The sequence below is a fragment of the Pholcus phalangioides genome, unplaced genomic scaffold, assembly GCF_987345545.1.
Source record: "Pholcus phalangioides strain wild (caught in Gottingen) unplaced genomic scaffold, Ppha-v1.0 ptg000022l_1, whole genome shotgun sequence".
NCBI classification, from domain to species: Eukaryota; Metazoa; Arthropoda; class Arachnida; order Araneae; family Pholcidae; genus Pholcus; species Pholcus phalangioides.
In genome coordinates this window covers 2,638,843-2,783,021 of record NW_028301615.1, presented here as the reverse complement: position 1 = coordinate 2,783,021, position 144,179 = coordinate 2,638,843, and the positions used below count along the sequence as shown (strand labels likewise).

Here is a 144,179-nt window from a genome sequence, read left to right as displayed (position 1 = left end):
CTGATTTTGGCAGGAACCACACTTCACATAAGTCTATAAATTTAATCATTTGATGCTTGGTCAACATGTTATCTACAAAATAAATATTGTTGCGATATCTCTTGTATTTCTTGGTGTTGCAATTTGGGTGGCCAGCAGTGTAAAATGTTACATGGCCTGTACAGTTATCATATATAGTAATTAATTTTTTTCCCTCCGTTTAATCACGTCTCTGATCAATCACGTTCGTGTAATAGATAACCATTAAATACAGAAAATTACACCATAGCAGGTCGGTGAACAGAATTTCCACTTTATAACGGGAAACCGGAATTGAGACTTTTGCTCAATTTGCCAGGTAATTTTTACAGTATTTTACAATTTATTTTTTACCACCCCCCCCCCCTTTTCTAACCGGACACTTTTTTCGTGATTGATTTTTGTAATTTATGGGAATTCGAGCGATTATGGAATTGCAGATCTCGCTATTCGATATTAAGTTACTGCGGAAGTAAGGAAATTGTATATCGTTGCCGTTTGTGAGAAATGACACGTGTGAAGAATTCTATTTTTTTACGCCACTAAAAGCCTGTGCGTGTTTCACACAGGTTAAGCATACGTGTTTTCGTGTTCTGTATAAATTTCACATGTTTCTGTGTGGCCAATAGAACCCCAACTATTGTTTCAATATTGAGTGAGATATGCTCACACCAAGTCTTGTTCAGTTTCATTTGCCTCCTGAAAAGTGCAGTTTTTTACATACGACATTTTGTATGAATGGCAACGATAAAGAGATATCAGAAGAAATGGCCAAGATACGAGAATACTCTTTGTAACGAAAACACTGAATTCAGCAGAAAGTGATTCTTGAGTAAGAACATTTACGATGAAGTGAATTAAAATCGCGAGTCAGTACAACTACCACCTTATAATTTATTGTAATATATCTCGTTGGAAAAACTTATGAGAGGCTATTATTTAGTATCTGATAACTAAGTGGAAAAAATATGAAAATGATTAAAATCGCAATGAAAAATTATTTTATGTTTCGCCTTAACAATAAAAATAATATGTTCAATAAAATGAGAAAACTTGTTGAAAATTTGACGAAAGCCCTTGGCCGTTTTCTATTTTCTGAATAAAATTTCGAGTGACTGAAATAGGTCAAGAATTTTGGTGTTCAGTAAAAGCATGACAACGCGAATGTATATTGAAAAATTACGAGAAATGATCACTTACGCACAAGAGTCCCCTTTTCAGCTGTAGAGCAGTCAATAGCGTTTGTGTCATCGTCTATTAGAGGCAGGAACTTAATCTCCAGATCTCGACTTCCACCAGGCACGTCGACTATCTTGGTCGATATCTCACACGATGACGGTCTACGATGGTGCTGGTGATCCAACGAATACCATTTTTCCTGCTGAGAGCCGCCACCGATCGGCGAATCCGGAGGAGTAATAACGGTAGGCGGTGGAGGAACACAATATGGACAACGGCACAATGGCGAAGACGGGTACGGATAAGAGGAAGTCGTTACAGTCTTCTTGATGGAGCAATTGCGGCCAGAATCAGTTGTCTTGTCCGAAGGAGCCTTGTTGTTGATGGCTTCGGTAAATCCATAGCATAAAGGTTGATATGGTTTAAGAGTGACTATAGCTTTGCCACCGACCACGTCCAAAGCTGCGCTCTCACAGAAACCCAAAGTTGATCGGCGGTCTTTTTTACGTCTCTTGCGGGGTTTGATAATTCTCGGCAATCCGTTCTCAGAGGTGATCGAATCTTCGGAGGTTGTGCTAACGCTGTCACTAGGAAGGGGGGACGTTTGACGCGATAGGTCACTATAAATGTTGCTCTCGTCATCCGGCGAATAACAAGAATTCGGTACCACAATGGACATCGGGGAACTACAGCAACTGCCACTACTGCTACTTCCAGGACTGCAGCTCCAATAGATACCTCCTCCTCTCTGATGTCTTCTGTTAAGGCAGGTGTCACCCCTGCAATCCGGACATCTGCTATTGCAGCCGTCCGACTTCTCTGCATCGCCACCCGAAGCTGGTGATATGATGAGAGGAGCTCCTTGAGCATGAATCGCTAAACGAGAAATCGACAAGATTTCTTCCAAGTTTGCGGGATTTCCAAGACACTCAGATCCGGAACTATCTTTGCGTTCCCTTTCACTGCTCCTCCCGAGACCAGTGTTGGATAAACGGACCCTGGAAGCGCCTCGATTCTTTTGTCTAGAACTGGCAATACTGATAAGGGGTAAACCAGTCCAGGCATAATTCTTATTGAAATTCGGGTAACAGCATCCAATTCCGCCAACGTCCACAGCACGTCGGCAAGAGCCGCAAGGAGGCGACAGAGCGTTAGCGTTCCCTCCGTATGCACCAGAAACACCTTCGCTTTGATGTTGGCAATTGGTCTTTCTTTTCGATCTGGGCTGCTGGGTGATCAGGCAAGGGCCGATGTATTTCTGAACGTCTACCGGCACCTCGGGATGTGGTCCCATGTTAAAAAAATGAAAGAATAGAGGGAGGAAAAACAAAACCAGAAAAATGAAAAAAATAAAACTATTGAAAATCTCACGTCATCCTTGCAGATTCAACGGAACACATACACCCAGAAGAGATGACACCTGAATCCAATACACCCAGAAGAATAAGCGTTTCCGCCCCGTCACGGCATCCTGCTGCTATCAACAGACTGAGGATTTCGTTTATTTACATAACAGCCGGCACGAACACACACAAACACTGAGAGTAATGGAGAGAGAGACAAAGAAAGAAAACGCAGCGTGGAAGCTGCTATCCGAAACAGACTAAACAGTGACTGACTCAGAAACAAGAAAGCGGCCAACAAGCCTTGATCCTGGCACGTTAAGAGACTGCGCGCGCAACTAGCGGAGGAGGCGGCGGAAAGGTTGGTGGACGACACTGACAAGTTTTATATAATGATCCAGCTGAAAGCTGAACGCACACGCTCATCTTATTCATAGAAATCGCTGCATCGTACGGGTGCAACATTTTAGGGGGAAAAACTATTTTCGTTCATGGATGGTTAACCGATTCTTCGATTTCAGGAAAAACTGAAGAGAAATGTCCACAGAAAAGTACAAGGAAAAACTGAAATTGATTACTTTATGCTATGAGTGCGCAAACCTTCCTGCTTGCGGACCAAATTTTCACCCAGGATTGCTCCCGCAGCCTAAGAGCTCAATTATTTTTTCAAAGGCCAAATATGAATGAAAAAGCACCGATGACATAATTATAATATTTATTTGACTGGCGAAGGGGCATTTGCACATAATTATCATTAATTCATACATATATAACGGTAAATGCGATAAATCCGGTGATTACGAATAATCTCATATTGGTAAATATGATAAATCGTTAATGAATTACTTAAATTTACCGGACATTTTGTTCAAATTTCCGTCTAGTATGATAAATTTTATCGGTAATGTCTAATTTGTTTGCATATGTTGATACATGTGAAGAAAGTCAACAATATATAAGACAGATAATTTTTTTTTACATATACTAACTTCTTTACACTTATCTAAATTTAGTTTTTATGGTAAATTACGAGTGGTGCACACCCATCAAACTGATAAATGGTTGAATCTTAGTGATATTATCGCATGATTTTCTTTTATTTATCAAACTTACCGAGACGATTGGCGATCACGATTAATCACCGATTTATCACACTTACTGCAACATACTGTATACACATAATATCCACCTTCACGTCCTACATCATATTTTAAAGTAATGGAATATTTTTATAATGTGACTGTCCATCTCAGGGCCGTCAATTCAACTTTTTCCGGGGGGGGGGGAGGGGCAAAGAGCATGTACTAAAGGTACGCATATATATATATATTTGTATATATATAATTTGCAGTGTATTTTCAAAAGCCAGGCCCCCCCCTAAATGACGGGCCTGCTGTCCATGAAAAATAAAATTCTCAAAACGGGCTGGAATTCGTGCACCATTTTCCTTTTCCCATTCAAGATTAATCGAGTCGCCAATTATTTCCAACGAGAAAAATGTCGAGTGAAGTTCCAAGTGTTTAGAACTGAACAAACCACTCTTTGAAAATACTGAGATGTGGAGAGGAAATAACTGATCAGAACAGGAGTAGCGCGTTTCAACTTCACCACCTAATCACGATCAACACAAATTAAAGGAAAACAGACGTCAATATCTGGTTACAAGTCTACGTACGCCACTCTATAAAGGCCACTATACACTACTTTGACGTGACATGGGACCACGTTACGTCAGAGTAGTGTGTAGCGGCCTTACGGCGTGTGCGACATGTGCAACTGCACAAAGTAAAATTTCAAAAAGACCATGAATAGAAAAATATACAAAGACGAATGACCGTGAAATCGAAACTGTTCAACATTATTTTCAAATTACATTTGCGAAAGGGGAGAGAGCATCATTTATCGTTCGACTTCGCGCTCAACTTCAACTATTTTTTGAAAAATTCGTATTTCATTAAAAGAAAGAAAAGGTTCCAAGTGAACGTAAAGTGGTTGTATTCAAGAGAGAATCAGCAAAAAATTACGAAGAGAAACAAAACCACAGAAAGTATCGTTCTCACAGTCGAAGGCAAACATGAACAGTAGTCGCTTGGCAGAATATGCAAAACAAAATCTGAGATTCGTGTAATACACAACAATCGATTTCTGGGAAGAAAAAAAAGTGTGTGGGAAAATTGTTTTCCCACACAATTCTCAGTGGACTCTACTTTGTTCCTAAACGTTGCAGCAGTTGGAAAAAAAATCCAAATCGCTCAACGAATCAAAAATATATATCACAGCAGAATCTGTTTTCCTTCGAATACGTTTGCGCAAAGAATAACTCCGAAGGAAAAAATGTAATAGCTAAAATTTTAGCATGAGAAATTTTTCTTCCAGAACGAGTATTACTGCATTGAATTTTTTGTTAACGAATGATACAAAATGAATAAACAAAAAAGTTACGGTGATGCCTTATGTAGATTGACGAGATATTTTTTTTCCAGTAAGGGGCCGTTCAAGTATTACGTAAGCAAATTTTTAGCCATTTTTGACCCCCTCCCCCCCTTGTCAGCAAAAGTCAGCAAAACGCTGACCCCCCCCCCCCCCTCCCCTTCTTGTCAGCAAAATTTCGTCATCAGCTTTGCTCCTCTAAATCCTAAATCATATTTTCATAAAGGGTGTTTGATGACGTAAGCATTATCCAAACCCCCCCCTCCCCCTTTGTCATCAGAAGTTAGCAAATCGGAAACCCCCTCCCCATTGATGATGACGTAATACTTGAACGGCCCCTAATCAAATATGACTTATCAAAAGAACTCGCATTTGATAGGATTTTCTCTCCTCTCCCGGTTTTTGTTTTACACATTTATCAACGGGGGCTAAAAAGAATACTATTGATTTTATGCTAATAACTAAATCATTATGCTTATTGAATTAAAATAAAATAAGAAAATATTTCACATCCTTAAATGGTGCCATCCAGCTTCGGTAATGAACTGGACGGTTGTCTGCCAGGAGCAAAACCGTTTGTATAATTTAACACTTAAAAGGCGGATTGAGGGATTACACCTAGAAAGACGGAGGTCTGTTTAAACCCCTGTGCTTTTTTTTACCGGAAATTTTTGAACATTTTAATACTTTAGAGCATGGTATAATAGAGTTATGACAAAAGAATTAGTGGGTGAAACCATTGATATCTATTAATATATTATTTTTTTAAAAAGTATTCTTTGCAAACGATCTCAGGATACTCTTGATAAATTAAACCCTCCCTACCCCTTTGAGAAAATCCTGCGTACGCCTATGGAATATTTAATTACAAACACTATGCATAAATAAGTTCTTCCTCTACAAAAATTCACCCTTTCACATATCCCAAGGGCAAAACAAAACAGAGGTCTTGAAAAAATCTTTTTGGTAAAAGTATCAGTAGCAAAGATAATCTGTGGCCCTACCATCCCCCCCATGCTTATAAAAGGATATCTGAAAGAAACTGACGTCTATAGCTCGCGATTACTATAGGTGTCTATTCTGAGAGCGCATGCGCATTAGAGACAAATAGAAGTTCGAGAATTGATATATTTAATCAGCAGTGGCTAGCAGCAACTGTTGAGCAGTTGGTACGACGACGGTTCAAAGGCAAGAGAAAAGTTGATGGTTGGAATCCCTCCCGAAACTTCCCCCCCCCCCTCTTACTTTACTTCAGATGATTCTTTGGATTTTCCTCCAAATACACGACGGGAAAACGATGCTTGTTCAAGAAGTGGAAGGAAGTGACTGATATTCGGATTACGGTATTTTATGCTCGTGATAGTGTTGCGTTTGTGAAAAATTATAAAAAAAGTAATTATTAAAAATTATTTATTCATGAAAATTCATTTTTGAGAAAAACAATTACAATACCTCAAATACTTTCATTTTACTATGCGAAAAGTAATAAAACGTGTGTGGTGGCTGGCTGATACGCCATCTCCCGCAACAAGCGCATCGTGACAACACACACATCCGGGAATGTCGGGACGTTTAAGGGGTCGCATACCCATTAACATGGGGGAAAATTAAATTAGAAATATCATCCAAAATACTATTTAACCATTGATTTATTAGAAATGTTTTCCTCCCACTTTTGATTAAATATGCTATTTCATGTCAGTATAAAATTTTACGTATCTATAATACTTAATTTTTTGAAAAAATTTCAAAAAATACATAAAAAATAGCTTGCGCGCATGATAAAATGACATGACATCAATGTAACCACACAATATTGAAATTAAAACGAAGAAAACGGTTCATTTCATGAAATGAACTATAAGATTGGAAATTTCATGGATTCAATCTTATTACAATTTACTTTAAATTTCAAAAATTAAAGAAAATGTATTTTTTTATTAATCAAATATTTATGTATGGATCTGAAAGCTCCATAATTTAGTTCTTTTTATGAAATGAACCGTTTTTTTTCATTTTAATTTCAATATCGTATGGCTACATTGATGCCATGTCATGTCATTGTATCATGCACGCAAGCTGTTTATGATGTATTTGAAAATTTAAAAAAAATGAAGTATTATAAATAGTATATAAAATTTATACTGGCATAGGATAACGTGTAATCAAAAAGTGTAAAAACATTGCTAATATATTAATGGTTAAATAGTTCATTTAACTACTTTACTATTTTAATAGTACATATTATAATGATATTTGAACTTTTCCCCATGTTAAAGGGTACGTGACCCCTTAACAACAGCTATGAGTCAAATGAAAATTAAAAAAAAAATAAATCAATATAATCATTCAAAAAATTGAAGATATTAGGTAGAACAGGGGGAAAAACAGGGGGAGATTCAAACCATGAACCTTTCGATTGCCTTCGATTCTGCGTCGTTGTCGTACCAACTGTTCAACAGTTGCTGATAGCCATTCCTAATTAAATATATCAATTCTCGAATATCTATTTGTCTCTAATGCGCTCTCAGAATGGACACATACAGTAATCGCGAGCGCTAGACGTCAGTTTCTTTCGGATATTGGGCCCTGATGTGTCTCTGATTTGGTCATGGAACGAGAGGGTTTCCTGTTCCTCAAGGGCGGGGTGCAAGTTTGATTCAACTTTATTGTCTTTTCTTTTCTGTTAGAATGTTGAGGTCTCTGAAGATTTCTTCCTTTTTCTATAATTTGGAGAGGGGGGGGGGGGAAGGAGCAAATAGTTTTTGCCGGATAGAACCTTTAATTTCTCTGAATTTCATCAGACAGTTTTTGATAAGAGGGAATTCTGCAATCACAGACTCACCTGTTCAGCCCAAACTTTCAGTTTCCTCTCATATTCAATTCTGGTTGCTATTGATCGTTTAGTTGTGCGTATGTAGACTTCGCCGTACGTGCAAGGTACCCTATGAAGTCTCACTGTCATCAAAGGGTGAGGGCGATCATTAGTTTATCGAAGGTTTCATAGATTTTTCTTGTTGCCTCAAATATTCCCCTAACGTCAGTTAGGATTCCGACTGGTCGAATCTAGGTTTTTCCACGTGCCTCAGTTTTTTTTAGGATAAAAAAGTAAAAAAGTTATAAATATATGATTCGCCCAGTATGGGGAGGAAAATAATAGGGCAGGAAACGAAAAACATATCTGCAAACACAGATGATTTTAAGGATTGAAAACTTTTAGATGAAATTTGCGATGACAATTACGGGTATATACAAAATAAAATAAACTTCATTCGACGACAATCAAATCATCGATATTGTTATAATCAGATTTTCGTATTTTTCGAGATTCATTATATATTCGTAGGAATAACTGGCCGTACATACATAAATGACCTATCAAGACCAAGAATTACGTTTGTAGAGTGGTTTGACTGCGAAACCATTCGAGGGAGTTGCTTGTCTTCTTCAAAATGTATCACTGCTTAAAAAAAAAAAAAAGTGTTAAAAGCATGTGGAAAAGAAAAATTTGGAACTTCTCACTTGTTGCTTTCATTTTCTCAAAGTGGACGGAGAGAGGTGAAGACGGGAGAGTAATGAAGTTTGATAAACATTATTACCCCACCAGAAACTCTCAATTAAGCATTCTTTTTCCCCCAAAAAAAGGGAGGAACAATCATTTCCAAGTTCATAGCATGGGTGAAAGCTAAGCGTTTTCTGAGCGATCTAGTTTTCCTTCCTCCATTTTTGCATAACAACTGAATTCACATGCATTTTGCACTTTGCGCTGACCCTTTTCTACTCGCAAATTACGAAGCTACGAACTGAAAGTAGAAGCGACCCGTCTCAGATCTGATGCTGGTTGAGAGTTAAAAAAAGTCACATTTAGCGGCTAGATAAAATGAATGGGTGGAAAAAGCAACAGGTATGAAGAGCTCGCATATCATTATATACAAACTACTAGCAAAGACAACCGATAACAGCTGCTTCGACCATCGCCTCCAGACATTTCTAAGAAATTATACATACACACATCACACATAGTTCGTGTATGGAACACGTGTTCAACTAGCTTTCAGAAAAAAAAGGAGAGAAAAATTCCTTCACCAAGATGACTGATTGCACGGCAATCGCTCGCTCACAGCAGAGAATTGTTCCTCTGCCAAGGCCATTCTGGAAATTGAACCTTTTTTTTTCCCGCCACACTTTATGCGATTAACCTTGACCGTGACTTTGGAAAAGACTTGGAAATCGACGTATCTTGTCCTCGCTGCCACTCTACATATAGTTTTCTCAATAATAATTAGTGAATCATTTGGAAATGCGGTTGCGCAGCAGATATTAAAGAAACGAAAATCCACTCGTGGATGTGCAACTTAATGCTTTTCGTTGAAAACGTACTTGAAATGCAGTGAAACCCAAAGCTGGGTTAAGGTAATTCTTTAACCCAGCTTTGGTGTTTTGTGAAACCTCTACGATATGAGAAGAAAAAGTTGTCTATTCGGAATCGGTAATAAATTGTAGGTACCGGTCTTCGTGCGCAGAAAATGGCATGGTATGACAAAAATTATAAAAAGGAAAAACTATTGATAACGCGGGCACTAATGAAATTCAAATTTATTCTGCATCGATGCAGTTTGATGAAAAAGAGACGGGTTTTTTCCTTTATATTCGTCACATTAGCAAACCTAAATATGCCTCACGTTCGAACAATCTGCAAAACGCATATGAAAAAAACATAAGATAAAATTGGAAATGTAGATAGATTCATCATCTACGTCGTCACGATGCGTTCAGTACCAAAGATACGAATGCTTATTTGCGAACCAATTCATAAAAAAATTCAAGTTTCCATTGTGAAATGCTACGCATAACAGTAACCTAAAACTCATTTGGAATTTTCTACCGTTTCCTATCACAATTAGCATTTTTATGACTTCAAGAGTATGAAAATATTGAATAAATGATATTGAAACAATGGAAAAATCTAGTTATGAAATGGGGAAAAACAATAATTTTTTTTTGGCTACGATCGAGAATAACGAGGAAATGATCACAACGCCTGTACAATGTTTGTGAAAGACGAAGTAGTAAAGAATGTTCAATGGATACAAAACAGGAAAAGGCAATAAAGAAAGGAAAAAAAAAAAAAATACTAGGTTTAACAGGACAGGGTTGTGTATAAGAACAATAGACGAAGAAACTTAGAAAAAGAAAAGGGTTGGAGTGTGATGGGAGAAGAATCGAGAAAGCCACGGAAATCGTTATTACGAGGGACCGTAAAGGAAATCCAAGTCCCAATTCTCAAAAACAAAAGTACACATGGTCGCTGGGTTATCTCAACACGGGTGACACATCATTTTCTCCCTGGATACTTTTCACCTAGATTTTGCGTAAGAGATCGTGACCAAAGGTCGCGTAACGTTGCACACAAGGGCAAATATGAATACAGATATTCACAAACAGAATTTATGCTTTCAATTGTGCGTTTTATTTAATGGTCACCCAGCGAGAAGGAGAGGCAAGCACCAATTTTGCTGAGGTGGGAACGTTACAGCCAGCAAACAGTTGCGAGAAATCGGTACAAGGTCGATCTGTCCGACCGATTTTATATAATGTATTTAAAGAAAGAAAAAGATACCACTGTAAAGTATTGAAAAAAAAGAAAAAAAAACCCCCTTTTTCTATTAGTTTTTTGGGGGAAACAAAAACCTCCAACACTAATAAGCGATAGATTCGAATCCAGAAAGATAGAACGTATAATCCAAAAATTTACAACCACTAAAACAATATTCTCCAACATAAAATAATCGGAGTTACAACGAAAATACATAATTCCAATGATCACGTTTTTTCCTCGGAATAAAAAAAAATCTTAGCGTTTCCCTCTTTTTATGCAAATCTATAGAGGCCCACTCAGGGCCATAACTAGAAGAGGGGCAACTGCCCCGGGCGGCAAAATTTAGGGGGCAGCAGTTTTAGGTAGAAACAAAGAACACCATTACAAAATTATCGAATTTTAAAGTTGTGGGGGGCGGCAAAAATCCTAGTTACGACCCTGGGGCCACTGAACCGTATTCCTTTTTGGGTGTCACTGCATTACTGTGTTTCTTGAGTCCAACAGGTTGATTAAAATTATTAAATGTTGCTATCAAAATAACAGCAAAACCCAGCACGTTTTCTCTAGCAGCAAGAACAGAAAACGCTCTAGTAACTTACGAAATCTTGATACAGAACGTGCCAATAATTACGCCAAAGCTCGAATTCTTTAACCTCTCACGGTGAAGTGAAAGTCACAAAAAGAGTCAAGGGTGTCCACTTTTAAATAGAAGGTGATGTTTTCGATCTGGCGCGAGCATACTGTCGCTACTGCAAAATTTTAACCTTGAATGCGGTTGAAGTTCTTCGCTGATGGGCGAGGGGGAAAAAATATATGAAGAAATCAACAGTTCGGGTGAATGAAATCAAGGACAAACTCACGTAGGAGACATGATTCGACGGAGCAATAACAGCGTCAAATATGCTCGAGTAGCGACAATTTCGAAATGCGTATTAGAATCTACACAAAGAATCTAAAGCAACGCATAGAGTCTAGAATTCGTAAACAAAAACTAACATCACGTGAACAAATGTGCTAACACTCAACATTATTAAAATCGATAAGTATCCGTCTAAAGTTTTTCTTAAAAAGCGAATCGAACGGGAAAATGTATAATATCAAACAACATTCCCCAAAGTGTACGTCCCAGCTGACAAGATTTCTATCTCAATATATCAACCACACATGCCCTAATTCTAAGAGCTTTTATTTCACGGAAAACGCTATGTACTGGTCGACAGCTTTCTACGCTCATAGTGTTTGAATGAACATAACTAATGCTAATGAAAAAATTCGATTCGTTAAATTGTAATCTGATGGAAAAAAAAGGAGAATTTTCCTTCTTCGTTGTTGCACGCGCACAAATTTTCATCCTTCAGTGCAGACGTGACAAATCTTTTAGAACGATGGCAAACAAAAACATAAACGAACGTACATCAAATGAAATGGTAATTTGGAAGTATGTATGCTCAGTGACATGTTCATGAGCCGCAAGGAAAGACCAAGAGGTAACGCCGTATTGCGACAAAAGATTTTTCTTAGTGAAATAAACCAATTCATTCGATAGTTAAAAAAACATTCGTTGATCCATCACGTTAACATTTCCATTTACTTCTTTTTCCGGCTCCGTTCTATTATATTCATGACTTGAGGGGGGCCTTGTTCTATGTTTCAAGGAAAACAGCAATGAACTGAGGAAATGATGCATCATTTCTCTATAAAAGCTAAGCGAAAGCCACATCATAACTGTTTTGCTAGAAAGTAGTAAGTCAACAGTAAATTGGAACAAGCACGATTTATCAAGAAAAATTATGAGATCTCGGAAAAAATTAAAAACATACACACACTATCTCTTAATCCCTTCCAGACCCCGAGTATTCAGTTTTCGAAATTTTCCAAATGATTTTTGCATTTTTGATACTAAAAAAAAAATGTCAGCAAATCATTTTTAATTTTTTCCTTTTTTTTGTGCGTGTGTGAAGAAATAATTCACTTCGTTTAAATTTTTTCAGCCACGATAATGATTCAGCCAGAATTCCAAAATTTTATTGCTAAATTTTATATAATAAATCACACTTTTTTGCGCATGCACAATTTCCTTTTACTAAATTATCACTTACTAAAAATACTCATATCTCATTAAATGATGTCACATTTTTATTTTCTATACAGTATGTATAGCGTCATATTTTCTGCAAATTTCGTAAAAACTGGTTGAAAACTCGGCATGTTATAAGGGGCCATTCAAGTATTACGTCAGCATCGATGGGGGGGGGGTGTTTCCGATTTGCTGACTTTTGGAACTGTCTGGAACTGTCCCAGGCCATTTAAGTGATCTGAAAATGTGCCACGGGACACTTAAGCGACATGTAAATGTGCCGCTTAGTTCATTTTTACAAAATCAGGTTTGAGGAGGGCAGGCCACATCAGATGGTCCGTGGACCAAAGGCGTTTATGTGATTTATCATTATATGGCTTAGAGGGTGGGTCGCAATGAATTGATCAAAGATAAATTTTGAGTTCATAGCCTACAAATAGCATTGAAATTAACAGAAATTTATTATAATATAACACATATATAAAGGTATTTTCTTCCGAAATTTTATTTAAAAAAAATATTTTTTTTGCATTAAAAAAATAAATTTTTGATTTTTCAGAGGGGCAGAGCTGATGACGAAATTTTGCTGACAAGGGGGAGAGGGGGGTCAAAAATAGCAAAAAAATTCCCTAAATACTTGAACGGCTCCTAAGTAAAAATCGGAATTTTTATGGAAAACATTTATATTTTCGTGAATATAGGCCTATGTGCTAATTCCACGAAAAAACGAACTGAAGTGCTGCACAAAATCAGTAAAATACTTTTTTGAAGTAATAAACCATTTGCAGCTTTTTCTGACTCAGGGTTGATTTGAAAAACAAGGTCAAGTTGAAAAACCTTTTTTTCTTACTTAATTTTTTGTCGGTACCCCACACACAAATGCACTCGTGACTAAATTTTCACTGGAAATGGTGAGTACCAACATAGAGTGAAACATACTGCAAATGGCCACGGCACACCGCAGGAGTTCCTAGGTTCCTTTGGTAATTTGACCAAGGGTGTTCTTGTGGATGAGTGCTAATTAAAAACTAATACCCCTAGAGGAGTGAATTACAAATGCCGAACGGTGCTCTAGGGTGCATCTAAATATTCGAAATTTTAGTCTCATTTGACAGGGTGCCGTGGGTATAAAAGATTGGAAATGCCTAAGGCTGTAATAACCTGTATTGAAAACAGTAATAACGCTTTGGTTCCTGACAACTATGGCATGGTACTTTGAGGTGCCACTCAAGTGTCACAAGATCAGACAGGCATGCCATGAAAGTAAAAAGTTAGGGAGTCCTTGCCCCGGAGTCCTTTTTGAGTCCCCCTTTAAAGTGGCCCAACGGTATGGATTTCTTCTCTAAAATGGCCTGCGAAAATAAACTTTCGCTACAGCAGTTATTGTGACACAGATACAGTATTAATATGCTCGTCGTTATTCTAAATGTATTTCAGAACACATAAAAATAAACGTCCAACGCGCATACATGCTAATGGAATGCGGCAATATATGCGGAAGGGAAATAATGTTATTCGTCGTAGTGGCATTAATTGCTGAGGTCAGAGTATTTTCATTACAAAAAAAAAAAATCATACCGATTTCGGAAATATACGATATAGGATAACAATAAACTCTCCTCTGTCAAAGAGAAAGTATGTAGTATATTTTATTTTTAAAAAAAGCGGGGGTGGGGGGAGTGACTATTTAATACATGAATCTATAGCCTAACAAAATCAAAAGCAACCTTCTCTCAATCGGAGTTCCGTTTCCGGCTTTTGCAATTTTCGCAAGCACGCAAATGGGAGGGTGAAAAAAAAACAGGTGGCTAATGTCACCTGTTTGTTTTGCACACAATTACAGCAAATTGAAAAAAAAAATGAAATGAATAAAAAAAAAAATCGCAAGCAAGCTAAGTGCCCCACAGTTAACGTTATTGCTGCTTGAAATTCTACAGGAAGCAGGAACAGAAAAAGACGAGGGAGGGGGGGGGGGGTTGCTAGACGAACAAGTAAAATCCTTTCATGTTTTTTTTATCAAACACCAAGAGAAAATATAATATTGTCCACCTTTCCTTCAGGAGGATTATCATACGTAGAAATCACAGAAAATGTCATTTGCTCGGCGCACCTCCGAAAGAAATGAATTTTTTTTTCAAACAGTGTTCATACAAATGAACTTGGAAAAAACACTAGCACCAATACCGAGGTGCATATTGTAAAAAAGAAGTTGGTGTACAAGATACATGGTGCAAGCAATAAAAGACGCGAGAGCAATGAATTTCATGGCTCAAGTTATTAGTTTCTGGTAAGGGGGAAAAGAAAAACGAATGTGGAAGCAGTTAATCTCCATAATAATAAGATATAAGAATTTAATGTTGATGTTTCCCTTTTCATTGGACTTGCCTCGCTACATGCGTTCCTTGAAAACTCACCTACCTGCCACGAATCGAACCCACCTGCCGTGTTTGTATCGAATTATTTGCGTCTACGAAAAATATGCCTAAACAGCGAGGTCAACTGGGCTTTACAGAATAAAATTATACATCCCTGTTGGGACAACGCGAGGAAATTGGCTCTTGGAATAATCGTGGCGACACTATCAGCACGCAAAATGAAGTTTGATATTCAATGGCCATCAGATTATCTTACGTCTATTTTCGAGTGAACATTCAGTGAACATATTGGAAGTGTCAAAGCAATGTCGACTGTTCGTAGTTATATGCAACGCACGAAGAATTTTTTACATCAGATTTGTTGGGGAAAAAAACCTTGGATGGAAAAACCTTTGGATACACTTAATCATTTACTTCATAAAATATTCGAGCACAAGGGGGGGGGGGAAGGCGAGAGCTGTGTGTGTGTGTGTGTGTGAACCAGTGTTTCTTAACCTTTTTTCAAATATGGACCTCCCTTTGGGACATATTTTCTTCTCATGGTTCCCTATTTACCTACCCCTCCTACCCTCATGCACGAGGCCATTTGTACTTATTTTTTTTCCTAGGTAAATTTATAGTCCACGCAATTTGTGGATGAACACCGGCATTCAAAAATCAAAATTGAACAACATATCCAAAATCGGACTACAGGAACATTCCTAAAACCGGATTTTAAAATCCTGTTCACGTGTGCAAGATTAGGGATACCAAAACAGCCAGGGGCGTAGCCAGAAATTTCGTTCGGGGGGGGGGGGGGACCAAAGTGACAGAACAATGGATTTGGCCATCTTTTTCCCCTTTTTTCGGTCATTTTCTCACATTTCGGGGGGGGGGGACCAGACCCCCAAGTCCCCCCCCCTGGCTACGCCCTTGAAAACAGCTCCCCCGCCCCCTTTCGTAGGGACAAAGAAAAAGATTTACACTCTATTGATGGATTTTTGCGGTTTTTTTGCTCCTTTCCCATAATCCTTTGCGATTTTTTTCATAGTGAACAAAAACAACGTCGGCCCCTGGGGTTAGAGTTCCCTCTTGGTGGAAGTTCGATGCAGGGCCGTCTCAACATGATGGGTCCCTCGGGTAAAGAGATATTCTGGAGCAGGAAGTAAAAGCTTACATATTTGTGCTTGTGCATATTTGTTTTTTGAAAAATATGGTATCAGAAATCTATCTCTCGGTACCAGATCTCATCACGTAGACTAGTGTTTCCCAAAGTGGGGCGACAGAATGGTCCGGAGGGCGATTGAAGCTACAGGTATAACATAAGATCCTATCGGTTCGCTTGAGTTGGGGGACGAGGAGAGAAAATTCCTGAAGAGGGCGATGGAACAAAAAATTTGGGAAACTATGGTGTAGACCCAGAGTTTTTAACAATATCACAGCCCCCCCCCCCCCCAACAAAGCGATTCTTTTGGTGCTCAACCTGTCAACCAATTTACATATTCACCCTCGAAAATTTTAACTAGATTTCACTATCATGACCCTCCCACCTCTTCTTGCCTCGGGGCCCACGTGTTAAGACGGTACTAAGGCCCCTTTCACACAGAGCGGACGCGGGTCCGCATACCCTTTCACACGAGCACTAAAGATGATGTGAATTTCAAACTTTTTAGTTTGAAATTCGTGCATAAAAACTATTTTTTTTGCAATTTTTTCAATTACTTTTCTCCTTCAACCTTGATTGAGTGCCCATAGGCATCCTAGAGCCATTCTTCGGTGGTTTAATCTAGAGCCCCATAGAATATGGGTATAAAGATGCCGTCATTCCGATCTTCACAAGTAGTCGATGGGAGAAAATATCTTAAAATATTTTCAAAATATTTTGAATAAAAAAATCTGTTTTTTCGGAAGAATATGAAAGAAAAATTCCAAAAACATCGAATGTTCGAAAAATCCAATCCAAAAACATCCAAAACATCGATGTTCCAAAAAAAAGAAAAATCAGGATATATCAAAGACTTTGTAAGTAGAAAAAAAGGGGAGGGGGTGGAGACTTTTTCAAAATGTCTGTGCTTAGAAATATTCACATCACAATTCTGTCTTAGGCCTGGATTACACTATAAAAGTTTTGTAAAAGCTCTTTGATAAAACGTGAAAAATTCAACCAATAAGATCACCGTCCGAATTTGCTTGAATGCAACCGATGCGCCTATTGGTTGAATTTTTCAACATTTATAAAATATCTTTTATAAACCTTTATAATGTAATCCCGGCTTTGAGCCCGGATTACACTACAAAAATTTTATAATTCTTTTAAAAATGCAATCAATAAGCTGATCGGTTGCGTTTGCTCGAATGCAACCGATAAATTTATTAGTTGCTTTTTTCAAGTTTTATAAAATAACTTTCATAAACCTTTTAAAGTGAAATCCCATCCTTAGATTAGTCACTTCTGAAACATAAAATTTCATTTTTTTTTTTGTCAGTTTATAGACTAAATATTGAGTAAAATATAAATATACTTGTAGGTATCGAGGGAACCACCAAAACTATTCAAGCGCTAGGGTCTTCAAACGTCTTAATCCGGCCCTGAGTGAACACCGTACGTGGATAACGTTGTTTAATAAAAGTATTTTTTTTAAAGCTTAAAAAAATTAAAACATTAAAAATTTTAAAAAATAAAAATATTTAAAATACTTATATTTTTTAAATTTTAAAAATTTAAAAAGAAAAAAATTAAAATTTTTTAATTAAATTTAAAAGTTATTAAAGTATGTAGTCAATTAAATATTCGTAATGAAAAGAACGGTTTTTAATTTTGGTCCCGTCAGTGGCCGTTGTTGACAGTTTTTGTTGTATAAAATTGTGAAATATGGACAAAAGGTAGTTAAAGTTGCTATATCTCCATCTCAGAAGGAAACAAAGGGATAGACGTATGTGGGTACATCATATTTGATGAACAGGGACCCTCATATGGTGTTTTTAAGGGTATTTATGGCTAAATAAAGAAATTCCGTTAAAAAGTAACCAAAGATGCGGATGAATTCACTCCACATCGTGTGAATAGCTCCGAGTAACCCAATTGTCAAAACTTATGTGTGAGGATGCGGAGCTCGCACTTAGGTTTTGACACATGCGGACGACGTCCAGACCCGCATGAACATTTCCTAGGTGCGGGGAAATTTCGGTTTGTCTGAAAGGCTCAGTATATTCCAATTGTTATAACTTCTTCTGGACCCGCGTCCGCATCCGCTCCGTGTGAAAGGGGCCTAAGCATGCACCCTGTGGATATGAGGTTCCGTAGAACATGACTGAACTGGTAGATACGTTAAGATGGCCCTGGTTTCATTGGCAGTTCTGCCGAATTATAAAAAAGTTACATTCCCCCCCCCCCTCGCTATATTTTCACTTAAGAAAGCATCATTTCTACACAGTTCTCTGCGGCCCACTGAAGCAACTGTCATGGCTCCAATTTTTTTCTTGACTTTCACCTATGGCCTCCTCAAAACATCTCAGGACTACAACGGGGCCATATGGCCCTAGATTGAGAACCACTTCTGTAGACTACCAAGTAAACGGTACCCACGTTTGTATATATGATAAATGTGGGTGTTGAATCAAGAGAAAAATTGAAATGATCATGAATGTCCATTTGCTTCGCTTCAGTAGCATTCGGCCGTGGCGTGAGCGGCTCAAGTCTGTCTTGCAGCATCTATATTCTATACGTAACCTGAAATCACTGACCATGTAAATAAACAAGGAGCTCGGGTATGTGAGCTGAGTCTATCTCTTTCGTTTAAAGTTGCAAAATCCCGAGAGCTTCGTAACAAAACGATAAAATAACCTAAGAAAAAGGAAGATGATGAAAGAAATGCTACCGTTCTTTCTCAACATGCACGCATAAGAAAACGCGAAGACCCAAAAACCGCAGCTGACCATAATCATTAGGGAATGGGTGTCACCCTGTGCGAAAACTCGCATCACTTCTGGGGGATGCACGCGAATATAATGCGCTTGAATAACAACTATTTGTGCCAACGACAATGATGATGTCGCAACGAATCATATGAAACAAGGAGAACTTTTCTTTATCCAATTCGAACAGCGATGTTTTTCTTCAAACTGAAAAAAAAAATATATATTCACTGCATTTTGTCAGGTAAGGAGCTTGAGGAAAAGAAAGATTTAAAACTTTCCAAATTACGACTGACACGAAGCGAAGGCAGCAACAAGAGGAAGATGGTTTAATGTGGGAAGACCCCATGTCGTAAAGAAAAACACAACCAAAGTACTGTAATGACATCAATGAGATGAACGTGCCCTGAATTATGATAATTTCGAATAAACTTCTCAACACATGCAAATTATCTTATACATGCGCAGTGAAAACCTGTGCCAAGAAGCCACATATAAACTATGAAAAGGGAAAAATAAAAAATTGAAATTTAAGAGCTTTAACTGTGCGAGCATCGGATTTTTTTCTTCATGGCACACGCGTTGAGTGGTCTCTTACGCAGTAAATACGTAGTTTTTTTTCTTTACCTTATTATGAATGATGACACGTAAACTAATGTCTTTTAACTGCTATTCAACAACATAATTAATCCTTTAAAAAGCATGTTAAGTTTGTTGTACACGGTTTATTCACCTTATTCATGAAGAAATTTATTACCATCGGCACCGGAACCTAAGGGATGAGGCCGTTTGTGCCACACCCCCCCCCCAATAATTTCTGAAAAAACAATGCAATGCATTCTAACCCTCCAGAGTAAGCGTTTAAGTCCCGTATATACGGGACGACCAGTAACTTTCAGACCCCCCCCCCCCACCCAATGTTTTCTTGGTGTCGTCACCCTGTTTATTACTATTTTTAATGGAAATCGCTTTACGGATTGTTTTTTACAGGGTTCCTAGCAAAATCAGCTTGATCATTTCCCTGACTTTCCATGCCAAACTCTGGGTGGGTGGGGGTGGAATATTATTCAAAATCTAACTTCCGAAATTTTGAATTTTTGTTTGTTTTTTTAGTTTTGTTCCCCTTCACAAAACTTTTCCCTGACTTTCATCAAATATTTGAATACTTCCCCCAACCTTTCGCTGACCATGTTTTATTTCCCTGACGCTGGGACCTTGCTTTTATCATAATGCTTATATAACCATTTTAAGCTCAACAGCAAATACCCTATAATTTACGATTTCATAAATTTTTATTGCAAGAATTTTCAAATAAAAATACTCTGGAAAAAATTTCTCGCAATCGACTGAAATAGGGCTTGCGATCCACTAGCCGATCACGATCGAAGGGTTGCGAACCGCAGTTATAGAATATAACAACAACGCGGTTCTTTTGTACTAATCCAGAATAAGAATTGCATCTGATTTTGAAATCGTTTAAGCACTAAGCTTTTATTTATGTGCTTAACCTATCCTCTTTTAGAAAACATAAAATATTTGATAAAAGGAAAAACCAAACTCGTACAAGTTAGTTAAGGTCAAGGAAGAGGGAAAATAAAAAATCCCCATAACAAGACGCGCGCAATCACAAGCGACATAGATTATCTCTCGTTTGTATTTACGTAAAATAAACGGAATAAAATTTTAATAGGAGGAAAACATTTTTCAAGAAAAATATAGAATACATAATTATAGTAATAAGACAGCCACTTCTGATCATAAAAAGCGCAGAACTGTTCGGCCTTGAAGTATATGCGGGAGAGAGAAATGGATTATGCATACTCGTTTATAAGACGCTGAGAATCTTGATCAATAGATTAAGAATTTCCCCTTCACAATATTTATGGAAAATCTGCTGTAGCTCGAATCAATAACCAACTAACGGCCAGAAAGATGGAAAGTTAAAGTGAGTGGGTGATTTCCTTTCAGCGGGAAAGAGCGCAAACCATCCCAACACGGTCTCTCTGGGCGGTCAGTGGTCATGTTTGTCCGCGAGTGGATGATAAATTCAATTCAACAAAATCTAAAACAACAATTATGGTATAAATTCAAGAAAATAGTGTATAAAAATAAATTATATAGGCCGTACTCAAAAGCTTAGAATTATTCTAAACCAAGCACAATCCCGGTCTAATGCCATTTTGGGCACCCCGCCCCCCCTCCCCTGTTGGTCTTTACCGTGACGAAAAAGTTCACAAATACGAATTTGTCTGCGACAAGACTGATTTCAGCAATTCAAAGGCGCGGCGAGCAAAAACTTCAACCCATGGTGGCCTTACATAATAGGAAAAACTTGGAAATACCTCAGAAGAAATGCTTACGAGGAGCATGTGAGGTAAGTCGTCCCCTTATGCCAGAGGAGACGTGCAAATTTTCTTTTTTTGGGTTTATCAGCTAGTTGGATCACTTGCTTGCAACCCAAGTTTTGCCAGAAACGTGAACGTGCATTCCTTTGTTGAAACACATTTTACATAGCATTTTAGGAAAACAACTTTCCTAGTGTAACCATGGGTAAACATTCAAACGTCGTTTTCCAAGTTCTTGAAAAAACTGCGACCGTGTGAGTCTCGTATGGCAAGACCCAAGGAGTCGATTCTTACATGTGGCACAGTGGTAGTCAGCTGAAGACGGTTTTTGATTTCGAGCTCCCACCGAAGTTAACATTAAAATTCACGTATGAATACATAGAAGCAACAACCTGCCGATTAGTCGCTTCCGAATTCCTTAGATGGATAGAATTTTCAAGAATGTTCATTCAAAAATAGGGGTAATATGAATAAGTGTCCTGAGTCGTGAAATATTAACCTGTCGCTCTTTACGCAAATCGAACATTTGATTTGTGTATTATCGAAATAAATATTTTTTTCTTCTTTATGAACTGTCATTTCTCTTTCACCAGAACTCATTTCCTTTATATATTTTCTCACAACAAGGTAAAAAGAAAATGTTGATATGACCACTAACCACAAAAAAAGCACAAATTTTTGACGGGAATTAAAAGACCTAAAATGTGTTATGGTACTTTTTAAATTTTTTTTGCAAACAAATTTGATTTTTTGACGCCTGAAAAATAAAATTTTTTGGTCACATGGCTCACTAAGTTTCCGGAAATCATAATTACTATTTCAATGAAGTTAACTAATTTACGTGAATTAAAAAGTTAATTTCAAGATTACATTGGTTACGAAGAAAAACATGCAAAAAATTAATGTCCCATATTTAGATGTTTCTCAAAAGTGTATATAATATGTAACCAGTATCGAATATATAAAAAATTTGCAATCCAGCAAAGAATTGGGAGAGCAGTGAAAAATGGGTTAATTCAGCCATATGGCCACATTAGTCATGGGTTGAGTGCAGCCACATAAGTAGGAAGACAAAAATGTCACCCTATGTGCCAACACCATCAGATAATGAATAACAAAATAAATCAAATGAATAACAATAAGAAAAAAAATTTCTCGACGCAAGTTCAACTTTCAAAGTGTCCGGTCCTTTTCAGACTGATTTAATTAAGATATTAAGAAAGTGAAAAGACTTGGTTTACACAAATGCATTCAAAGAATATGTCGGTTGAATTTTCAACCCTATTTTATGCATGACGCAACAAATATGTTGGATACAGTTTTCGTCTAAATCACCCCACCAAGAATTGTTTTCTCCCACAAATACAAACCATACTGAATACTAGTACGCTTCAAAAATCGACGCCAGACTGCATTTGAATTTTTAACGTCAGATCAATCCAGTGCCGTCTTAACGCATGGGTCCACCCGGGCACGGCCCGGGGGTCTCACAAAAATGAGATCGGGTTGAAATTCTCCAAGATATACCAGGTAGAGCCACCGAAAAACCACTCGGCCCGGGGGCCCGATACTCTTAAAACGGCCCTGGATCAATCACTATTTGTGGAGTGGTAACAAAATCAAGTGATAAATCGAAATTTTTCTGAAGATATAAAAGTACGATAACTGAAGAGGTTTTATTGTCCTTTCTGCAACGCTATCCGTATGGAGCACTTTACGTAAGGAGAAAGTATGGCGTCACCAAAAAAAAAAAAAAAATTCATCTACATCCGCAGGAAAAAAACACGTTTGAAAACGAGCATTCTGAAGGGAGAGGCAAGTCTATTGCCCAAGCCAAAACAGCAACACCGTCGAAATATGACATTATTCAGGCCACAAGCTCTATGGGTTGTAACTACGTCGTCGAGCTCTGAAGCGTCAGACTTCCGTACTTCGTGAAGCAATGATAATGTTAAAAAAAAAACGTGGCAGACACTCTTTAAAAAAATATGCGAGAAATCGCTCAACGAGAAACAAAAGAAATATTTTAGGTTGAAATCTGAATAACAATTCTCTCACATAATAATCTAATTTTCAATCACAATGATCACAGCAACGTGTTCCATAATTTTGAGATCAAGCGATCAGTATAACAAACAAATAAGAATACACACACACAACCATTTCTTCCTTTTATCTACGATGAAAATACTCAGATGATTTTAAAAATTAGCAAATCCGAGAACAAAAGATCTTTTACAGGCCGAATTAAGAGTCAAATTAATTTGACTCTTGTCTACAACAGCGAGTATCTCCCGCTATAAGGAGTTTTTTCAATATTTTTTTCTTCTTTATTTCTGCTAGTGATGAAGGAACTTCATATAGTTCTGAAACGCGTATAGTCGTGTTCGTTTTGAATTTTGGATAAACCCAAACGTCGATTATTTAATCGTATAGACCATAAAGCACGTTTATGTAAAAGTTTAAAGGTGGGGGGGGGGCGAAATCAGGTCGTTCAAGTTCATTTCTTCTGTTTACCAAGTGTAAAACGGGAAACACGTAGAAAAAACGATTGACGATTGAAAGTATCATTGCCACCCGGGTACGAAACCGACCATCGCCGCAGTGGTGGTTGGCTGAAGTTGGTTTTCTGTGGTTCCCAACTTCGAAGCTCAAATGCCAGCCGATCACCCTGCTAAAATGTCTTGCCACAGAGAGCAACAGACCTACATAGATACAATTAGTCAATCATTACACTTCACTCACAGTTAGAAAAGTTTCAAAATTAAAAAAAAAACAAAAACAAAAAAACACTACACATAACAAACATTACACAGAAACTAACTTCACGTCAGGTTCACTACATATACATTCCGACATGCACCAATTCGTTAGAAGTTTCGGAGAGGAATGTGGACGAGGTGCCTGTGTAGTTTAGAAGTAATGTCATTAACATTATGACCATTTTTTTGAAATAGTGCCTTGAGAGATGGTAGTAAATAATATAAGTTACCGTATTCTTAATTTTCAGAGATGGCATACTGCTATTTAGAAAATAAATCTTAACGTTTTTTGAAATTGAAAATAAACGTCCTCCCCTTCCAATTGATAAATGTACTAAAAAAAATGAAAAATTCAAGAAAACTTTTACTTCTTTCAACTCATTTACTTTGTTGCATGTTCGGTTTACCTAGCATACAAACACTCCACCTATATCTCAAAAATAATTTGAATCTATACACAGACACATCTCAATACTTTAATCTGCAACCAATTACAATAATTGATACTGTAATTTTTGTCAAAGCTATTCAGTCTCTTCCCAAAACAAGTGAAATAAATGCAAACAAACACCTTTTTATGAATATGTGAAGGAAATTTTCAGTACATGCAATTATATAAATAGCTCGGGAGAAAGTCTGGTATCTTTCGATTAAGCTCGTGATTTAAAAATCATTATAGAATGATGTTAACGGGATAGAAAGCTGAAATTAGAGAAAACAAGTGTGAAATTAAAAAAACTGAGGCTTTCCTTGTTTGGAAAAAGGAAAAGCTGGAATGGTGATCAGCCCAGTAGTTCGCCCAAAGATGTTGGGTGGAGCGTATACTTAACCTTATCATTCGAATAACGCTCTTGTATTTCCCTCATTCTCTATCAGCTTAAACTTTTCCTCTTTTTCTTCCTTCAGTTTCTTTTGTCAAAAGAATTTGAGGAGTTGCTGTTTTCTGCAGAGGTCATGGACTGGGGGAAAAAAAGCGAGCAAAAAGTACGGAAGCTAAAAAATGATTTCGCCCATCACCACTATCATCATGCGCTGTGTTGTTCTTCCCTTTCCATAGTATTATTCTTTACAACCAAAAGGAGCAAAGCCACAACAAACAACAGTACTTGTATTCAACCTCTAGAAGAAAGCGCCTCTTTAGATGCGGCGCAGACATCAGAAAAAGCAGCTCTTGGAAGAAAATATTAAAAAAAAATTACCTTCACATCAAATAGGAAGATATTTTTACCGAATGAAAAGAGAAAAAAAAAAAATACCCCTTAAAAGAACCATAGAGCATTAAGAAAATAAGAAATGCAAGGTCTTTGCAACATGGTCTTTTTTTCCTTATTATTCTTAATGAATCATCTGCACTTGGAAACGAAATACATCTCATACACGCGAAATGTGGTGGGGGGGGGGGGGGAAATAAAGGTTTTGTTTACGTTCATGTTTCTGAAAGAAAATCAAAATTGCGATACTGTACTTGATTCCGATATGTTACCTGAAATTTTCTATCATCACAACTGCTTCGAATTTCTACGATTTGATTATAGGCCCCATCTACTTAATTAAACGCTCGATCCTGTTCTGAGACAAGATCAAAACACACTTGTTCGGGATGTTTCCTATTTGTGATTTTTCTCTCCTCCCCCTTCCCCCCCGCGTCAAAGGTATAGCCGACTGATCTAATGTATTTGCGCACATATCAATTGACATCATCATGCACCCCCAGATTTTCTCCGCCTATGCCCCTTGCTATATAGTATCCCAGTAAAGAAACTCCCCGATGATTGAAATAACAGAAACATTCGCCAAATCACCATATCAAAGTGATTATATTAGAAGATCATTATAAAACAATGTACAAAAATCATTCTTATTCGAGTCAATTCTATGAACCGAGAAAAGTCGGATGAAAATAAGCTATAATCTTATTGATAACGGTTAAATCTGCATAGCTAAGAGAAACAATCAGTGACCATCGAGGAGCGTTCGAGCGAAACCATTAGCTACGCTTTCGCACATACTAACGGGGTTCATTCAACGGTGATTCGTAAGAAATTACAAAAGTCGCAAGAAGCGAGCGACGACTATCTCGGGAGATTTATTTCTATCTGACGTTCGTCTTTTACATGGATCAATGGACTGGTACACACAAACACCGAACAAGAGCATTCGGAAGAATGAGAGCCATTTAACCCGCAAACATACTGAACTTGTTCTGGTTCACGAATGCTAGGCTTTATCTCCCTCGCACGATTTATGATAAAATCACTAGGTTTCTCACAAAACTAACAATAACAACAGCGCAAGTGCAAAACAATACCCAGTATCTTCGAAGAGACAGAGAACGACATTGTTGGAAAATCTTTATTATAGATTGCACCTGCCCACCCCCGAATATTCAGGGCCTAGCAAAAAATTAGATAACTAGCACAATAACGAACAGTCAAACATTTTTTTTTTTTGAACAACTCTGCTTACGAAATTTATCTAAGGCTTAGAGTTTAAGTTAATACAGAAATTTCAGATTATGTTGCAAAAAATTAAATATTTTGTTTTATGTAAATACCGTGTGCGTGACTAAAATTTTTCGGGAGCGAGAACATATCGTTTCATTAACGATTTATCCAAACATCGAGCAAAGACAAAGCCTGCGGATATAGTACATAATAGAACTTAATCAACCAGATGAGCAATTTAATTTCGATTTGATAGATTCTAGTCGGATCGAAAAAAAACGGGATTTTTTCTCACAACATTTTCAATCACAAATACTACAATAAAAAAACATCGGGTTTTTATTTCAGAAAACTATTTTTTAAACCTGATTTCGTGAGCAAAGGAATAAAAAGCCCCTTTCAGAATATTTAATATGATATTCATATCACATCAGTCCCGTGTGAAACACGTGATGCAATCGATGTACATATACTTAATATTTATATACCGTTTTTACGTATAAAGAATCTATATACTTCTCCACATCGTTATATGAATGAGCAGAGACATAAATTGAAGATGACGAAATAAACGTGCGTGTAAGTGAAACCTATGTTTTTGTATATTTGTGATGACAGTACAGTTTTCTGTTGCAACTTCCTATAACTCAACTGTGTTCATGACTCGCGCTGCTTTTTTATATTAACACAAACGTTTAGTAGTAGGAAAATGGAAGAGACTTGGAACGCATGTTAGATGCCGCCTACAGATGCTGAGAAAAATGAATTTGGAAAGCAGTAGCTTTGAGGCAATGGAAGAAACGAAATCGCAAACGTTTTCAAAAATTTGAATAAATATGAAGAGTCTCGAAGTTCGTGCCAATATGATTTTGCAATTATTCAACAAAGTAAGGGAAAAATATCCATAAACTCACAGCAGTGTTTTATTTTGATGCGATATAAAAGATACAGCGTATCCCATTCTTAACATATCCATTAAGAAACGTTTGAGAACGTTTTCTCTTTTAGTACGAGTCTTTCGAGTCGTCGAATTTTCGAGGTCACCTTACTAATACCCAATCGAGATTTCCCGTTTAAAGCGTTTTCCTGCTTCAAACTTTTATTACTTTTTTTTCTGACACACGTTATGAGCGGGATCCACTGTATACAGAAAAACTTCGGATTATGACTAACTCGGTTTACGAATGTTTCGTAAGACGAGCAAAAATTTTAGAGAACTTTCTCAACAGATTTTGACAGACATTTCACACAATATAAGAGTATTACATATACCAGACTCCTAGATGAACACCAGTCTACATGAGACTGCGTATTTTACCTTGTCTACCGAGCGACACGTGATCACAACCAAAAAGTCACCGTTTGCTTTCTCTGGAACGGCCGTCTAAACGAGTTAAAGGGACAGGCTCAAGCATTTTTCGGGGCTTTCAATTTTATTATTTTAATGAAAGCCCAAATTCAAAAAATATATATATTGTATGCATGTGTGTACTGATGGAACGCTTTTTAAAGGCCCTTGTTTGATTTAAACCTTATTCATTAAGACGTCACTGACTACTTCATTTGATCCTTTTTATCGCACCACGGTTATTTTCTGTACACGAGGGCTAATTAGACCGGGACCTAAAATTTATTGCCGATTCCGAACGGCAGTCTTTTTTTAAATACTCATCAAAAGGTTGGTGCTTAATCCCTCGATGTGGGACTCCCAGCGGTAGCAATCTTTTTCTGTGGTCACGTCGTCGTTTCTGTTGTACTCCTGTGTCAGGAAAGTTTCTGACAAGGACGAATAGGGTGTCGAACACGCGGTACCTCTAAACATCCTTTGGTACTTTAGGTAAGTATCTTATCGACCTGGGCTACTGCCCCCTCCCCCCACTGACTACGGGAGTGGCATTCATAGAAAAAGCCCACGAAAGACTCTCACCCTTCTTATTGGGTGTTAGTGTAAGCGGGAATTCTAAAATGAAACCTCTTGCTTTTCTGTTTTCTGCAGTGGTCTGCGGTGGGAAATAACATTGGTATTTTGCATTATCTACCCTTTAAAGCTGCCGATAAGTTATTTTTTGTGTACTATACAAAAGCATTGTGCGGGGAAACTTTTACAGGATGAAACAACTAACTGAATTTTATTCATCAACAAATCACAATTTTTTCGTTGCGAATAAATACTAATGAATGAATTTTATGGTAGTATTAACAACGCCAATTCAGAAGAGATGCCGACAACAGCATAAATATGTGACGACTGATAATGTTACCTCTCAGTATAACGCGATAACCCTTTCTACAACGATATTTTTTCTTAATCCTCAGAGTATCGTTTTATCGAAGTCTCACTGTATTTGATAGAATTAAAATCCGGCAGTCGAAATCGGATGAGATAGGTACAGATTTGGCTGAAAGTAGTGGGTAGTACAACGATAACAACTTCCCACTATTGAAAAGTTGTAACAACACACGTAAAGGGACAGGGGACACCGGCGAGGGAAATTTTTTGCTTATAACCGCAGCAGATAAACAAGCTGCCTTTTGGGCTGTTAACAGATTTCGAAATTACATCATTATATTCAGTTTGCGCGAATCACTGGGACTTCCAAAAGTTCATCAGCATGCAGCTCAGCGCGTTTCAGCCAAACTATAGCGAACGCTGCGTGAACGGTTACATCGTCCGCGGAAAATAATGAGAGATGACCCGACTGTCCCTCAAGTAATGCGGAATCGTTTAAATTGAAACGGGCATCATACATACTGCTTGACACTGCAACACTGTTGAATGCGTGTTCATCTTTTCTCGTTTTCTTGTTGTTACACTGCTAAATAGAGCGCGATAGAAAAAAAAGGGTTGGTGACCGCTCGGCGGCTGACCAAAGCAACGATCCGTTACGACCAGAGCGTTTAAATTAAGAACAACGCTGGTGTAACTAACCAACTTTTTTGCTGTTTGACACACGAACCATTTGAATGAAGGGGGAAGAGGGGTCACATTATATTTCGGTCCAACACTGAGAAGTCACTGCTTTTTTTATCATTAATTTTTTTAGTCATGCAAATACACTGCTCAAAACAATTAGGGGAGCACATGGTTTTAACAAAATTACGCAAAGATGTATACCGATAAGTAACATAAAATGAATCATCCATAATTTAAAGCCTAGCAGGAAACGGAAGAAGAAAACTTTATATGCAAATCAAAGTTCATGACGTCAAAAACCAGAAAAAGGAGATAAGGGCAGAAATCGGGATGTTGCAGAAACATGCGTTTTACTGCCGTAACTGTGAAATTCGATTGCGCAGTATTTTTTTTTTTGAGACAAGGGGACTTGAGGATGTCTCAACAACGTGATTTACCGGAATCCATGGTATGGTGTGTTATAGGCAGACTGGAATCCGGGCAAAAACAACGTAGTGTCGCGGACGCTGTTGGAGTCGCCAGAAGTGTTGTTGCAAGGCTGTGGAATCGATTCCAAGAAACAGGAAATGTTAGACGTCGACCAGGGCAAGGTCGGCCACGCGCCACTACAGCAACTGATGACCGGTATATACGGTTAACAGCCCGTCGAAACAGAACAGAGAATGCTACGCAGCTGCAAAGACGGTTGCTCTTGGCAACAGGACGAAGGGTGTCCAGCCAAACAGTACGTAATCGGCTTCATGAGGGAGGGCTCTATGCACGTAGGCCAATGGTCTGCATTCCGTTGACCCCACGCCACCGTGCGGCCCGAAGAAGATGGGCTGCTGAACATCGAGATTGGGAGCAACATGATTGGAGCCAAGTGCTGTTTACAGACGAGTCCCGATTCAGTCTGGAGTGTGACACCCGACGTGTTCTGGTATGGAGGGACAGGGGCACTCGAAATAACCCCGCATTCGTTCGTGAAAGGTCACAATACAGACGAGCTGGTTGGATGGTACGGGGTGGAATCAGCATAGGCGGACGTACGGACCTGCATATCATTCGGAATGGCATTTTGACGGCCCGAAGGTATGCAGACGAGATACTGCGACCTCGTGTCATCCCTTACGCTGGAGCCATTGGAGATTCCTTTGTTTTCCAGGATGATAATGCCCGACCGCATAGAGCTCGTCTGGTGGAGAACATGCTTGAAGCTGAAACAATACAGCGTATGGAATGGCCAGCGTGCTCTCCTGACCTGAATCCTGGACGACGCATTGCTGCGCGATCAAGGCCGCCTGTTACTGTCCGAGACTTGCAGATTGCACTTCTTGAGGAGTGGAACAGTATTCCCCAAAGTCTGATCGATAACCTCATCGCATCCATGGCAAACAGGTGTGCAGCAGTCTTAGCTGTTCGAGGAGACCACACGCCCTATTAAAACTCATGCATCATGTCTAAACAGTACTTTTTTTTATCGTTTACATGTAACCAAATTGTTGCCCTAAATCATTTTTTCATGTTTTTTCCATATTTTCAAAGAATTAAAGCTTAATTCCAAATTTTTTTACGTCTTTTTTCTGTATTGCGCATTGATACGCGTGTACTACCCATTGTATGCCAATACGTGGCTGTCTCGCACGGTTTTCTTCACGTTTTTGCTTGCTCCCCTAATTGTTTTGAGCAGTGTACAAGGAAATTATCACTTGAATATTTTTCTGCCTGTATTACATACACATAATTTACCATTGGAAAATAATTAATAATATTCCATTCTGTTATAGCACTTGATGAAAAGAATACCAAATAATAAAATGAAAGAATAGAAAAGATGTTAAAATGCAAAAAGAAATTCAAACGGTAAATAAATTAAATATTCACGTTTGAGCAGACATATTTTGAAAATTCTTTCATCCTCATCATGGAAAGATGTTAGTATTCACAAAAAAAAAAAAAAAGTGATGCATTTAAAAATTTCAATAATTTTTTGTGCTGTAAAAAGAAAACTACGTTTCAGAATCTTTAGAATAATACATTAAAGTTTTTAACACACAAAAGAAAAAAACTGGTGAAAATTTTCTTCAATGTGTAATATCCAGATGTTAAATTTTTTTTATTGATTTTTTTTTCTCTAAAACCAATCACAAAACCCATAAAGCAGTTTTGAACACTAATAATTGTAAGAAAAACTGTTTCAATATACAGGATTGTGCATGAAAAACTGGCCTGCAACACTGCCACAAAAGTTTGCTGAGTTGGTTGTGGACTTGAATATTAGGATGGTGACATGTTTGGTAGACACTACTACCAATGAACTAACTATATATGAACCTCGTAAACAATCTTTTTTTTTTTTCGAGCACAACTCACGTCTATCACCATGGGCAATTTACTACCAAGTGAGTTGTGCCGGAAGTGTAAGTATGTGTACCTAACAGTTTTAGTGCGTATCCAATGTTGTGTATGATTTTTTAGTGTTGCCATCTCTATCTCAGGAGTGAAGTGTAATGACTGAATATTTGTACTGTTTGTAGGACTGTTGCTCTCTGTGGTGATGAAACTTTTTAACGGGGAGATCAGCTCGCATTTGTGCCTTGAAGTTGGGAACCACAGAAAACCAACTTCAGTCGTAAACAACCTTCTTTTTTTTTTCTTCTTCAAACCGAACACAACTCAGGTCTATTGCCATGGGCAATTTACTACCTAGCGAGTTGCGCTGGAAGTGTAAGTGTACCTAACAGTCTGAGTGCATATCTAGTGTTGTATATGATTTTTCAGTGCTGCCATCTATGTTTCAGAGGTAATGTGAGTGAAGTGAAGTGACTGAATATTTGTACTGCTTGTAGGCCTGTTGCTCTCTGTGGCGAGACTTTTTAACGGGGAGATCGGCTCGCATTTGCACCTCGAAGTTGGGAACCACAGAAAACCAACTTCAGCTGACCACCACTGTGGTGACGGTGGGGTTCGAACCCGGATCGCCGCCATGCGAGTCCGTCACTATGACCACTTGACCACCACAGCGGCAGTCATAAACAATCATCGGGGAATTTCCAACAAAATGGTGAATGCCAGGAAGATGTCAAGGATGGAACCAGTAAGATGATCACAAAAATGTTACATGTGGCTCTAACATTTTTGTGATGTCTGAGTTACATATATTTATTTCATGTTCAAGAAATGCTGCCATTGTTTAGTAGACACAGCTCAACACCTGCTCAGACAGTTGCACAGATCATTAGTATTTCATCAAGTGCTGTCAGATAATGTTGGTGGAGCAATGAATGAGAAGAGGTTGCACCAATGAAGCAGGATAGTTTTCCATGCACAACTCTGTAAAAGAGCTGGGTAAAAGTAACGAAACATTGATAGATGTTAGTTGCTTACAATAAAATAATCAATTTAAAAAGAACATAAATGAATTTAAGTAACATTATGAAATATAATTTACAGATGAATTTCAGAATAACTACAAAAATATTATATAAATAAATGATAAAATAATGAATTTTATTACAAAGTAGCTTTATGTGGTTAATAATAATTTAGGAAAGTGAGAAGCCTTAACGAGTGCTGATTTTCAATATGAAAACTTATAAATAACACAATTAACTCCCAAAGTAGAATATGCAGAAATCTGCGAAGTACATCGCAGAACAATCAGTGCTACTGCAGAACAATCTGGAGATATTTAAAAAAAAGTGTAGAGAAGAACCACTATTATATATGGGAATTTTTACTGCAGAACATTTCCAGTCAGCAGGGGCTCATTGCAGAAAATGCAAAACATTGCTTTGGGGCAATCAACTATTTTGGAAATTTGATACAAATAAGATTATGCATCGATTAGTAAATGAAATTCCAACATAAAGAAGGAATTGTGCTGGATAAACCAAAATTATGAGAAACATGTTCATACATTTGAAAGCAGCCGTCTATGTAAGTTGCAGAACAAGTGTGGCACTAGTTAGTAGCAACACGTTGAACATGCAAATCATGTTTGCTTCAACACAGGGAGCTTCATGAGCATTGTTTTCTTTCGGGTTGAGTTTTTTACATCAGGTGAAAGTAAAAAATGCTCTCAAGGAAGAGAAGTCGGTATCAACACCCGACTGGCTACCTACCATCACCCAATGAGACCATAAAATAGGATTTAAAGAAAGCAAATTTTTCTTACAGTGAAATTGCTGAAAGGGTAGGTTGAGAACTCTACAGTCTATGATTTTTGGCAGCAGTGGTTCCAGGAAGGTACTGCTACAAAGGGACAAGGGCCGGGTGCACATCAGGGCTACTAATGCTGGGGAAGATCACAGTATTTCCAGGATGTCCCCCACCTATCAAGCTGCATCTGTGGCAGACGTTCGAGCTTCTGATAACACTGATGTGCCACAACAAACTATCAAATCAGTTACCTGGATACTAAATCCTTGCCAGACAACATCCTGAGGCATGTTTGCCACTGACTTCAAATCACTGCAGTACATGACTGCAAGGTGTCAAGGTAGAGCCCATTGGTAGGCAGATTGGATGAAAACTGATTCTGCCTTGGTTGCAGTGTTGGACGTACAGTGGAACTTTTGTTAACGAGTTCTTCTGTAAACGTGCTAGCTATCCGAATCGCTTGTATATCGAATCAAACTTCCCCCATAGGAAATAATGGAAACTCGGATAATTCGTTCCACAATATCATTCATTCACATAAGAATGACTAATAAAAACAGCATCCAATCAATACTACTACGTAATAACAATATAATAAAAATATGACAATAATATAATAAATATGACACAGAATACAATAATCTTATAAATAAAGGCCTGTAGCCAGAAATTTCATTTGGAGGGGGAACCACTTTCATTTTGGTGGGGGGGGGGGGGGCAAAGTGATAGAACAATAGTTTTGGCCATCTTTCCACTTCAGCCATTTTCTCACATTTCAAAGGGACCAGACCCTCAAGTCCTCCCCCAACAGCCTTGATACAATAACACCATAAATAAACATACAATACCATAAATGTTTACAAATTAACTTACTCTAAACAACAAGAGAGGAGAACTACCATTTAGGGCAATTTACAAACTTACTGCTGTCAGCAAAATTAAATTCTTTTTGTGTGACTCTGAAAAAGATCCTTTCAATGACATTTGCTTTTGCCTGATTTTTAGGATTTTGAAGAAATGGAAAATCGCATTGTTGTTGGACTCACCCACAGATTCATTGCTCAAACACTGTTACAGGTTTATTTGTGTGTATGTTGTGTGTGTGTGGTTCTTTTTTTTAAACAAAACTTGACACAGAGTCCCACAGTCTATGTATCTCTCCAATCTCATTTAAAGTGGGAGACTTTTTCTCACTTCCTCAGATGAGATAAGCTCTTGCTGTTGCATGCAATGGAGATCTATCAGTTTTTCTATAGTCATCTGCTGGCCATATTCTTCAAATAATTCTTGAATGTCATCCTCATTCACCGCCAAAGTCTCATGATCAAAGACACAATCTCTTCAACATATGGTGGCTCCTATTCATGAGCTAGTCCCCTCAAAGTCACGTTCAATAATGTAATCAGCCCAAAGTTTTTTCCAAACAGAATTAGAAAAGAACTTTAAGAGCACATAGGTGTGGTTACAATGCTACATGTAGTTTTGCATGGTAAACAGTCATGCTCACACCTATGTTCGTATTTTGTGTGAGGCATGCTTACCGAAGACTGTATGGGAGAATATTACCCATAATTTCACAGTACGTGTGTGGAAAAAAACGAAAAACTATCGGCCAGTTGTGATAACTCGAAACTAAACAAACAAAGCACAAAATTGTCATAATTTGAATCATCCCGCATTAACTGAAACAAAATTTGTTCAAAAGTTTTGCTCATTATATGAATCACTCATTAAACAAAGCTCCACTATACATTGATTAGGAGAAAGCCAGTTGAACGCTTCCAACAAAGCTGAATGCATTATAGACATACCGGTCCTACTTCGGGAGTGATGTGGAGAACAGGGCAGCAACTAGGGAAGGGTGATGGGGGGGGGGGGGAGGGTTAGTGCTCCAGGCACTAGATCAGGAAGGGCATTAAGTTTACTGTTTTTCCCATTTAAAATTACAGGAAGAGGGGTGCCAAAATGAACACTGACCAAGGGCGACAGAGTAAATTTTCATTTCTAGTAACAGCTCTGCTAGGGGAACATTTCTGATGACAGCAGGACCACTCACATCGTTATCCCAAGAATCTTGATAGCTCATGTTTATATTGGGATAGTGAGTGAACGGGGGGTATGATTACATTCATGAGCATCATCGAAAGAGGTATATTTCAGCAGAATAATGCTCTTTCTCACCCAGTAGCTGTAACCTAATGTGCTCTACAGAGTATCAACGTGTTATAGTCAGCAAGATCACCAGATTTCTCTCCAATCAAAAAAAGTGTGGGGCATTATTGAACATCAGCTCTAGCACCACCCACAACCAGCAATGGCTATTATTTATTTCACTGACCAAGTACAACAGGCATGAAACTCCACGTCTCAAAATGACATGCGACAGCTCTACGGCAAAATGCTGGCACTTCAACTTGCTTGTATTCAATGTCTTAGCAACCACAGTGGTTGTTAATGTATGGAAAATGAACATTTCAAATTACTCTGTGTGCACACAGTATTAAGCATTGTAATTTATACAATGTTAATATCAAGTCATTGAATCATGTAGATAGATGCATTAGGAGTGGTGCATTAGCTAAGGTGATGACCTGAGTTACATTCATCTAAATCAATTCTTTCTTTGGTGATGGATTTAATTTGCCATCAGTGTAAGTATAAATTTCATAGTAAATTTATTATTTCAGAAATCCAAAATGACTACCAACACCATCCAGTGATAATAACACTATGACTAGGAACCAACATTTAAAATATGATAACAGAAAGTAAAATGCAAACTAAACTTACCAGGTAGGTTATTTAAAAGATAATTCAGAATATCTTCAACACCACAAGGACGTTTGCACAATTCCATTATGTGATTAGATAAAGGATTTCCCTCCAGTTCTATGGGGGGGAAAACCAGCATTTAAAAAAACCAATACAAAAAAAGGGGGAAAGCACACAGTAATAATTTTAAACATTTATATAAGCTACACAGGTTTAATACGAGTTCTTTGATCTTTTGATGAAATTTCAATTTTCACCATCAAAATACAAAAAAACCTTGTCAAAATAGTGTTTTGTATCCAAAATTTGCTCTTTTACAATCACTTATAATAGTGAGATTCTCATTGTAAGCCATACTTGTTATATTAGACTTTTACTGTAGGCCTATATAAAAATGGAAGGCAGATGGCAGCACCAGCAAAAATATGAAACAAGTACAACTCTGACAACATAAATACATAAGGGCCACACATACACTCACCACACACACATTTTGGCATGTGTAGAATCATTAGAAATTCTGCAGAGGAATGTGTCTGAGGTAAATATACGGTTAAGTAGTAGTACTTGTATACCAGTACAGTAGATTCTCGCTAATCTGGCACATACCATTAATAATTGAATATATCCATGCGTAAAACAAATCTTTTAAAAAATTTGACTGATTTTTTCATTTTGTAAATAATCACTGCATATTTCTAATCTTTTTAAAATATCACAGTGCGCGAGTTTCATTTAAGATCATTCTGCATTGTAGTACAGAAATAATTGTATACCACCATGAACAATATATATTTCTTGGCTATGGCACTGACTGTTCTTTAGGCACTGACAATGATTATGCAGTCTTAGATGTATGTTTGTGTTATAATCTATGTGTCTTGTCTTCACATAGATAAATTGTTTGAGTGTTAGGTTTTAATTTATGTTTAACTAACCAGCTATTAATATTTGTTCCATCATCTATTTTTCAATTAAATTTGCTGTATCAGTATCTTTTATATAACGCTGTATCATCTGCAAAAGTTATCATTTTTCCATTTAACAGCAAGTTCCATAAATCATTTATATATATTGAAAATAATATAGGACCTAGAACAGAAAATTGAGGTACACTATTTTTTACTTCTTGAAAAGTACTAACTTCTTTTTAAATTATAACTCCTCGTTCCCTGTTGCAATAGCATGATCATACTATTGATACATACTATTGATCACAGTATGTATCATACTATTGCAAACATACTTGAATGGTTAAAAATTTAAACCATTCAAGTATGTTTTCTCAGACTCCTACTGTAAATGGTTTTTGTTAAAATGTTCAAATCCACAAAATCAAATGCTCTTTTCAAATCTAGGGACACAGTTATGGAATATTTATTATTGTTGAATATACATTATTTGAATAAATCAAGTAGCGTCATTTCTGTATTTTTATTTTTTGAAATTAATTGGTTAGCTGAGAGATTTCTTTTGTCTATTTAGGCAATCAAGATGGTTTTTTATACATTTTTCAATTATTCTTGAGAAAACTGGAAGTATTGATATTGGTCTCTAATTTGTCAAATCATTACTAGTACTTCAGATCATGGTAAAAGATTCCATTCAATATACAGAATGATCTATTTAATTTTTTTATTTAAAGTGGTATTTCACAATTATTTTAATCATTTTAGGGTTTCCAACAGCAGCATAAATTTAATAATGCGTTACAATAATGTCGCTCTCAATATGTATATATAACGATAATTCCTCTACAAAATATTTTTTCTTGGTCTGGTATCATTATGTGAGCCGATATTGCCATATGGCGATGTGGCCTTGGTATCTTTCGGTTTGACGGTATCATTATGTATATCGAGGTTTCACTGTATTTTGTGCAGAACTTGGAATACCAGATCATCCGATCAATTTCTTAATCTGTATTACCCAGTATCTGGTCTTTCTTTACAGCAAGTACTGTACATGTTCTTTTTTAACATTTCTTTTACTCCATCACTGTTCCTCTACTGAATCTCTGCGTGCTAAAAAGTGCGCCAATAACTAGAATGCCAGAAATTATCCACAAAGCTGAAACTTCCACATCCTTTACCTATTCAGTAAAGCTCATAGGTTATTTGTCTGTTTTGCCCTGTTACCCAAGGAGCAAATTTTTAAACTGTCTTGCCAGCTAGCAGCAACTGTATAGCACTAGGCCATGCCATCCTATTTACAAACGTTTCCAACTAGATAGTGTGTCAAACTGAAAATCTGATTGATTTGAAAAGGTATTTATGCTGATGTATAAAGATTATAAGGTTATACAAAGAGAACTACCAGCTCTGAATGAATTGGGAAGGAAAAAAATACACAAAAACTTGTTTTTTTAAACTCTTATCTATAAGGAAGTGGATGTGGACAGGCTGACCGCATACAGAGGTGGCCACGGAATAGGGGTGATTTTTGTATCATGTCTATGGAGCCTATTGTCTGTTCCAAGAAAAACTGGCTGCAAAGGGAAGTTGGCCGGGGAATAGAGGTGACCACCTATGGAAATTTCACTGTATATATTTTTTGCCAATGCCACCAAATTATCATTGTTCTCATTTATAGAGGTTGATAAGCATCCCATATATGAAACTGCGCAACATTTTGAACAAGTTTCCTGGTCCAAATAATAAGTGTCCTGGTTCATACTTATTTGGACCAGTTCCCCAGTGTCCAAAACTATGATTAAATGTGATAAACATCCTCCCTTTTTCCCCTTTGAAAGTAGATTTTTTACCAACTTCTATTTTTTGAAAAGGCATCATCATTGTAGAAGTTTGAAACTTGTCAATATGATGCAGGCTACTGTAAGTGCAATGGATCGATATTAAAAGCTTAGTATTCAGTAACCAAAAATTCTTAAAAAGTGATAATACAATGGTGCTCAAGACTTTCCTTACCTTTAAATGTTTTGTAAAACCATTATGAATATTTATGTAATAAACTTTTCCCAGCAATTGAGTGGCAAGAATGTTGCAGCTTGATCGTCACAACCTTATACAAAAAAACAGTCTTGTACCAAGTCATCGCTAGTCATTTCAATCTAGCCACTATGCAGTCATATGGATCCCCTCATCCAGGTTTTTCTAATCACGAGCCTGTACTCATCATCAAAAGAACAGCACTGTCACGGCAAGTGTAACACACAAATGATCAATGACACAAATATCAGGATGATTTTAATCTTTGAATGCAATTTGTACAAGGTATTTAATCGGGACATTGATTAAGCGCTAGCATCTCTCCACAGAGAGAAGCAAAACTTCAACACAATATACAATACTTACACAACACAAAATTCAAACACTTGTAATTTCCTCTTGAAAATGTGGAAAACAGATGGTAGCACCAGTATTACAAAAAACAAACATATATCTGACATCATAAATGTTAGGATATGCATGTATACACACAACACGTTCCTGAATGCACCAATTAGTTAGAAATTTTCTAGATGGAATTTTTACATGGTGCATGTATGGTTGGCAGTAATGATAAAAAAAAGAAAGACACAACCTGCCACATTGTTGCTTCCAATTTCTGAAGACTTTCAGGAAGGCCGTTCCTGAACACATGCAAAGCTATACTAAAAAACAAATGTCATGTTAGGTACAGATCACAGCGCCTCCACATCATAAGCGAATACAGGCTCTTCTCTAATGGGGTGGGGGAAGTATCAATTTGTTAGAGATTCTCCGAAGGAAGGTGCATGTGTAGTTTAGTAGTAGTGGTAAAAAACATGTGGTGTGGTGGGCAGCACAATGGCGGTTGCCACAACAAGTTCAAATGTGAGCATGAGAAACACGCATACGTAACTCGGACATAAATAGGTTGGACCACATAAACACTCAGAACATTCACTCTGGCAGGCATTAATTCATTAGAAATCCCCCATAGGAATATTTACAAGGTACACATACAGTTTGGTGGTAGTGGGCAAATAAGTGGATTGAATGCTGGGATGTAAACCTGAAAAGGTATCTTCATGCTCACAGAAAGTCATCAACAGAACACCACTGTTTGTTGGTTACAGGGTTATGAGTACACAGCCCTTATTGAAGAATGAGGGGGGGGCCTTAAATCTTGAATGGCAATTACTAATTACTATCGCTTTTGACCAACTTGCACAGGATTTCAGTGGATTGTCTGCCTCCCCCCCCCCCGATGCAGCAAACCACCCTTGTGCCACCAGCAAGGTTCAAACTCAGATCCTCACGATGATTTCCAGCGACCACTTATGGGCTGTGAGAAATACACAACTAAACTGCACATACACTTCATAAACATTCCTCTGAGAAATTTTTACAGAATTGGTGCATGTTGGAATTTGTTTCTGAGGATGCTTGTTTTCAGAAGTGCTGCCATCTGTCTTTCAAATTACAATGCAACAATGTGGCAGGTCATTTCATAAGTGTGTACTGTGCATGGATTTTGCATGTTGTAGGTTTGATATATGATATATACACTTCTCAACACTGAATTAACTAGAATGTACAGGGTGAACCTGACCTAATATGCCAAACAAAAGGGGTGATAGGTGAGCCCATATACAGTATAAAACACCGTAGCAATCCCATCCTATCTATAACTATTTTCGAGTTATGGTGGATAATGGATTATGGAAAGGAAATACATGAAGTCTGGAAAAAACAACCAAATTTGTTTCTGACAGACCTACATGCAAAATAAGCACACATTTGAAAAGAGCAGAAAAAAATCAATAAGGTGACACCATTTTTATCAGAACATCTGGATTTAATAGCAAGCTACAAATCTCTGAAAGATTAAATGCAAATCAAATTTTTGCCAAAATCTGTAACCACCAATTTCGCATACAATTGGTCAAATTTAACAAAGTTATCTATTGCAACAGCTTTTAACAGAGCCTAAAATAAACCATATTGATGTTCTAGTTCAGGAGTAATTTAGCCCCACGTTTGCAATACACTGAAATCAACACTCGAAGTAAACATTTGACAAACATTTGGAATCGGCAGCCACAGATTTTGATGACAATTTGATTTTGCAGGAAAAAAAATCCTATACTATGACACTACTTCAATCTGGATTTAATGGTGAGCTACAAAGTGCTGAGAGATTGGAGAAGTGCAAAATCAAATTGTTGTCAAAATCTACTATCACTAAACCACACATGCACCTCATCCATATTCCTCTGAATAATTTCTAATGAATTGGTTCATTAGGAATGTGTGTATATGTGTAGTGAACCTAACGCAGAGTTTGCTTTGGTGTAATGCTTATGTAGTGCTGCCATCTACTATCAATTCTTCTAATTATGAGTGAAATGTAATTATTGTATAATTGTACTGTTTTTTAAGCATGTTGCTCTCTGTGGCAAGACTTTTTAACGAGGAGATTGGATCGTATTCGTGCCTGTAAGTTGGGAACCACAGAAAACCAACCTCAGCCACTGTGATGATGGTGGGGTTCAGCCAAAATCTACTAGATGTCTATTTTGACAAACACTATTTCAGTGATGTATTGCAAACAAAAGGCTAAATTACCCCTGAACTAGAACATGATGTGGTTTACTGTAGGCTCTGTTGAAAGCTGTTGCAGGGGTGGAAAATGGAAATTTGATTTTTGTAGCAGGAAAATTTTATGTATCCCTCAAAGGATACACGAATGTTTTACTAAATACAGTCAGTCAGGGGAAAATCAATGCAATTTAAAAAATAATTAAGGTAAGGAAAGCATAAATCAAAGGAGTCAACTTTTTTTCGTAAAAAAAATAGCTGCAGGGCTCTCAAGGATAAGAAATTGCAGCAAAATGTAGCAGCTTGTATCAGATTTCCCACCCCAGCTGTTGCAATAGACAAGTTTTTAATAAATTTGACCTATTATAATCAGAAGGGCGTTTGCGAAATTAGCAGTTACAGATTTTAACAAAAATTTGATTTTGCACAATGCCAATCGTTCAGCGCTTGTAGCTCGAAATTAAATCCAAATATTTCGATAAAAATGATATCACCTTATATGCTTGTGCATGTACATCTCTTAGAAAACTAATTTGGGTTTTTTCAGACTTGATGTCTGTTAATCCATTACCCACCATAACTAAAAAATAGTTAGAGATAGAATAGGGTTGCTATGGTGTATTATGCTGCACGCGGACTCTTCTATTGCACCCCTTTTGTTTGGCAGATAAGGTCATGTTCATCCTGTACACTCCCTATTATTTACTGGAAATTAGTATTTGGAAATAATTTGCAGATTTTTTGTACATCAATAATTCATAAAAACAGAAAAAAAAAGTCTTACCAATTTTGCTAAGTTTGAACAATTTCCCGAGTTCACATGGTAATGTTGTTAGATAATTGTGGCTTAAAATCAGTTCTCGTAATGAAATGATGTCACCCAGTTCAGGAGGCAAACTTCTTAATTGGTTATTGGCAACATTAAGATGAGCAAGTTGCTGAAGCATACAAATTTCTCCAGGTAACTTGATTAAACTATTGTCATTCAAATAAAGTGAAGTGAGATGAATCATTTTCCATAAACTAGGACTAAGATTCCTAACGTCACCTGGAAAGAAAATGAAATAAATGAAGGAAGCAAAGGTGGACTACATGAAATACTATAAAATACAAAATAAAAATAAAGCTGTCTAAATTTTAACTTCAAATTTTAATCTTTTCATGTATGATTGTCAGATATCACATATTCACCTGTTATCTCCAATTCCGTAAAATTAGGGCATGTTTTTGAAGCTGCCTCTTCCGGTAACATGATGGTGTACGCCCTTCTGGGATTTGGATGTACATACTGGTTTTTTTCTCTTTTCCGCTGGATTCTCTTTGACATTGGGAAAGCTGCAATAAACACACATACATGTCATATGTATATAAAGAAAAATAACTATATTATATCGGGGTGACTCCCCCCCCCCCCAAGCAAAATGTTATAATTCATGAAATTTTCGGAACTTCTATACGATCATATTGTAACAACAAATTCAAGAAAACTTTGACTAAAAACTGGGTAAAACGGGAACATTTCTCAAAAAAGTTGGGATTGGAAAAAATACCAGGAAAACAGTCCAGAAAATGCAGGACAAAATGCGGGACATATGGTCACCCACTACCGAAACTAATTTGTAACATTTCACCTCCCAACAGCGACCCCTAGTTCTGCCGAATCACATCTGATCTTGAGTCACAAAAATAACGGCATGAACAAGACCGTTTTAAGAGCATCATGGGCCCTTCTCAGGCAAAGTGATTTTCCTGAGGCCTTTTACATCGTTAAAAATGCCAGACTACGAATTTATATGATTATTGTAAAAAATTTCAACCAGATCTCATTTCCATGAGGCCCCCTCTGCAATTGAGGAGGCCCTCCTCAGGTCGGCCCCATGCATTAAGATGGCACTGAGTAGGCTATGGACCCAAATTGTGTCTTGCATAGTTAGTTCTTGCAACAAAAATCTGAAACTGACAGAAACTGAAATCACAATTCCAAAAGAATTTCACAATATTGTATAAAAAGGATTTCCATTATTCTATAACAAATTCAGCGCAAGACAATTTAGTGATTTACTATTTAGCTGGATTGATATTCGTACCGGTCTGAGATGTAGTTGAAAAGTTTGAGGATTTGCTGGTTATTAAGTATTGCAGAGGCAATGAAGTAGAGTTACATATCGTGTAAATTATTTTGAAGGCACCTGGATTGATAAGTCAACTCAAAGAAATCGTAGGAGACCCAAAATTTCCTATAGTATTATGGAATCAGTTCAACACTACTGTTGATGGCTTAGCAAAAACTAATGATAATATTGAGGGTTGGCATAATTCATGCAGTATCACAATTAAAGTCCATCATCCCAGTATTTCAAAATGCATAACGGCTCTGCAGAAAGAGGGACAAACAGAAATAAAATTATAGCAGTGCATCTCCGATCAAGGCCATTCTAAGTGTTGTAAGAGCTGTGGAGAATGAAAAAAAGAAGTTTTAAGATAGTAACAAGATTATGAGAATTGAACATCAAATGAATTTCTATAAGCAATAGCAGCTTATTTTCTCTATGGTTCATTTTATGACGTAATCACACCTTATTTTCAAAATAATTTTAACGCATTTCAAAAATATGCTAGCCCTAAGTCTATAAAATGTGGGGAGGGAATTGTCATTTACGAAACACTATCACTGCACTGAATTGTGCCACTAAATTGTCTCGTGCTGAACTGTCACAAGACCGTTATTTACATTGTGCTTGTGACAGTTCAGCACGAGACAATTTAGATTCATTAGATTTGAGACTAAAAATAAGCATGTTTATGAGCTGCTTAGAATACGCCGTTTTATCCACTAAAATGGTAGCCGCTTATCATATTTTTCTCATTTTAATATTTATGGTAATGAGATAGGACTCAAAAAAATTATCTATACCTGACTGGATCATTCTCCAATATCAACCAGACAAGGCCTGGGCTCTGTCCCTTCAGGGATTTACCCAGTAAGGTCGGGAAATGCTGGGGAGGTCATCTTCCTATCTGGTATCCACTATCAGAGGTTTGACTGTACACCAATTTGATCTTTAAACAGTTCCCCATTGTGAACAGATGAGCTTAATAGGCTGCTGAATGGCTAATTAATCATTTTTGGTAATGGGCGAAAAGTAAATTTTTCTATACATATATGTATGTCTATACAACACAAAAAAATCTAAAAAAATACATATTCTGTAAATCTCCCAGTGTATTATGCACTGTTTTAGCGGATTAATCCACAGCTCTTTGTTTAATTTAGCTCACAGTGATTTTTTTTTCATGTTGAACTGACAAATAAAAAGTCAAATTTGTGCATTTTTTTAAGTAAACTTAGATTCTTTATACTCTATAAGCATCTTATCTCTTGGCTGAAGCATGACAGACTCAACACAGGACCAACAAAACAGGAGATTATGCTACTTTATCTGTACGGCCTAGGAAATATATTGCCTACAAATATGAATATCTTTCCTACATTCATCCCCAGCACATCAGCCGGAATGTGTCAAGTGACCAAACACATTGAGTTGCCCTGCCTGCAATCAAACGGAATAGCATCACATGATCTCTAGCTTTATTAACCTTGAATTGAGTTGGTCGTGGCTGAGGCCAGAGGCGGCTGTAGAAATAATCTATGTATGCCGGCACTTATTTTTAGTGTCCCAGAGAAAACAATTCTCCCATGCTGGACCTGTTTTTTGGCGTCTTGACCACATTCTTTTGGTCAACAAAGTGCTTCACTTGCCCTTTTAACTTAGATTTGGCATCTTTCTTAGAGTGACATTCCCCTCTCTATGCGGTTGCACAGGTTGCATGCCCAAGAGTCTCTAAAGCTTATAAATAAAGGTAATGGTATTAATATTTTAGTGATTTTAATTCTGCCTCGTGCCATTTCTTTGTATCATGAAAAAATTTTCTCACATACGTTTCAGCAAACAAAAGCATTCAGCTTCACTACAAGGCAGAACAAAACTCCCAAGTACGATCTTGATATGCCGGAACCTCCCATATCTGAAACAAAGGGAGCTGGATCGCAGGCACTTATACAAAACACTAGGGATGGGACCTCGGGTTTTCAGATGCAATGTATACAACATTTAAAGGCATACCTTATATAAGACTAAAGGGGACTTCAGTGGCTCGAGCACCCTGGTTTTGGTGACCGAGTTGAAAAATACTGGGGGGGGGGGGGTTATGGGTGAACACTTTCACAGAGTGTTTTACTAACAGTCTTCGCCCAATGGTTACACTAAACTGATGACAATAGAGAAAGAAGTGAAAAACATCTGCGACAAAGTTCTCTGAAGATTGTCATCATTATAAATTAACAATGACATTTTTTGGCATTTTTTAATTCAAAAAAACAATTCCACTGCTGATACTAACTTAGAAGATTAGATACTTATATTTTTTATTTCATTTTAGGTGAATCATTCTGTAAATACAGTAGACTCTCGCTAATTAGACCAGACCTAGTAGACCAGGGTGTGCAAGATTATAAAAATTGCCAGATTAGTGGAATTTAATTGAAAAAACCCATTTCATAGTTGCTAACTTTCGAGAATGAAAATTAGGGACATTTTTTGCTTAGATCAAAATTTCCGTATAAAAATAAATATGAAAGTGATTTTTGAAAAACAATACAGGCATTTTTTAAGAAAAGTAATATAGGGATTTTTCCCCTTTGCAAAATCATGACATAGTGTAAGCCGTTGCCAATAATCGCAAACCACAAAGGCCAGTGAAAAATCTGGCCTAGGGCCTGCCAAAGATCCTAGAATAGGGATATGCCACCTTAATGTATGAGCCCATCCTGGCACAGCCAGAGAGCCTCAAGAGAAAAAAGGAGGTTTCACAAAACTGAGATTTGATTAAAAATTTTAAGAACGTAGCAAGTAAATTTGCCAGGTAGGGCATCAGAAAAATCATGACAATCTTTAGACAGCTCTGGCAAAGAAAAATCTTTACTCTTGCCAGACCTATTTTTGGCACCACGGTTGTAGTGTCTCTTTTCAGGGCCGAGGGCAAATGATTCCTTGGGGCTCCTTCTAGAAATGGTTATTATGCAAAAATAAGTAAATTTTTTTTTGGGGCTTCCTATTCGACTCGGGGCCCCAAGGACAGTGCCTTGGTTTATCCAGCCTAGTTATGGCGCTGTTTGGCACCCTCTAACCATGTTTTTTTTTTGTCGACCCTGCATGGAAAAGAGGTATCGCTGCTGGATACGACAGGTTGGACCATGAGGACATGGGCCAAAGAGAGCCGCAGGTAAAAAAATCTTCAAGGAACACTGCATTCAAAAGTTGAAAAAAAAAATTGCAATAAATACAATTATTACATGGTGGAGAGAGTTCAAGCTCCCTTCTCATACTTATCTCTCGACAATGCCCCTCAACTTATTACCATCACCGTCATTTGTTTACCCGCATCCTGGAGCGAGGCCCCTTCAAGCCAGACTTATCATAGATCCTTATACAGTGAATTTATAGCATGCAAAAAATAAGATAATTGTCCCAGTCCTTGTGGGGGACCATGATCACCATGCTTCTAGGGGGTCTGCCAAGGATCCCAGGTACAGAATGTGGGGGCCATACAAAAGGGGGAGGGGTCATCACTGCTGGATATGACACAGGGGCCACAGGCAAAAAAAAAAAGCTAAGACATACTGCATTGAAGGGTTGAAAAAAAACTGGAACAATATAAATATTGCATAATGGGATTTAGGGGCTTTTCTTGTATTCTCCCCAACCTCCCTCCAGACCCCATCATGGGTCTCAGAAGAAAGACTTTTGGGGGGAGGGGGGCCCCCTTCCATAGTGAATTTCAGCATGAAAAAACAAAAACAAAAAATTGCCCCGGGCGCTATCAGCCCGACCGTTGAGGGGGGAGTTGCATGATCACCATAATTTCCAGTAGGTGTCTCTCTCTCCCCCTTTGAAACATCCACAAGATCCCCCTCTCCTCGTGCAATGAATTGTTTTTCTCGCCGGGCAATCGACATGGATACGCCAAGGATATTTTTAAAGCCAAGGATTTTCCACATGGAGCACATCATGAAACTTAAAATAAAATAAATGACGAAGAGCCACTCTTTGCAATCATCATGAAATGAACAGAAAAAAAAGACATCATGAAACGTCAACATAGCATTTACATGAGAAGAAAAAAGACCTGCACATTTTCCACGCCGACGACATATTACCTTCATTTAAACTCCAGGATAAGGAAAAAACAAGGAGGAGATTCAGAAAAACTATTGTTGTGGTTTGGCTTCTTTTTTGTAAGTAATATTACAAACGGCGTTTTAAAAAAAATAATAAATAAAAAAGCCTGAAATTAAAAGTACAATCCAGACCGTCCAGCAGTGTATAAATGAAAATGAATCGCTGGTGTTGCCAAAAACACATGGCTCAATTATGTGTATTTACTTGGGAGAAATCTCTACAAGTATAATATATATCGGCTGGCCATATTTCCTCGAGAAAAACCACGCAAAACTGGGAATTCGGGAAAAATACAGGACATTGCCAATTCGCGCCAAACACTTTCTAAATTCCGGCGGCGAATTCGCCAATTATGGCACAAAACAACAAATTTTCTGCGCTACTCCAAATAGCTCAAAGAAATAGACCTTTTCAGAATATTATGCAGGCCCAAAGGGAAACGGGGACAGCTTTAAAAAATACGATAGAAATGAACAAACTAGGTTAAATATATGTATATATAAATATACAGGGTGTCCTGTAAGTGCTAATGCGGCCTTTATCCCATCAACCGTCCGTAGAGATATGATTCGAATTTAAAAAATGCTCAAAAGGTGTTCAAAAATTATCCTGTCCTGTTTTGAGAGTGAAAATACAGTGTGTCACAAAATTATAAAAAATCTACATTTGTTTATGGTCCCCCCTTGTTTTGTAACTTCCAGTTTATAGAAAGTTGTTGCTTTGCATTTCTTGAGGCCAATTGAAAAAAAAAAATGCATGTTTCTAAGTGCAACATTCGCTGAGATATTTGAATTCAAAAATCGGAGATATGTTATGAAAGAACAGCAAAAACTAACGGACAATGTTACTTTCCCTCATTTATGATCCTTTCCCAACTTTCCTCCGATTTTTGAATTCGAATATCCCAGTGAATATTCCATTTAGAAACTTGAAAGTTTTTGTTGGACTCAGGAGAGACAGGGCAACAACTTTCTAACTGGAAGAGGACGGGGGGAGCATATAACAATTTATATTTTTTATTTTGAGACACACTGAATTTTCACTCTCAAAACTGGTACAGGATAGATTTTTTTTATACGCCTTTTGAGCATTTTTTAAACTGGAATCATATACCTGTACGATGGCCGGTTGATGCATTTATCTCTTATAGGACACCCTGAATATACATCTATCGAGCATATGTTTTTTGCCCTCCTCCCCCGGAAAAAGTTGAAACTGCCGGCCGCGTTGATATTATTAGGGTTGCCAACTGTCCTCCTTTTCGGTGTCATTCGGAGCGTCCTCCTAATTCGGAAAATTCGTCCTTTTTTAGAATCATTTTCCTTTTTTTCCTGGGGAATCAGTTTTTTTTTTGTTCAGTCTGTACAACATATCAGTCAGTAATATATATCTCTTCATTGGTAAGTGGGGAAGGGGCTACCTATTCTCCATTCAGTAATAAAGAAAATAGGATGCAAACAACAATGTTGATTCCTCTGACGAAAAAAAAATGCAAACTCTCCCAAAAGACAAAAAAAAATTAATTTTGTAGAAAGAAAACCTCCTTTCTTGCTCCAGGCGCGAAGTAATAAAGCTGACCAGACAGTGGGCATAATTCATTGAAAGCGGGGGGGGGGGGGGCAGGGATAATTTTTTGTTGTTTTTTTTTGCTCCAACTCCTATGTGTGTCAAAATGCCGAGACGTTTCAATCCAAGACTGTATCAGCCCAGTGTTTCCCAAAGTAGGCGATGGAATGGTCCGGGGGCAGGGGATAGGAGCTAATTGCCCCAGTAGTACAACGATATAGTACAATATCTGGACCATATCGTTATATATCGAAATGTCAGAGGAATATCACATGTCATAACTATGATATAGAACGACCTCGTCCTATATGGTGCAAATTATTTATGATATTAATTGATCAAGCCTTTGATTTTTCAGTTGAATATGTATTTGATTCCACGTGAATAACCTTTACTTTGAAGGACAACAACTTGGGATACCAAATTATTTTAATATAGTTTGAAATACATAGATCTATATCGTAAACCTGACAAAGATCTATATCAGATTCACGATATAGACCTGATATAGATCTATCTTAGGAGACAGCTCTATTTCCTGAACATGACATAGATCTATATCGTGAACCTGACAAAGATATATATCAGACGCACACAATATGCTGATATATCAACATATTATGTGCCTTCAAATAAAAATATTGCCCTCGAATAAAAATTTGGAGAAAATTTAAGTGTGTACAATCAAAATCATAAATACTCATTTAATGTAACCATAAAATTCCCCAACTTGGCGAATCACGTCTTTAGTTTCGGACTTTGGCCAAGGATCACCAGCCACTTCGCGACCAACTGGCCGGCCAATGTCCGAATGAAATTGGCCAATTTCGGGCTTTGGCAGTAACATATTTTCTCCCTTTCTAGTGTATTTTATGAGGCTTTTTGAATATACGTCATAATCATCATCAGCATCAATTTGAGGGACAAGCACTGGATGATCCCCATATAAATCTATCTAATCATATAAATCTAATCCCCATATAATTCTAAAATTGCCTATTTTAGCGTAGAAGTGCGGAAATTTAGTGTTTTCTGCCACACCAATTATTTTAAAAACTGGATTGAATTCTTGATTTTCGAAATATTGAATTCGCTTGAGATACGAAGCCCAGAAAATTAAATATAAAATAATTAGCCGGACCTACTTTTGAGGTAAATGCAAAATAACATTGATTTTAACTTTCTATTTATATCTTCTCAAGCACGAAAATGAAAATTAATGTCTCCGTATTGTCTTATAATATCCAACTGCATCCATCTACATAGTTTAGGCTATTTTGAAATTAATTGTGGGGCCCCATAAATTACATTGAAGAAATTCCGCAGCTTCAATCAAGCATTTTTTGAAGCAAAAACAGGCAAATCGATTAAATGTTGCATTTGCCGATTCCTTATTATTCATGTGCATTTTTAAAAGCCAGACTCATTCGAAAAAATATAAAAATTTGATTGAACTTTCGTTAAACTTCAAAAATATGCACTTATTCTGGAATTCTTCAATTTCATACATTTGTGTGCATTAATACTGAAAAAAGGTCGAAATTCGCAAATGCATGTGCACGCAATATTAATGGTGTAGTAGCTGTTTGTGAAGTAGAACTGTCATAATCTGCAAAAAAAGTAATACGTCACTCCTTCAGTTGTCAAGCTTATGTTACAGTCCATTGGGGTTAATTTTTTTCCCTTCAGAATTTAAAAGACGAGGTGGAAAGGGAGGGGAGGGGGGGGGGGGAGTAGGATGATGTGACAGCCAAAAAGCTATACCATAGTTTCCCAAACATTTTGTTCCATCGCTCCCCTACTCAAGTGAACCCATCCTATATATGTTAAACATTTATACTAATAAAACAAAAAATACAAAATAAAAAAATACGCAACACAAAGAAGTTAAAATTCTCAAAGTATAGAAAAAATTAACAAAACATCTAAAAGAAATAATAGTAATAATTTTAAGAAAAATACACACATATACAACAAAAACAAGAGCAAATTTTTCTAAATTAAAAATTATGTGCAATTATAAAGTGACAATTAAAGTTGCGGTGGATAAGTTCTTGCTCTCCTCCTAAAATAACAACATCTACGATGTAAAACATACACAGTAAAGATTCAATTATAACTGATGAAATGATTTTGATATATCAGCATAATTAATGCTATTGAAATCAAAATTTCTTATGGACAATTGTTCATTCAAAAATTTTTAATTTCCATTCAAACAAAAAATTGTACACTTGATTAATGTAATAATAATACATACATACATCAAACACCTCCCAAAATTGACAAAAAAGACCTCAGTGCAGACCAAAAAATACTTCTTCGCTATTTCTAGGATATTATCCTTAGGCAAGTGCCTTCTAGATTTAACCAACAGGATGCCAGAGAAAGATTGTCACAGCAAAGGTTTCACAGGATTTTCCCATTGTTCTGGATAACTGTTTCAACCCATACCGTAAGAGACTCTCTTACCTCATTCCTTCTACAGAAGCAATTTAGATGGGCTCGATGGTTTTAAATATTACTGGCGTATGCAATGAGAGCCATATTTTGGAAATATATGCATAGAATTTACTGCATGTATAGGCACTGCACATGTTTCAGAGTCTAAAAGGTATCCAACAAGGTAAAGGGCTTATATCCCTTAAGTGATAGAGCCCGGGTCATGTCTGGTCTTCAGAGTCTAACGGCCGTATTCATCGTTGCGTTTCAAAACGAGATCCAGGTACCGAACTGCGTTAAACCTCAAAAAAGGTGTTCGCTGCACCTAAATCCAGATCCAGGGACCAGTTTTTCGAGCCTGAAACTGAACCTCCAATCAAATAATGGCGGTCGCGCAGAATTGTTTTTGAGACGAACCCAAATGGAATAAGAAATTTAGTATAATTTATTAATAATAAAGTGATGAATGACTACGTTTAAGCATTAAATATGCGGTAAATAATTATCCCGATTAATAAAAGCCATCAACAAGGTGCAAAAAAAGAGGAGTAATGATACCCTTCAAAATTTAACTTTACCCGCTAACAAAATGCTCATTACTATTAAATAATAATGATAGAATTGTATGTGTAATATACTCATGTACAGGAATATTTAATACATGGGATATTTCCCTGCCGTGTGTTAAAAACATGAAATTTACTTTCAACATTAAATCGATCCCACTTATAATGTGTACATATATATATATATATATATATATATATATATATATATATATATATCGCTTTCGTTGTGTAGCGGGATTTCACTGTTTCTTGAGCCACTCCTGCAACAAGGGACAGTTTTATTTCTACTAGTAATTGAAAAAGGAGTTAAACGAGTCACACACATCTCCCAAGCGAAAGGATTTTTGATTGTGCAAGAAACAAAACGGGAGTTGATGAAGAGATTTGAAAATATAAGCGCGAGAGAATTAACTGGAACATAATGCAATTTTCTCTCGTAATCTCGACCCGGGATGGGTTTGGGAGGGGGGATAATAAAATGGAATTCAAGAATAAGATTGCCTGGGATTTTGTGAGAGCTTAACGATTTCGATGAAACAACCTGAGAGATTTGTTGAATGCGCATGCTCTCCCGAATATCTCTTCTCCCAATAATAAGGCGTCTTCCTGCTGGGAAATAACGCGCATTGGCAGCAGCAGTCAAGCCTCGTTGTGGTGCAGCTCAGGAAAAGAAACAGCAGCCTCGGATGCTGCTGCCTAGCGACGAAGAATTCCTGCTCTTGAGCTTCCTTGTGTTGGAATCTTGAGGAAGAAGATAGCATCACACACATCCTGGAGAAGAGGCTTTTTCGATGTTTGCCGACATATCACAGTATCCTTTTTCAATTGCATTCAATTTGTGTTCAAAAGGTTTAGTTTGACACTTCATCGGTTTTTTTTCCTTCTTTCTTATATGCATAAATTTTGAATTTCGTAGCAATCTTATACGAAGTGGAACTGAAATCGAACGATTTTGTGCTCAAGCTGAGGGAACAATTCATTTCTTTCTGGTCGTTGAACTTGAGCCTCACGATTTAATTTTGGTCACGAACACCACACATTTCGAACTATTCCTTTATCTTCGATTTATTATATAAGTGGGGGAAGCGTTTCTTTGGATCTTTCTTTATTCTAATCAAAAATGGTAGCCTACCTTTAAACATGGTAAAAAACTCTAGCGGAAATATCTCATTAAAAATATTGTTTAACCATTTATTTATTTCAAATTTTTTACACATATACTTGATAACATATGCTATTCTATGCCAGTTTTACATTTCTCTAGTACATAATTGTTTTGCAAATTAAAAAAAAAATGAAGAATTTTTAATAGCTTGCGTGCATGGTAAAGTATCCTGGCACCAAAGAAATTGAATAAAAATTGATTCAGAATAAAAAGAACTGTTCGGTTCATAAAATGATGAGGAAGGTCTAGATTTCATTGACCCTTAATCTTATTTAAAATTATATTTTAAAAACTTCGACAAAATGTAATTTTTTTACCCAAGTATTTAAGATTATTTATCTCAATTTTTTTGCCATTTTATGACCAGAACATTTTTCTTTATTTTGAATCAATTTTTATTCAACTTCATTGATGTCGTGCTGTTACCTATATTTTATATCATGTTAAAAATACATTTTTTTAAATGTGCAAAAATTTAGTATTAGAAATAGGTGAAACATTTTACTAGCATAGGACAGCACGCACATGCAATTTAATATATGCGTAAAAAAATTTGAAATTAATCGAAGGTTAAATAACACATTTAATGGTACTTCTATTATGGCATAGTTTTCCACCATGTTTTAACTCAGCCTTTTAGGTACACACACTTGCGCTTCCGGCACAACTCATTAGGTAGTAAATTGCCCATGGCTACAGACCTCAGTTGTGCTCGGTTTGAAAAATAAAAAGTTGACCTCTCCCTGCTCCCCCCCCCAGCCCTGCTTAAAAGCATTAACATAATATTTATTAATAAGTTTAGTCTACTTTATCAGTTTATTAGTTTCTCTTTCACAAATTAGAAACTTTATCATGTATATCGCATCTTTCCTTTTCTTTCAACACACAACCTTTCATCCGGCCCTTAATGGAATTTACTACAGTTTCATTCCCTAATAAGTGAGTTTCTTCTGAATATTTTGTTCTGGAAACCGATGTTTTTACGCATTGGGCAAACATATATGCAAGAATAAGTTTCGAAGTGCTAATTCAGAGAAATGCGGTGGTATTTAATGGCGTTATAATATTTCCTGGAAAGAAATTCCAATTCGTTATTGAAACATATAAATTAAAATATTACTAGTTTTTGATTTTAAATATTGTAAAAACGATCTTCTCGTGCTCCAGTACCACTGAATTCGATGTTTATTTCTTCTTTTTTGTTATTTCTTATTTATTTGATATTTACTTCGTTAAAAGGATTATTTCGATCAACCAACGATACTAAAGTTTTTGAATTGGAATTTATTGTTTCGCGGTGTATATGTTGGGGTAAATGTGATGAATCGTTAATTATGCCTGATCACCGGTTATTAGGCATAATACCAGGCGTGGCGTTTCGGTAAGTTTGATAAGTTTCATCACATTTATTACTTTTACCGGCGGTTATGCATAATCCACAAACGATGTTGGTAAGTTTGATAAACATGGAAGATAAGAAATGAAAATATCATCTTCATTTAACCACTCATAAATTTTGTCCGTGATTGATACGTGCAATACGACACGTATTTTGCCATAAAAATTAAATTAAATCAAAATAAGTGTGAATAAAATGAAAACATAAATTATCATTTCCTTGTACTGTTGGCTTTCTTCACATGTATCGACATGTACAAACACAACTAACATTATTGATCGAGTTCATGCTAAACTAGTGATTCCCAAACAGTGCTCCACTAAAGATTTCTTTGGAGAAGATATTGAGGCTTGAAAGGCAGAACTTTTTTTGAAACCTCAATATATGTCTGAAAGGAGCACAGGGCAAATACGTAATAGATTTATTCGCGTAAAAAACACTTTTGGTGTTTCTCCGAAAAAACACAGACTACCTTTAATTCCTTCGCTTTTAATTTTTGCGTACGTATTCAGAGAAATTTCATGTATTTTCAAAGCATTTCACCCTTCTAACACCAATACACATTTGCATTCTTTCCCAACCACTTCCTGCAAGCATTTTGAAGTTATTCAACTGATATGTCATTTAGCCCATGGGCTTTTGCTTCTCCAAATCCCTTGCTGAGGTCCCTCTGGAGTTAGGAAAGAAAAAAGGTACATTTTTTTTTGTTTTTTTTTTTAGGGAAAATAGTGAGGCCTGCCTTCGTCACAATGCAAAAAATAGACTGCGTAGAGCTGGATTGGTGTAAGATTGCTGCACGTAGTATGCAATTACTTGTTTTGCAGCTTTTTGAGACCTTTTTTTTTTGGTAGGACGTGTGGATTTCCACGAACATCCCCCCCCCCCACCCTCGCTGAGAGCAGGTAGACCTACAACATGATAATGCATTTATATAACAACAACTTACAAAGGCTTATATAACTTACGTAACTCACGAATAATCAGCAAAATACCAAGTGGTGATCGTGCCTGACTTGAAAACACTAAAAACCACAATTCGGAAAATTATTAATTTTTTTCTATGTCTACGTATACATTATTCATAACCAAGCATGTTTTTCATCACTTGGGGCGGGTACAAAAATTCATAAAGTTCATAATAGAGAGATAGAGCCCTCTTTAAGAGTTTTACCTGGGAACCCACTAAAGATATCAGCTTAGGGGCCCTACTGCAAAATAGGGAGAGGGCATGGGTCTCCGTGCCGTGCCCGATTGAGTTCATTGTTGGGACTTCAGAGGTTGGAGTCCCGTCATCCTATCAGAGGCATATTCACGAATAAGAGCTTTTATTATAACCATCGTCGGAGATCCCGTGCAAGAACTCTGGCATGTGCTTTAAAAACCATAAAGATGCTTGAAATAATCATGATGCTAATCATTGAATCAGGGTGTTTTCTGAGTTGTCGGTTTTTTTACACTATAAACTCAATATTGAGGAGTACCCACTAAAGATCTGAGTTTTGGGGGCCTGGCTCCATGACGTCGGAAGGGGCATGATGAGCAGAGATGCTCACGGGGAATTTTAAAGGAAAAATTTTTTTATTCCCACACGAAATGTGCCCTGTAATTTTGTTTTCTTCCTGATGGGGCATATTGTCTTTTATTTCATCTGCACTGACCTGTTTCCTCTGCGCATAGAATTTCTATATCTGTGCAGAATTCAAAATAACATGTTACCTTACACAATATAGGGAAAATTTTTTCTGCATAGCTCTACGTATGTACATGGAAGTATTCTCATTCATAGTCATTCCCAGACTCTAAACGCCCATATTTTGTAAACTTATTAACCATGTAGAAATGATGCCATTCTTAGTTACTTTTGTGCATAACCAACAAATGGTTAAAACTAAAATTTTATCAGCCACAAAATATGCCTTTCAGAAAACAACTATACAGTACAGGATGTATTACATTGAGAAACGTCATCAAATTAGAACCCCTTCTTCCACCTATCAAATAAAAACGCAACTGTTAATGATTCTTCAAATAGAATTGTTAAAAAATAAAGTGCGCATAAAAAAGCAATATTATGTAATAATAATGTAATATATATATATATATATTTTTTAAGCAATAATATTAATTAAATTTTCAAGTTTGCTTCAAAGCTTTAACAGTTGATGTTTGTGTAAAGTAAAACAATGTCAGTAATTTTCTTATAAAGCCTTTTTTGGCTGATTAAATTTTTTTTCACCCTTTTGTTGGTTATGGACTATGAAATGTTATATTATGTTGGTATGTAACTAAGAAAGACGTCATTTTTCATGGTTAATAAGTTTGCAAAATATAGACATTTAGGGTCTGAGAATGACTAAAGAATGAGATTATTTCTGTGTACACAGAGTTGCTACTGCGCAAAAAAAAAGGTCTGTGGAGGTGAAATTAGAAAGAATATGCCCACTATCTGGAAAGTAAAAAGGACCCTTAGTACCACCGAAATAAAAAAAAATTATTCAGCCAGCAGGGTTTTTTCCTCATTTCAGCCTCATTTTTCCACGAAATTCGAGCAATTTACTACGACCACATAATTTTAGGCCCTCTGATGTCCTTCCCCGGATGAGGATTCATCGTTTTGTGGCCTGTGACTATACAAATTTTGCAGCAATCCATTCATCCATTCTAGTCTATTGTTCTTGACTTCATTCCCCAAATCAGCCGCCCCGGACTATAGCCTGCTTAACCCCCACTTCCCATACCATATATATGTCTGTGTGTCACTATCTTTCGGTCGTTCACATGCTTTTACACCCTGCAGGTCACTGTTTTCGTCTCTCGCTCACCAGATCATTCTTTTGGTCACTCCACATTCTCTAGGTTAGTCCCCCAAGGGTATCGCGTCAAATCATCGCCAACAAAAACATCGCCAGTCAAAACATCGCTGTGACAAAAACATCGCACGTCAAAACATCGCAGTCACAAAAACATCGCCGAAAATTAATATATATATATCGTATTTACCTGCATATAATCAGCGGCTTTGAGTTTCAAAAAGACATCGGATATTTTTAATTGCGCTTCATTATTTTATTATTACTTTATTCCTTAAGATTATATATATCGCATATTTTTCTGAGATTTTATTACAGAAATTATAAAGGTACAGGTGAACTTGGCTAGTTCGAACTTGGTTAATTCGAATATCAGGAATTCCCTTTGAGTGTCTTGCAAAAATTTCAATTCAATTTGAAATTGCTTGTTTAATTCGATTTCCCCCCCCCCCCCAACGTTTTGGATAATTCGATGTTTGATGCAGATAATATGTCCTTTGCAAAATGTCTCTTATATATGTGTGTGTTACTGCCAAAGCCCGAAGTTGTCTAGTTCTCGAACTGGCCGGCACAGTCGAAACGGACATTGTCCGAATTTCGGGTTTTCGTTGAGCTATGGCCGGTCCCTGTATGTCGATCATTATATATCCCTCCATATATGTATCACCATAATATTGAATAACTTCTAATAAAAGAATAATTTCTTCTACGAACAATCCTCGTAATGAAAGAGTATCGACAGCTCAATTGTTGTAGTAGCAACGAATATTGCAGTTTGATGAAGAAAACTATAGTGAAAGGTTTATTAATTTAACGGTTTACCAGAAAATTCGTACCCCTTTTCTTGGAATCTGGAAACCATATTTCCATGATGGGGTGGTGCGAAATGTCTCCCCGGCTGAAAAAGCGGCTCTGGGTACAGATAATACAAAATCCGAGGATGATGTCACTCTCCGCTTATCCATACAAACTTTATTAACAGCTGGCTGATGCGAAGATATATCGTGGAAAGAGAGAAACTTCAACTGCCCTTGCGGGGAATCGAACCCACGACCTTTCACTCTCCGGGTAAAAGGACGTGTTCAGTGCACACGAGCTCCAAGGAAAGACTGAGATATTCGTTGCCTCTGTATAGTCTAGGGCGGTGGTTCTCAACCGGGGGGCCCCAGGATATTCCAGGGGGCCATGGAGGAAAATATCGCAAAAGGGGAGCCATGACTGCTGATAAGGGGGCCATGAGGAAATTTATTAAAAAAGAGGCCAAAAAAATTTAATTTCAAACAAAATGCATAGAATATTTTTTTTCGCAATTTTTCCCCTATTTAAGTAAATAAAGATTTAGTAATAAAGATTTGATTGATTTTTGATTGGTGGGCAGAATATTTCAATGCCGAGCATAAGGATTTGAGTAGTTGAAAGATGAAATTTAGCACTTGAAATATCAAAAATTTTAAGTTTCACAAAAACAAGCACAATGATTTTTTTTTCGTGTGTGTAACCAATTTCTCGTAAGTAGGGCTCTGATTTTTACCTAAAGATGAAACGTCGTTGCTGATAAATTATTAGCTACTACGTTTCTTCTTTAGGTCATAAAAATCAAAGCCCTTGTCATAAGCTTGTGTTATCAATAATTATAATGTTTCGAGATGAATGTACTGTATATATGCATACAGTGTCACTTTATTGACAGTGATTGACAGTAACATTTATTTGAAGACAACCAACCAAAAAACAACGTTAAATGCGGATAAAACGGGTTTTTTTTTGGCGTCAAAAGAGACGGGGCAAGAACATTGTAATTGGGTTTTTGAGCACACGTGCCCGTATAAAAAGTTGATATTTCTATTTTAATAACTATACACCCCCTTGCAACATGAATGGCATATCTGAGTACTACACATAATTTTTCTAATTGAAAGTATTCCTGTAGGGTGAACGAGGTTTGCCAGTAAAGTAAAATACCATACGTCTTGTTACCTACGCCCTCTGTACATTACATATAGTAGTGTCTGTTATGTGAAATATTGTGTTGTGTTTAAGCCAACTCACACGTTACTTCGTTCGCCTGTGGGAGAGAGGTCACATTATGAACCAAAAAGCCACTTGGAGATAGCTTGTCATTCAGCGAGACATCAATAAACCGATAATTTTCTTTTTTGAAATCTGATTATTTATACTTCCTGATTTTTTTGAAATTCTGATTCACCCAAATTCAAATTTACCCAAGAAAAACTAATTTGTAAATAATTCAAACTTCATCCTGAACAGTAACTTGACATTATGCCGTCTTCAAGCGCAATGTTTACATTGATTGATAAACAACTTATTATATATATTTTTTTAATGTGTTTCAATTTTCATAAATTAAAAATAAATTCAAACACATATTTATACTGCAAACAATATTTGAACAATTGTCATTTAACATGAAAACGGGGGGGGGGGGGTAGGAAATTGATCATGGTCGCAAGGGGGCCACAGGAATGAGAAATGGTTGAAAGGGGGCCATGAGCAGAAAAAGGTTGAGAACCGCTGGTCTAGGGCGTTCACTCGATTAGTGAAAGGAAGTGGGGGTTTGATTCCCCGCAGGGGCAGCTAAATTTTCTCTCTTTCCAAAATATATCTTCGCATCAGCAAGCTGTTAAAAAAACCTTTTTTTTTGTACAATACAGAATTTTGAAGAACTCTCTCTCTGTTCATTGTCCATTACTCAAAAAAAAAGGCCGAATTCGAAGGATTGAGAGAAAACTAATAGGTGTGGAAACAGTCGAACACAGACATACACATGACAGTTTGGCTTTGTCACAACCAAAGCCGCTTGAAAGTTTAATGCACTTTTAGTGCAGCTTTGGTTACCAGTTGAACAAAGAAAAGGGATGAGGTGATTTCCATTACAATTTTTAATTTAAAAAATTTTTCATAAAGCGATCTTTTGACGTGCGATATTTTGACTTGTGATGTTTTGACGTATTTGGCGATGTTTTTGACCGCGATGTTTTTGTCACGGCGATGTTTTGACGGGCGATGTTTTTGTTCGCGATGTTTTGACGTAGACCCTCCGTGACAGTTTTTTTATGTTTCCGCATGATCAAACACCACGGAATCCTTAAATATCCCGGATACCGGAGAGTTTTCAAAGAAGAAACCTTTCTTGTTGCTTAATTCGCAAAGCTGATCTTTGTTTTGAATTTTAACGAGATAGTGTCGCGTTTATAAAAATCCAGACCACTTGGGTGAGGGTCCGTGGTATAAAAGTACTGTCCTAGACTGAAATTCATACAAAGTGTCTGGTATATTTGAATGATTTTATTGACGATTAATCATATTAACCAGCACAAGCAGGGAATTGCACATAATAATCGACAAATGTGAAAAATTAACCGACGATTTGATTAATTTCCAGATTTTCCACATTCACCCCAACATATAAATGAAATGATGCAATGATAAATGCTCTAATCAATTTATTCATGATTTATTTCATTGACTTATCTAAGATAGATAATTTCAGATCGTGTATTGCTACAACACAACATGGTGCATCTATTCTACTATGAAAATCGAGGTAAAGCCTGCAGAAAAATCTTGAATCACGAAGGATCCCCAAGTAAAATCTTCCTGTTTGCGGATGAGGGCTGGGCTCGAGGAGCCCTGACCGCTCACTGGCTCCTCAAGAGGACCTGGTGGAGCAGAAGCGTCTGCAAGGTGACGGAAGTGACGGCAACTAACCGCACGACAGCCCGTGCCAAAATCGTCGACATCAGTCGGGATACGATGTGCATTAAGGGCCGGTTCAAGAATTCAACCGACGAGGAACCCGATTTCAAGATGTTTCTGACCACGAGAGTTTCGTCCGCCGATTTCCGCGACGGCTACAGCATGACGGGAACCCTCGAGAGAGGCAACAAGAAAAGAGGCAAAGCTTTGCAACTCACCCACTTTGCCATGCTCAAGAGGAAAGAATACAACCTCGATAAGAACAATAACATGTGAAAATATAAAAATTATGGAAATCGTTAGTGATGTTAGACGACAAAAAGAAAACAAGAAAAACGACCAATGGATCTAATGACACTCAATCGATACCCACGTCCAAACAAAGCCGTTCGTGCTATTATAATACCGTATGTCAGGGGGTGCATAACTTTTTCATTCCATGAGCCAGATATTCGGTCACTCTGCAACCCGCTAGCCAGAAACTTGCATACATGAGCTGACCATATGACCTGTATTTTACGGAATATCTCCTGTAATTTTGGTCCTCCTAATTTTTTTTCATAAAATGTCACTCTTTTTCCCTAATTTTCGATGAAGGTTACTTGAATTTTTGAAATCAAGATTTGAGATTATTCTCATAACTTAAAAATTAATGACTTAGACAACATTTTTGGTTTAATTGACAACTTTACTTGCCTTTGACAAGTTTTATGGCTGAATGAACGCCAGGACTCAGCCGCCGGACCGGGGCCGTCCTAAGAACATCATAGCCCCCCCCCCCAGGCAAAGCGATTTTTGTGAGGCCCCTCTACCTAACTAGAAATGCCTGCGACTACTAGTTTACGTACTTATTTCATAAAATTGTAACCAAATCTCATTATCAAGAGGCCCCCCCCCCTTCTTCCGGGCCATACCCATGTGAACCCATGTTTTCAGCCGCGCTGCACCGGACTTATCTTGTTGCTGGGATCTCTTCCAGCCCAGCTTCGTGTGGCAGAGTTGAATTTTTTTTTTATTTAATTGGAAACTACTTGCTTTTGACAACTTTTTTTTGGCTACAATTGACTTGCCTTTGCAAATTTTTTTTAGCTGTAATTGACAACTTTACTTGCCTTGGACAATTTTCTTCGGCTGTAATTAGCAACCCTAGCTGCTTGCCTTTGACCGATTTTTCAGTCGAAATTGGTAACTTTACTTGCCATCGAGAATTTTTTTTTTGGCCATAATTAGTAATTTTATTTTTATTTGACAATTTTTTTTGCAATAATTAGCGATATAACGATTTCTGGAATTTTTGTAAATGAAATATGGTTGGCCTAGGCTTTTGTCGTTTATACTTTTCTACTAGAACACCTTTTTTTGGCCAGATGGAACATCTTGGTGGGCCGTATTTGGCCCGCGGGCCGGAGGTTGTGCACTCTTTGCCGTACTTCATGCATCACAAGTTGACACAATGATAATGATTTTGTCTTTCATTCTCATCACCATTTCGATAAGTCTTTTATATACGAAAGTGTACGTTATTGATTACTTCGAAGTTAGATTTGGCGATGGTTTGCACTCTCAAGTCTTTTTAGTCTTTCTGTTTCTCGCAATAACGTCCAGAAAATGTGAACGGCATTTAGTGATAATTGAGAGACATACACACTCCCGTCCTTTTTTTTCGTCTACTTTCAACTCATTACCATCGGATACATATTTCGAATAGTGTTTGTATTTGCTGTCCATATTGTATTACGTGATATAACACATATAAAACACATTCCATTTTTTTTATTACCTTAAATGTTGTTTGATCAGTTTGTTGTCAATATCATGCGTTTGTACTCATTCGAATTTTTTTAAGCATAAATGTGTACAGCTGTGTGATTTTCACTTGAAGCGGGTTTTTCGTTTAAAAAATTCATTTTGTTCATCCCAATGGGCCTATTAGATCATGGCCTGTGGTTTCTAGCAGATTCCGAACTGGCGCGGATCTAGATCAATGTGTTGTGGCGGGTGATTTAGTGGGAGGAAAGGACGGTGAATATACATCCTGTGTTTACGGGTCAAAACCATTATTTTCCATTTTATTTCTGGCTCTTAGGGAGTGGGGTAATCGCCCTATAGTTCTCCTCTGGATCCGCTCCTGATTCGGAATGCTACATTGATGCGTATATTCTTGTGGACTGATACTCTTTTTAATTTGTTGAAACTCCGGGTAGATGGCTATAACCACTCTATCACGAAGTGTCATTTTTTATCAAGAGGATAAAGGGTCACTTCAGGTCACCCTCTGTTCCCCGTTACGTATGAAAATGTCTGATATGATAAGCAGTAGACTCCCGATAATCCGGCCGTGCGCTAGTCCGGCCAATCTAGTAATACGGCGTTTTATTCGAGTACAAAATGGAAAAACGCGTGTCTCTGCATTACTGATTATAATGGACTTGCACAAAAGTTTATATTATTTCATGGGCATTTTCAATTAACTTCCAGTAATCTGGTCATTTCGGTAATCCGGTACACCCTGGTCTGATATGCGCCGGATTAGTGAGAGTTTACTGCATATATATCGACCCATCACCAGCGGGCCAAAGGTGGCCCATCGTATATGGCCCGTGACCTGTATAACCAAATTTCACAAAATGAACTAAGCAGAGCCCTGAACGGATTTCAGAAGTGACGCGATGCAGTTGCACATCACTTAAATGACCCGTGGTACAGTTCCACATAACTTAAGCGGTCCGCTGCATATTGCCAGGTAACTAAGGTGAACCGCGGAGTGGTTTCAGGTGCCTCAAGCGGCCCGCGGCACTTTTACACATCACTTGAGTGACTAGCGGCAAATTGACAGATCACTTAAGTGACTAGTGGCAAATTGACAGATCACTTAAGCGACTAGTGGCAAATTGACAGATCACTTAAGTGACTAGTGGCAAATTGACAGATCACTTAAGTAAACAGCGGCTTTGTCCCAGATCACTGAATTAAGTGACACGTGCCCCGTTTTCAAACCAATGAAGTGTCCTGTTACTCTCCCAGAGGTTGAGCTCCCTTGGTCTACTGTATACAGTCAAGTCCTTATACACCCTTTATCTTTTGAATCGTTGGTTATAGAAACATATTTTCAATTAGAAAAAGCATCCTAATAACTTGTCCGTTTTGAGACGCCATTTGCTTTTACCAAGGGCCATGTATGTATCGAAACACAAGATTTATTGTTCATACGGTCCTTCTGTCCTCTCAAATTTCCAATTAAAAAGTTATTGCCCTTTCTCTACTGAGCCTACAAAAAAAAAATCTGTTTTAATTTTAATTAATTCTAATTAGGGGAAAGAACTGCATATAAAATGCTGACAAACTTGAAGGAAAAACAGCTTAAAGATTCTTTAAGTTGCATTTTATTAAAACTTTTCTAAATTCTGAGATGGCTCATTAACTTTCAATGAGCAGCAACATCTCAGCGAATTTTGCATTTAGATGCATGGAGTCTTTTGTAGAGCAATGGAAATAACTTTCTAATTGAAGTTCGAGAGCAATCTATTCTCAGTACATATACGGTCCCCAGTAGAAGACTTGATATATCTAAAATTGGCACGTTATATGGATACTTTTTCCAATTGAAAGTATCTTACCAATGCAAAACTGCACTAGGGCAAAAGCTAAAGGGTGTAGAAGGATTTGAGTTTACATCCGAAGATGGAATCAATGATTGCGTTTACTGCACGGAAAGTCAGGGCTGGGGATAAATCTATTCTCCGACATGCCTGAGGCATGTAAAAATTTTGATCGAGCGTGTATTCTCTTCAATCACATGCCCGACGTTAACATATGAAACATTGATTTGGATTTGGGCATGTAAATTTTCGGAGACTTGTCCAGCACTGTTCCACCAGGGTCCTCCATCTCCACCACCACAGAGCCCCCCTCCCGCCACCTGATGTACCATTTGTCTTCCTTTCCTCAGAAAGAAATTTTTGGCAAAGACTGGGATTACACTAAAAAGGTTTTGTTAAAGCTCTTCGATAAAACTTGGAAAATTCAACGAACAAGAGTCGAATGTAATCAATAGGTACAATAAATATAAGTTTTTTAAAGGATCGTTTATCAAACTTTCATAGTGTAATCCATGTCCTTATCTTATCTGTCTTATCATGCCCATATACTGCTGAAAAAGAAATATTAGGACTTCTTACAATTAAACTTTATATAAAGGCGCGTTCTCCATAAAAACTTGGAGCAAAATCATAAAAATCAAGAAATATAGGTATAGCAAAAAATAATCTGTTCTTTTTCAAAGTATCTTCCTAGTTTAGATGATATGCAATGATCCCATCGTTCGAGCTACTTTTCAAAGCGAGTATAGAGAAAGGTATTTTTTGGAAGCTGGCCTCAGGGGGGGGGGGGGTTGAACCCTGCACAGCTGAAATAACTAATAATTCCTCCCAAGAATCTCTTTTCCAACGTTGGAAACAGCCAGAAATCACATGATCCGGACTGTAGGGTGGGGGGGGGGTGGCATGATTCTAATACTGCATTCACATATCGTGTTCCATTTTGGAAAAGTTTGTGATCACACATATCGAGAAAGCGTCGTGAACTCGTAGAAATTTCAATTGTGCAGGGTTCACTGAAACAATTTACGGAAAAATCCTTTTCTTCTTGCTTTGAGAAGTGGATTGAACGATTGGACCATTGCACATCATGAGGGAAGATATTTCGTAAATATATTTTATTTTGTATTTAAAAGAATAAATTATTTTGTGCTATACCTATATTTCTTGATTTCTCATGATCTTACTCTAAGTTCTTTTATGCAAAGTACTTTGTTCAAAAAAAAAAAAAAAAAATTGAAGGCCTACCAAAAAATTATGAACCAAAAGCCAACTCTAGGATGGTCTCTTATGATTAAAATACCACGTAAAATCTGTTTAAAAATATCCTGGGAAATCTGTTAAAGCGTGCTGTACTTTTATCAAACGTAAATTTTCAGCCACACACACAAAATTGCTTTATATTTTCAATACACAAATTTATCAATCACCGTCGTTACAAAATCAATGCGTTTTTAAGGATAAAAGGCGCGTCAAATTTTGGCAAAAACTAGCTGAGATATTTACTTTTGATTTACTTATTACAGTATTTAATTTTTCGTGGCATATTTGCATCGGAGTCAATAGCTAATGTGTTAAAAAAAAAGATGCTTGTTGTACTTTCTCTCTTCATCGACAACCGCATTCGGCTACGACCATGTCATTGTACTCGTACTTGTAGGTGACGGTTCCGTCTTTGTCAATATACAGAACGGAGATAGGTTCGAGCTTCGTCGGAACGCAACAAGCCCGGGTCACTTGCTTCGGTTCCAGGCTGTGCATCAGAGTCTGTATAACGGCGTGCTTCGTCGGAGTCAGGTGCGAACCCATCGGGAAAGAGCATTTGCCGTAGCATTCGAAAGCCTTTAGAAAACATATCAGTGAAATATCGATTAAGTAAAATATAACGGAAGTATTAAATGAGGTATGAGTATAAAAGCTTTCACAAGTAAAAACTGATTAATTGCATCTTTGATTAACGGAAATTACCCCATTCGAAATCTATCTCGTCTTCCTTTTGTGGCCAGTTCTTGAACATTTGGTTTTTTATAGCCTACTGTTTCAAACCTGCTTTACGGAGACATTATTTCGGGCATTTGTGGCACATATTTTGAGAATTAATTTTCGATTGTACAAAATTTATGATACAGTACACTGTATAATATTGTTGAACCACATGGTGTCCCATAAATTCGTAAATAGTTTGAAAAATTCGTAAAAATTAAATTAATTGGTATATTTGAATGTGGTTTGTCAAAAGGTTATTCTCCAGAAGGAGGATTCTTTTTGGGTACAGAAAAAATTAGTTAAAATTTTTGTCGATAGAGGACGCTGAACAAAAGCAAAAAGATCACTGGGAATATACCAATCAGAGTCCTACAAAATGCGGGGTACACGCAGCTCATTTCTGAATTTTCCTGTTACTGGCGCTTACATAAGGTTTTCATTAGGATGTTGAGATTGCACTATTGATGAAGTTGTTTTCTCTCAGCCGCGAAATTCAGGCTGAAGCTTAACGAACGTTTCGGCCACAGAAAAGATTGAAGAAAGGTACAGGTACGATTGGTTCGTATAGCGCCCTCTATTGACAAAAAAAATTGAACTAATTTTTTTTTTCTCCATCAAAAAAGAATTCTCGATCATCGCAAACAGCATTCAAACATACTGAAACCTCACTTGTTTAGAAATGTCTATTCTCTAATATTAAACTGCTGGCTCTCATTTTTATCATAATGCCTCTGCATCGATATTTTTTCTTGGTAAACTGAGTATTGTTACATCGAGGTTTCACTGTATACGAATTCCTTCAATTTTTATGAATATTTTAGCTATTTGCGAATTTATAGGACACCTTGTATTGATTATTATAATACTTTCTCCGACTGGATTCATCTCCGTGTTAAATAAGTGAAATGTTAAGGGGAAAAAACTTTGCGATATAATGCCTAGACGAATTAGGAAAAAGTCTCCGCCGGGCATCGAATCCCGTTGTTCTTGCTACCCGGGCTAGTACGCTACCAATACACCACGAGCGACACGACTTTGTGTTCTTTATAACACGCACAATAATGTGTAGCACTAAAGGTAGAGACTACAACTAAACCAGTCTACATTCCTCCGCGGAATTTGTAACAAATTGATACATGTTGGAATGTGTGTGTACGTAGGGTTACCATCCGCCCTCTTTTCTCTATTTTGCTGTCATTTCAAGCGTCCTCCTACATTTAAAAATTCATCCTTTTGTCCTCCTTTTCAGGTTTCCGGAATCACTTTCTTTTTTTCTTTTAAGGGGATTTTTTTTCATCCTGAAACATATATGTCTTCATTGGCAATAGTGTTTGTGAGTGTGTGTGTGTGTGTTTTTTTCTCCCACACATTTTTACACGCTTTGATCAACGCCTTCGAAGTTCTCAGACGAATTCAAGTTGCTTTCAAGCAGAGCAGATGCTATTCTAACCATGGCCCAGCTTGCCCCAGGATAACATGAAAAAGACAGCAGGAAAAACAGCTCTGAAAGAAGAAAACCGCAATATCCATTTTGAGAATACAGTAACATTGTTTGCTTACCAACAGCAGATGCCATGTACTGAAGTGTGGGAGGGGGGTTTACCTATTCCGTTGAGAAATAAAGAAAATAGGATGCAAACAACAATCACTGCTGACTCCTCTGGCAAAAAAAAAAAACCACTCCCAACAGATTTAAAAAACTTCTGGGGGGGGGGGGGGTAGAGGAAGCCCCCTCCTTGCTCCAGGCAAAGTAATAAAACTGGCCAGAGAGAGGGTGGACACAATTCATTAAAAGCGAGAGGAGACGGGTCGTTATTATTTTTTTCTTTTTTGCTCTAATAATGTCTGTGCTAGACATATGTCAAAATGGCGAAAGACGTTTCAAGACTATTGTATAGTTTTTTGGCCGTCATCATCGTACTCCCCCTTTCCACCTGGTCTGAAATTCTGAAGGGAAAAAGACCAACCAATGAACGGTAACGTTAAATAAGCTCAATTATGCATAACCACCAATCGTTTGACACATTTTTCGTCATTTGTCACTCTTATCGGTAATTATGCATAACTCACGATTGAAGTTGATAGGTATGAAGTATGATAAATATGGAAGAAAAATCATGTGAAAATGTCACTTAAATTCAACCCCTTGTCAGTTTCGCCTGTACGTGATGGGTGCACTTCACATATTTTGCCATAAAAACTAAATTACCGCATTTTAACGTACTTGTATAAAGAACCACCTGATTTTTCGGGCTTAAAATTTGGAAAAACGTTTAAAAGATATATCTATAATACTATCCATGTATAAGGAAACCCCCCCCCCCTCTATTTTTGGGACCCAATTTTTGGCAAAAAGGGTGCCTTATACACGTTAATATACGGTAAGTGAAAATAAGTGTTATGATAATAAAAAAACGTATAAATTATTATCAGCATTGTAATGTTGCTTTTTTTATCGACATTTTTGAATATAAGTAACATCACCGATCGAATCTATCATTCGAAATATCAGCAAAATTTCCAAGAAATTTAAAAATAATTCATTAACGATTTATCATAATTTACCAAAACTAGCTGGGATTACACATAATCACCGCGGTGAATTGAAAAACAAAATTTATTGAACTTACAAAAATAGTTGGTAACTATGTATAATAACCGGATTTATCAAATTTCTGAAACATGTATAGTGGTTCTGTTTTAATTGGGAAAAAATATTGCGGTGTTGGGGGGGGGGTTTCTTTTTTTTGAGACAAAAGTGGCGTGATCTATTGTGAAAATTGTTGAAAATGACGTCATCAAGGGTGAGCGCGGAGCTAACGAGAAAGAGTAACCCCGGGTGAGCGTTTAGGAGTCCTCCTTTCTCTTGAGCCACCCGGGCACGGCCTGGGGGCCTCAAGAGAAAAGGGGCCTCACAAAAATGAGATTAGGTTGAAATTTTCAAGAATTTGCCTTGGTAGGGACTCAGAAATATCACTTGGCCCGGGGGCCCCATGATGCTCTTAAAACGGCCCTGCCTTATTGGTGTTCATATGTCTCACCTCGTAACTAGGAGGAGCGATGATCCACTGGTCGTAACCTATAGCGGCGAAGTTCACTTTCATGGATCTTCTTCGGCAAGGGTTCTTACGCTTCTTCGACTTGCTTTTACGGGGTTTACCCAAATCTTCGACGATGTAATTGCTTTGCTCCTCTATTTCTTCGTCGTCATCTTCGCTCCTCTTCACGATCATATGCCGCAGACTAGACACTTTCTTCAAATCTGAAAGGTTAAACAAAAAGCAATATGTACAGGGTGTTTCAGAAAAATAAAACCCCAAACTTTGAAATGATTTAATTTGGAAACGGTGCAAGACAGAAGCATGAAACAAGTGGTACGTTTGATGGGCAGGCCTAGAATTTCAAATACACTTATTTGCAAAATTAATCACAATTTTGACCAACAGATGACACCATAGTAGGTTTATTTCACTACTTTTTTTTTGTGCCATTTGAATGTCATTTTTTACAATACGAGTCCTCAAACACTGTGGACTGTTCATCCGTGGGACACACTCATATTGCAGGAGAGTTGCTCCACTCTTCACATTTTTCATTTCATTGCAAAGCAAGGCAACCATTTCGAATTCATCGTTTTATTTTATTATTATGATTAGATCCATAATTGCGAAGGACAATACCGCCAACCATTTAAAAGACATTGCACCGAGACTGTGGCTCAATCTATTAGCCAAATCTGTAACTAACTTCATAAACCAGCGTGACTGAAGTTATAGGACTGCCCATTAAACGAAATACAGTAGAACCTCTCGATAATGGACACCAATATGGGGAAAAAAAGTTGTCCAGTAATGAGGAGGTCGATGTACAGTGGAACCTCGTTTTTACAACTTTCACATTTATACTACGTTTGGCTTCGATTGCAGTTGGTTCCTATATATTTTAATGTTAAAAATGTATATGTTACTGTAAAAGTGATACACCGGTGGTTTTGCAAAATAACCGGTGGTTCGTCTCGATAATGAAAGTTTGATTAAATTTCATCGCATTTATCTCTTTTACCTTATCGTGTTACGATTGTGCATAATTCCCAAAAATGCAGTTTGAAAGTCTGATAAATATGGAAAAAATTATAACCTTCCTTCTTTTCATTAAACCAATGTATTATTTTTACCCGTACATGATAGTTGCACTACACATATTTTTCAATAAAAATTGAATCAAAATGAATGTGAAGAAGATAAAAACATATACCGTATATGCTCGTGTATAAGCCGACCCCCCCCCCCCAACTTCAGGACCACCAAAACCGCAATAAACTGAAAACCCGTGTATAAGCCGATTCCCCAAAAAATCCGTTCATTTCAGAGAAAAAAATTCTTATATTTTCACGCAAAATGAATAGCTTGTGGAAATTTACAATACAAAATTATTCAAACTTTTTAAACCATCAGATCAGCATAAGGTGCGGCATCTTCGTTTTTATCTTCATCTGCGCTGTCTCATCGCCATTGTCACTTTCAAAAAGGATATCATCTTCAGTTCCGTCCATCGCATTGCTGATGCAACATTTTTTGAAGGATCGGATGATAATTTCGGCGGAAACAGGAATTCCACGCCTCATGTACCCATTGACACACCAGGCCAATGTCAGTTTTCTTCAAGGCGCCACTTTATCATCGGAACTCATCCATTCGATCCACAAATCTCTCAAATAGTCTTTGAGAGGCTTATTGATGCTCACATCTAAAGGCTGTACAATTGACGTTAGCCCACATGGTATCAAAGCCAATGATGTTTTAGATTTCTTTGCCTCAGCTTTGACATTATCGGTTCTGTGAGGGCTTGAACATATCCCATACCAATAATGCCGGTTTCTCGAACACTGCTACAAAAATGACTACTGATTGCGGGGGTTGATATTTTCTCATCAAAAACTGACCCGAGTATAAGCCGAAAACCCCACTTGAGGAACGAATTTTTCTACAAAAAAACTCGGCTTATACACGAGTATATACGGTATATAAAAACAATTATCAGTCTTGTAATGTTGGCTTTCTTCACACGTATCAACAAACAAAAACAACACATTACCATTCGAATTCCATCCTGGACCATAGTTATGTTCAGTTAATTAATTAATTGACGATTTATCATATTTATCAACACGAGCTTGGGGCCAGGACTGCAAACAGGAGGGAGCAGGCGGGTCTGGTGTCCCGGGCGCTGAATTCACTCTTTAATTTCTTTTTCTATATGAAGAGGGGCGCCAAAATGCCGGTTTGCCCCTTGTGACAAAGTATCTAGTTGCGGCACTGCTTGGGGTTGAACGTAATCTTAGTTGCTTATGATAAATTCTCGGTTTATGACCAAAATTGATAAATTAAATTAGAGTTTAGAAAAAAATTAAAGTTTGCATGATTTTATTGTCCGCTATCTGGAGTGTCCGTAACGAGAAGTAAAATACATTAAAGCTCTGTCCCACGGGACTGAGGATCAGAAAAGTGTACGTTAACGGGTAGTGTCCGTTAGGGGAAAGAGAGGTTCCACTGTACTTATACTGTATATTCCATCTTTCTATTTCACTGTTTCTTAGTTATGTCATTCCAAACTTAGGGAGTCCATTCTGAAACACCCTCTACATACATTGAAATAAGTAAATGGACGAGAAAAATGAACAACGTTACAGGGGTACATAGGAAAAATGTTTTCTCCATTCTTCATTTCGATGACAGAATTTCTTCGGAACAAGATTGAGTAAAATACAGTATAACCCGAAAAATACTGTTAGCAATTTATGTAAATTAAGTGGTGATCAGTATTATACATATCAATCTGAGGATGATGTCACTCTCTGCTATTCATTCGAAGGTTTTACAGTTGGCTGATGTGAAAATGAATTTAGGAAAGTAACTTATTTAGAAAAGCTATTAAAAACCTTCGAATGGATAGCGGAGAGTGACATCTTCCTCGGATAAGTCACCACCTAGTAGCAGTGTCAGCAATTATGAGCTTTGGCCTGAGTTAGGTTCCTTGTCAATGTACGATCCCGCTCAGTGCTCACGAGCTCCACTGAAAGATCGAGATTCGAAGCCTTTGTAGTCTAGTGCGCTCACCCCGGCAAGCGAGAGGACGTAGGTTCGATTCTCCGCAAGAGGCGCAGTTGAAGTTTGTTTACTAAATTCATCTCGCATCAGGCAGCTGTTAGTAACCTTCGTATGAGTTAAGAGTCACGAGGGGGGAAACTAATTTTTTATAGCGAAAAGTATGTCTTACCATCATTCTGATTTGACTGATGAAGTAGAGACGATCTCTTTGACCGAGGTAGCGAGCGTTCCTCATCAGGCAAACGCTTCGAAGTCTTGGACAATACCAGAATTTGCGGTTCTTTTTCGGACGAAGGCCCCAACTCGACGCCCGTATCCGAGACGATCGGTTTGTGGACCCTGATTTCCAAGGACTGCGCCGATTGAACTAATTCTTTTGTCCATTCCCGAAATATGTCCGTGACGTCGAAAGCTTCCCAGTAGTCGCCTTGCGTTTCTAATAGGCGTTCGGAAAGGGTGACATTTTTATCGGGTGCACCGTGATAGGAAACTTCCAGGCTCACGGTATCATCTGAAGAAGAAATAAAAGTTTCAAAATTATTTCCAATGATATATGGCAGAGTGAATTGTAAAACAATTATTACTCGGAAGTCGTCAATTAATCAGTTCCTCTACGTAGAACATTTTATGACAGTGATACTTTCTTAAGTTAGTCGAAGTATATAAAACTAATTCTGCAATTTACTGATTACAAATATTTGAATTTCGTAGAAATATAGATAAATGCGTATTTGTACAGGAACGTGAAAAAAATCTTCAGTATATGAAAGGGATTGAGGGAAAAACATAGCATTCTCTCCTCAGAGAGACGTATCCTTCTTTTAAACTAAGAACAACCCCGGTCTGTCATCATAGGCGGATACAGAGGGGTAGGGCGAAGTAAGGCAATCGCCCTCACCCGTTCGATGAAAAAATAGTGTTATTAGCATAGGTGGCAGGGCGAAGGCAGGCATCTGCTCCTCCGTTCACTTTACATACCCTCAGTGATTCACCTGCCCCCCCCCCCCTTCGAGGAGAGGACCCTGTAGCGGCCTAGGCTCTTATGTCTGTCTGTCACCATCGTGGGCATTCTACTACTGTCTTTCCGTACTTTCAGTGGAAGCCAGTTGCGCTTGATGTGTATGTGTATGTACCTGACAGTCAGTGTTCTTATCTTGTGTTGTGTGGGAATTTGGAGCAGCCATCTATAAGGGTGGATCGAATAAAAACGGAACATTTGTTATAATTTGGTTTATTTTTGTATGATTGTGGTGAAACTGTCCGTTTGTAGAGGTTGAGCGGGAGGTAAGGAAGACAACCTTTCTCGCGTCTGCGGAATGTTTGCGGGTAAAGAAGATCAACGTGGCTTTCTCGTTTTTTTAATAGCAGAAGGAGTTGGAATTTGCGAAGTGCATCAACAAACAAAAGCAGTATATCATCAACATGCACTGTCATTGACTCATGTGCAGGACCGGTACAAGCGTTTTCGCGAGGGACGGGAATCTATGAATGATGATACGAGGCCTATTTAAAGTCACTTCGTCATCACAGACGCTTTGGTGAAGGAAGTCAACCAGATAATCAACCCAAACAGACGATGCACAATAAGGGACATCAGAAGAGGGTGGGAGTCCCCGTTTCGTTTCCTCTCATGACATCATTACAGAGAAATTCCACAACAGGAAAGTGAGTTCACAGTGGAAACACTTGTGCCAGTCCTGTACACAGGCTGCGAACCGTGGCGCGTTCGTGAAACACAGCTGCTTTGGGAGCCTGAGCTGGGAGTTCTGATCCCAACACCACTATGTCGATCGGACGTCCGCGCTAAACCCGATGTCGATATGGTTGCCTCGGGGGATCCCGGGAAGTCCAGGTCGATCACTAAGGAGGAGCAAACCGGCCCAGGGCGGAAACGCAGCAGTCCTGTACACAAGTCAGTTACAGTGAATGTTCTCCGTACACTGCCTTTGTTCGCCGATGCATTTCGCGAACTCAAACTCCTTCTGCCCCTAAAAAACGAACACCAAGTCCATTCCGCAGTAGGGGTTCCCTTCCTTACCTCTCGCTCAATCTCTACACCTAGTTTCACCCCACAATCATTTAAAAATAAACCAAATTGTAACAATTGTGTTCCGTTTTCATTTGATCCACCCTTATATAGTGTATATTTTGAGGAAGTGTAATGATTGAATATTTGTACCGTTTTTGTATGTTGCTCTCTGCGCCAAGACTCCCAACGGGGGAAATTGACCAGCTTCCTCACACACACGTGAAACTTTCCGGTCGGCACCAATTCGTTTCAGCTTTTTCTTTTAGTTTGTGAGTTGCATGTGTGCGGTCTCCCACTGCTTTACTACACCATTTTTAAAAATGCCTCAATCAATGCACAAGCAACCGATGTGCCCACTTGAGGCTTTTATCTTGGCTTTATTTAAAGAAAAAAAAGATTGAAAATAAAAAGTCTTAAAAAAAAAACTTTCTAACTTCTCTGTTATTTGAACGAAAAAGAAATGGATGCATTGAAAATGTGAAAGATAGAAGGAGAACGATACGTTATATACTTCTTATTAAAATCGAATGCGATTTTTAAATCCATTGAAATCGAAGTAAAAGAAATCACTTTTATTTTGCAAAAAAATTAGCGTTCAGTTTCTCGTAAAATACTTTCTGAATGACAACAAACGCAACTGAAAATTAGATTGACTTTACACATAGGAGAGTGAATGTAAATAATTTTTATGCAGGTAGACGATCAACTTACCTGGAGATGGATTTTTCTGTGCAAAAACGTACAACCTCAGCTGCGCCATCTGTAAGATTTCGTCGGAAGGAAAATGCGAAATGTTGAAATAAATAGTCTTCATTTCAGTGGCGTGCCGCTCATCAGAGAGGTTTGCGGTTTCATCGAATCGCTTGGATTCTCCTACGAGTTCACAGAAAATCAAAAGGTCATCGGGGAAAAACTTATTGGCTTTTTAAATTAACCGCTGGTGGTAAAAACCTACTTTTAAAGCTGTATAAAACACGGCTTTACTACGGGAAATTGAAGCACTTGTGATATTTTTTAATTTTTTGTCAACGGACACACACACACACTGTATCTCACTGGGATTTTTAGCTGTAGTGATCTTATTTGTACATATTTGCAAATGTTCTCACGCAACATTTTCCATTTCAAAACAAAACAAAACAAAAACCCTCCAAAATACACACAACAAATAAATTGAATTATGAGGTTTAATTTACTTTAATTAATTCAATCAATCACTCAGTTTTAACATATCAATACTTACCTTAAACTGAATACAGACTCACGGTTACTCTATAATAGTATAGTATAGTATACTATAAGTAAACACATCGTGATGTTTTGATTTGATAATCTCATTTATAAACTGTACTCGAAATAGCTTTTAAAATGGCATTTATTTCTGAAACGGAAAGAATTGAGCCCGAAAAAGGCAGAAATGTTTTTAAAAAGCTAAATAAAAGTAACCAATGCTGAGACAAAACCTGAATCATTAATTAAAATAAATCTATCAAACTTTTTCTCTTTCCAAGAGGTTTTTTTCCCCATTTTTTATCCGCGAAAAGACACTATAATTTTGGCGTTAAGGGCGTATTACAGTGCATACATGATATTTTTACATAAAGCTAGAAGCCGTAGGAGGCCTACTCCTTTTATTTTCTATTTATTATCATTTGTAAAAAATGAATTATGTTTATTACTTTTTAACTTTCATGTTTAATAACTTTATGATCAGTACTCTTTAATAGAATTTATAATGTTGTTTATGGGGGGGGGGATGTTAGAAAATAAGTAATATCGCTTTTTTACCGTACATATATTGCATTTCAAGGTGACGGCGGGAGCAAAATATATGTTTAAAGCAACGGTTCTCAACCGGGACTCCACGTGCGCTCTTCGAGGGCACCGCGGCCGCTCGAGGAAAAGAAAAACGAAAAAGAAAATTTAAAGAAAAATAATTATAAATGTTTTTCAATAGTAAAAATATCAGTATCTTTGACGAATAAATAAAAAATAGGCCTACGGGGCTCAGCCATAGAAATTTCTTACCAAAAAAAAGGTTCCGCGAGTCAAAGAAGGTTGAGAACCGCTGGTTTAAAGTATTCCTTTCAATGCATATGTTTAATTTCCATAAGTGTTGCTTTGGTAATAATATCTTTAAATGTATAAGAAATGAAAACGAGGTATTTCATTAATCTCACTGAATATAATGAGAAATGTATGCATTAATTCCACTTCAACTACACAATTTTTACCCACGACACGAGAGAGATAAAATATATTTCTTTGTACGCATTTTAATGAAGAATTATGCATCTCACGGTATATAATTCCTTGATTGAATTTGGTTTACTGTAACTAGGCGAAGTCAATGCAGGCATAAATGTTTCTTGACAAAGACAAACAAATTATTGAGAATGTATCATATACTTACTGGTCTCCACAACACTATAGCTTCTAGCCACGTCGAATTTCGGAGACCAGCGTCTGTCCAGCAAATGTTCGTACAAATCCAACATGAACTGTGGTACTTGGGTCGAGGCTCCGACGCTCCTCTTGGTAATAATCTCAGAGTCGGTACCACGGTTGTACGTTCTGCGCAGTGCAGTATATGCTTCAAGATCATTAATCTTGCTGTTCGTTTCATTGAATTCTTTGGCTCGAATACCCTGAGTAATTGCAGATGTTCTCAAGACGTATCCGTGCGAAGTGTTCGTGAGCATTGAAAGCGGCACCAATATGCAAAACACCAATCTGTTCATGTTTTACACATCAAATGCGAAGTCCAATTAATATCGACGCTCATCAGATAACGAAGATTTGCTTTCAAACTGATAGAGTATGTTATAAGTACAAATCACTGCGATGATTTTCACAAAATTAGTAGATGCAGATCCCATGGTTACGTAGTGACGAACTTGAAGTCAAGGGATCCGCGCATATGGAATTCTACTCCAAGCAACAAATATTCAGCCATTTGCGTCATAATATGCCAACTCACATTCGAATGTTTGGTAGCTATGAAAGTGCACGACTCGGTCAGCCGAAGCATGATCTCATCATAGTGGCGATTTTAACATTTTGTCTACGTACTACGGAATTTCTTACAGGACATACTCTCGTGGCTTGAATTTCAGATCCCGATGGATAAAAACTTCCAACTGAAGTCGGGCGACGACATACTGCTGCTTGAAATTTTGCGCCTCCCTCTCAGTCAATTTTAGAGGCACTTGAGAGAACCGACGAGGAAGTAGCGTTGGGTAAGAGGGGGGTCTCGTGGCAGAAACAAGCATGTCTCACACTCACGTATTCATGCACCCATATGCTTCGGGATAAAAGTGTACATCACACACGTGCCCTCCCCTCCACTTTCTTATCGCGTTTACAACATTTTTTTTCACTTTTGATACTTGACGCTACCGATATTCGTACCTGCAGCAGCTTCACAGTAGCCACTCTGAGTAAAACATCCAGCTGAAAACAAAGGATATCATTCCCTGCCCCCTCTAAAGATGCAAGTGCCACTGTATGGAGTCACAAGTGTTTATTTCATGCTTACGACAACGAAAGTAACATGTGTGTCCATCACCAACCTCTAATTGTATATGTGTGCCCCCCTTTTTTTAAAGAGTTACACATTTCTGCTGTCTTTGTACTTTTTGTCTATATATCTCTGATTTCTACATGATATCTTTCACAATAAAGGACCAACGATGATAAAGGCATGTAGCGTGGAAAAAAACCAGGAATTCGAACGCATTTCGACACCGCACATTTGAATGAGCGGAATTCATTCTGCCCTCTGGGTCTGACCTGTTGGGGAATAATTTTTTGCGTCGAGCAACCGGGAGTTGAAGTTTGGCAACGAAACCAACCCGAATCCCTGGAACATATAAACACATAATTATGGTATATCCTCTCTGTGTGTAAATGATCTCCCACGAGTCCTTCAGTCGAGTACACACCGACCTCCTATGCGGTATTAACCAGGGCTTCCACGTCTAGCAGCGAGCCCTTTTTCCCTCATGACGTGGTTTACCTTGGGTGTTTTTAAAATTTCCCTGATCCGCATTATAACTGCAACAGTGAAAATCGCTGAACCCTCTGCAAAATGCCACATATTTTTTCAAGAAAAATATTTTTTTTTTCTGATTTTTGCAGCTGTGTGGTAACTGCTTATCCCCCCCCCCCCCCACAACACTGAGAACAAAAATAAAAAAACAAGGAAGAGAAATACTCAGCCTTTTCTATTGTTTACACTGCACGCATATTCCTACATTTCCCGAACGAACACTTTCCCGAAACGAAGGGGGGAAAAAGTCTCTCTCTTTCTGTTTTCAAACTTTGAGCAAAACCTGACTCCGCCCACTGGCAGTTAATCTTACGGGTTCGGGAAAATGGAAAACATGTTCTCATGTTCTTACAACGGTATCTGTGGGCTTGCATTGCCGAAATAAGAAGGCTTTAAGGAGGCGAGATATCTCGTAATTATATATATACCATCGTACAAAGCATCAAGTTAGGGGACATCTCGTCAATGCCGATGTAAGGGTGAAATTGATTTCCTGCCGTGGATCTCCATTCCCTTTATTTTTGTTCATGCCCCCTTATCCGTTCATCCCAGGGCCCTCAAGTGAGAAAAATTGTTGTATTTAACAGTATCCCCAATTTTGAACTACTATTTAATCGTACAATGTAACTCGTTCCTCTGAGGAATTTTTAACGATTCTGTGCTAGCTGGGATGTATTGCATTAACGTATTTATGTTGTCAAAGTTATGCGTGTCTAGTGTTCTAATGATGTTGCTATCTGTCTTCAATATTAGAAGTGAAAGTATCATATCCCTGAATTTTCATGTTACGCTAGTATCGTGTTGAAGCGATACCTCCTAATTGGTTGAATGCCTGTCCGTAAGCGGATCACACTCCTTGAACGGGAGGGGGGGGGGGGAAGAATCACCGAGAGAATGTATGGTGAACGGGGGGGGGGGAAACGAACGTCTCTCTCCACACATACGTTTTCACCGAACAAAGGGCGATCGCCCCCCTTCCTGTATCCACCTATGAGCTCACCTGCTCTCTTTGGGGAGAGACTTTTTCAAATGAGAATTCGGCTCGCATTCGCACCTCGAAATTGGAAAACCAATTTAAAATAACAGAGAGAAGAGATAAGTTATTTTATTTTAATATTATACGTACACTAAAAATGGACCATTATTTTGTAAAACCTGAAGCAAACTGAAGATTTTATACATTCTCTATTTTTTAATGATTCGCATCTAACGTGACGACGAGACATTTTTATAACATGGATACACACATGTCCTTTACATAAATAGCCTCCTTCTGTACCGAACAAGGACATATTAAAAAAAAGTGAAATTCTTTTTTAAATAAACCAGAGAAGAGAGAAGGGGGGGGGGGTAGAGACATATATGTGTGTATATATATATATTCTGAATATGTGTTTTCTCCCCGACCACCCTGGCAAGTAATTGACGAAAGTGTCACATTGTGCCAAGAAAAAGGTTTCTTGTCCTTTTAGCGTCGGCGACAAGCGGAGGCTGACGTCAATGAGCCGTCGGTTCTCAAGATAGGGATGGACGCAATCAAATAAGCTGCACATGGAAGGTAAGGGGTCGAAGAATGATATGGAATTTAGCATTTCTCATGATAAGACACGGCAACAGCAGTCAAGGAAGTGCGTTAAGAAGACGCCAGCTCCTCCAATATCGCACGTACCCATATTTTGCATGAGTTAGGAACTGTAAGGCAGTGGTAAAATGCTAATATCAGAGCTCTTCCAGCTTCCTATAACAGGCTGCTGCAGGAAATGTCTCGCTGTGCATTCTGAAGTTTCACGCACAATAGAAAAAAAATAGTGATCACCCCACGTCTATTTTAAAACCGTGTCATGAAAGAAAAACGTTCATATTTGAGTTAAAAGAAGGCTTTTTCTTTTTTTGTTTGCTAGAGACCAAGTATTAAAAAGCTCACGAGAGAGAAAAGTATCGACGGTATTTGAAAATTTCAAGATGTAGTCCTAACCATTTTATCAAAGGCGTCGGAAGTGTTTCCAGTCTCCTGTGAGTGTTCATCTTGCGTATCATCGGAGAATTTTTATTTTTTTACTTTTAAATCAACTTGCGGCGGGGGGGGGGGGGGGGGGGGGGGTTTCTCGAACCCGTGCTACAAATTACTGTCACCCCCCCCCCCCCAGTTCCGACGCCACTGCCATCCATTTCCTTTTTTTTTTTTTTTTGGAATTCAAAACATACAGTAATAGGCAACATACAGTGGTACACCTCCAATAACGAACACTCTTCGTTAGCTGACACCTCCTGTTAAGGCCCCTTTCACACGGAGCGGATGCGGATGCGGACGCGGGTCCGCATACCCTTTCAAACGAGCGCTGAAGATGCGGACGAATCGCCCACATCTTTAGTTCGAAATTCGTGCATAAAAACTGTTTTTTCGCAATTTTTGTAATTATTTTTCTCCTTCACCCCTGATTCAGTGCCCATAGGCAGCCTAGAGGCATTCTTTGGTGGTTTTTATCATTGAGCCTAAAGATGCCTCCATTCCGATCCTCACAAGTAGTCGATGGGAGAAAATATCTTAAAATATTTTCAAAAAATTTTGAAAAAAATCTGTCTTTTTCGGAAAAATATGAAAGAAAATTCCAAAAACACATCCAATGTTCGAAAAATCCAATCCAAAAACATCCAAAACATTCGATGTTCCAAAAAAAAAAAAAAAAAAAAAAAAATTCAGCAAATATCAAAGAATTTGCAAGTAGTAAAAAAAGGGAGGGGTTGGGACTTTCAAAATGTCTGTGCTTAGAAATATTCACATCACAATTCTGTCTTAGGCCGGGATTACATTATAAAAGTTTTGTAAAAGCTCTTTGATAAAACGTGAAAAATTCAACCATTAAGATCACCGGTTGCATTTGCTTGAATGCAACCGATGCGCCTATTGGTTAATTTTTTAACTTTTATAAAAGATCTTTTACAAAACTTTATAGTATAATCCCGGCCTCAAGTACGGATTACACTATAAAAATTTTATAATAATTCTTTTAAAAAAGCAACTAATAAATTTATCGGTTGCACTTGTAATTTATTAGTTGCTTTTTTCAAGTTTTATAAAATAACTTTCATAAACCTTTTAGAGTGAAATCCCATCCTTAGATTAGTCACTTCTGAAATATAAAATTTCTTTTTTTCAAGTTTATAGACTGAATATCGAGTAAAATATACTTGTAGGTATCGAGGGAACCACCAAAAATATTCAAGTGCTAGGGCCTTCAAACGTCTTAATCCGTCCCTGAGTGAACACCGTACGTGGATAACGTTGTTTAATAAAAGTATTTTTTTTTAAAGTTTAAAAAAATTAACAGTTAAAAAATTTAAAAAAATAACAAATATTTAAAATAATATTTCAGATATTTATATTTTTAAATAATTTTAAAAATTTAAAAAGAAAAAAATTAAATTTTTTAAATTAAATTTAAAAGTTATTAAAGTATTTACGTAACTATACATATTCGTAATGAACAGAACGGCTTATAATTTTGGTCCCGTCAGTGGCCGTTGTTGACAGGTTTTATTGTATAAAATTGTGAAATATGGACAAAAGGCAGTTGAAGTTGCTATATCTCAATCTCAGAAGGAAACGGAGGGATAGACGTATGTGGGTACATTATATTAATGAGCAGGGACCATCATATGGTGTTTTTAAGGGTATTTATGGCAAATAATTAAAAAAATTCCGTGAAAAATCACCTTCAAAAAGTAGCCAAAGATGCGGACGAATTCGCTCCGCATCCGCATCGTCTGAATAGCTCCGAATAAACCTATTGTCAAAACTTCTATGTGCGGATGCGGAGCCTGCACTTAGGCCCCTTTCACACGGAGCGGATGCGGATGCGGACGCGGATGCGGAAGCGGGTCCGCATACCCTTTCACACGAGCACTGAAGATGCATGTGTTTCGCCCGCATCTTTAGGTTGAAATTCGTGCATAAAAACTATTTTTTCGCAATTTTTGTAACTGTTTTTCTCCTTCACCCCTGATTCAGTGCCTATAGGCAGCCTAGAGGTATTCTTTGGTGGTTTAGTCTAGAGCCACATAGAATATGGGAATAAAGATATCTTCATTCCGATCCTCACAAGTAGTCGATGGGAGAAAATGTCTTAAAATATTTTCAAAAGATTTTGAAAACAAATCTGTCTTTCCGGAAAAATATGAAAGAAAAATTCCAAAAACACATCCAATGTTCGAAAAATCCAATCCAAAAACATCCGAAACTAATATGTTCCTAAAAAAAAAATTCAGGAGATATCAAAGAATTTGCAAGTAGAAAAAAAGGGGAGGGGTGGGGACGTTCAAAATGTCTGTGCTTAGAAATATTCACATCACAATTCTGTCTTAGGCCGGGATTACAGTATAAAAGTTTTATAAAAGTTAGTTTATAAAACTTGAAAAATGCAACCGATAGGCCGATCAGTTAAGTTCGTTCGAATGTAACAGATGTGTTTATTGATTACATTTTTCAAGTTTTATAGTGTAATACCAGCCTTAGGCCGGGATTACACTATAAAAGTTTTGTAAAAGCTCTTTGATAAAACGTGAAAAATTCAACCAATATTATCTTATTGGTTGAATTTTTTGAATGCAAAATGTGTGTGCGTGTGCACCGGTTGCATTTTCTGGAATGCAACCGATGCGCCTATTGGTTGAATTTTTCAACTTTCATAAAAGTTCTTTTATAAAACTTTATAGTATAATCCCGGCCGGATTACACTATAAAAATTTTATAACAATTATTTAAAAAAAAGCAACTAATAAATTTATCGGTTGCATTAGAGCAAATGCAACCGATAAATTTATTAGTTGCTTTTTTCAAGTTTTATAAAATAACTTTCATAAACCTTTTATAGTGAAATCCCATCCTTAGATTAGTCATTTCTGAAATATAAAATTTCATTTTTTCAAGTTTATAGACTGAATATCGTGTAAAATAAACTTGTAGGTATCGGGGGAACCACCAAAAATATTCAAGTGCTAGGGTCTTCAAACGACTTAATCCGGCCCTGAGTGAACGTCGTACGGGGATAACGTTGTTTAATAAAAGTATTTTTTTTAAAGTTTAAAAAAATTAACAGATTAAAAATTTAAAAAAATAACAAATATTTAAAATAATATTTCAGATATTTTTTAAATAATTTAAAAAATTTAAAAAGAAAAAAATTAAAATTTTTAAATTAAATTTAAAAGTTATTAAAGTATGTAGTCAATTAAATATTCGTAATGCACAGAACGGCTTATAATTTTGGTCCCGTCAGTGGCCGTTGTTGACAGGTTTTATTGTATAAAATTGTGAAATATGGACAAAAGGCAGTTAAAGTTGCTATATCTCAATCTCAGAACGAAACAAAGGGATAGACGTATGTAGGTACATTATATTAATGAGCAGGGACCATCATATGGTGTTTTATGATGGTCATTTTATCATTATGGCAAATAATTAAAAAAAATTCCGTGAAAAATCACCTTCAAAAAGTACCCAAAGATGCGGACGAATTCGCTCCGCATCCGCATCGTCTGAATAGCCCCGAATAAACCTATTGTCAAAACTTCTATGTGCGGATGCGGAGCCCGCACTTAGGTTTTGACACATGCGGACGACGTCCGGACCCGCACGAACATTTCCTAGGTGCGGAGATTTTTCGGCTCGTCTGAAAGGCGCAGTATATTCCAATTGTTAAAACTTCTTCCGGACCCGCATCCGCATCCGCGTCCGCATCCGCATCCGCTCCGTGTGAAAGGGCCCTTAGGTTTTGACACATGCGGACGACGTCCGGACCCGCATGAACATTTCCTAGGTGCGGAGATTTTTCGGCTCGTCTGAAAGGCGTAGTATATTCCAATTGTTAAAACTTCTTCCGGACCCGCATCCGCTCCGTGTGAAAGGGCCCTAACGGACACTTTTTTGAAATACGTCGACAGGCCTCAATGCATTTTACTATTCCTTTCCCGGACACTCCTCGTCAGCGGACAAAATTTTCAGCCCTAATGATTTCCGTCATCGAGAGGTTCACTGTATAAATTTTTTGAATGAAATGGGTATCCACAGCTTATAAAAGAAGCTCTCGAAACGATTGTTTAGTCGGTATGTTTACCAATCCGCTTATATCCCGCAAGGGACAGAGCGGGGCCATATGTTTGGTATGTTTACCAAATATTAAGCAAAGTTGGCAATAAGTCACACGAAATGGAAGGCACAAGCCAATTCTCTACATTTGCATTCTGTTGCTTCAACTTCTTGATGAGATTTTGTTGCCTCGTAGCTTTTTAGCTATAAGAAGAGGATAGAGGGTGGGGAGGCTGTGCCATCAAATTTTGCTTCAAATCTGCGAGTTACGCATCAAAACGTGTACAGGGTGATTGCTTAATTCCCCTTGCCGTATTTTACGGCCTTGCCGCGAATCGTTGTTCCTAGAGAAATACTTCCAATATTAAAATAAAAAAAATAACTTTTTATACGGACACCCTGTCATCAAAAACCCAATTAGAAAGTTGTTGCCTTGTCTCTCCTGAGGCCAACAAAAAGAAAAAAAAATCCACGTTTCTTAGTGCAATATTCGTTTAGATATTCAAATTCAAAAATCGGAGAAAAGTTGGGAAAGAACTGCATGAACAAGTGGAAGAATCGTTGTCCGTTAGTTTTTGCTGTTCTCTCCCAATTTCCTCTGATTTTTGTATTCAAATATTTCAGCGAATATTGCACTTAGATACGTGGAATTTTCTTTGTTGGCCTCAGGAGAGACAGGGCAACAACTTTCTAATTGGATTTTTGAGGACAGGGTGTCCGCATAAAAAGTTAAATTTTTTTCATTTTAATAACTATAAAGCCCTTTGCAACATGAATTAGGTATCTGAGTTCTATACGTTATTGGATAATTTTTCTAACTGGAAGTATGCTTCTGAGATCAACGGTTCACCAGTAAATTGTGGGAATTAATTATTAACAATAATTAATTGAGGGGGAACTAAGTAATCACCCTGTATAAACTGAAGATGACACCTATGGACAAGGATGTGTATCACCTATATCTGTGTTTTCAGTGGTATTGTCACATCAAAGTGGACTAACAGAAGCTTGAAGACAAAGAAAGAGGGCGGCCGAGTGAAAGTGACACTGGGAAAGCTTTGAACAAACACACAGTTACCTGGCCGAAGATTGGCATTAGATCACTAGTTGGATTGCCGAGAAGCTTAATATCAGTAATAGGCACAATGCGCATAATCACTGATGTTCCTGTTAAATAAAAAGTCAGTGCTAAAGTTTCGGCCTGAAATGGGACCAGTTCCAGTGCCGTTTTAACTCATGGGTCTACTCGGGCATCTCCCGGGAGACTCGAGTGATGCGGGGGGGGGGGGGGGGGGTCATGAAAATGAGATTTGGTTAGGATTTTTGAGATTGAGCATGTAAATTGTTAAGCAGAAGACATAGACTAAGTTCTCGCAACTTACCTATAATTATAGTGCAGTTTCTTGCATTAAGGGAAATCAAGATTGTGTGGTTTTATTTTTTTGTATATTCCGTGTATGAATTATGATATGTATGAAATATTATTTATTGTTAACTACGGTGTTGTGATTGATACAACTTAATAAGGGGGAAAAAAAGCAGTGATCACGTCAGAGGAAATGCTATTGGAGGAAACAAAGTTCCGCTATATGCATTTATGTTTCTTTAATACCAGCAGACAACCCAAAGTCAAGGTCACGAGAACCGAAGGTTGTTGCGGAAAAAAATGCAATAAACTATAGATGAAGGTGTGCGCGAGGTAAGCAGAGGACAGTGAACTCTCTCTGAATACATGGCGGGCTTTTGAAGAGACAGCAACTTGTTTGAATGGAGGTAAAAACTGTTTCTGCTGGGTTTTCCGTCCATATTACATTTTATGCTTCTTATTTATGGAATCTGTTTAATTACCAAGTTAAAAGTGATTAATCAATCCATTCCAGTGAAAAGATTGTGCTTACAGAAGAAAGCAATAAAAACTCCATTACTTTAAGAAGTTGTACGGAAATTAACAATTTAAAAAAATTATTTATTTAAAAAAACGGCTCGAATAATTACAAGTAAAATTTTTTAAGAGAAAAATCCACTGATAATTTTCGAATGAAGTGCTATACCATAAGAGAGATATTATTCGCAAATTATAGAACTATTAAAAAGTTTGGTCGCACTTAGAAAGTCGGTACGAGTTTTTATGTGTGCTTCCTTATTGTCCTAATATAATGTTATGACAATTTTCTTTTTACGCATGTGTCCATGTTTTAGATTCTTTTCCACTTTATTTCATAAATAAAGTAGATTCAAAGGTTTAAAAACTTTAAATTAAGTATAAAGAGAAATACTCTTATATACTAATGAAATCATTTTTGGAACCGATTAAAGTTGCCCTTTCCTGAAATAGCGTTTCGGGAATAACAATTATAAATTCAAATCTTTACAACAGTGCTTCACGAAATTCACCTCCCTGCATCATCCCATCGCCCCCAGAGTCATTAAGGAAACAAAGTTCATGCCACTGTAGTCATCAGTGCTTTTGCCCGGTTTACAAGAGGTTCGGTAGAGACAACAAATTCCCAGTGGACACAACAAACTTTTCTTTCCCAAGTTCACCTCGGCATATTATTCAGACTCTCTTGATTTGGTTTGGAAATCTATGCTCTAAATATGAAGTTGGGTCCAGTTCAGATACAAGAGAACAGTTTGGGACTGATTGGTCTTAACGAGACATCGACATAATTTTAAAAGTCTGTTAACAATAGCCTTTTTAAAAATATATATTTATGTACAGGGTGCAGGAACACTGAAAGTGCTAATGCGGCCTTTATCTCATCAACCATCCGTCATAGAAGTATGATTCCAATTTAAAAAATGCTCAAAAGAGGGGTTCAAAAATTATCCTGTACCGGTTTTGAGAATGAAAATACAGTGTGTCACAAAATAGAAAAATCTAAATTTTTATAAGATCCCCTTGTCCTCTAATTTCCAATTAGAAAGTTATTGCCCTGTCTCTCTTGAGGCCAACAGAAAAAAAATTCCATGTTTCTAAGTGCAATATTCGATAATATTTGAATTCAAAAATCGGAGTAAAGTTATGAAAGAAGAGCTAAAGCAACTCTCTTTTCCCTCATTTATGCTGTACTTTTTCAACTTTCCTCCGATTTTTCAATTCGAATATCTCAGTGAATATTTATTTCACTTAGAAATTTGGATTTTTTGGAGGGTTGTCCACAGGAGAGACAAGGCAACATCTTTCTACAAGTTAAGGGTTCTACAGAAGGGCGGCGTATAAAAATTTAGATTTTTTTTATTTTGTTATGCACTGTATTTTCACTCTCAAAACTGGCACAGAAAAATTTTTTGAACGCTTTTTGAGGATTTTCCAAATTGAAACTGTACCTGTAAGACGGGCGGTCTGAGAGGTTTTAGAGATATAAAAAACTGCATTAGCATCTTACGGGACACTGTGTGATCGCATGAAACATCATAAAATGAATTACATATAAAAGAATGAGTAACGCTTATGTAGCGTTAATATGTAATGCATTATTTGACCAAAGGGCGTACGCTAACTGTCTCAAAAACTTAAAACACGATTATTGCGAATTTTCTATGCTATCGTGCATTCGCGATATCCGCGTCGGGTGACGAGAGTCACGAATCGAAATCGCATGATGAATCGGATCAGTCGTAATGATGCATTCCTCATAGACTATTTGAATGCTGTCACATCAACATTATAGTTTTTGTTTATAGAGATGCGAAAAGAAAAGTAACCGATGCAGAACAAACGGTCGGTCTTCCGTTTTGGTTGGAAAACCGGAATATCATCTATGTGGTAGCCATCAACAAACATCACCCAACAGAATGCGGAGGGGAATGGTGGTGGGTAGCTGCAGTCATTTTCCCCTCGCGAAATCCAGTCAAGTATTTCTTTTTTTCAGTTTGCTCCACTGTTATTTCGGCAGATGGTGGTTTTCGAACTTGCAGCGAAAATATAAGTAACTAAAACTCTTCAGAAGAGCGTGATGTATGTGATGTATCTGTATCTCAATCTTATCCCTCCTTGGATATGTTATGTACTTGGTTAACGTCGAAGAAGCACCATTGACCTCTTGATAGTGGCGAGTGGGGGTCAAAAGGCAGTGACTGACGCAGCTCTGATATTGGTTGTTTTTCATTGTTTATTTGTTCATTGCGTCCATCCAGTCTCTGTCTGGTTGCACTTTTTTTTTTTTGGTCACCACAGGCAACCGAATGCCACGTGCTCATGAACTAATCATCGCATCTTGATCAACAGGTTCTCGCGATCAAGGTGATTCCCTCCAACGAAACACAACGCTGGTTTTTGATCTGGATTTGACCCGTGTGTTTTCATCATCAGCTGGAAAGAAGAAGATGATGATGAATTATTGGTTCCTATTTCCGGTATTCCTGTTTGCTAACACTGGTAAGCTAAACTCATAGAATTAATTGATTTTTTTTCCCTCAAACCACATATGCATTTTAAACTCGAAAAATAATAGTGTAGTTCAGGGGTTCTCTAACTGTGCGCCGCCAACCTTCGGTGGGAGTGCCGCGGATAATCGTTGATTAGGAAAAGGGATACGCGGGTGAAAAACTTTTGAGAACCGCTGGTGTACTAGCTTGTTATTAAATATGCAAACATTTTTTTTTTGCCCGGAAGAGTAAACTTTCAATATCAATACGATTATGAAATTGTAACATTACATTTATAAGTGCACATGTAAAGAGGGGATTAAAGTCATTGTGGTGTACGATTTGCCCACATTTTGAGAAAAATGAAGTTTTGCTAGAATTGTTTTTATAGAGAGTCCCATGTTAAAAATGTTGTGATTTCAACGTCTATGAACTATCGAAGCTGAGACAGTTCGTTTTTTTTTCTTTCAGTAGCTTAGCACTTTTAGACAATAACGTCGGAGCCGGGGCTCGAGAGCCCACGGCAGGGGCGTAGCCAGAAATTTCATTCGGGGGAAGGGGACCAAAGTGATAGAACAACAGATTTAGCTATATTTTTCTCTTTTTTTTGGTCATTTTCTCACATTTCGGGGGGGGGGGGCCCTCGCTACGTCCGTGGCCCACGGTAATTTATGACATGGGTCTCAGCTCTCACACTGAATTCATTCGGAAATCAAAATTTCCCGCGTAAAGATCAACAGAAGCACCCACAAGTTCCAAGCACTTCCGACGCTCCTGCTTCTAGATTGCATTTCTTTTTAACGTCAAATACGTATGTTAAAAATGTGACTTACATCACTCTTACTTTTACCCTATAATGAATGTTTATTGTGTTTTAAAACAATTTCTGCACTTGCAATATGATCATAAGATCTATACGTCAACGGCAAAGCAACTTCTGTGTACCGTACAGGATTTTTAGCGAATATATTATACGAACGGTTTCTTTCTTTTTTACAATTAATGTCTCATGCCCATGGTTTGATTATATTACTATACGTATTTGTAACTTTAAAATTACTCGCCAGAGAGTGTACTAATGATGCAAGAATTTTTATTGTAATTTTATTAGGATATAGCGATCTGTGTGTCCGGCTTTATCTTCATTCATTGGGGAATTTCAGCATCCAAAATTTTCATACATAAACGTAAATGTAGGACCCCTTTTTATATCGTCGTCATCTTAATCCGTGACTCCTCTCATGTCGTCAATTTATGATAGCCCCAGCTAAAGAATGGGGCAATTAATTAACAGGGTCCTGATGAAAGCTTTAGTAATTTTATGATTTTCCGGGAAATATCGTCACTTTCACGTGGAGTCGTTCTTTTCTTCCAGTCTTAACCCTTAATGTAGCTTTGCATATGTGCAAAGGGTTCTTCAACCGTTCGTTACTACAGCCCAGTTTGAAGATAAAAATTTCGAATCGTCTTTGCACATAAGGTGAGATCATGTTCTTCCCATTTTACATTTTGAAAATGTTGGTAGATGTTTTTCAATTAACGACAGAAACTCTTTGTATGTTGCAGAGCATGTGTGATTGATTTCGCTAATTTGTTAAAATGTTTTGTTTATTGTATTTTTTTTTACCTTCAAGTCGGCGATCCAAGCATATAAGGATAATATCCAAGGTATAAGCAGTGCAATTCGAAATAGATTTTTTTAAATGATTTTTCCGGCGTTCAATGCGTGTTATTAACTATGAAAATAAAGAATTAGCTCGAAAAAAAAATTGAGCATTTAATGGTTAAACTATTGAACAATCGTGATGACCAAAATATTTTTATTCCGCATTTTGATTTTCAAAGTAAGCTGTGTTACTTATCTAATTTTTCCTCCAAGAAAGGAAGGCACGACAACATCAAAGGCAACCCAACGTTTTCTCGTGTTATCTCTATTTTTTTGTTTTGTTTTTCAAAGCCTTCCCGTAATCGCGGTTCTGCTTTTCTCATCATTCCCCCCCCCCTTCTGATTAACAGTTTATGGGTTTTTCTACCATAAGACCAGTCTAGACCAGTGTAGTTTTTTTGCTTACCCTTATTTTTTGTTACGTGTCCACATCATCGAAACAATCCAGAAGTTTTCATACTGGAAGTGAAAGAAAAATTGTGAATGCCAACAAAGGAAACTGGAACTTGTTGCAAATTATTATAAGCAAGACGACATAATTATGCTTATTTGACTCAAATATACTAGGGCTCAAGAGGTGCTTAATTCTTTTACCCTCGAAATCACGATATTTTCTTTTTCATTTCCGTCATTAATTCAATCCTCTTTTATTGTAACTTTTTTCCGGTCCTCAAAGATGACTATAAATATGTTTACATGACACTGTATACTTTGACATTTCTTCTCCGCAATCATTCATTTGGATATCATTTGTTCCCTCTCTCTCTCTCTTTAGTAACGAAAAAATCTTTTTTTCTTCCCCTTCAGGAAATTTTTCAACTTCTCATGCACGAGTATAATGCTGTATATAGAATATCGTGAAAGTTATCATCCTACTATTGACCTGCAAACCCTGAGATCGAAACTAATTTCCTGTCTCTTATCAGAATGACGTGGACCATTTTATGTAATCGATAGATAACTTGCTATCAAAATATAGATCTTTTCGACGTCTTTCACTACTTGGGTTATATAATGAGAACGGACGGTAGAACAATAATCGTTTTCAAAGCGTTATCATACTCTCTGTGCTTCTAGAACCCATCATTAAAGTCATGAAATGAGATACCCATCGTGCCTGCGAACAGTTTTCAAGTACTCATATGTACAGTCAACGCCACTTATTAGAATCATTGATAATGTTATCATTCAGTTATTGTTATCACTTTTCCAAAAAAAAAACGGAACGGACCAATATCCTAACATGGGAAGAAGTTCGTTTGTAGTTTCAGGGATTATTCAGTTCATGTTATCTTTTTTTTTTGTCGAAAGTTTGTTTATCTTTTTGCATATTTCGAAGCTAAGGTTGAACCAGATTCATTTTTCGCCGCATAAGCTATCGCTACCAACCTGCATGACTGTGTTGGAAATCAGAAATCGCCCTTCTTGATAAAAATTTCCGTACTTGGTTTGTGTGATAATTTTTGTTGCGCCACGGTCATTTTCTGCACACGAGGGCGAATTAGACGGGGACCTAAAATTTATTGCCGATTCCGAACGGCAGCCTTTTCTTTATACTCATCGAGAGGTTGGTGCGCTAATCCCTCGATGTGTGGGGACTCCCAGTGGTAACAATCTTTTTCTGTGGTCATGTCGCCGCATCTGCTGTACCCCCGCTTCAGGAAATATTCTGACAAGGACGAATCGGGCATCGAACTCGCGACATCTCTAAACATCCTTTGTACCTTAGGTGAGTATCTTATCGACTTGGGCAATCGGGCCGCAACATCCGCTATGATTCTATGTAAGTGTAGCGCTGCTTGTGCAATATCTTTCCAATAGTGAAGGCATGTGTAAGGTACAAAAAAAACAGTCCCTTTCTTCAGTTCATGGTCAGTTTGTTTCATCTGATCACATTCGAAGTTCCTCGGCCGGAAGACTAAGGGATTTATAGAACGTTCCGTACAATTATAAAAAGTATCGTAATTCGTGGTACACACATTATATATAGACACAATTCCATTCTAACTCCTTGGAGTTACTGAATAAAAAAAAGGATTTTTTTATACCTTGGAAGGAAAAGAAATCCTGAACAACATGAAAAGTCAATATTTTGAAACTTACTTATGTGGCAAAGAAAAACGTAGATGCCACGTTTCTATGCGTCCCGTTCAGTCAAACTGGACATATGGTCATCTAGCATACTACCAGGATTTTTGGATATAGTTATCAATTGGTTATTGTTATCAGAAATCTCATGTTTCAGTGTGGTCACATTGAGCGGCAAGCATTGTGCTTAACATCATCAGAGATGTTAAATTTTTAGTTGACTTGCGTTCTGTGAAAAGATGTCTAACGTCCGAGAGGACGTTATAATATCAGGTTGAAATTTTTCTTTAGAGCACCGTATAAAGCTAAATAAGTATATTGCACCACAACCAACAGAATGTCTATTTATTATAATGTTTTCGTTATAAAATTTTATGGGATAATCTAGCAAGATCATCATAGAATTATGATTAGCAGTTACGTTCAACAACAAAATTATATCAAATATAAATTGCTGTAATTAATAGAAGCCCAATGCAACATGTTCCACTTGTTTTTTGCCCCTGGTATTATTGTCTGCCATACTATATTTTGGAAAATTTGTATTTGTGGTTATATCAATGATCTGCCCAAACTAACGTACAAAATTGTTGCCACCGACATTACTATCCTGAAAACTATTGACTCGATTTCATTTGTTCGTTTTGTAACGGTCTTTAATTAATTTGTACATTACTTTGATATCCTATAATTTTCTGTGGCATTTGCAGCTCAGTAATTTTTGTCAATTTCGCAAATTACCGGGTTGAATGTGACAATTTATATATTGGTTGTGAAGAAAAGCAAAAAATTTGCATACTAACTTATATGTATATATAGCTAAAATGATTGCCATCCAATTTTACATTTCATAAATTGGCAAAATTTGAAAAATTTATAAAAAAAAAAGAAGTGTTTTTCGTATATTTTTGAAACTATTTTTTTATTTAACCCACCTTCAAAGAAAATTATGAAAAACCACACAGAATTTGATGTCTCATTGGACTTGGATTGTAATTACAACGAGGCATCATTAGTAAAAATGGGGAGGAAGTCAAGGTATTATCTTAGATCCTACCTGCAACAACAGGTAATACAAGACTCAATGACGGAATATCTTGATAAAAGATCGACGGAGTGTTCCAATAGTTCCCATATTGAAATGATGTCACCTACGTCGTCCATATTTGAAACCGAGACAAGAGAAGGCTCTCTTAAAACAGAGACAACATCTGAGCAAAAGGACCCACTTGCTGATGGTCAAAATTTCAATACCGACTCTATAAAAAATACCAATACAAACACGAAGGCCAAAACAGGTAAATTGTCCAACGAGATTTACGAAAGTGCAAAGTAGAACAATAGATTTAAAAATATTACAAAAATTACAAAATTAAAATAGCTTTACAAAATTACAAAATTACAATTTTCGTTTACATATTTAGAAGGAAAAAAAAATATTTTTTGAAGACCAAATGCGACAATAACAATTTCATTTTACATCATCATTCGTAGATGATGAAATTCTTTCTATTTCGAATTTTCAGCTGAAAATCTTGTAATATAGTATATGCGAACATTTTAAAGCATTGTAGTATATAAATAATGTTTACTAATTTGAAATTCAAAAGATTTAATCTTCCTTGTAAATCGTAATTTCCTTTTATCTTTCTTCTCCATTAGGTGTCTTACACACTCATCCAACTCCAGGTATGGACCTTTTTCTTCTTTTCTATTTTTTTTCCTCATATTCTTTTAATACATACTTGTACATTTCTTTGTTCAAATGGCTCAACTTCCCAAATGACATAACTTTTTGAGAAAAATTTTTCTGATCTGTGTGAGATTTTCTTAATTAATAAATTAAACACACTAACTCATGCGACAATGTATTCGATTTTTATGAATTCATAAAAAAGTCTTCTGACTTCAGATCCACCATGCGCTACTACTACTCATTTCAACAATCGAAAATTCAATATTATAGTCGACGCTCGTTATAACGACTGTGTGTTGTAGCGATGGTTCCATTATAACGACCGGTACGTTAAGTTCCAAATTTTCTCCTATTCATGCTATGTTATTTTCAATCCAATATAACGCGACCAGAACATATCATTCCATCCGTTACAATGTCCGAATTTAGCTCCGCCCGCTCATTTTTTGCAAAGAGATCAACAAAATTTGTCCTTAACTGTGTTCCACCTTATTTTAATTTTAAATTGATTTAAATGTTATTATTTCTAACCTGGTGTATTTTCATTGCTGCTTACGTTCTTATTACGTCGGAATATGTAATTTTATTAGAAAGCTTCTGTGACTTTTTTAAAATTTCGATACAACGTTCATTTTCCGTGAAACGATGGAAGGTCGTTATAACGAGTGTCGACTGTATTTCTAAACTTAACGTTGCCAAAATATCCATTGAATTTCCTCTACATTGGCTAATTTTTATTACAGGTTAATTTTTCCACAGAGAAAAATACGGGAAATCGAAAAAAAAACCAAACTGCCAATTATGTTTGAAATCATAAAGACAAAATAGTGGGAAATGAAGCGAAAGCCGTCAAACATGACAAATATTGAGATGAATATTATAATTTTAGTCATAACTGCAACAATATAAACAATATTAATCCTTGATGTCAGTGAAGAATTAAAATTTACGTAGGTTCTGTTGAAAATACGGGAAAAAACGGGACAGATGTGTACAAAGAAGTCGGAATGTCCGAAATTACGTAAAAATGCGGGCAAAATCGTGGACTCAGGTCAAATGGTCAAACCTTAAATTTACATAATTACATGTTTTCATACAAAGTATGAAAGACTGGACACCAAGCGAAGATGAAGATTCGGAATGAAAATTAACATGCCCCCTGCGGGGGAATCTAGCAACCGGGCGAGTGCTCCGCCATTAAGCCACTGATGACTGCCATATATGCTGATTGGTTACCAGATTACCAGGTTACGAGGTTACCAGATTTATCGCCGATTCGGAAAATATAGATAATTCAAATTTGCTGCGAAACGCAGCCCACCCGTTAGGACGGCATTGTGGGAATCTGGATATCGCAGTATGACTTATTGGGCTTCATGGCGTTGTTTTTTGGCCCGACTTGTCTGAAAGGTTGAAGACTCCTGCTTCAAGGGAAGAAAGTGTCAGTCCTCTGTACCTTAATGGTAGAGCCACTACAAATTACAAAGATTACATTCTCAGTTGTACCAGAGAGGAATTGGCACGAGTGATTGGTTGCACGAGTATAGAAGATAGCGAAACATCACGAGGGATGGAGCTTTAGGAAAACGGTTTTGACTCGCTAACTTCGATACTGTGAGACTGAAAAATCTGGCGTTTAAGTGAAACATGTTTTTAATAATACGGTAAAAAAAATTGTATTTATTATGTTTATTTTTTTATTAATTTATTTATTTTCACTTTAATAAATTTTTATACGTTAGAAAAATCTCTGAATTTCTGGTTGCAGATTAAATAACGCGTTGCCTGTTTTTTGCGATTTTTTCGCCGAGTGGTTTAAAGAGAAATACCGTATTTAAAAAAAAAAGTTTATAAAGAATGATTATCAATGATTTATAAACAAAAAAATTAAAATTAAATAAAATTCCTGTGGAAAAATCGATATTCTCCCATTCCCTAAAATTTTATTACCGGTGAATAATTGGATTATGATGAAATTCTTTTTTCAAAGTGACGACATTCGTATCTCCGAATTTCATGCAGCCGGGGGATTATTCGTAATAAGTTACGGTTTCTATTAAAATTTAAAGTACAACTGTCACCGCTGACCATGTGCGTGGCAGCTGGAAAAAAAGAGAAAGGATCTGTCAAAAAAAGAAGGGGGGGGGGGGGGAAATAGGGAAATTCGTTTCTCAAAGAAAACAGTTTCTTTCATACATCAAAATACTTTGAACGTTTGCCTGATAAACTTTCAAAAAAGTATCATTCACACCCAGGGCCGTAGTGTGCCTTCTCGGGTCCCCGGGGCTGACTTTTTCCTGGGGGGAGCTCTCGAAAGGGTTATTATTATGCAAAACAAATGAAAAATTTTGTGGAGCCTACCCATTCGGCTCGGGATTGCCCCAGTGCCCCGGTTGCCCTAGCCTAATGACGGTCCTGTTCACACCTTCTGTCAGTTTTGAAATTCTTTTCCATTCAAAAAAAAATTACGATGAATAAAGTTACGAAGATAGAAGGGAAGGAAAACAACGTAAGCGAATTCAACGGGATTCGAACCTGCAACACCGTCGTGAAAGCCCAATATCTCCTATACCACAGCAAATACCGAATTTCAGCTGTAATTAGATAGATTAAAAAAAAAAACTATCCAACTCTTCGGCAAAGTAAATTTTGTCAAGTAGTTTTCTATAAGGGACCTATTAGTTCATCGCGACCAGGGCCATAGTTTGCCTTCTCAGGGCTCCGGGGCAGATTCCCTTGCGAGCCCCCGCTTCAAAGGGTTATTATTATGCAAAACAAAATTGAAACTTTTGTGGGGCCCCCGCTTCAAAGAGTTATTATTATGCAAAACAAATGTAAACTTTTGTGGGCCAGTTGCCCCAGCCTAGTTACGGCCCTGATTGCGACCAGTTATGAGCAGCTAAATTCCTCTATTACACTTGGTATACATCTAGGAATGTAAACTTTGTTTAATACGCCACCGGGTCGCTCGAGGTTGGTGATTAAATTTTCCACAGAGGCATGTGAATTTTCTTTCAGCACTTCATCTTCGCTTGGTGTCCAGTCTTTCGTACTACTTCACTTCTGAGATATAGATGGCAGCACTAAAACTCATACACAACACTAGATACGCACTCAGACTATTAGGTACACATACTTACACTTCCGGCACAACTCACTAGGTAGTAAATTGTCCATGGCGATAGACCTGAGTTGTGCTCGGCTTGAAAAAAAGAAAAAAAAAGTCTTTCGTACTTTGTATGAACAGTGGAGAAACATCGCGTGTTTCTTTCTATACCCGGATACACACCAGCAGCGCTACACAACAGCTTCAATCTACAGAAAAAACTGGTTTTTAGTTGCGGCTAGCGCAGTGCGGGTGATTTTGGATTAAATAGTTGATTTTGTGCAGTTACACCACCAAAACCGGTTTCGCGCAGCTCAGAATCACGTGGTGCTGTGTGGGTCTGGACCCGGCTTCTTTTTTACAACTGAAAATTTCACGTCAACTCTGCGCATACGTTCAGATTGCCGACTGTGGGCAGGTCTGTGCACTGAGCTATAAGGAAAGTTTACTTCCAGCCACTGAGCTATAAGTGAAATTTACTTATAGCTGTGCTTCTAGCTCAGTGGGTATGTGCAGTTCACTAAACAGTTCAAGTTTTGCGATTCTGCCCAAGCACTGAGCTATAAGTAACTTTACTTATAGCTCAGTGTGCCCAAGTAATGACGTCATAATAATTATTCGATGTCTTAAATTCATTTTAGAATTAAATTTATTAGAATTTGTGAGTTATTTAAGAGAAAAAACAGATAAAATGCAGTTCTTTTGGTTTGAGTACCTCACAAATAACTTTAATCGAGCGTCTCCTTATTATCGATGGTTTCGATCTTTGCCTTCTCCTTCCCCAGCTGAACGGAGCTTGTTGTTTGCTTATGATCTTTTCGTGATTGATGCGCTGTTTATTTCCCACTTGCGAGACGATTTAAGATTATTGAAGGATAGCGTCTTGTTTTTTTTTATTGGTGTTTCCCTTTTAGATTCAACCAGTATTTTTCGTCGAAAGAGAATTTTGTCGGTTTTTAGGAGTTTGTTGTGCCGCGTGTTTTGATTCTACCGACCATCCAACGCGGCATGTTTTGATTACTAATCATCTCTCTCAAGATATGTTTGGAGCTGAAATTTAAGAACGATAATTGGATCAGAGATGGCGGTCGTGAGCAACGTGCTGTTGTTGTCGCAGACGACAGGCTACCTGGTGAATTTGATGCTGTCGATGTGTGTCGTAGTCCCGACCAGTCTACACATGGGCTGCTTCAAAGGACACTGCTTGTTCTTCACGAAGGGCAGCTTCTTGGACGACGGCAACTTCCGCGCTGTCTGGGCGTCCAGGGGATATTGCATCTACGTGCTGTTCGTCGGGTGCTTCTTGCTCATCGTGTCCTCTATCCAGTCGGCCAGGATGCTGATCCTTCTCTACAAGGGATCCGACAGCTCTTTCCTCTCGGCTTTCCTAGAGAGCTTGCTCACGCTCATCATGACCGTGTGCGCGTTCATCGCTTCCATCCTCGTCACGATCGGATTCAAGACGTGGTGCGAGGCAGTGACGCAAAGGTTTCGGTCTTGCGATGAAGCCTCTGTGATGGAGATAGACACGGCCGACAAGATAAAGATAGAGGGATTCTATGTCCAGATAGGAACGGCTCAGTTCGGCGTGTGGGGCTGCTGGGTGTGCTCGGTGCTCCTTGTTGTTTTGTCTGTGCTCAAATTGTGCCGTTATCACGAACGAGAGAGCATGAGGGTCAGCATGGCTAGACAGCGACGCGATATCATGCGCCATCAGTATGAGCAGCCAGTTGAGTCCGCTGATGATGCCTAAGTACTCCAGTGCACAGTGTGTGTCCAATGATGGATTTGCATAACTGATGATGGGTTATTTACTGCTAAAACTAGAGGCCATAGCTATAGTTAAATTATCATGATTAATCTGGTGTCCTTACTTTGTATGTATATTACAGTAAGAGCCTTGAGATAGGTCATGCTCAAGTTTCACTGGTAAAAGCTTACAATATACGGTGAAAATATAATATAATGATATCCTCTATAGGGATAATTCCCTATATATAATGATATTACTCCACTTCTGATATTTTTTGATATTGTTAATATACTTATTCCATCTATAACGGAGGTCAACAATCTTCTCTGTCTACAGACCATATATGAGGGCGAGAAACTTATTATGTAGGGGATGACCCCACATTTTTGGTTTCCCTAACTTATGCAATGTCTCTTTCTTTCTGTGACTTATAAATTATGTTATGATAATTATGACCTTCCCCCCAAAGCAGAATGTTTTGCATTGCTCTGCAACGAGCCCTTGGCTGACTGGAAATGTTTTGTAAAAATTCCCATAACAGTGTTTTCTACACTTTTCTTAAAATTTTTCCAGATTGTTCTGTGACGTACATCACAAATTTTGGCACTGCTGTTTTTTACACTGCTTTGGGGATTATGACTCTATACTATAAATTGATTATAGTCATACATATATGTTCTCATATATTTATTAAATATGTATATTTTTTTTGATGAAGTACATGTAAAGTTGCCATCTGCTGCTGAAATTAAAGAAAAATTGTCAGTAGTGGAAAATAGTAAGCTGCTGCAATTTGCAATGGGCCCTTTATTTGCCTTTAATGATTTTTCTGACTGTAATTAATAACTTGCCCTTACCAATTCATTTTTTCTTGCTATAATTGGCAACTTTATTTGCATTTGCATTTTTTTTTGTGATAATTTGCAAATTAATCTCCCAGTGTTTTTATGAAAGAAATGTGTCGGCCTAGGGAAGGTGGGGGGGGGGGTTCTGGTGACGCTGGACCAAGAAGAACACCAAATTTACCCTGTTTATTCAAAAAAAGAGGAGGGGGATGCCAAAAATAGAACTTATCCCAGGTGACAGAGTCAACCTTCATTTTGACACTTTTCTACTAGAACACCTTGCGTTGCCAGATGAAACCCCTTGGATGGCCGGAGGTTATGCACCCTTAATCTATAGCAATAACTCAGTGTTTCTCAAAGTGTGTTGGAGATATTGATTTGTGTGCCTATTTATGTTTTGAAGTGGTTCTTTTATTAGTGAAAATATCTATTATATAAAATATTCTGGAGAGTTGTAGATGAATTATGAGTTTGGCAAGGGAGCTGTAAGGGGCAAAAGTTTGAGAACCACTGCAATGATTCCTTTACATTGATATGTTTTTTTCAGTCCCTTGGAGTATCGTTATATAGGCATTTCACTGTATATCAAAGTGAGATTTTAAAAATCTGTAAATAAAATGCTTGCTTGCATTTTTCCAAACTTTTTACTAATTCCTGTACTAGGTTTTACCAGTTTTGGAGCTTATTGCCACCAACACATGAGATATAAGCTGATATATATGTAACCCAAAAAATTAAATTTTTTTTGTGTTTGTGAGTTTAGGTTTTTTCATTGTTTCTAAAAAGATATGAATTATACCTTCTTGTTAATTGTGATAATTGGATAAAATTATTAGATTGAATATAACAAAAAATCAATTAATAATAAGAAATTTCATAACCTCTTTGTTTAAAATTTTTGGTTCAGATTACTACAGTTGATGTTCATCATTATGATTTAGTGTTATATCTACCATTCTGTTACAACAACTGACACGATGAGTTTCAAATGTTTTCATATAACAACTAGACTATTTTTTGTGTTTTTCTTCAACAATGTGGTGGGAGGGGGTGGGGAGTCATTATTAAGAGCATCAACTTAGCTTTGGTTTTTAAAACCAAGTTTGTTTATTTTTGTGTGTGAAAATCACACATAAAAATGAATTATTCATTGGTTGTCGAAAAAGAGACAGTCATTTGATTAATGAATATATTCATTTATTAGGCCAAAATTTTTTATTAGGATTAATGTGGTTACTATAACTTTTTTTCATAATTATGTTGAAATGAAGATATAGAACTCGATGAAAGAGTAATTTAACATAAAATCCAATCTTCTTATCCTTTTCCTCATTCCACAAACATTTATTTAACAGTGCTTGGAAAATGATTTTTCAATGTTTAGCTCCTTTCTTTCTGGTGGTTTTTATTTTAATGAATGTAAGTTTTTTTGTGCTTTTAAATGAATAAGTGTGAGTAGTTCATGAGATATGGTATGGAAAAAAAAATTGTATAGTTTCTGTGCAAGTGAATTTAAATTCTGTATATTGGCAAAATATTTTGTGAAGACATGATTAATGTATTTTCTTATTCTTATTTTGTCTATAGTTTTATTTCTAAAATTGATATGTGCAATTACTTATAGAGATCTTCATTACATTTGTTCATAATTACGGTTTTACCATCGTTATGATTGTTGCTAATTGTATAAGAAACATTCTCTTTGCGTTTCAGCTCGTGTTGAAAATATTTTGTATCACCAAATCACGTGGAAATTGATCTGAATAAACATATTTGATATTCATGGAGATTTTTTGTACATAAATATTTCACAAATACAGGCATACCTCTATATTGGACTTTTTAAACTTGCCAAATTCCATCAGTATCCATCACATTTTGACAAGCAAAAGATATTTTGGTATTTGCAATTCTACACAACCTACTTTCTAGGGCTTTTTTTAACTTCAATGTTCGTTATTCATGCGAGGAAAAAAAATTGTTTGGAACTAGTCATGAGCATTGAAAAAAATCACTGATGAATATACCTTCATATTAATATATTTCCTGAATAATTTTTTTTTAAAACTATACCAAGCCTCATAAATATTCTGATTGCCAAATAAAATTAGGGAAACATATTTAGTGATCTGGATTAGATTTTGTAGCAACAATAAAAGTGAGTCTTGCATTATAACAAAAATGGAAGATAGGATTAACATAACTTTGTGACTTGCTGGGTGAATTGAAAGAAAATAATTGACTTCACTGTGAACATACCTTGATACCCCAGAGCAGTTGCAAAAGTTGTGATGCACGTCACAGAACAATCTCAGTAAGAAATTTAAGAAACTCTTCTGTGTTGAAAACATTATTATAGAGATATTTACCACAGAACCATTTCCAGTCAGCTAAGGGCTCATTGCAGAACAATGCAAAACATTTTGCTTTGGGGCCTTGAGCACTTGATACGCACAAGCATTATCAACAGCCAAGTCTCTTTATAACAAACTTCAAAGATCTGGAAATTTGGTTCACCATATCTTATCCAATAAGAGAACATTGCATGACAGGGGTCTTTTGGGTTTTACTTGTGCTAAATATGATTAAGGGCTCTAACCCACAATTCCAACCTGATGAGATACTTGAACTCCACAGAACAATGATCAGTATGCAATAATAATAAAATAACAAAATTGTTTCTCATTCAAAAGCTCACAGACCTGTCCTCTAAAATCCTTCCAAGGATCACCAGTTAACCCCTGGTCCTATCCTCCTCATTTGAATATGTACCAAAAATGTTATTTGTTATAAACCAGGTTTTGCTGCAGTAGGGTTTAACTGTCCAAGTCTGTGATACCCAAAGGTTAAAAAGTTGCCAATTGGTCCAGAAATAACCCAGAATAATAGGGGGGGGGGATACCAGTGATAAAGGGGAGATCATCATTTTAACCTATCAGTATGTGTTTTGCTGTGTGTGCTTCAATTTGAAAGTCCATAAAATGGTTGTTTAATGAAGCATTTCATTAAACAAGAAATTAATAAGTATTACAATTTAATTACTGTATTAATGAAGATAAAGTTAAAAAAATACCAGATGCAAACTTAAGCTATCCAAATGTCAGAACTGGGTAGAATTAATGTTTATGTTGTCATGGTTCAAGAAAAAAAATGATATGTATGCAGTGAACTCTCAAAAACATTCCAAAATTAAAAGGAAAAAAATTTGGGAAAAAAACAATATTTCATGCATTTTTAAGATTGTATCAAGTTTTTCAATGAACTTCATGATAAAATATTTGCTTATAAATCATTTGTTCCAATGAATCCCTTCACTTACAAGCAGTTGGCAACAAATTTGGGTGATCTATATTTGACGTATCTTCGATAAATATGGTAACCTTGTCCTAACCTAATGGCAGGTTAGAAAAAGGAAAACGAAAAAAAAAGAAAGAAAGGGAAGCAGAGGAAAAAAATGAAAAAGTAAAATATAATAGATAAGTCTATGATAGTGTAGGTGCAAAGTAGATATATATTTCCCTTTTCCTCCTCACCCTACCTGCTCTTTCACATTACATAGTGTGACCATGGAAAGACCATCACCAAAGAGAGGATTCATTGTTCAGTAGGAAGAAATGGGGGAAAAGACTCCAGCAGCAACTTTTGAGGATGTTTATTTTCTTTTATCCCTACTAAAGAATGAACCCTCTATTTTTTTCATGCAAGATCACGGGCCATATTTCTGTGGTTTCACTATATATGTATATAAGTAGTAGAAAGATACATAATGTGTGGAAGACCGTCATGAGACATTCGTTTTACCCTACTGTTGGGTATTTTGCCCTTATGTGTAGAGTACGACTTTAGCTTGGCGCTGCCATTATGTAGTGCTAAGCCCTGCGGTCGAAGGCTATAGATCTGTATCTACAGTAAAAACCACACGACGGTTTAAGTTGGGTTGGCACCACCCCCCCCCCCAAACCTGGATCCGCTGACTCTTGATTCAGGATTTATTACTGAGAGAATGGATCAGATCTGTACTGAGTAGAATGGTGGCGTCTAGTTTACAAAGTTACCTGAATACCCTAAGTGGTGGGACGGGTGCATCCATGCATTACATCATGTGTGGAAAAAAATCACTATCAGGGTATAAAAAAAACAAAGCTTCACGATGATGAGGTGAGAAGGAAGAAAACAGGGAGAACTTGTTTGAATTTATTCCACCGGCATTTGGATGCAATATTATGTCCTTGATCATGAAGTGGTTAATTCTGCTGAGGTAAAATGCTCTTGTTCTGATTTCGCTCTTTTATTTTTTTAGCTACTGCTCTTCAGTATGAACCAGGAATTTCATATAAATATGATTACCAGTTCACAGTACTGCTCAATGAAGATTCAAATATAACCAGTCGTAGTGCTTCAGTTGGTAGGGATGTGGGTTATAAGGTGTCAACTGAATTTCTGGTAACGAATATCTGGCAAAATCCAGCGAATGCCAAAGAGAGTCTTTTGGGCATACAAGTATGTATCAAAATTTATCTAACTATTCGCTTATTAATATATTCTGACATTTTTAAATGATTTAAATCATTTAAAATGATCAAATGACATTTTTTTAAGTGTATGTTTGTGTGTGTATGAATAATTTTTTTTTAAAAATTGAGGCTTTATAATTTGTCTGACATAAGAAGAGAATCTGAGATCACTTTATGCAGTCAGACATCAGTGTGACATCTATTGTTTTTAATGTTGCTTCATTTATAACATTGATTTACGAAGGTCCCGCCAACATACAACCCTCCCCCCAGCTGAGATGTTCATTTTCTGTTTTTGATTGCAGTAAAAAATGTGAGGAGGAAACCCTCCTTGGAAAGAAAAAAAAGACACCCCACCCTTCCCCTTTCGAATATAATGGGTATGTCTATGGACATTATAACTAGGTCTCTAAGTGTACTAAAGCAAGGATGCTTTAGATCTTCTTAGATATTAAAGTTTTTAATATTTGGCCTGTATGATTTTGGAGATGAGGATGAAATAAATGCAGCAAAATTTGCATTTTCTAAATCTATGTTGCTCCTTTGGCTTTTCTTGATGTAGCTACTGAAACCAATGTTGCACGTATCTTCTACCCTCCACGACTCTGGAAGTGAAACCAAACACAGGTCTAAGCTCGACGATTTATCATATCCTCCACTGTACATCCATTGGAATGATGGCCTAATAAAATCCATTTATTCCCTCCCTGATGTAGAATCCTTGGTCAACATAAAGAAAGGATTAGCAAGTCTCTTTCAACTACGTCCGACAGAAGGAGTTACAAAAGAGGTCTGTATTCATTATCAATCAAGTTTTCTACATATAATCTGCAGATTATGCTTTTAAAAACAATCTAAATTTCTTAGTGTTGATTATAAACCACAGAAATGAACTATCTGCAGATTTTTTTTTCTGAAAGAGATTGGAATGAAAATAAACATTAAAAAAAGTAATACATAAAAAAAACAAGTTTCCAAAGATGGGGTGTACGGTTATAAATAGGACATATATATTGATATTTTTAGAAAAATCTGACTTACAACCAGGGTCGTCTTCACAGCAGCACAGGCCCCAGGGCAAAGTGATGTTCCTTTTTGCACTTGAGCGAAATTTTTTTTTGAGTGATTTGTGTTTGTTGTATGTCAAAATGCCATGTAAAAAGGAAAAAAAATAGTTTATTTATTTGGATCAATATCTTTACTAGGACCATTTGAGTTAGGTACTCGCATGTGTACCTCAGGTCATAACTTGAAAAAAAGAATAATTTAAAAATGATGCACACATATGTGTACCTCTGATGCAAAGAGGATGAGGAATGAAAATTTGAAAATATATTTTTTAATTTCTATTCACACATAGTATTAGTCACTGTTATGCAAATATATTTTTTGTCTTAAAACTTTGATTGCTCCAGAGAAATCAAGTTTTTATTTTTGTTTTAGTTAGATGCTTCAGGCATTTGCAGAATAACCTACAAAGTCGATGGAAAAATTGTGAGAAAAAACAGAACAGGTTGCAGCAATTCATCTGGGAAAAACAAACACTATATAGTAGAAAAGGTTTGTCGAAATGTCTGTTTTCAAAATAAAAATGACTTGAATGTTGCTGTTTTTTCAAAAATAACTTGAAACTTCATATACTGTATGTTTTCTTTTATAAATTTATATTTTTACATATACTTAAACAAACACTTTTATTAAAAAGAAGAGAATCTTTACTTTTACACATCTTTCGTTTGCATTCACATTTATCGGATTATTGAATCATGGTTATGACACATAAACAAAATTGTCACTTTTTATTCCAACTTTTGTTTTTTTTATTAAATTTTGGTGGTAGGACAAGAGCAAAACTGGTGTTTTTAGCATAGTATAGCAGTTGGTGTATTTTTATTACAGGGCTAAAGAAATGAACTACAAAATTTAACATGATATATATATTTTTTGGATGCAAAGATATGTTTATCTACGGTACTAAGAAAATTATAACCATTCTAAGGTACTAGGTACTAATAAACTATAACAGCTGAAGCTTTTCTAACCCTAGAAGTCTAAACTTTCAGATTATTCAAATGCAAGGGACACAGTAGGCTAAATGTTGGACAAGATGGCTGAAAAAAAAAATATTGCTCATAAAAACTGCTCATGCAAAATTATGGTCATTTAGATGGCTTTTCTACTTTAAATTTACAAAATATTAGCCTTATAGAACTACAAATCTCTGGTTGCACTAACTTGTTCATACTCCTTATTTGACATTTAAATGACAAACTCATTGGAATATTATATAGTGGGACCTGTTTGTAACAAAGTAAAGAGTACTAACCGGCAAAAAATATTTGTTATGAGTAAAACTGTTATATCTGTACCAACTTGATAAGCATAATAGATAAGCTACGAATACAAAATTTGCAGGAAATGGAAAAACTTTGTTAAACATGAAAATTTGTAATATCTGTGTTCGTTATGAGCAAGTTCAACTGTATTATTTTGTGCTTCATGAAGTTCTTTCATTCACTGATCCAGATATTTTAACCACAGATGCGATCTTCTAAATCATCTGCTTATGCTGAGCTGCTGTATAACTTATTACCTGATGGTGTCATTAAAACTGTCAGTGGAACAGAAGAAGTAATGATAAGTTTGGATATGTGGACACAGGCAGCTGTTTTCATCAAATCCAAGTGAGTTGTATTTACTCATTTATTTATTTCGTTTATTCAATATTGCTTGGCCGAGGTCTATACGAGTGAATGTGGTGTTGACATTTGGCAGAAGAGACAGTTGATTTTACAAAATAAATCAAACTGTTGTACAATCAATAATGTTTGTTGGGAGGTTATTCCAATCGGTTATTGTTCATAATAAATTTCTGTTTCAAATCTAAAAATTATACTGCTCGAGCTCATTGATTTGTGGTAATAGACATGGTACTATTTAAAAAAATTGTTTTTTCTCGAAATCAATCCCCTTTTTCAGACCCAGTACTGAACTGTAAATATCTTTTTTTAACCTCAGGGAGTTCAGCCTTAACTTCAATGACAGGACACACATAATCCTTAAAGTCAGGACTGCACTCCCTGAAATTAAAAGGATATCTAAAGTGAGAAAAAGTGGCACATCCCCCACATTTGCATAGAGTATGATAGGGTTGTAGTGCAAATTTATACTTTTTCAAATTTTGATTAATTAAAAGTATTTTCATACATTAAGAAGTGAAATGAGTAAAATTAGTTATGAAATTACTCATATTTTTAACTGCCTTTAATTGTCTTAACGCTTTAATTTTAACGCATTGAAATATCCAGAAGAGAAAAATTTTGAAGGGCTTTATATGCAAATAATGTGCCCTGAATGCTATTACATGGCAAAAGAACTTTACTGTCAATATTTAAAAAAAATATGTTATGTCACATTTCAGGAAACGAATTGTATTTGTATGATTTACATAGATTTGAATAGTTTAAAAATGTCATTTATTGTTTGCCAACATACTTTTTCTATCATTGTGGAAGAATGCATAGAAATGTCTCCTCCACACACAGTATTTCTTCAAAAATTGAAGGTAGTCAAAAAAGTAAGACAGGCTTCAGTTAGAACCCTAGTAAGTAGACATGGATGAAATGATTTTGTAATTCACTTCATACAGGTTCTTGATAAGATTAGCTCTACTGTGCATAAAATAACTGGCATGAATAATGAAATGATTACAATACAAAATATGCTTCATACTTTTTCTAAGAAATTATGATTAAATAGGCCACTTCTAAACAACAGAAAATGATTGTGTTTGAGGAGTCAACTCAAATCTCAGCTGTTGAAACTATGGTCGCCAGACAAGAAAAATATATCAGTAAGAAGTTGTAGCTGTGTATAACAGTATGTAACATGGAAACTTTGGAAAAAATATTAACATATTTTTTTTCTCTTAGAATTAAAATGGAACTTATTGAACAGTTGCCAGATCAACAAGTTCTTAAGGTGGGCAGCTTATCTTTAGCAATCGCAACTCTCTCTAAAGGTAAGGTCAAACAAATTTATAGCCATTAATTATTTGTGTTTTTATTTATAGTTTATAATCCAAAATGTTCTTGTATGCTATCAAACTGACAGATAAATCCAATAATAGGTTCAAAAATTAGTTAAGTTAAAAATTATGATGGAAATGAATCTAGTAATTTTTATTCTAAATTTCATTGAATTTTTTTTTTTACTGGTTCATTTTATTCCTTCATTGTTAAAGATTTTCTTTTTTGTTTTAAACTAAATGTCATTGCAGAATTAGGAGTAAAATTACAGGAAGATTCTTTAGAAGTTATTCCAAAAAAAGATATTTGTGTAGATAACTGCAAACCGGTAAGAAATCTAGTACTCATGTATTACAAGATTTTTTTTATTTATTCAGAAAATTCTGGGTGTATAAGCTACTATACTTTCTGATTAGAAATATGCAGATGATATTCAGTGAAAGAGGATTGGTATCTTCTAATACAATTTAGAGATCGGTGATATACTTGAAAAATATTTAAGTAAAATAATTGTGACAAGATAGGAATTCCCTTAATGCTTCAGATTATCCTTAATGAGGTGGAGTATACAATCAATGTATTTTAAATTCAATCACATTTCATTCTTCATGTTAATGATGTAATACACCTAAATAATAAGAAATACAGTAAAATCCTTCTTAACAGACATTACTTAGATGTGGTTAAAAAAACAATCATTTCCTTTGAGTTATATCTTATAATGTAAACAATATCAAAATTTGTTTGTTTCAAACTTTGTGAATCATTAACTCAGTTAAGTTATTAAAAGCTGAAGAATAAATTCAAAATTATATATGTTAAAACATGTTTTCATTCAAAGGCAATCATATATGTCAATGATCATAGGCATAAAATTGTATTGGGTGCCATAGGCTCGAAACCCCCCCCCCCCCCCGTTTTACCATCTTTGTATGTATAGAAACACTGGGTTCAAGTTTCTCCCCACCTCAATTTTTCCAATAACTGTGTATACCTATGTCAATGATAAATTCAGTTTCTGTGGGTCATTATATATATTTCCTGTATTTTATTAGTTAAATGAATTGGTACAAGAGTATGCTGATCACCTCAATCAGGCTTATATAGGCAAACTGAAATCTGTATCAGCATTTTTGAAAGTATTAGATGGATTCAGGAAGGCATCTCGAAAAGAACTGCTGATTGTTTTCAAGAACGCAAAAGAACAAATCTTGTAGGTACCAATCAATCATTCTTAATTAATATAATTAAGAAAACGAAACTTTAAAGATAAAAATTGTCTTATGAGTTAGAATAAAAATATAGTATTTATAACTCATTCAAATACTAGTTTTATTGTATGGTATGGTTTTATCAATACATTTATAAATAGAGCAGTAATCTTGTCTTATGGTCACCATTAAATTTAATTTGCATTCAAAAGTGCATAATGAAGGTTACATATTAATATAAACAAAAAATTCTGAAGTTACTGAAGCAAACATATTAATTTTTATTTACTGGTATCTACAAAGATAACCCAAAATTTATTGTAAAAACATTTAAAGGAAATAGAGAACCTCAATTTTTTTTACTGAGCCACATTCTATTTGGAAATGTATGGTAGGAATTGTCACAGTTTCTTTCTTTTTCTTTCAAACTTAGTACAATTCAGGTCTATTGCCATGGGCAATGCATTACCTAGAGGGTTGTGCCGGAAATTTAAAAAAAAAAACATTGTCCAATAACTTTGTTATTACATATGATTAAATTGCCTTGAAGTGAATTAATTTTTGCTTTTCTATGTGAATATGGCTCATTTTGTTATGCTTGATCACCCACTCCTACCGTTCAAAAGTTTTTTACATGGAAACTTAATCACCCTGTATAGTCATAAAAAAAGTGAATAAATTATAAGAGAAACTCCTGATGTTTAACTTCTCAAAAATATTTTTGCTATTCCGAAATTTGGGTAATTTCTTTTAGAAAATTTCAGTATTATTATTTTCAGAATTCCGTTGATGGATATTCTTGCTGCAACTCAAACAGAAGACTCATTGGATGTCGCATTTGAACTCATTGATTTTGGAAGTGATGATATCACAATACCAGAGCGATATTTATTATGCCTTGCTGCATCTCCCTTTCCCAATGAAATGGTTTTGCGTAAAACTTTAGTAAGTCCCAACTTGAAATATATCAGTTGACTATAGTCAAAGCAGTATTTAATTTTTAACTTTTTTTTCGAGGGTTTCAATAGTTTCAAATGTGCGACTAATAAAATAAAAGTAATACTTTAGTGAACTTTAGTTTTTGTTCTCATAAATTACAAGCAGAAAATGTATAAGGCTTTTATTTATTTATACAGCTAATTTAACCATCAAAACCTTTAACATTATTGTTTAGTATGCATTATCATTTTTGTAAGCATCCATTGGTGTTATTTAGATTCAATTAAATGCTTTCTTGACTAAAGTAATATAATCGTGAAATATGTTATTTTGGTACTGATAATAGTTAATTATGTGTAGATGATGCTTTTGGTTACTTTACTTCTATTCATCTCATTGCTCTTTAAACAGAAGTTATGCATGTACCATTTCTAAAATAGATGTTATATTCAATCAATCTTTCTCTCTCATCTAGAAACTTTCAATGAACAAGTTTAGGAGTGAAAAGCTTCATGCTACTGTGATGATTGCATTGTCATCCATTTTACACTCATTTTGTCGAGAAAACCCCAAGAAAATGTATAACCAGGTATAATTTTTTCTATTTCTGTAATTAATAAAACACTGAACAGATCAATAAAAAATTGTTTGTGGGATAAAATATCGGGAATGTATCATAAAATCTATACAAAAAATCATTCTCAAAGGGCTTATCCTTAGGCCTCTTAATACACAGGATTGTCATTTCAACTTTTTTTCCAGGGGAAGGGAGCAAAGAACATATACTCAATATATGTATTCATATATTTCATCTTGTTTGTCTATTTATATAGTATTTTTTAAATTTTAAATTTTTGTAAAAGTCAGAGGGAGGGCAATTGCTCTGACCTGACAGGCCTGTTTATACGTATTAACATAGGACCATATGCCACAGTACAGTGAGACTTATCCCAAGCATTTGATTGTTACTTTATTAATCATAGATAATAAATAATATTCTATGTTTGAGGCATTTTTTACTGAAAATTTGTTTCTGATCTTCAGCTTTTATTTCTTTTTTCCTTCTAGATTGTTAATGACACTGTGGATGCAATATTGAAAGGATTGCCTTGCAATGATGTGAAATGTTCACTTATCCAGTTGTATGCAATGCAGAATGCTGCTCATCCTAGATTTATACCTTTCTTATTGAAACAACTTCCTATGGGTGGAAATGTTGGTTTTGTTGCATTGCAGGCTTTGAAAGAAATAGGACATCAACATTTTACTCCAGAAGTTTGTAATTTTATTTTATTATATTCAATTATGATGTCTTGTAACATTCTTTTATGAAGACAGTACTGCATATGTGTAACATTTCACTACTAGTTGAGATTAGTACAGCTCTGGCATGAATCTATTTTTGTACATATTTGTGTTGTTCAGGTCCCCGTCTAATCAATCTATTTGAGTACATAAGTAATCACAGCATAACAGAATGAAATTAAATACATATATTACACATATTATGCTTATATTCATAACAGGTTATTCCTGCTTTAGAAAGAGTGAACAATGAATATTGGAACCATCAGGATTCTGCAGCTAGGGTCCTTGCGGCTGAGCTGTTAGTAGAAGCGAATCCAACTGTTGACACCATTACAAAGTTGATGTTGTCACTGTCGGACTCGGATCAGTATGAAGTGAATACTTTGGTTTTGGCTGCACTTCATGAGCTTGCCACAAAAAATTCATTAGTAAAGTAAGTTTATTTTTCAATATTTTCAACAGACCTTTGATTGTAATGTGATTTGTGAAACTTGCAAAACCATCTTACCTGCATGAGCAACAGTTGTCATCCAAAGCTGAATTCATATAAGCTATTTTGATCAGAAAAATATCAGCTTCAGCAGTATGAAATTCATAGTTTCTAAAAACGTATTCACCATTTTCTAAAATAGTTGATACAGTATATTAGCATTTATTCAATTTCTTGGTTGTATAACCTTAATTAAAATCTGTTCATTAGAGACAAACAAAAAAAAGGAGGGGAACAGGAATCTCTTCCTTTTTAAGTAAAGAGACAATAAAGCCATTCAGAATATACGTAGGAAGGTTTCAGCAATCAATGTAACACCAATACTATAAAACATAGTGTTGTTTGCATTTAGATTTTAGTAAAATAATAAAGTTTAAGCTTGCACTGTCTTGACAAGTGAAGAATAGTGAATCATCTGAAGAGAAAATAAAAAAATGGCAATTTTGACAATTTGATAAAAATGTTTTGGACATATTAAACAAACTTCCATTGAGCAATTTTTTCAAGAATTCTGATTTTATTCTTAAGTTGTTTTTTTTTTTCAATTGGTATCAGAAATAAGTTGTAACAGCAACCCTAAAGTAAGCTTTTGAAATTTGCTGTTTCGAGTGTGTTTATGCTCCTGATCAATATGACCCTGATTTAAAGAATATAATTGTCGTTTTCTTCCAATTTGTTACATTGGGGTTCGACCATGCTTGAAACTACTTTCCCCTCATTATTTAAAAATAAAGTTTATACAATGAGACTAAAAAAAACAATATAATTTTTTCGCACAGTTAAAGGGTTAAACTCACATATAAGAAATCAGTTCAATGAGATATAAAAACCAAATCTGTTAAAGTGGGTGGTGAAACTTTAAAAAGTACAATTTTTATAATTTTTCATCTTTCAATTTTTAGAGCAAGTCTGGAGAAGGTCATGATGAATATGTCTATAGCAAACTACAATATATTGGCTCAAAATGGCTCTTCAACTGTGTACACCAAACTCTTGCATGGTAATAATATTTCACTGAATTTCGTTCCAAGAAAAGTGTAGCATTAATTTTAGATCTTTTTAAAATATTCATACTATCTTGCTAATGAAGCAGAACTTGTATACTATCAATGCTTTAATAAATACTGTAATTTCCTGTGATAAAATGATCAAAGCTTTTCTTTGCCCAAGTGAAATTACTCATTTTATATACTGTTTTTTTTTTAATACATATTCTGTATTCAATTTATTCTTAGCTGCTCATGACTCAAATATTACATATGGCATAAATCTAGAAGTACGCAAGACAGGAATGTTAAAGCGAACAGGAATGGATTTGAAAATAGTGAATGGAAAAGAATTTCCATTGTTATCTGTAAGAGTTATCTTGATTTCGTTTAATTTTTTCTTTTCATTGATAACATTTTCAATCAAAAAGATAAAACGAAAAAGAAATTGAAGCTCATCATGGAGAATGATTAAAAAACTTTCTATTATTTTCTCAATATATAGATAAATTTGTTTGTGAATGGTTTTGGACTTACAGAAGATGAACTGAAAGCTATGGAAATTCCTGAGGAAAATTCAGTTGGAATGGAACTTTCTGTTTTTAACGTGCATCTCAGACCGTATACATTTTTTACTGGAACTTCCGAACTTATGGGATTGGTATGGTCCGGAGTCGGTTCTGAACCCACTTCTGCATTACAGGTAATTCTTAATAAATTACATTTTGCTATTAAAATCTTATCTATTATCTGAATAGGTAAAAATATTATTGTTTCAGTTACAGTATTTCCTGCCTATAATTTGCAGAAACATCTGAATATTTTGTAGTATGGATTATAAATCCTGTCCATAGATAAAATGTTCATATTCTATTTAAATATTTAATGTCTTTTTTTTTCTCATCCAAATCCTTTTGGCGAACTGTAACAAATTCAATGATTTATTTGTATGTGAGAAATTATACATTTAAAAGAAAATGTTTATTTCTCTCCCCTTTAACATATATGAATATTATTTGGATTTCAGGCAAATTTCTTGCTCATGAATGAAAAAAGAACCATCATCCTTCAAAATGGTATTGCAGTTAATTTTGTTTTGAAAGGGGGGGTGTCGTCAGATGTTTCTGGCACTATGGAAGTATCCATGTGGAATAAAAATGCCCATGCTTTAGTGAAGAACAAGTAAGCCTACTGTAACTTTGTGTTTTTCCTCATACTTATATAAACATCTTGCTAAACTTGACATTATACAGAGCGATCCAAGTCATGCAACCCATTACAAAATATTTTTTTCTCAAATTTTACCGATCGTAAATGCAAAGTTTTGTGATAGATGGTAACACTATACTATTCGAAATGCAGTCTTTTTTTTCTTTTCCATGTGCACTGATACTCTCAGAGGTCTTAATTTGCTGTATTATCAAAAAAAATTTTTGCCAGAAGTATTTTTTTTAACTTAACAATATTTTTCAACTCATTCATTCGAGGTCATTATTAAGACCTTTAAAAATGAATTTTCAAATGTTTCTGTTCCCAATGAGACAACGATCTTGTGATTGGTGTCTGGTTTCGAGAAACTAGAAATGTTGGATATAAAAAGCAAAATGGGTGTTCGTTTCTACTGAGCCAGCATGAAATGCGTGAAGTAGAGGGAAAAATTTTCTCACCTTCATAGATTGAAAGTGGCCAGAATTCTGGCAAAAAGAATTTGTGCTTGTATTTAAGAAGACTCACATTGATTTTGAACATGTGAAATTTTGAAATAACTTTTGTTTTTGTATATATAAAAGTTTTTTCATTCAAACTAATATAGTTCTTTGATTTATTTCTTTGTAGCATTTTAAAAATAAAATATTTTAGAAAGAGTTGCTTAACTTTTGGATCACACTATATCACAACCATTAACAGGATGTGTGAAATATCATTATATAATAATCTTTTATAAATGACACCTCAATAGAATAAGGATCAAGACATTTGTTTTGCAAGATAAAATGAAAATAACATTCAGAATTTCTGCATACAGTTGACACTAGTTTAAACTTGAACAATTATAGTATTTTAAGGTGCATAAAGAAACCTTTTTTTTTTGGGCTTAAAATTTGGAAAAAATTTCATCAAAGATATTTTTTATTCACCATAGAAACCATTAAATTCATCACTCTTCAGCTGATACATCAACTTGTTAATCATCACTCCTGTCGTAAATTGCATCAGTCTCAATACCATGCATGTTGTTACTTATGCTACACTTTTTAAGTCTTTATAATCACTTCTTTCTGGATTCACACCACCATTTCATGATTTTTTTCACTAATTGTTGACTTCCTAACTTTTCCTGTTGGTCTTGTTAGATTGGAGTTTTGAGGAATTGAGTGTAATTTGTTAATATCTATATACTATACATGTGTAAGATACCGCCTCCTAATTTTGAGACCAAATTTTTGGCATAAAGGAGGTTCCTCATATACGTTAAAATACAGTAGTTTGTAAAATTGAAAGAATGTAAATAGGAAAGACATTCTCCCCAGAAATTTTTGGGACCATATTACTTCATAAACATGTGTTGATTCATCAAATCAAGATTGGACTATGATTTTTAGATGAAGAATATTAACTACGTTTTTTTTTAATGTGTAGTGCAGCATTATTGATCCAAGGGTTTTGTCAAGTTGATACATCATTTGTTGAGACTCATGTGGACTTTGCTCTTGGAGGAAACATGGCACTGGATGCAATAGTCAACTTGGACTATTCGCACAAACCCATGAAGATGTGCCTTCAGATGGACCAGCCTGAATTCAACTTCAGGTAACAATTTTACTAAACTTTCTTCAAAAATCTTGCTGTCCATTGAGTGAAAAAAGGGATTTAAAAAAAATTAAATTAAAAAAAAAATAGTTTCCTTAGATTAGTGATTTACACATCACATTTTGACATTCAATAGCCAGAAAAGCTTTAGTGGTGAACTATTTTCATTCAAGCAAAAAAAAAAAAAAGTCTCAAAAGTCATCTTGTTTTTATAGGCCAGTATAAAACACAATAAAAGTTTTATAAAAATTATTTTATACTTGAAGAAGCTCACCAGTTACATTCGAGCAAATGCTTACCGGTTGCATTTGTCAAATTTTGTAAAACCTTTATAGTGTAATATCAAACGTAAATCAATTCATTGTGTTAAAATGTTTTGTTAGCATTATCTCTACTTTGAAAAAAAATAATTTAAAAAACTGCCAAAACCAATTTATATGCTGTAAACTTTCCCTTAAGATGCTTCATTTATTGCATAATCAGAATTTTTTTTGTTTTCCTGCAGACACAATGTTCGCAAGACAGAAACCATACCTGGTAGCAAACACCTTATCAAAACTGTGAAGAGGAGAAGCATATACTTTCCTGGAAGATCTTTAGCTCTTCATAAGAAAAATTATGATTCTTGCAGAGAACTTTTGCTTCCAAAACCAAAGTCCTCTTATTGGTAAGTGAATATGAAAATATTTTACCCAATGTGGTACCAATTTTTAGTGATGTCACGAGAATGGGCCTGGTGCAAAAAATAATCATAGGACCCTTTTGTGGGATGAATAATTTTCTCTAATTCATTATTATTTAGAATATTGCAAAAACATTTTTATAGTTATCGTGCAGCCACCTTATTTCATTATCACAATTTTTAAAATATATATTTTTTTTTGAGACAGCTATTTCTCAGCCCAATACATCAAGGAAATGGACGCTGGATATTATGCTAAGGTGAAATCAGAGAAAAAAGCCATCTAGTATATGCCGGGAATCAAACCCAGGTCCTCTTGCAAAGTTTGCAATGCAAAATGGTAGTGAACTTGCCCGGTTTGCAAGGGAACCTGAGTTTGATTCCTGACAAAGACCAAATGACTTATAGAGTTCATCTTTGCATAACATCCAGAAAATGCCCGTTACCTTAAATTATTGTTTTTATACTTGTGAATGTGAGGTCAGGTTTGGCTGCACCTTTTGCACACCCCAAAGGGGATTGTGTTGTCAAAATATTAGTTCCTGTACCTCTTCCAAGAATGACAGACAAGCTGGACTTGATGGATACAAGTCTATAAAGGCCACTTCAAAAGATCAAGCTAGGTAACCAATATAGTTTGGGAAATAGCCTGAAGTCGTACTTCTATGGCTTAGAGTGTGCTATATGGTTTTGGAGAGGTCCTATACTTTGAAAAGAATATAAACTTTCACTTAGGCCTCTTTGAAGGCTCCTATATTCAGGCTTTCAAAATTTTTTCGTCTGATAATAAATCTGCACTACTGATTTAATTGACATGGCCTAAGTTCAGACTTTGAGAAAATTTGCATAGACCAATCAAATAGCTCCGTTTTAGAAGCAACCAATCAGAATGTTGTATTTACATTAATTGCAACTTCACTTTTTTTTCATATACAGGTAATTGAAGAAATTGATCCGGAATTCTGAAGATGGAAAAAAAAGCTGTACCAATCATGCCTCACCAACTGAGACCTCCAACTATTTATTTCATAACTGTTTGTTTTAATTCATTTGAATTTTAGAAGCTAATATTTTATAAGGCAGAGGTGGAACATTTGTTTTCATTACATGGTTTCTCTTAATTTGGGAAAATTCTAAATGATTTAAGCTGTCTAAATCTGGAGATGATCAATTTTGTTTATTCTTATTCTGTGTGCAGCAATAGCAAATTGTGAACAAATGAATTCCGTGAATGTGCCAAATTCAGCAAATTTGCAATGAATCTTTCAATTTTTTTTCAATGACACCTTGGCTAATGAAGCTAATTCATTCTAAAATCACATTTGTTAGCTGAAATTTTCATGAACCAAAGCACGAGTTTTCATAGGTTTCTATGGAAAATCTCATTTTGCGTTGGGAACTGTCCAAAATTTCAGAGTAGCTTTCATAAAACACTAAGAATTATACATTAAAAAAATTAGAAACTGACCAAGACCTCAAGATAAACAACTTTACAATCAGATGGAGAACTGAAAATCCTTTTATTTTACTTTGCGCACTATACAGTCTGGTTTATAGTGTGTCTATTACTAAGTGAAGTACTACTATAAGAGTTTTATAAAAATGCTTTTGTAAAATTTGACAAATGCAGCCAATAAGCTTATCGGTTGCATTTGCTCAAATGTAACCAATAAGCTTATCGGTTGCAATTTTTCAACTTTTATAGTGTTGTACCAACCTAAGGCTTTTTTTTTTTTGCATTTTCTCTCACCTTAATTATTCAATGTTCTATGTTTTTTAAATCAATGCACAATCTTTCTGAAAGAGAGAGGTGCATCTGGAAAGTGATTCCATGGTGTAAATAAATTAATCTGGCTCAAGTGACAGTTTCTTCATTGGATTGGCATGAAAATTCAGCTCATGAAAATGTTCGTTAACCAAAGTAACACGATATTGAAATTGTAAAATATACTTTTTGTAATACAAGATGGCAATTCGGAAGTATGCCACAATTATGTTTTTTTCGCTACTGCCATTTAATCATACATGCATGCCATAAGCATTCCTTTTTTTTTTTTTTTTACTAAAAAGAATCATGAAATTGTATTAAATTAAGACATTAATGCAATTATCTTTATAAAAGAATTGGTTTTGCTCAAATTAAGAAAAATATGTCTTCATTCATAAAAAAAAATCATTTTTCTTTCTTCATGGTTATATTGTTTGTCATCATGATAGCTACGATTTTTTTTGGGAGTGGGTGGGATTAAACTGGTATTAAGGAAGGTTTGATTATTGAACTTTATATACAGCAGGAGTGCACAACCTCTGGTACACCAAGGGGTTCCGTCCGGCCCACAGAAGTTGCTCTAATGGAAAAGTAACAATACATGCATCATGATAAATGTCATGCTTGACCATATTTTTTTCATCTTTCATTGCTAAAAAGTTATGAAAAGTACAATTGCCAGTTACATCCCAAATAATTGTCAATTGCAGCAAAAAATTGTCAAAGGTGAATTAAGTTGTCAGTTACAGCTGAAATAAATGCCAAAGGAAATCAAAATTTCCACCTATGGCTAAAATTGCTGAAAAATCACCAATCGCTGGAAATGATGGGTAAGGCAAGTCAAAATTTAATTCACCAAAAAAAAGTAAATGTTTGACAAATGTGTGAGATGAATGTATGACTAATTACTTATGGAGTCATAATAATCAAAAAATGATAAAGTCATGAAAATTCTTTTTCTTGAAATCAAGAACAAGCTCCACGAAAATGAGGAAAAACAGCATTTCATAACAACATTTGGGATGGCCAAAATTACAGGAGAATATCCCGTAAAACATGGTGAGTTTTTAAAGTTTCTGGCCAGTGAGTGGCAGAAATGCCATATATCTGATCCACTGACTGAAAAGGTTGTGTATCCCTGATCTACAGCAGCTATTTCCTTTCAAAAGCTTCTTAAATTTTAGAAAAAATAGGGGGGGGGGGAGAAGAAAAGGGCATTCCTTAAAACCCTTCACTTCCTGTCTTGCTATTAGTGATTCATAAAATAACTGGTGGGAGAGAAATATGTTTTGAAATGCACGTACAAGGGGGGAATCCTTAACGACTTCACACTTCAATTAATTAAAAGTATTTTTGTATTGTGTTTATGGATTTTTCAATACCAAAGAGTTTTTTTCTGTGAATATTTATTATATGTGTATTTTACAATAAAAATGGTTGTTTGCCTGTCTCTAGATACAGATCAATTTTCTGTGTGTATTGTATTTGTGCACCACTTAAGGTTTTAGAATTAAGAAAAAAGTTTATTTTTACATAATACAGTATCTCCTTGATGAGCTTGCAATAGTATTTTCACTAGTAGAAAATTCAGTATAGTCAAACAATGAAAAATGAAACTTGTAGGGGATTCCCCACTGCTAAAAGTCATGGAACGTACCAATCAATATATTACAGCCATCCGACATCTTCAATATCACTGTTGGACAATGATCATCTTTTGCTGTGATGACCTATGAAACCAAGTTCCTGAGTAAAACTCAGGAGAAGGATACGTTCCACAGTGTTCTGTTACCATTGTGTTGTTTATAATTTGTGATTGTTTTTAATTGGGTTGCTGTATTTTTGAAATATATGACATCTATATTTGTTATGGGCATTTTGCCTGTTGTGACGTTGTATTTGTATTGTCGTTTGCAAACTCACTGGCTTTGGAAAAATCCAAATCGATCATGATGTTATCCGAGAGAAAATCAGGGTGGGGGATATACATTCTTTTGTCTCTCACAGACCTTTAATGACATACAGAACGTAACAGAAAGTGTTTTTCATGGAGAACACTGTGTGTTTTTTTTTCGCTTCACTGTCATCACCAAATAAGGCATTTTCCGTGATCATGTCAAAGAGTTGCATGAGTTTTCAAATCTGTTGAACACACCAATCGCTTCACTTGAAGATGCTCGCTCTCCTGGTTAAGATGTTCCGGTAGTCAGAAACTCTGTATCATGTCTGATTTTTCAATCGGGTACTTATATTTTTTTTATCATTACTGGCATTCTGTCCTTCCACATTTCCATCCTCACATAGTCCACCCAATGTTGACAATTTATGTTTATAACCTTCTGATCAACATCCAGATGTTATTTATCAAATGTTTTCCTTTTTGAGCGAGTGGCAGAGTAATTTTAAACTTTGATATGCACACACATTCTGTGTCTATTTACAAAAAATAAAATAGTTTTAAAAAATGGAAACGAAAATTCCAAGCTACATAAAATGCATTAAATTCAGTTTGAATTTCAGAGAAAAACATTTACTTCTAATTTTCTCTGCAATTGCCCCCCCCCCTTACCACTAATTCAGCACTGTTCCTATTGTGGCACCTTGTGCGGTTTCAGAGCCACCCTTGCTATACAAGTTATTTCTAAAATGTAGTCCACAGCCCCAGGATTTCACAAGTAGTTGGTAATGGATACATAGGATCTTCATGCTAAATTTATGTATTTTTAATACAGGAATAAATATCAGGTACAATGTGTGAGATTATAGTATGAACTGTTACACACGATTCCACATGAAATAAAAAATATTGAACCTCTTAAAAACTATTTGGTTCCAACAACCCCCCGTTTCACTTACGAGTTAAATGGTAGTACTATACCAGATGCAACTAGGGTCACAGATTTCAGAATTTTCATTTACCATGGCTTAGCTTTTCCAAACATTGTTCAGTGGTGGCCAAAAAATGAATAGAATGCTCTGTTTCATTCTTGAAAAGGTCTCCTTATGTTCACCTAACACCATTCTTCCGCGGCTTAGTTCCTCCTGGAGTATGCCATAAGATTTTATGGAGACCATACCTACAGAGGGTCAGACTTGGTTGAGAGGGTGCAGAGAAGAGCTACGCATGCTCTTGTTGGCACACAAAGCTATAGAGAACTCAATTTCTTTAATGTGTTTACATTGGAGGAACGTAGATGTTGGGATATGATTGAAATGTTTAAAGTTTTCAACAGGATGTGTAGGACAGACCACGAGTTATTAATCTATTGCTTCGACAACGGGAGACACCAGTATTGTTTAGTGAGGGACAATTCCAGTTGTGGTGATGCAGGCAGCTTTTCTCTAATAGGATTGTGGATAAATGGAATAGTTTACATCCGGGGGTCATGAATTCTAACACCATTGACAAGTTTGCATTACACACACATACAATTAACATAGTGGGATAAATCGAGAAGTTATTCATACTTACAATTTAAGACAATCATCTTTTCTTTGAGCAGTGTATTATATAGTATTACTTTTCAATTATTTTTATCCATTAACATTATTTAACACTATTTTTTCAATCTGATTTAACTATAGTCTGTTTCAGATTAATTTCTCACTGAAGAGAAAGGTAGAGAGTATTTCTTTTCTGCAAAATATAGTTCCCATATATCGGAGGTTTACGATGATCCTTTATATAAAATATTTCAATTTTTTTCTGATTTTGAAAAAATACTGAAAAAATATTGTTTTGAACTGATGTTCGTTTAAAATTTTTAAATTAGAAAAAATATTGGTTACCATTATCAAAATCCATGGCAAGTGCAGCATTCTGGTGCGATATCCTAGAAATTTTCCCTGCCAATATATCACTGTCACGTGTTTTTTTTTTCATTTACACAATTATAATTATATATTATATCGTTTAGTTGAATTTTCCATAATGGTACAATTTTTCATTTAGTTATACATGCAGTTATATATAGGCTTACATCAATACGAATATTTAATCAGTTTTTTTTTCTCCCGAAAATAGGCTTCAGGGAATTCAGATATTCACTCATAGATTACATTTGATCATTTCTGTTGCATCACGGTCATTTTCTGCATGCGAGGGCTAATTGGACCGGGACCTACAATTTATTGCTGATTCCAAACAGCAGGCTTGTTTTTCATACTCATCGAGAGGTTGGTGCGCTAACCACTCAATGGGGGACTCCCTGTGGCAACATTTTTTTGCTGTGGTCATGTTGCCATTTCTGTTGTACCCCTGCGTCAGGAAAGTTTTCTGACAAGGACGAACCGGGTATCGAACTCGCGACACCTCTAAATATCCTTTGGTACTTTAGGCGAATATCTTATCGACCAGGCTACCGTGCCCACTCATAGATTACAGAGTGTTTCTCTTCCACGAGAGAGAAAGAGTGCCAATAGATACCATTGTCAGAGGCTCCTTATGGGTGCAAAAGTTTTGGTTTTAGGTCCTTTTATAAAATTATCAATTTCTTGCCATTGTTTATGGAATAGTAGTATTTTCCGAATCCTCTATAGCTGATCATGGAGAGTGTTGACAAGAGTCGCATCTTCCCACACCAATGCCATCTTCCACCCACAGCAGGGGCCACCTGTTTCTCCAGATGCTCCTTGCCTTTAGTCTCTTCAGATAAAATAAGCAAGAGGAGGCCCCCCACAGTGGTTTAGATTTACATCTTATTATGTGACAGTTGTATCTTTTTACCAGAGATAGCCACGTTAAAAAGTTCTCTGCTCTTCTATTCCTGAATAATTTTTTATATTCTCTAATTATTACTAACTTAAGCCCCGTTCACATGTACAATAAAACATCCCGGGAAGGTCCCGGTAACAGGGATTTTCGCTACAAACCATTCACATGTCGTTAAGTTTATGCCGGTAATCCTACATCTTCTTTCTGGAAGTCGTCACTGGTTATGTAGGTTGAACAGAAGCGATTGATTCAAGATGGCTGATGAAGGAGCTTATAGCAGTTTTCGCTGCGCAAAGGATTATGAGAGAGAAAGTTGGTGTCGACCTCCAATCCACCCCAAGAAAGATGGGCTTTTTTTAGATGAGCTTCTTTCCCACCTTTTTCTTCCCTACGAGGGGAAAAAAGTTGTCATGCCAGTAATTATCACCAAAGCGACCCCCAATCTTGCACATGTGAATGGGGCTTTATTGTGCAATTCTTTACATGCATTACGTTACACGTAAAAAAAAGATTTTTCTCAATGGAATTGGTCATACCTTACCAAGGCTGAGCATCGATACATTGGTTAAGAGGATTTCATTCCCATAGCAACGAGTGATGCAGTTCCCACATAGCTTTCACTGCAAAGTTAACCTGAAACAGACTATAGAGCCACCCTCAGTGGTGCATGACAGGTAATGTTGCACCAGGCCCTGTTCTTTAATACGACTCCACACTCACAGTAGTAGAAATGAAAAAATATATATTGAAAAATCCTGAATTAACCTTTTTTTATCCAAAATAGAGGGTTCACAAAAATAAATGTTTGCCCACAGCGACTAAATGCATCTTGTTTCTAGTTGTGGATTGAAGGGACCCAGAGCCCTGAATCAAATAGGGAGGCTCTAAATTACTGAAGACTTTCACCAATTCTAGAATTATTTATTTTATGAATTCCGAATCGTCATCAATTCTGAAATTATTTCTTTTATCAATTGTGAATTTGCATATGTGCTGGAATTATTTCTTTTACTAGGTTCTAATTTTTGAATTTTTAGAAAAGATTGTTCCTTTCCTCAAAATATACGAGGGTGAATCAAATATAAAAGGTAATTTTGCTCTTCTGCTTAGCAACAAGTTGCGAGCTAGATAATCTTGTGCGCGGCTGTTGTTTGGTTTATGAGAAGTGGGGGGAACCGGCTTGGTTAGTGGGCGTGCTCGACTCTGTCGTCAGTACAGCCATGAGCGAGCAAGAGGTACATAGGTCTGTTACGCAACGGCTCATTATAAAGTTTTTAACAAATGAAGGCGTTAAACCCTCTGAAATTTTTTCCGTGGTTACATCATTACACTCCAGAGTCAAAAATGGCAAGTAAGGAATGGCAAAGGATGCCCAGTGAAGGCCAAAACTCGTCTCTCAGCAAGAAAATTTCTTGCAATGATTTTTTTCGACTCACAGGGAGTTTTACAGATTGATTTCCTTCACGAACAACGAACAGTGAATGCAGCTGACTACTGTCAGTTGTTACACTCAGCAAAAGGCGTATGTCGAAACAAAAGACGAGGTATGCCCATTAGAGATGTCATCCTTCTTCATGACAATGCCAGGCCTCACACAGTGTCCTTGACAAGGGAAACATTGGAAGAAATGGGCTGGGAAACCCTCAAACACCCTCCTTATAGCCCAGACTTGTCTCCCTGTGACTATTTTTTGTTTTTACCCTTGAAGGAAAAAGATTCGAAAGTAATGAAGAAGTCGAGGAGCACATGCGCAATTGGCAAACAACTCGCCCTAAATCTTTCTACGAACAACGGATATTGAAGCTTCCAAATGGGTGGCAAAAGTGTGTAGATCACGTAGGAGACTATATTGAAAAATGTTGATAGTATAGTTAGTGTGTAACATTATTCAATAAATGTATAAAAAGAAATTACCGTTCATATTTGATTCACCCTCGTATATAATATCCCACATATTTTTGAGACTTCAAGATGTCCCTGGTCCCACTCTTATAGAGCCTCACATCTGCTTAGGGCTTTTCTCTTACATGGAACATGTCTAAAAGAGTATCATCATGCTTATTTGTAATAGTGATCACAAATCATATTTAGTTTTACATAACTGAACTAAATACTGTATTTTCCTGCATATAAATTCAAAAATGGCTGAAAACTAAGGAAAGAACTGCATAAAATAATGGACAAGCTAATTCAATACAACTTCATATGCTGTTCTCTCCCTTATTATCAGTGATTTTCAAATTCAAATATCTCCGTGAACATTGCACTTAAAAACATAGGATTTTTTTATTTGTTGGCATCAGGAAAGACAGAGCAACAACTTTCTAATTTGGTTTTTCAAAATAGGGTGACCAAATGAAAAGTTAATTTCTTTTTATTTTGATAACTATTCAACCTCTTGCAATTGTGGCAACAGCGTCCACCACTGAATGGCACTGTCCACGCGATAGAGGAACGTGACATGTTTTGCTACTAAAACCAGACAGACACATGGTCCACTAGTACCAATACATTCTTGTAGGTTCTGTAACGTTAGTTGCGTAATAAATGTTTAATTACCTTTCAATCTTGAAGGAATGTTTGCCTTTAACTGGCTCACTTCTTTTACACAATACAAATGACGTATCTGAGGTCTAAATGTTTTGATTTTTTTTTCTAATTGGAAGTATGACACTTGGATCAACAGCTCGCGAGCTATTCCAGGATAAAGGGATATACACACTTTCCTGTGCAGTCAGTATTTCACATAAATGTTTCTTAACCTCATACGAAAACAAAAATAAGGGAATTACTTTGTCATGAACATTTATTGTTATAGTATAAAAATCGATAGCATTTTTTCACGACAAATTCTATTAGTACTTTGACATTCAACTATGTTGAAGATAAGCAAATTAAAAAAAAAGATAAATGGATAAATGAATTATATTTTGGTTACATTTCAAATCAATTCTCAGTCCAAATCAACGCGTTTCGCGATTACCTTCACCCTTAATCTTGTCATTACGAACATGATCGTTCCAGTATGTGCTAAATTATGTAGGTGGGGGAGGGGGTGGCGCAGTTAGAAGACTTGGCAATCCTAGAGAGGGGAGTTCCAGACCATGGCTTCCAGCTGTTGGAGCGGAAGCAGAACCACTAGCAGGCGGCGGAGGAGGAGGAGCAGCCAGTGTTTGAAGAGATGCTTGGAGGGATGGTGGGGGCGGCACTCCCATGAAACCTGCCCATGGATAAACCGATGCTAATGCTGGTGGAGGAGGCAATGCTGAGACTCCTGGTGGCACAGGTGGAACCGGCACTGGACCAGCTCCTACCATTGGCTGCGGAGGAAGCTGCCATGGAACACTTGGAATAGTAGCTGAAAATTACAGCGATAGCAAAAAAATTAGAATAAAATACTACATTTATAAAATTTGATGGTAATTTTTGATATACAATGAGTAGATATCGTATCCTTTTAAAAGTTTGGAATTTGCCAAGTGGGGATTATCTTCTGATTTTGATTGAATGTGTGATGTCTACATTAAATACAATTTTTATTGGTACAAAAATATTCACATTATTGGCTAACTCACAGAAAACCTTCCGTAATTAGATGGCAGAAAGGTAAGATATGGTGCATAGATAAGGAAAGCACATTGTGATTTCTAACAAGAAATAAGAGGTGGGAAAAAAACCGAATGAGATGAGTATTGGAAACAATTTTGTCTGAAGATAGGAATTTGTGAGTGTTTTGTTTTTTGATTAAAGAGAGTGACATAAATGTAATCGTTATGGAAGTAAAGATAGTGCAAATAATGAAAAATTATAGTAGCAGTAATAAAAAATGAAAAAATATGTGTTATACTTTTTTCTTGATATACAAAGTGCAGTCAAAAGGGTTTGGTGAATGGCCCAATTTTTAAAGAATGCAGGTTACAAACATGCGCTTTGAGAGACAAGCAAAGAATTGTTTCCTTTATTTTCTGAGACCATTCACCTTTTTTACAATCATAATTGAAATTCAGGAGATATACAATTTTTTTTAGGAGTATGGGAAATGGAGTAGAAATTTGGGAGACTTGGCAGCTATGCTATTGCAAGTAGAAAACAAAATTTATTCAATGATTTACTTTGTGTAATGGTTGGCTGCGTGAGCCAAGTTGTTGCCGGTTGTGCTGATGGGGGCATGACCGGTTGCGGTTGTGAACCAATAGAAAGATTAGGGGGTGGAGGAGGCGGTGTTAACATGCTTGCGACTGGTGGACTCGTGACCATACTAGCAACCTAAAAAAGAAAAAGACGAGTATGGAAATAATATTTAAAAAAATATTCTACTTCATAACATAGTGTAAAAATTATATATACGCAGATGAGTGAACTTACAGTTGTTTGCTGTACAGATAGCGGTCCAGCCATGGTCTGTGGTTGCCAAGGTGGCTGCATATTAGCATGTCCCATAGGGGCAGTCAACTGCGATAGAGTTGGGGGAGGTACTGCAAAAACCGATGTCTGTACTACAGTTGAGGAAGGAGCGGTTGTACAAATTGAACTTTGACCAGGGGTTTTATTCTGGGAACCCCCATTCCACTGTGATTGAGTAGTCTGTTTAGAAAAGAAATAGAGCAGTCCAGTAACGATCATGCAAGGTAAAACTTGGAAAACAGATTTGATGAAATGTTAAGATTAGTGTAAGATTATACAACGAGAACACAAAACCAAACTTGTTCTTGGTAATACACCTACTTGAAATGTCTGAGCTGGTTGTGATGATACTGGAGCTAATATTGCTCTCGGAGGCCCAGGAGGAGCAGCCAATGGGCTAACTGTAGATGGAGAACTACCTATGCCAGCCATCTTTGCAGGAGGAGGTGGTCCTTCACCAAGTTCAGCCATCAAAGACATATACTGATGAATGGGGGGGGGGGAGAGAACATGAGGTTAGATTAACATAATAATGCAGCCATAACGTTTTTTACAATGTTATATAGTAAACTAATATTAAACAAAGAATGCAGAAATTATTCTGCATCAGTTTGAGAGATTTTACTACGCAGAATACGAATAAGAAGCAGACTGTATGAAACTCACCTCCTCATCAATCTTTGCTTTATCAGGAGCTCCCATTCCACCAATTTTCATTGGCTCTTTGCAGTCCTTAGCAATGTGACCAGCACCACCACAATTGGTGCAAATTACATTATTGGTGATATTCGGTTTGTCTGGACATTGCCAACTCCTGTGCGTGGTTGCACCGCAATTTGTGCATCTAGGTCCATCATTCTCTCTTAGTGTTCCATTCAAAAGAGCTAGTTCCCGCAGTTGCATGCGCCGTAAATCGTTCTGACCTTCAGGTACTTCCACACCTTGTCTAATAATTTCTCTTATCTATAAATATAAAAAAAAAAAAAAAAAAAAAAAAAAATCATTTTTGCAGATTTCTATCAATTATATTAAAAGCAAATTAAATTTGAACTGAAAGCAACATATCGTTTTCCAGCTCTATTTAACACAACCTACCTTAGCAACAGCTTTTTTCACACTTTCATTGCTGTTACCAGTCACAAATGCATGAAGTGGCTCATCTTCACCGGGCAACGGCTGACCATCTTTACGTCCAACTTTTCCTTCCTTGACAGAACCTTTACCTCTAATAATGATTTTTGCGCCAGTCTGATAGAAAAATAAATAGCCATCTTTTAAAGTCATTGCATTTTAAATATCTTACATTCTCTTAAAAAGTATTGTATATAAGCCTTGCACAAACCTCTTTTTCCATTGCCTTTAATGTGTTACCCCTAGGACCAATCAATAATCCAACAAAGTTGATATCGGGATGCTCTTCTTGCGGTATCATGACTTTCTCACTAACTTTAATCAAAGGTGGCCTGAATAAAGAGGGAGAAAAAAGTTGTTTTCAAAAAAAAGGAAAGTGTTAGGATCAAATTAAAAAAAAAAATCACATTGGTTCACATCACATAATTTTATAGATCCACGATTGATTGGAAAAACACTTTTGCAGATTTCTAAAAATTAACATTTTTTATAATTAGATTTTACAAAGGGTTCTTATGAAAGTCTTTTTAAACTGAAATAGTTTGCAAATAGAGATAGCTACAGCCACGCAAGAGAGATCTCAGCAACAGAATAAGTCCAGTGGCAAAGTTCTGGTGTTTGTTCATTCAGCAACACAACTTGAGTATGAGATGCAACTAAAACCAGCACTTGAAATAATTAGTCGAAGGTATAAATTTTTATATTCCCCTCCCCCACCAAATGAATTGATGAAAATGAGTAAAATTTAGATCACTATTATATGGAAAGAAATTTAATACTTAGAGAAATCTGATATATTGGCTGTAGAAGTTATCAATTTCTGCTATATTTTGCAGCAATTTAAGTCTTTGCTTTAAGATTGTTATGGCTGCCAACTTTGGAGAATTAGGAAGGTTTTTGTGCAGATCCAAATTCTGTACAAAAATAAATATAAAAGGGATTTTTGAAAAATAACGTAGAGATTGAGAGATTTATTTTTTCAGCAGGAAATATACTGCCAAATAGGATTTTCTGGTTGAAACAAATCTTCGGAAAAATCTTTTGAAAGAAAAGAGATTACACTTTTATTTGCAAAGATTCATTTCATCCAGAAAATCCAATTTCTCAATTCAGGGATCTTTCATTAAAAAGTAAAATTGTAGAGATTTTTCCCCTTTGCAGAAATGTTGCATCTTGCAACATTTTTGTCAGCTGTTGCCAATTGGCTGTTGCCGATTAGTGCCAAGTACTAATTCTTGTCAAGCAGCAGGTTAAATTACCTGTCATTATTACTCTCAAATCAAATCACTGTAAAAGAAAAAAAAAATACCATCGGCACACAAAGGGACATATGGTCGAAGCAAATACAAGTCATCTCAATAATTTTGTATATCGAAAGGTGGAATTGTTGCTGGCTGCTAGGCAAAAATTTTGTGTTCTCCGAAATGTTATTTTTTGATTTGATGCAAGTGACAATTTATATTATGCGTATTACATAATTTTAGGGAATAATTTTAAAAACTAAAACAACTTTTTTTCTAAGTAAATCAGGGGTCTGTCCAGCCAAAATTTGGGTTAGTTTTCCGGACCTTTCATGAAATTCCGGATCTGAAAAGCAGACCACCTACAAAATACAAATAAATGAAACCATAAATTTGGCATTTTTCTTTTTTTTGTGTAAATTAACTAGATTATATATATATTTCACTTTCTCACAAAATTACTTATTTTTCACAAAATTAGTGAACCTTTTCACAAAAATAATGAAAATTTTCACGAAAACAGACCCCTGTAAATTCTTTGGGAATATTTTTTCCCCCCAAACGTAGGAATTTTTTCACAATCACAATTTAGGGAGGTATACAAATTTTTCAGTAGTCCAGCAGATAGAGTAGAAATTTAAGATACTCCCAGAAAATTCAGGAAACGCGGCAGCTTTGTTACGAGAATTTTTTTTGAATGACAAAAAAGTAATTACCTACCGTAACATTAACTGTACATGCATGTTGCATATATTCCCCTACAGAACTTCAAATTGGTACATGCCGGAAGTGAGTGTTGTGACTGAGAGTATTTGTGGTTCTAATGTATTTTGTAGTCAGAATTCACAACAAAATTGAAACATTTTGCTTGTTTGGTGTTCTTGCTTGTGATGCAGTCTTCCAAATTTTGAAGTAAAGATGGTAAATTCTTGAATTTTCATGTTGTGCCAGTATTGTGTTGTAGGTCGGCTTGCTCTCTGCAGACTTTTTAAAATGGCAGACCAGCTCACAATCACGCCCTGAAGTTGGAGAACCACAGAAAATCACCTTCAGTCGAACACCACTGTGCATCAATGGGATCCGAACCTGGATCTTTGTGATGACAGTCCAGCACGATGCCAAAACGACTTACTCCCTAACCTACAAATGTTTGACTGGCAGACTTTCCAAGCTAAGAAGCAAAATATTAAGCTCTCTTGCCAAATGTATATGATGTATATAAACTGAAGAGCCAAAAAAACTGGTTCAGGCATGCGTATGCAAATAAAGAGATATGGAACCAATCAGAGAACAGCGCTGTGGTCGGCAACGCCTATATAACACAACAAGTGTCTGGCATAGTTGTTAGATCGGTTACTGCTGCTACAATGGCAGGTTATCGAGATTTAAGTGAATTTGAACGTGGTGTTATAGTCGGCGCACGAGAGATGGGACATAGCATCTCCGAGGTAGCGATGAAATTTGGATTTTCACGCACGACCATTTCACGAGTGTACCGTGAATATCGGGAATCCGGTAAAAAATTAAATCTACGACATCGCTGCGGCCGGAAAAAGATCGGGCAAGAACGGGTTTGACGAGAATCATTAAAATGTGACAGACGTGCAACCCTTCCGCAAATTGCTGCAGATTTCAATGCTGGGCCATCAACAAGTGTCAGCGTGTGAACCATTCAACAAAACATTATCGATATGGGCTTTCAGAGCCGAAGGCCCACTCGTGTACCCTTGATGACTGCACGACACAAAGCTTTACGCCTCGTCTGAGCCTGACAACACAGACATTGGACTGTTGAGGACTGGAAACACGTTGCCTGGTCTGACGAGTCTCGGTTCCAATTGCTTCGAGCTGATGGACGGGTATGGAGACAACCTCATGAATCCATGGACCCTACATGTCAACAGGGGACTGTTCAAGCTGGTGGAGTCTCTGTGATGGTATGGGGCATGTGCAGTTGGCGTGATATGGGACCCCTGATACGTCTAGATACGACTCTGACAGGTACGTAAGCATCCTGTCTGATGATCACCTGCACCCATTCATGTACATTGTGCATTCCGACGGACTTGGACAATTTCAACAGGACAATGCGACACTCCACACGCCCAGAATTACTACAAAGTGGCTCCAGGAACACTCTTCTGATTTTAGACACTTCCGCTGGCCACCTAAATCCCCAGACATGAACATTATTGAACATATCTGGGATGCCTTGCAACGTGCTGTTCAGAAGAGATCTCCACCCCCTCTTACTCCTGCAGATTTATGGACAGTCCTGCAGGATTCATGGTGTCAATTACCTCTAGCACTACTTCAGACATTAGTCGAGTCCATGCCACGTCGTGTTGCGGCACTTCTGCGTGCTCGCGGGCCCTACACGATATTAGGAAGGTTTACCAGTTTTTTTTGGCTCTTCAGTGTATATGCAAGGCTGTAGCCAAGAAAAAAAGAAATGATGAGGGTTTGTCGTACTTTTAACCCTCAAAATTTGAGAAAATGATTTACATATATACAGAATCCCATGATTACTATTTGTTTCTTCAGCCAACCACCACTGTGCGTCAACAGGGTTTGAATGCGGAGAGTTCAGCACAATGCCCATGACAGCGCAGCGGCAAAAAATATAAAAAAATTCGGAATAGAAAGATGTGCAAAATATATAATATATATAAAAATATATATATACTATCTTTTAATGGAGGCTATATAAAAATTTGATTACATTTTTCAAGTTTGTTAATTAAAATATGTACATATAATCAAATTTTTTATAACACTAAAGATGCAGATTTATTTACATACTTGTAATCAGGGGGAGGTTTGTACTCTGGATTAACAGTGTACATCTCTTGTATATGACTATGTCGATCATCCTCAAGCTTCTTTCTTGTTCGATACTCCCGTGTATTCAGACGCTTGCCTTCACTATTGTAGATAGGTTCTGGTGATGGAGATCTGAAATACAAAAGTCACAAGATGAAAAAGACAAAGCAGTAACCAAAACATAAGAGTTTGAAATATAATGAAATATTTAACTATATAATCTCCTTCCCCCTTTCTTTTCAGAGTAAAGCTGACAAGAGATTCTCTCTCATGGAAATTCAATAAGATTTGCTTTAGAACTGCTAAGATAAAACTTGTAATTAATGAAAAAAATTCTACTCAAACAATTATAACTACCCAAAGACAACAGATAATCTAATATGAAGCACCTAGATCTTGCATTGGAATAAAAGGGGAAAATTTTTTTTCACCCTTTGAATAAAAACAGCTGATATTTCAACTTCATTTTTGCATTTTCAAAGAAATGCAAATTTAAAGTTTATTAGAAAATGGATCTTCTGTGAGTGTGTGTTAGCAATATACAATGAATTTAGCCTAAAATTGTTTTTTTTCCACAGAAAAATTTGTCAAATTTATCAGTTTGTCTTATGTACAGCTGCTATACATAAGTAAATATAAGAAGTAATTTCATGTATTAGCCCAGTGTTATCACATGCTAATAACAGAAGCAGATATGCATGAATCCATACAACAATTCTTCAACTGCTAACAGAAGATTATGAAAAAAAAGCAATTTATAGATAAAATGCTGTCAAATTAAAAAGGGAAAAAAAGAGCGGTTATTATTAGATGAAGATTGGGCATAAATGCTAAAAACTTTCCACCAGACAATATTCTGAGGATTAGATTTTTTTTTCTGCTGTAAAGAAAAATATTATAATGGTCAGATTCCATTCGCCTCAAATGTCCATGCTACCTGCAAAAAAAATTGTTGCTGCGTGATGGAATTAATTATCACACACTATTTTGATGGAAAAAAAATTTAGTCAAGGAAAATCAAACTATCTGCAAATAATTTCACATCTTCACAAGACTCGACCAAAGATCCAAAAACAAAGAGGGATAACTATCACATGCAAGGTAACAACTTCTTCAATGTTTTCTCTTAAGATAAAATTATCAAAAAAGGCAAATATCAAATGATAATTTAGGAAAACTGAATATTGATTTATATACAGTAGCTCCTCTGGCTTTGATTTTTCCAAAAGCCTTCACCAAAGCTTTCGACTGCCTATGTGGAAATAATTTAATAAGGAAATAGTATATTAAAAGGATTTTCTATGGAGAAGTTGTGAATGACTATTTATATAAAGGCAATTCTAAATGTGAAAAAAAACTGTAGTTTCTTTACACATTTTGTACTTTAAACACACACACACACGCACACTCAGCAATTGATATGCAAACTAGTTGTATATGAAATTCATATCAGTGCTTCTCTGATTTCTATTATCAAGAAAAGTTACGAGTCTCTTAAATTGAGTTGAAAATGCCAGTATACATTAGGTGTAAATTTTCTTTCTTCACCCACGAAACCATTCAAAATAAACGTGCCATATTTTATGTGAAATACATGTAGAATCTCTGGAAAAATTACCCTGCTGATAATATGACTGTCCTTGTGAGAGAAAAGGGGAAAAAGTTATCGGAGAAATAAATTTAATTAAATACATTTAATATTATAAATGGACACAACATGAAATAAAATGAAAAATGTTCGGAGATTAGATAAGAAAATTTGTTAAATTCACGATCAGTAAACATTCTTAGCCTAAATCCCTACCACACACCACAACCGCATATACAAATATTTGATAAATAAAAATATTCTGGAACGTGTTTGTAAGGAAGGAAAAAAAAAAAAACCAGAAACAAGCAAAGGCATGAAATACCAAACTTACTAAAGAATAAAGTTAAAGGAGTATAGACATTTTTTTGGCCAATGCCCTAAAGCGCAGAATGTTCTGCATTTACCCTGAACAATATTCCCAGTCCATGAACCCTTAGCTGACTGGAAATGTTCTATAGTGAAAGTTCCCATTATATATTATCCTACATTTAAAATTCTTCCCAAGATTGTTCTGCGGCAGTTTCTGTTACAGTTTTCAGCATCGAAATTCTCATATTCAAAGTATGTATTTTTTAATTGAAACACCAAATTAATGATTTTAAATCTTTGTTGTATAGGGATCATTTACAATAACAAATGAATCTAATTGACAAGTTTGAGAACAACAATAAGTTTTTTGTATAAAAGTTTTTTTTTTCACTGCAAAACTTCAAAATAAAGCTCACTGAGCTTATGCAAATGATAAATACAGAAATTAAAAAAAAAATTCCTAGTTACTTACACTTGTTTAACTTACTATTCTTTATTTATTGAAATAAACACAGTATTTAAAAAAGAAATAGTCAAATTTTAAGGCGGTAGAACACACTAGTAAGTTTTTTTTGGTTATTGGACGCAGTGTCAGGAATGAGAGGTAAAAGGCACAACCACCCATTTCACTAATATAAATGCCTTAATGCTATGCTCTCTAGCACATTTTTATTTCATTTCTGACCATGCATCTCAGGATAAAAAAATACTTGCCCAGATAGGTTTTACCACCTTCTACGGTTTGATTTCCTTTTCTTAAACTACAAATTAACTCGATTCAAAATTGTGGCCTTAAAATTTTATGCACTGAATTTGGGGTAAAAAATAATAGTAGTACCCAAGATAAAGGGTTGAAGCTACAGTCATATTTTTTTTTTGCAAAATGTGAAAGAAAATCTTATTGCAAAAGGAAATAGTAGTAGCCACTTTCGCAAAAATGCATACAGGAGGTATGAAATGAGTGACATCCATCCATCAATTATCAACATTTTAGCTTTTTGCTAAAGCTTTCCCCCTCCCTCATTTTCAACTTTTTGGAAAATGAGGGAAAATGAACTTTTTAAAAAACTAAAGGAATTTTTTATTTAGCTTAAACCCTGCTAAGGTACACAAACATTTTTCTTGTATCGTACAGAAAAGCACAAAGTGAATTTGAACTTAGATAGGGCATTCAAAAACATTAAGTAAACTTCTTATGGCAGCATATGGTTTTAAAAAACATATTAATTGGGAGAAAATTTGCCCCCCCCCCCAATACTTATTTTCAAGTTTAAAAATGAGCTTCAACCAAAATTTGCTAATAAATTATTGAATATCTAATAAAATGTGTCAAAGTTTTACTGATAACTGAGCAGTCATTAGTCAAACCTGTCTTCGGGGTTAGGTGGTATTCCTAGATCACCAGTACGCAGTCGGCGACTGATTTCCTCTATCTGTAGTTGCACTGGAATAGAAGGGGTTAGAAAAAATGGGGCGAGCCCCTAATTAACACACAGAAATAATAAACAGCCACAACTTTTTCGTTTCGATTTTTTCACTAAATGAACAAAACAATTATGAAACACAGCAGTTGCAGTTCCTGCAGTTCAATTTCAAAACCTGCAGGAAAATAAAATATAATTTTCCCATATAATATGAAAATGAAATACTGAAACTGCAAGTATTAAAACACAACAAAAACAAACATTCAGACAATTAAGTAGAAATAACATTAAGAAGGCAGAACAAGCAATTTCATAGTAAATATGACAAAGTGAAGAGTAAAATCATTTATTAATCTTTTTAATTTGTGACTACCTCCCACTCCTACACAAAGGTTCTCAAAATATGCAGAAGCCACATTATCAACATCCAGTACAGCATGCTGCATCCCAAACTGATCAAACAAATAATAAGCTAGGAAAACTATCAATAAAATACTCACGGTGCACTTTTTCCAAACAGTTGTTTTTCATAAGATTTTGAAAAAATGTTCATATCTTGGTATTGTTATAATTGTTTGGTCAAAAAAAAAAAAAAAAAATTAGCTTGTTATTTACTCTTTAAACCAGTCACCTGGCCAATTTCTCCTTCCCCCCCCCTTTTTAAAAGTTTGAAACTAATTAAATATATTTTCCTGATCAAAATTTTTTATGAGCACATTGAAACTGACTCCATCATGTTTGTGTGTTTAAAATCAACAAAATTATAATACCTGAAATAATTACTGATTAGTTTTAAAAACTTTAAACCAAAAATTAGCACGACATCCTATGCTGTTGTAGCCAGATGATTGGTTAACCTCTAGTATGAATGGAAACCCATTTTCACAGTGAAAATGACAATATATTCAATGCCCATCTAAGGCTGGTCGTGCACTGGAAGCTACTGTGAGCAACGTGAGAAAAACTGCTACGATAGCCTTGTGCACACGTGACTAGTAACAGCTTCCAGTGAAAGACCACCCTAATTGAGAGAGAAGCTCAGTCAGTCTATTAACAGACTGCTCCCATCATCTTTTTGTGATTAGCTCAAGTGTTGCTGATTAAAATACAAGTTTAGAGAAAAAACAATTACCCAAATTTTTTGTAAAATTGAGTCTAGCAACTGTTTCAAGAACAATATTAGACTATTATAAAAAAAAATTTAATGTTTCAAATTATTTCACCTTTAAATAAATGAAAGAAAAAAAAATTGATATCATGGGAGACCAGATAAAATTGAAATAGAATTTTGATAAATAGTGCAGTTAAAAAGTTGAAAGGGTTGTTTTACATTATTAGAATTTTTACTTCAATGTTCAAATGAACTGAAAATTTACACAATATGCAGGAAGATGTGTAAGTTGATGTAAAAAATTTACTTTGTTAAAATAAATTCTCCACATTCAATAATACAACAATGAGAAAATAAAACTCTGGAAACATGAAGATTACATTAACACAAATCCATAATAATTTCAAAAAACTTCAATAGCCTTCACATGAAATACTGCATTTAAAAAAATAATTTTCATTCAGTTTTTTCCTGCGAACAAAAACATTATAATAAATAACATTTCATAACCTTTGTACGCATAAAGATCTTCACCCTGCTAATATTCACTTTTATGCAATCGCACACGCAATTCCCATTAAATATAACAAACAGTTTATAAAAATAACCCATTTCACACAATTAATCATACACACACAATACACACTGGAAAATATGCATTCGGTTTAAAATACAAAAACATAGTATACAATGAATATTAAACATTGTTTTACATGCACAAAATTAATAACCAAAAAATTATTATTTTTTAATGTTATAAAATTCTGACACCCCCACACTTCCAAAAGAGCGACGAGATAAGGTTTTAAAATTTATAATATATTTTCAAGCAAAATCCAGACCTAACCATGTGCGAAATATCTTATTTTAAACATCGCTTTGGATGACTAGATTATGATGTTTAGCTAGAAATATAAATAAATATATATATATATATAAATAAATAAATAAATAAAAGCTGAATCTAAAGAAATTAAAATGTCCTTCTTGCTTTATATCAATAATGAAAAAATATTGTTTTTTAACCCTTTAATCGATGAAGAGCATAATAGCCCACTTAATCACTTACTGATGATTTACACTACAAGGGGCAAAAAGGTTTTTCCTTGCGCATGTAGAAAAGCACAATTCCGATTATTTGCAGAGTCAAATGGATAAACATTAACTGGTTATAGGCATGAAAGTAAGCTATAACATATGAAACTTTTTGAGAAGAGAAAATTGTGCGTTAATGGTACTTAGGTCAAGAAAATCTATGCAACTATTTCTCTTTTGTATCAAATATTTTTTTTTCTTTCACTAATCAAGCATTTAAAAAATAATAAACCCTTACAAGCAGTTTTCACGATGCATTTTCTTCTTAATTAGTTGTACAGGAATTTATACGAGACTATTTCAGAAACACAACTTCAAATTAAAACAATTTTTTCCCCCCGGAAATGTTTTCTGACATTGGCGAACACGAAATTGGACATCAATATTCAATATAGAGTAGAACTAAATTATCAAAATTGTTATTGATCATCTGCAGTAAATCCTGAATATTAAACCTAGAAAAATCATGTAATCAGGTTTATAACACAGACAGCATCATGTGTCTCCGTTATTTAAAGTGTTAGAAAACCCATTTTGTCCATTCTTTCATTCCATGGTCTGATTATAATGCAGGTGATATTTTGATGTTTGATGGAAACAAATGTTTTATCATTTTAATTCAGAAAATTATCATTATTTTGACTAATAGCACTTAAAATGGTTTGTGTTGGTCAAACAATCGTAATTGGGTCTACGTAAAACACTCATGAAAACAAAATGAATTTTACAAAAAATAGAAATAAGAAGTTGAACAATAATTTCCCCTAATTAGACACATTTTAGCAATACAAACAAGTCACATTTCCACATATCTATAACAGATTTCATGAGCATGCCCTTTACTTACACAGATAAGCTCGCTCTTGCTGAGGATTCAAATTATTTGGGAGAACCGTAGGCAGCCCAGGAATGAAAACTTTTTCTTTCTCATCACCTCCCCACCTGGATTTTCTTTTACGTCTTCTCTCTCGTTCTCTTTCTGCCTGGCTCTCAGCCGAAGGTGACCATGAAGATTCTGGAGGCCAATTTGTCGAGACTGCCGCCAATTCTGTAAATATTTTATCAAAGACAACTGATAAAAATTTTAAAGACGGTGTCATATATATGATTGAAAAAGTTAGCCAAAAGGAATTTTTATCTATGGTTATTTGCAAATTAAACGCCCTTGAAAAAAAAGTCTAAAATAATCAGATTTTATACTTTTCTGAAACTCTGTGACTCTTTGTAAATTGGAAGATATGCTGATGTTGATTCTGAAAACTACCTTCTTTTATGTTACTACAATTTAGTAATTAATCAAGGGGAAAAAACTGCATGGGAATGTGGGGGTGTTTATCATCCATTGTCCCAATATTGAAACATATATTCACTGGCTAATCTTAGTTACAACACCCCCCATCAAAGTTGGGCCTTGACCATAGGCAAATACTATCATTCCCTTCCCCAATTCAGTAAAAATATTTTATCGGGCTATCATGGGAAGGAAGATGAAGGTTGAAATTATTCCCCTCCCCTGGTTTAAAAACACATATTCAACCCCCCCCCCAATTATAAGGAGCCTATATCTGCTTATGGTCAGGGTGACATATAGATATACCATTCGTTGCGGATATGTACATGGAACCAGATGTATATTTGGTGTGCAGCAAAACAAGAACATTTCTATATGTGTCTAATGTAAGAGCAAATGCACAATATTGACAAGTGGATGTTCAAGAATTGATAAATTAAATTAGGATTCCACAAGGGTGGGGTTGACAGGGCTCCAGTCTGGGACCTGGAGCAATTCATATCATTTTTGTTTTTCTACGATATTAATCACTATAAATATAGACTGCTGTCTTAACGCACGCCATATTGACAATCGATCCATCTAAAATTACTTGTATTCGGGGACAAGGGATGATGTGCTTACTGCATGGGGGTGGCACAGATCAATGAACAGAGTGCACCCCCTGCCCAAACCACCACAAAGTGAAAAAGCATCACTAACTTCATATATATGTGAGAATTACTCGTTTTATTTATTTTCAAAAGGTACAGCGAGCCAGTGTGCATAAGCTAAGCCTGGGACTTAATGAAATCTACCGAACATCAAACAAACATCTGGCTCTGTATCCTCTGCCTATATATATCAAATTTTTCAATCTGCGGCACCCCCTTTTCCCTAATCAACATTTATCCGTTACTTCCCACAGCAGATTAACAAAAAACATTTGTTAGGGCTGCCTCTGACAAAGGTTGGTGTGCACAGTTTGAGAACCCCTGTGGCATGTATCATTATATCCTGATATAAGATTAACAATGTATCACCCTCTTACCTAGGAAAAACAATTTTTTTTCACTGAAGGGGGGGGGGGGTGATCACTCATATCACCCCCCCCCCCCGAATCCACCTATGATGTTTGCCACGAATTTGGGGGGGGGGGGAGAAATAAAAAAATTATGATGTTCCCATACGGAAGTCGTGGCCCTGGGTTCTACTGAATTGAAAATCAAAATATCGTTTTACGCATGGACCGAGAACAGAATATTGAATTTTCGCGAATAACTCGAGACAAAGCAGCACCCATGATTGAGCGAGAATCATATTTCGTACACACATTTGTAATAATTGAATACATATTGGATCTTACGGTAATCATATTCATCGTCTGATCTTTTGATGGGTGGCTGTCCCTGTGGTGGTGGCGGTTGCTGCGCCATATAGCTCGGCTTCAGCAAGGATCCCATAGAAGTCGGTTTTTGGACAGCGCCGCTGCTAAACATGGCTGGATTAGGACGCCCAAGTGGCGTTGTATTCGCACCAGAAGTTCTACCAGCCATCAATTTTAGATCAACTACTCTACTCTACTCACCGCGCTTATCTACAACGAGATGCGATTAATTAAAGAATCTTCTGCATAGATACATATATATATATAATGCACCTTTTAAACACAAACGCTAATAATAATATTTCACTTCACTATGAAGCGCAGCGATAGTCCAACAACGCATCTTATGTCGGTTCGTGGGACCTACTGAATCAGTATAAAAATCGCATTACGCATGCGTATTAGTGTTAAAGTCATATTGCTGCTGCTGCACTAAACCAATAGAAAAACATTTCTTATCGATGTTGAACTCCGATAAACAGAAAAGTCAGTGATTGATTGGATTGCGCACAGCCACTCGGTACTACTGAATTTGTAAGAATCTGCGTAAAATAATTGAAATATTAAACTTCTGAAGATTCAACTTTGTTTAATAAAATGAGATGATAGATTCCTATTATGCGTTTTTTGTTCGATTATTGTGAAGTGTATACAATAAATAAAAGACGAACATATTTATGACCACGAGAATAAAGTCATTCATAGTGAAAGATAAATAATGATGTACTGCCATCTATCATGATATTTAAGCTATGAAAGCTTCCTATATTTTCTATAGGTGGCAGCAGATATATCATCTTTACTGTGTGTTTCTCCGGGAATAATTTTCCTTCTATATGAGATGGCATTATAAATACGGCAACCAGATTTGATACACCCACTCTTGCACCATTAGTAACGTCACTTTTCCTAATTATCACAACGGATGGCGTTACTATTCTTTCTGATCGCTAAAATCCAAAAACAGAAAAAATTCTGGTCATAGAAAAAGGACATTCACTTTTCTTTCTTCTGATTCAAAATTTGGAATTTTGGAAAAACAAGTGTTTTTTTTTAATTTTTAATTGGACGTTTGCGTTTGGGGTCATTCAAGTATTACGTCAGCATCGGGGGGGGGGGGTTGCGGATTTGCTGATTTTTGATGACAAGGGGTGGGGAGGGGGTCAGAAGGTTGCTTACGTCATCAACCACCCCTTTTTGAAGATATGAAATATTCTAAGCTGCTGACAGGGGGTGGGAAGGGGTCAGAGTTTTGCTGACAGAGGGGAGGGGGGGGGGTCAAAAATGGCTGAAAATTTGCTTACGCAATACTTGAATGGCCCCTTTAGGAAATTTACAGGATTAGTAGTGTTCTGCCATCTGTAGGGGATTCAAATGAACCCAAGAACCCCCCCCCCCTCCCTGATTTTTGAAAATTTTGGTGAGTGCTAAGCGAGGACTCTCGGGGCTTATTGCAACGCATGGGCCTCACCCAGGGGTGACGAATGCATAGAAGAGTCTCATGATTATTTGAGATGCGGAAGTATGATTATCAAGAGAAAGCATGTAAATTGGTAGACTGTGAATTTCAACCAGCTAGGAGTACCTAAGCATTACTTTCCCGGGGTGCTGATGATCAGGGCGGCAATTAGATGGAAGCTCGTATTTTGGTTCCACTTGTAATTTTGAATATAAGAGGTTAAAGGATGAAAATTGCACCTCTTCGAGTCCGATTCCCAAGGCACCATAACCACCTGCTTCCCTGCCTAGTTGCTGCCCTGCTGCTCTTAAGACGGCCCGAAAGTCGATGCGTTTTCACAACACGATTTGTCAGCCTATTGGAAGGCAAATTCATGAATC

The 144,179-nt window shown here is 36.3% G+C and overlaps 6 protein-coding genes across 11 annotated transcripts in view; 3 read left to right on the top strand and 3 right to left on the bottom strand.

Moving 5' to 3' along the window:
• The window catches only part of twin (CCR4-NOT transcription complex subunit 6-like twin), a 117,761-nt gene extending 69,532 nt beyond the window's left edge, over positions 1-48,229 (bottom strand). Inside the window, exons 1-4 of one of the 2 annotated variants that reach the window (XM_089250102.1) lie at positions 48,035-48,229; positions 43,009-43,152; positions 42,602-42,865; positions 36,311-36,409 (exon numbers count right to left, since the gene is read on the bottom strand). In XM_089250102.1, the coding sequence (XP_089106228.1) occupies positions 36,311-36,409; positions 42,602-42,865; positions 43,009-43,144 (499 nt within the window). In that variant the 5' untranslated portion in view covers positions 43,145-43,152; positions 48,035-48,229. Of the gene's footprint in view, positions 1-1,218; positions 2,818-36,310; positions 36,410-42,601; positions 42,866-43,008; positions 43,153-48,034 lie in introns of those variants that run through there. The other variant, XM_089250101.1, reaches the window with a different exon arrangement.
• A 5,019-nt stretch (positions 48,230-53,248) lies between these two features.
• On the top strand, positions 53,249-63,510 carry LOC149069340 (uncharacterized). Of its 2 annotated transcripts, none has more exons than XM_089249887.1 (2): positions 53,249-53,444; positions 61,509-63,510. In XM_089249887.1, exon 2 carries the CDS (start codon positions 61,542-61,544, stop codon positions 61,998-62,000), a length of 459 nt encoding a protein of 152 aa, XP_089106013.1. In that variant the 5' UTR covers positions 53,249-53,444; positions 61,509-61,541; the 3' UTR covers positions 62,001-63,510. The 2 variants fall into 2 exon arrangements, with proteins under 2 accessions (XP_089106013.1, XP_089106012.1); XM_089249886.1 differs by having other exon boundaries at positions 53,250-53,444; positions 61,505-63,510.
• A 3,152-nt stretch (positions 63,511-66,662) lies between these two features.
• LOC149069339 (bone morphogenetic protein 10-like) lies at positions 66,663-78,735 on the bottom strand. Its single transcript, XM_089249954.1, has 5 exons — positions 77,856-78,735; positions 76,154-76,315; positions 73,583-73,924; positions 70,348-70,568; positions 66,663-67,162 (listed from the first exon to the last, which is right to left on the bottom strand). Exons 1-5 carry the CDS (start codon positions 78,181-78,183, stop codon positions 66,929-66,931), a joined length of 1,287 nt encoding a protein of 428 aa, XP_089106080.1. The 5' UTR covers positions 78,184-78,735; the 3' UTR covers positions 66,663-66,928.
• A 10,687-nt stretch (positions 78,736-89,422) lies between these two features.
• Positions 89,423-121,294, top strand: LOC149069337 (microsomal triglyceride transfer protein large subunit-like). 3 transcript variants are annotated; one of them, XM_089249566.1, is made up of 20 exons: positions 89,452-89,959; positions 95,366-95,392; positions 105,404-105,603; positions 106,180-106,407; positions 107,061-107,177; positions 108,159-108,301; positions 109,550-109,638; positions 109,897-109,973; positions 110,701-110,858; positions 111,636-111,801; positions 112,271-112,384; positions 112,864-113,070; positions 113,322-113,536; positions 114,496-114,593; positions 114,829-114,947; positions 115,085-115,282; positions 115,607-115,761; positions 117,220-117,390; positions 117,896-118,057; positions 119,009-121,294. In XM_089249566.1, exons 1-20 carry the CDS (start codon positions 89,908-89,910, stop codon positions 119,010-119,012), a joined length of 2,700 nt encoding a protein of 899 aa, XP_089105692.1. In that variant the 5' UTR covers positions 89,452-89,907; the 3' UTR covers positions 119,013-121,294. The 3 variants fall into 3 exon arrangements, with proteins under 3 accessions (XP_089105694.1, XP_089105692.1, XP_089105693.1); XM_089249568.1 differs by lacking the exon at positions 95,366-95,392 and having other exon boundaries at positions 89,423-89,959; XM_089249567.1 differs by lacking the exon at positions 119,009-121,294 and having other exon boundaries at positions 89,682-89,959; positions 117,896-118,061.
• Positions 99,302-102,890, top strand: LOC149069338 (transmembrane protein 179). The gene has a single exon (XM_089249720.1). It carries the CDS (start codon positions 99,587-99,589, stop codon positions 100,256-100,258), a length of 672 nt encoding a protein of 223 aa, XP_089105846.1. The 5' UTR covers positions 99,302-99,586; the 3' UTR covers positions 100,259-102,890.
• Positions 121,295-127,342: 6,048 nt separating the features above from the next.
• On the bottom strand, positions 127,343-142,746 carry LOC149069336 (splicing factor 1-like). 2 transcript variants are annotated; one of them, XM_089250222.1, is made up of 12 exons: positions 142,648-142,746; positions 142,320-142,550; positions 140,531-140,731; positions 137,422-137,497; positions 134,133-134,285; positions 130,301-130,421; positions 130,054-130,206; positions 129,625-129,921; positions 129,280-129,441; positions 128,920-129,138; positions 128,667-128,820; positions 127,343-127,912 (listed from the first exon to the last, which is right to left on the bottom strand). In XM_089250222.1, exons 2-12 carry the CDS (start codon positions 142,507-142,509, stop codon positions 127,590-127,592), a joined length of 2,049 nt encoding a protein of 682 aa, XP_089106348.1. In that variant the 5' UTR covers positions 142,510-142,550; positions 142,648-142,746; the 3' UTR covers positions 127,343-127,589. The 2 variants fall into 2 exon arrangements, with proteins under 2 accessions (XP_089106348.1, XP_089106347.1); XM_089250221.1 differs by having other exon boundaries at positions 142,320-142,716.
• Positions 142,747-144,179: the final 1,433 nt, after the last annotated feature.

Excerpts from the sequence above, each read along its gene's own strand:
- LOC149069340 (XM_089249887.1), top strand. The coding sequence starts at position 61,542 with ATGGTGCATCTATTCTACTATGAAAATCGAGGTAAAGCCTGCAGAAAA.
- LOC149069339 (XM_089249954.1), bottom strand. The coding sequence starts at position 78,183 with ATGAACAGATTGGTGTTTTGCATATTGGTGCCGCTTTCAATGCTCACG. Across the intron at positions 76,316-77,855 it reads CTATAGTGTTGTGGAGACCA|GAGAATCCAAGCGATTCGAT; the intron begins GTAAGTATATGA and ends GTGAACTCGTAG. Across the intron at positions 70,569-73,582 it reads TCAGTCAAATCAGAATGATG|ATTTGAAGAAAGTGTCTAGT; the intron begins GTAAGACATACT and ends TTAACCTTTCAG.
- LOC149069337 (XM_089249566.1), top strand. The coding sequence starts at position 89,908 with ATGATGATGAATTATTGGTTCCTATTTCCGGTATTCCTGTTTGCTAAC. Across the intron at positions 105,604-106,179 it reads AGAGTCTTTTGGGCATACAA|CTACTGAAACCAATGTTGCA; the intron begins GTATGTATCAAA and ends TTCTTGATGTAG. Across the intron at positions 107,178-108,158 it reads AACACTATATAGTAGAAAAG|ATGCGATCTTCTAAATCATC; the intron begins GTTTGTCGAAAT and ends TTTTAACCACAG.
- LOC149069338 (XM_089249720.1), top strand. The coding sequence starts at position 99,587 with ATGGCGGTCGTGAGCAACGTGCTGTTGTTGTCGCAGACGACAGGCTAC.
- LOC149069336 (XM_089250222.1), bottom strand. The coding sequence starts at position 142,509 with ATGGCTGGTAGAACTTCTGGTGCGAATACAACGCCACTTGGGCGTCCT. Across the intron at positions 130,207-130,300 it reads TAAAGGCAATGGAAAAAGAG|ACTGGCGCAAAAATCATTAT; the intron begins GTTTGTGCAAGG and ends TTTTTCTATCAG. Across the intron at positions 129,139-129,279 it reads AACCAGCTCAGACATTTCAA|ACTACTCAATCACAGTGGAA; the intron begins GTAGGTGTATTA and ends TTTTCTAAACAG.